This window comes from Apodemus sylvaticus, chromosome 17 (genome assembly GCF_947179515.1).
Source record: "Apodemus sylvaticus chromosome 17, mApoSyl1.1, whole genome shotgun sequence".
In the NCBI taxonomy this organism is placed as follows: domain Eukaryota; kingdom Metazoa; phylum Chordata; class Mammalia; order Rodentia; family Muridae; genus Apodemus; species Apodemus sylvaticus.
Genome location: NC_067488.1, coordinates 26,497,685 through 26,641,393, shown reverse-complemented (window position 1 = coordinate 26,641,393; position 143,709 = coordinate 26,497,685). Strand labels below are relative to the sequence as shown.

The 143,709-nt window shown below is 46.7% G+C and overlaps 3 protein-coding genes and 1 non-coding gene across 5 annotated transcripts; 2 read left to right on the top strand and 2 right to left on the bottom strand.

The window, feature by feature from the left end:
- The first annotated feature begins 2,618 nt into the window (after nt 1-2,618).
- C17H8orf76 (chromosome 17 C8orf76 homolog) lies at nt 2,619-17,258 on the top strand. Its single transcript, XM_052161250.1, has 6 exons — nt 2,619-2,868; nt 5,030-5,125; nt 5,991-6,134; nt 8,111-8,568; nt 13,593-13,725; nt 16,963-17,258. The coding sequence occupies exons 1-6, from the start codon at nt 2,752-2,754 to the stop codon at nt 17,158-17,160; spliced, it is 1,146 nt and encodes a 381-aa protein (XP_052017210.1). The 5' UTR covers nt 2,619-2,751; the 3' UTR covers nt 17,161-17,258.
- Nucleotides 17,259-28,529: 11,271 nt separating this feature from the next.
- Fam83a (family with sequence similarity 83 member A) lies at nt 28,530-52,113 on the bottom strand. The gene is made up of 4 exons (XM_052161480.1): nt 51,420-52,113; nt 45,038-45,205; nt 43,210-43,334; nt 28,530-29,193 (listed from the first exon to the last, which is right to left on the bottom strand). The coding sequence occupies exons 1-4, from the start codon at nt 51,897-51,899 to the stop codon at nt 28,656-28,658; spliced, it is 1,311 nt and encodes a 436-aa protein (XP_052017440.1). The 5' UTR covers nt 51,900-52,113; the 3' UTR covers nt 28,530-28,655.
- Nucleotides 52,114-62,395: 10,282 nt separating this feature from the next.
- Nucleotides 62,396-62,468, top strand: Trnam-cau (transfer RNA methionine (anticodon CAU)). Its single transcript has one exon. It is a non-coding gene; the product is annotated as a tRNA-Met (tRNA).
- A 5,784-nt stretch (nt 62,469-68,252) lies between these two features.
- On the bottom strand, nt 68,253-127,185 carry Tbc1d31 (TBC1 domain family member 31). 2 transcript variants are annotated; one of them, XM_052160547.1, is made up of 22 exons: nt 127,017-127,185; nt 123,826-123,972; nt 120,141-120,256; nt 116,952-117,130; nt 108,132-108,283; nt 104,216-104,375; nt 102,110-102,310; nt 99,663-99,839; nt 97,501-97,580; nt 97,272-97,418; nt 89,936-90,069; nt 88,095-88,228; nt 86,457-86,636; nt 85,278-85,510; nt 84,627-84,779; nt 82,110-82,245; nt 79,415-79,507; nt 76,931-77,071; nt 75,522-75,716; nt 73,650-73,770; nt 70,289-70,384; nt 68,253-68,594 (listed from the first exon to the last, which is right to left on the bottom strand). In XM_052160547.1, exons 1-22 carry the CDS (start codon nt 127,091-127,093, stop codon nt 68,461-68,463), a joined length of 3,186 nt encoding a protein of 1,061 aa, XP_052016507.1. In that variant the 5' UTR covers nt 127,094-127,185; the 3' UTR covers nt 68,253-68,460. The 2 variants fall into 2 exon arrangements, with proteins under 2 accessions (XP_052016507.1, XP_052016508.1); XM_052160548.1 differs by lacking the exon at nt 70,289-70,384.
- Nucleotides 127,186-143,709: the final 16,524 nt, after the last annotated feature.

Here is a 143,709-nt window from a genome sequence, read left to right as displayed (position 1 = left end):
TTGGCAAACCTGTATCTCCAAAAATATTTATAATTCAGTTCATTACAGTAGCAAATTATATTATGTAATAGCAACAAAAATAATGTTATGGATGGGGGTCGCCACAACATGAGGAACTGTAGTAAAGGATCCTGCAGCATCAGGCAGGATGAGGAACACTGCCCTAACACCTGCAATTTCTAAGCCTACAGGGCAGATTTAACTGTTAAAGTATCTAAAGCCCTCTCATTTTATTGGTTTACAGTCTTGAAGCTTATTAAGTGAGATCATGTTTTGAAACTCTGATTCCCAGGCCCTGGCTCCTAAGATGCAAAAGGGGATTTTAAAAGTTCTAATTCTAACTACAGTTTGGTATCTGTATTAGTCAGGGTTCTCTAGAGTCACAGAACTTATGAGTAGTCTCTATGTAGTCAGGGAATTTGTTGATAACTTACAGTCTGTAATCCAACTCCCAATAAAGGTCAGCAGCAGCTGTGAATGGAAGTCCAAGGATATAGTAGTTGCTCAGTCCCACAAGGCAAGCAGGTGAAGAAAAGAGCGAATCCTCCTTCTTCCAATGTCCTTAGGTAGGTCTTGACCCAGATGACCCAGTGATCTCCCTGCCTTAGTCTTCTGGAATTTATAGCCACTATGCCTCAAGATCTCCATGCCAAGATCCAGGTCAGAAACTTATATCTCCCAGCCTCCAGATTCGGATCACAGGTGAGCCTTCCAATTCTGGATTGTAATTCATTCTAGATATAGTATAGTCAACAACCAGGAATAGCCACTACAGTATCCATCAGGCTTCCCGGGGCCCTAATAGCTACATTCTCACTTTCAACTGGAAGTCTATCATAAGAGGCAATTCTGGTAGACGCAAGCTGGGAGAAGCCTGGATTGGCTGTTATATAAGATTTGGGTTCAAATCAAATGAAAGGCAAGCAATTATTAGTCAATAAACGTAGCTTTCTTTTTGTAGACAAATATGCCATGACAGAGGGAGAAAAGCAAACAAGGAGGTTTCTTTTGGCAAAAGGTTGGAAACCACTGAGCCCAGGAATCTTGAGTCCAAAGTGCAAAGAACTATCACTTACCCACACGCAGCCCTAAAACAGCGGCTACCATTTTAGCACATGCTCTAGCTCAGTTGTTGGGCAGGGGGCTCGAGCTGGCAGGAGGGAGGAAATTCTGAGATCAAGTATCTCTCATAAAGAAAAGGCTAGAAGGGCTCCCCCTTGCCTGCCTTTGCTGTGCTCTTACTCTGCTCCTGGAGTGGAGATTGAGAATAGACCCATGACACCCCTTCACCTCACAAGCTTCATGCGCCTTATTTTAACCAGTACCCATTCCATATCCTGGGTGGCAGAGCTAGTGAGCCAAGGTCACAAAGCCAGACACATGTGGCTCTTGGAGTCCTTCAGTACTATGCTGACATAGTACTGGGCATAGACAGGGCATACTGGAATTAGGGAAAATATAAAAATAAAAATATAAATATAATATAAATAAAATATAATATAAAATATAAATATAAATATAAATATAAATATATCCCTTTTTAGGACACAATTTTTTCTTGGTGATATTATGGACGTTTCTTATACTTTTCTATAATATCTGAAATTTTCTTAATAAGAAGTATTGCGTTTCTGATGAGAAAAAAACAGGTATTAAAAATTGACTTCTCTGAATGAATCCCACAGTAGTTTCTTCCTGGAGTCTCCCTAAGTGGAATCTTCCAATGAAGCTATTGAACACGCAGCTAAGTTCCACATTTTGTGAGTCATGAGCAGTTTGAAACCCGGGGAGGTGGTTTAGGTTGCCCTGTACTAGAGTCTGTAGAGTAGAAAACAGAGCTGGAGCTGGAAGCAACTGGTGGAGAAGGAGCAAGTGTGAGTGAAAACAGAAAAGCTGTCTTACTAGCTCCGCTGTCGTATAACACAAGCCAGTGTTTTGTCCATGACCTTTTAAAGGTTTATTTACTTATATGTAAGTACACTGTAGCTCTCTTCAGACACTCCAGAAGAGGGAGTGAGATCTCATTAAGGATGGTTGTGAGCCACCATGTGGTTGCTGGGATTTGAACTCAGGACCTTTGAAAGAGCAGTCAGTGCTCTTAACCCCTGAGCCATCTCTCCATCCCTAAAACAAGTCTCAAAATTCTGCTAGTCTTGATCGAGCCTTTAAATTTCGATGTCTAGTTTTTTTATAAATGTGGGAATACTTCTGGTCTCCAGAGACGCTGGGCTTTTGAACAAGTTACCTGACTTCTTCAAGTCCAGTATCTCCGTTTACAAAACAGGAGTAACTGTGCTCTTCTCGAAGTTATTATTGGGAAAGAAAATGAAGAAATACAATGCAAAATAAAATGGGGAGAATACTGTCACTGGTTTAAAACTGGTATTTACCAAGTTAACCGGCTCCCCAGCGACCCCGACTTTTCGAGGTACTCAGGGGGAAAGTACTCTATCCAGCTCTCGACACAGAGAAGTCAAAAGCTTTGTTGGGAGGTTCAGGAAGCCTTAGAGTCAGGTAAGAATTTCTGTTCCATTACGAAATCCCCAGTTTGCGCGGCCGCTGAAAGACTACCACTCCCAGAATGCAACGCTCCGGCTGACAACCCACCGCTTCCGTGTGGGCCGCGCGCCGGTGCCGCTCTAGACACTACCTTGTCTCGGTGCCTGGCTGCTGTGTCGCGCTTTGGAGGTTGGGTGATGGGCGTCGCTCTAGGTGTCGCCTCGTTTCCAGGTCCAGTTGCACGCCCGCGCCATGGAGACCGGATGCTGGGTCCTGGGCGGCGAATTTGAGGACTCGGTGTTCGAGCAGAGGCCGGAGCGCCGGCCAGAGCCGCCCTCCCCCTACGGCGCCAAGCTCTGCGAGCCGCAGGTGAGACGGCTACCCTCCCTCGCGCCGCTCCGCTCCGGAGCCGGCCTGCGGCGAGGCCCACCACCGTCACTGTCGTCGCCCTGCAAGCAAGCACGGCGACCGGCGACCTCACTCTTCGAGCCTCGTGTTGTCTGGCTCCGTCCCCGACACCCAACCCACAAGTCCTGCAGAGGGCCCGCGCTAGTATCATATACCCCCCTCCCTGCCTCCAGCCCCGCCCAGGTGGACCACGGGAGCAGCCGTGCAGGCCTGCAGGGTGCCCAGAAGAATAAAATAGTTTCAAGCTAATTTTGTTTCATCATTTCCTAGTAATATAATGAGATATGTTATTGTTAAGTTGGGATGGCTAGTTATGTCACTAGATGGTTTCAGAGTCCCGAACCTAATGGTGGCTCGAATACCTTGTCTTGAGGGACAGGGTGTTTGAAGAATAGAACAAAGTTTTTCCTACTGTGATGACTCAGGAGAGACACTAATTTGGCAAGCTTGTGATGAGCCGTGATACTCAGTAAAGTGTATTTCTCAAAATACAGCCAAACCATTACAATGTTAACTGTACCGAGGCAACAGAATTTGGAGAGATTTTCTACAGCCTCAGCAGGTTTTATTGTAAAAGAGAGTAGGAGATGCTTCTTTGGGGCTGGAAAATCAGGCACGTAGGATGCTTTTCACCCTTTTTTTTTTTTTTTTTTTTATTCTTTCTTCGTAGCTATATCTCGATCTCACTTTATGTCCAGTGGGTTTAAATCAGAAGAGGGAAGTCTTCTTACAGATGTGTCTTCAGATCCTCCAAATCTTTGTCTGGGATGCACAGAAGCCTGACTCTAGTTAAGATTTCCTGTGCTCTGTGTGCCTTTGTAGCATTTTTACAGTAGGGCCATCACCACAATCACAGTTTTCCACGTCTTGTGCATAGTCCTGTCTATCAGTCCCTATTCAGTCTCAGTTGTTCTAAAAGAAAGCAGATAGCACTTTAAGAGTCACTGGACTGTGCTAGGTGACTGTCATTTCCAGAAACTTCACTGTGGTTGAAAATGCGTGCTTTTATTTTTTTTAAAAAAAAACAAATCTTATTGATATGTTTATACTTGTGATTATTACAATTTTTTTAAAAACCACATTCATTTATTTGTGTTTGTGTGTGTGTGGTGGTCAGGGGGACATACTGTGGGTGTTGATTCTTTCCATCCAACACATGGGGCCCAGAGATCAAATCAGGTTGTCCAACTTAGTGACAGGTGCCTTTTCCGGCGGAGCCATCTCACCGCTGACCCGTGTTCTCTCACCAGAGCCGAAAGGGTAGAAGGAGAGAAGCAGCCGGGCAGTTTATGCTCTTACTTCCACATGTGCACCATAGCAAGCATGGACCCACATACATATAGTATATATTAAAAATGTTTTTAAAAATCTGGGCCATCAGCCGGGCGGTGGCGGTGGTGCACGCCTGTAATCCCAGCACTCTGGGAGGCAGAGGCAGGCAGATTTCTGAGTTCGAGGCCAGCCTGGTCTACAGAGTGAGTTCCAGGACAGCCAAGGCTATACAGAGAAATCCTGTCTCAAAAAACCAAATCCAAAAAAAACCAAATAAATAAATAAATTAATTAATTAAATTAAAAAACATCTGGGCCCTCATGAAGATTGTCATTGGCGGCTCAGTGGGGGAAGTGTTTGGTGCCCAGCATAAGGACCTGAGTTCAGATTCCTAGCACTCACTCATGTAAAAACTAGGAAAGCCAACCAGCGCTGGAAGGCAGAGACAGGAGTACCTTGGGGCTTGTGGGTAGCCAGTCTAGCTGACTGGTAAGCGTCAGGTTCCCTGAGAGACCCTGTCTGGAGAAAACAAGATTAAGACTGATAGAGACAATTGATCTCTGTCCCTCACACCACACAGGCACACACACGTTTACTGCGCATGTAAACCCGTTTCATTTAGTCTGATGTGATCGTACAGGTCTGTAGTCTCAGCACTGGAGGGCGTATGATGACACACTTTTATAAAACAAAATATAGCCATTCCTTGTCTACTGCTTTGCCTTGAGTCATCCTGAAGAAGTATGTCCTTGACGTTTAGGTGGTTGCATTATGGGAAAGTGCTTTTGATCGTGAAGTGGAAAAGCATACCTTCAGTCTCCATCATAAATGCTGTCTTTTTGATTTCTAGTGGTTTTATGAAGAGACAGAAAGTAATGACGATATTGAAGTTCTCACTCTCAAGAAATTCAGAGGGGACCTGGCCTACAGAAGACAGGAATACGAGGTGGGGGTCAACACGTGTCAGACTCTGGGACTTCTGCTGGGCTCTTGTTTTATCAACAGTAGGACATGCAGAGAGCAGTGTGTGCCAGGTCGGCAGTGCGCTCTGCGGGATGGAGTTAGTCTGTGATGGGGCTGTAGATAACCTTAGACTCCTAGGTCTGGGCCTGTTCTACAGGCTCCATATTATGTTTTGTTTTTTCATAATCCTGACCAAAGTCTACTTAGAGGATCCCTGTAGGTCTGATTTCCCAGGTTTTATGTCCATTTACTTGTGAATTCACATGCCACAGGAACAAAATACCCCAGGATATGCAAGAAAAGGGGAGGATGAACAATTAGATGCCAGACTGCTTCATATACATGTCTCATTTCATCTTCGGGCAAATATTAATAAGGTATATAGCTGGGTCTGGTGCCCTATTTATTATACTTTAATCCCAACACTTGGGAGGTGGAGGCAGAGGTGGATGGATCTCGTGAGTTCAAGACCAGCCTAATTTAATCTACATAGCAAATTCACGGCTCTGGCTCTGGCTGTCTCGCACTCTCTCTCTCCCTTTCTCCCTCTCTCCACACATGCACCTCAAAGTCCCAGGAAAACCAGGACTCAAAGCCTGTTCTGTTTGCTTCTAGAATGTTCTCTGTCTAATACTGTGACACTTACCATAGTTGTAGACATTATGACCTGCAGCCATTCTGTCTACCTTTTAGAAAGACATCATAGTACTGGTTGAAACACGTGGGTCTCCTGTAGGTTATCACAGGGGTCAGTTTTGCTACCACTTTCTGCATAGGAAAAGCCATCTCCGCAGCGGATCCGTTCCTTGGTCTTCATGCCTTCCCTTCTTTCTTTTACTGATACCCAGAAAGCACTGCAGGAGTACTCCAGTATCTCCGAACAGTTGGCATCTACCAATTTTGCCATGAAAAGGGATGTCCAAGAAGGCCAGGCTCGGTGTCTGGCTCGCCTTGGGAGGCATGAGGAGGCGCTGGAGGTGGCAGCAGACCTGGTGAGTAGCTCCATTGCTTGTTCTCCTGCACTGCCCTGTACCAAGTCAGGAAAACAAACTTCCTGCTAGAAAGCAGGGATTGGTGGGCTGGGATTGCAGAAAGAAGCACTCAGCAGTGTAATGACTGAGACGAAAGCGAACAGCGCTAGATGTGATTATTTTCTTGGAATATTTTTTTTCTGTGCTAAAGATGTGAATTATTGCCTAGAAATCTTAATTTCAGAAGTTTTACTTTTATGAAGAATGTATACCCAGAGGGATAGAATTGAGTGATTTTGCTCTAGATTTCTCAAAGATGTATTTTAATTTTTAATAACGTGTATATCTGTGTGTGGGTCTCAGTGTGGGCATGGGCGTGGGAGTGCAGGTGCTGGAGGAGCCCAGAGACGCTGGATCTCCCTGCAGCTGCTGTGAGTTGCTGGTGTAGGTGTTGGGAAATCTGGGGCCTCTGCAAGGGCAACACATGCTCTTAATCACTGAGTCATCTCAGTCTCCATTGGTTTATTATTGCTGTACTGGGAAAATCCCTGAAACACATTTAAATGGATTTTAATGTCCAAAGAGGGACATACTAACTGTGCTGTTAAACCCTTGTTTATTAACTTAGCATACCAGTCAACTTTAGATCATTCATCATATTACCAGAGTCCCAGTCTGGAGGCCAGCACTCTGCTGCATGTCTGTAACCACAGCAGAGGGAATCTGGTAGGAGCTTCACAAGTCAAGGCCAGTCAGTCAAGGCTACATAATCCTGGCCCACCAAACATGTATATCGTGGTTTTGTTTTTGTTTTTTGTTTTTTGTTTTTGTTTTTTGTTTTTTGTTTTTGTTTTTTTAAAGCCGGAGAGGGGAGGGAATACGGTTTGTGTGTAGTGGGGCGGGATTACGGTCTGCATAGCACCTGCTTCACATAACATACACCTGCTTTCCCCGTACTTTTGAATAACAGTGCATTATAGATAGCAGCAGAAGAGGAGCTTCTAGGGATGATCCAGATGTGATCTTACTAGAAACAAAAGGCATAATTAAAACAATATCTTGACATGTTGTTTATTTATGTAGAGGGGTGGATGCATAGGGCAGGACAGTGTGGCGGGAAGAGGTGGAGGTCAGTGGACGTCGGTGGAGTCGATTTCTCCTGCCATCACGTGGGTCCCAGGGATGGAACCCAGGTCGTCGCCGGGCTTGGCAGCAAGCACCTTTACACAAGGAGCCACCTCCGCAAGGCGCGGCCCAACTTTAGAGGTCTCACTGCTCCAGAGCCAGGCCTCCGGCAGACAGGGCACGGCACTGTACTCGGAGCAGAATCCAGGGCTCTCGTAGACCTTGAGTGGTCTCTCTGCAAGGCTAAACCCTAAGCAATGGAAAGGGTAAAGCCAGGTGCGCAGGGTTCGAGGAGGAATGGAATTATCAGATAAGTGGCATGGGGCTTTAGTTCATGTTCTCCCACCTGGTGTAGAAATGTTCCGGGAACCCAGCAGGAACCCCTGCCACCGGGAACTGGGCCGAGTTCTGGGTCGTTCGGCCTCGGACACTCAGTTTAGGTCTGTGCAGGAATGTGACTTGGGCAGGCTGGGCTTTCCTTAGATTTCATATCAGGTTGAAGATAATTTCACTCTGCCATCTGCTCTCTGTAGACTAACTTGGAAAAAGTGAACCCTTTCCCTAACCCACAAGGTATCTGCCATATGGCAGGTTAGGCAAGAGGTGATGGCTCTCAGGGGGACATCAGAAGGGTTTTCTGATCAGAAGGAAACCCTGTACACATGTGCATGTGTGTGGCGGCCATAGCTTTCGTGAGGAGGACAACTCGCAGAATATGGTTGGAGACAGGAAGTCTGTGGAGGGATTACGTTCACTTGGCCCGTGCACCTCTTACACGTGCTTCCGGTTTATAATCTGTACAGCCTGGGCCTTTAGGCCTTGAGATGAAAACGTTTTGTAGTTCAAGGTTTCTTGCTTTCTTTTCTGCTCAGGAAAGCAAAGCCACCAACACAGACCATCTGACCACGGTGCTCCGCCTCCACCTGGCCATCTTTGCCAGCCTGCAGAGCTGGGAGAAGGCTATCCTCTGCCTGCAAAAGCTGATTTCTCTTCACCCTCTCAACCCTTGGAGCTGGTGCAAATTGGCAGAGGCATACCTGAATTCAGGGCCAGACCTGCCAGCATTGGGTGTGTCACCTCAGGGACAGAAGAGTTCTGGATCGAGTGACAAGGCCGTCAGTCCCTCCTTTGTATACTCGGGATCAGGCTCCCTTTGGTCTTCCCTCGCACCCTTGCCCGAGAACGCCCTGTCTTCTGTGGAAGCAAGTGGTTGTAATACTCAGAAGGCTGCGAAGGCTCCGAAGACTATGCAGAACTGTGTGGCAAGATGGAGGGAAGACGCGCAGATGGAGGCTCGGAGGAAAGCCTGCGCCTCTCTGCTGCGCGCCAGGTAAGCCGGGAGGGTGAGCGCCACACAGCCGGGCCTGGACAAGGCTGCTGCTTTTCTGTTAGTTCTTTAAGGGAGGAAAGATGTCTTTAAATCAAAATGTCAGGTTAGTATAGATGGTATGTAGGGACGGAGGAGCTCCATACATGGCTGGTGAGAATTGAGACCAGTGCAGCCACCCAGATATCAGAGTGCGGTTCGGAAAAACCCGAGTTGGGGCCTGGTGTGTACTCCTTCAATCCCAGCACTTGAGGCAGAAGCAGATAGACTCTGAGTTTGAGGCCAGCCTGGTCTACAGAGAGTTTCAAGACAGCCAGGGCTATGTAGAGAAACCCTGTCTCAAACACAAACACATTCCAGAACAAAAACCAAAAATCAAACTGCTGTATGGGCCAGCTGTGCACCCCTGGCTGTATGGGCCAGCTGTGCACTCCCGGGCACATGCCTTGAAGCAGCCTGAGCCTGCTTACCGCAGAGAGACTTGTATAGCCATGTTTATCACTGTTCTATTTACAGTGATTAAGAAATGGACACGAGGATTTCTAATGTCCTATTAATACTAGAACTCAGCCATCTGGGAAATGAATACTAAACCACAACAGGACATGAATGAATATTAAAACGTTGCATAATGCTGTTGGTAGAGGCCTGGAGTCTCAGCACTTGGGAACCTGAGGCAGGAGGCTCATGATCACTATGTAGACCAGGCTGGCCTCTGGTTCATAAAGATCCACCTGCCTCTACCTCCTGAGGGCTGGGATCAAAGGTGTGTGCCACTGTGCCTAGTGACATGTTACTTTTATTCACACGCCAGGCACTTGCTTAGTGTAAGGATCATAAAAATGATTTTAAAAAAATCATAAGTGAGACTAGTTCCCAGGGACTGGCACACAGCTGCTGAGGGCTGTGTTTTAGTGTGAACGATCACCATGGAGACCGACCAAAGGGAAGAAGCAGCCTTTGAGGGGGGTGCTTAGCGGCTGACCACCAAGCACTGGGTGCTCTGTCCACGCTCCTCCCTACTATTCCTTGTGATTCTGGGCTGCACATTGAGATCAGTTCATGGCCCAAAAGTCCTATGTCTGTGCAGCCATAGTTGTTTGTGCTGTCTTGCTCGCCCGTGTACAGTGGGTCAGGTGAGGAAGGTGTGCACTTGTGCTTGGTGATTGTCTTAGGGTTTCTATTCCTGCACAAACATCATGACCAAGAAGCAAGTTGGGGAGGAAAGGGTTTATTGAGCTTACACTTCCACATTGCTGTTCATCACAAAAGGAAGTCAGGACTGGAACTCAAGCAGGTCAGGAAGCAGGAGCTGATGCAGAGGCCATGGAGGGACATTTCTTACTGGCTTGCTTCCCCTGGCTTGCTCAGCCTGCTCTCTTATAGAGCCCAAGAGCACCAGCCCAAAGGTGGAACCACCCACAAGGGGCCCTCCCTTCTTGATCACTAATTGAGAAAATGCCCCACAGCTGGATCTCATGGAGGCACTTCCCCAACTGAAGCTCCTTTCTCTGTGATAACTTCAGCCTGTGTCAAGTTGACACACAAAACTAGCCAGTACAATTGACCCCTTGTCAACTTGACACACAAACACATCACTATTAAGCCTCAACCCTTACTTTCTTATTCATCCCCAAGATCTAAATTACTTTAAAAGTCCCACAGTCTTTACATATTAAAAGTTCAGTCACCTTAAAATGTCCAATATCTTTAAAATTCAAAGTCTTTTAAAAATTCAAAGTCTCTTAACTGTGGGCTCCACTAAAATACTTTCTTCCTTCAAGAGGGAAACATATCAGGGCACAGTCACAACCAAAAGCAAAACTCAAACTCCAATGGTTCAATGTCTGGGATCCAACTCACAATCTTCTGGGCTCCTCCAAGGGCTTGGGTCACTTCTCCAGCTCTGCCCTTTGTAGCACACAGCTTGTCTTCTAGGCACCAGCTGCCTGTGCTCCACTGCTGCTGCTGTTCTTGGTGGTCATCACATGGTACTGGCATCTCCAAAACGCTGCTATCTTCCACTGTAATTGGGCTTCACCAATAGCCTCTCATAGGCTCTCATCAGGGTAACAAACCTCTGCTCCTCTGCATGACCCCTTCAAGTCCTGGGCCATCAATTGCAACTGAGGCTGCATCTTCACCAATGGCCTTCTGTGGCCTCTCACTGTTCCAAGAGCCTCAGCTGCTCTTCATGACCCCTTCATGCCTTCAAAACCAGTACCATCTGGGTGACTCTTACACAGTACCAAGTCCAGCCACAGCACAAAATACAACTGTGGCTATCCCTGGAACACACTCTCTGTGCTCTCAGAAAACACTTCCAAGAAGATTTCATCTCAGTGATGCTGGTCTCTTCTTAATCTCCGCTAATTTCTTAACTCCAGCTAACCAGCATCAATAGTCCCAGTAACACAAAGGTTTGCTTTAGTGGTTCTGGTATCTTGTTACTCACAGCTGATTCTTCAGCCCCAGTTAACCAAAAACCACAGAATCTTCACAATCAAAAAATGGCCACTGTAAGAGTCTTTAATCTTCCCTCTGAAATTTCACAAGCCAGGCCTCCATCTTTTGCACTGTTCTTAACATTGTCTTCCAAGCTCCTACAGAACTTTCCACTGAGCTCTTAATATTCTAATGGCTTTTCTAGCTCAAAGTTCCAAAGTCCCTCCACAGTCCTCCCCAAAACATGGTCAGGTTGTCACAGGAATACCCCACTACACTGGTACCAATTTGTCTTAGGGTTTCTATTCCTGCACAAACATCATGACCAAGAAGCAAGTTGAGGAGGAAAAGGTTTATTGAGCTTACACTTCCACGTTGCAGTTCATCACTAAAGGAAGTCAGGACTGTAACTCAAGCAGGTCAGGAAGCAGGAGCTGATGCAGAGGCCATGGAGGGATGTTCCTTACTGTCTTGCTTCCCCTGGCTTGCTCAGCCTGCTCTCTTATAGAACCCAAGAGCACCAGCCCAAAGGTGGAACCACCCACAAGGGGCCCTCCCCCCTTGATTACTAATTGAGAAAATGCCCCACAGCTGGATCTCATGGAGGCACTTCCCCAACTGAAGCTCCTTTCTCTGTGATAACTCCTGCCTGTGTCAAGTTGACACACAAAACCAGCCAGTACAGTGATAGAGAAAGCTTGACTAAAAGGCATAGGAGCAGTCACATGGTCTGGCGGTGTCTTAGGTAGGGTTTCCATTGCTGTGAAAAGATATCATGACCTCAGCAACTCTTCTAAAGGCAACCGTCTACTCGGGGCCGGCTTCCAGTTTCAGAGGTTCAGTCCATTATCATCATGGCAGGGAGCATGGCAGCACGCAGGCAGACATGGTGCTGGAGATGAAGCTGCGAGGTTTGAGTTTTGGCAGGCAGCAGGAAGAGAGAGACACTGGGCCGGGCTTGGACTTCTGACATCTCAAAGCCCACCCCCAGTGACATAACTTCCTACAGTTCCTAAAGAGTAGGTCACAGCAAGGCCACAGGTCCCAGTCCTTTGAAATCATGCCTTCCCTGTGAGCCTGTGGGCCCATTCTCCCTCAGAGCACTCCAGGTGGCAGAAGCATTAGTGTGGGAGAAGTCCAGGGTTGCTGTGAGCCGTGGTTCCAGGGCAGGGGAATAGGAGGGCCAGGAGGGGACTAGGAGGAGTCTGATCTGATTCGGAAGGACTCTGAAAGATGGCTGGTGTCGAGCACCCGAGCCTGGACTGGTCTGATGGCCAGCCGTCTGGCCATGCACAAACTATGGAGTCTGAGCTCCAGGTTCCTTGTCTTGCTAGACTGAGGGATGGGGAAATGCCTGCAGGCTGACGGTGTGGAGTTGAAGTCATCTCAAGTTCCCAGAGGCTGCATGGTCTGTAGCACTGCAGTTGGTAAGCGTCAGTGAGAGCGCTTTCATCGGGCCTGGTTTCATTAGCTCGAGACTCTGCCGTTCTGCCTGCGGGTTGATGTGGAGGCAGTGGTCACTGTGTAGCCGAGGCTGGCCTGGAACCTTCGCTCTGTCTTCAGCCTTCCCAGGGCTGGGAATATGGCACATGCTGCTGCCCTGGCGGGTGTTGTCTTAAAGATTTGACTTTTCTTGAAGGCCCAGAGAATATTCAGACTTTGGAGTGTGGTCTGAGCTGTAGTTCAGAGGGGAAGGTGGGCTAGAAGCCATTGGAGCTGCGGAGAGCCGCGTGGAGAGGAGATGATGACGAGGGGCGGGACCTGGCCTGTGATAGCGCAGCACTAGTAAAGCAGAGAACGGTGTCATTGCAGTGTGGACTGGACGAGATCCGGTGAGCAGCTGAGTTATGGGGGGTGGGGGAGGAGGGAGAGGAAGGAAGAGGAGGAAGAGAAGGGAGGAGGAAAAAAAGGAGAGAAGAGGAGGAAGAGGAGGATGAGAGAAGAGGAGGAGGAGGGGGAGGAGGAGGGGGAGGAGGAGGGGGAGGGGACTCCCAAGTGTGCCCGGGTGGAGGGGTGGAGGGTGGAGGGGTGGAGTGGGCGCTGTTTGCTGAGGTGGAGCATGCCAACAGACAGGCAGGGCGGATTCAGGGTACAAGGAATGAATGACTTCAGCTTGACGGACTGATGCCTGTGGAACATCCACCCAGGGCTCTCACCCGGGAAGGAGAACGAGCTCAGAAGAACAGAAGAGTGAGTGAGTGGAGACACCAGGTTAGGATCACTGGGGACGTTCATATAAGGCAGCTGTGAAGCGGTTGTTTGAGGTTTGGTCCTGTTTTGGTACTCACAGCTAAGTACAGCTTGAGGCCCAGGCTCTGTGGAGACAGCAGATTCCAGCATCCGAGGAACAGACAGTGTAGCTGGGCTGGCTTTGAACTTCTCAGTGAGTCAGTTGTCTTTGCTTCCAACTACCTGTTATCTGTGTCAGCCCTCTGAGCCCTGGTCCTCTCTCAGTTGTAAAGGAAGGCAGCCTGTTCCGACTGGAACTGTAGGGCCTCGGGGACGACTCGGGGAGACCAGCAGGACTCAGTCCCGCAGCTCAGCCCTGTGGGAAGCCGCTCACTGGGACTCTGCTTCCTCAGGCTCCTGCTTCAGCTTGCCCAGTCTCAGCAAACATCATTCGCCTTGGAGAAGAACTTGAGGACTCAGCAGAAAATTTCAGGGAAGGTGAAGGAGTTCAACTTTAGGGAAGATACTCTGCAGCTGATGGAGGAGGTACGTAGCCCCTTGGATTTGTGTAGGGCCTGAAGGACCTCCGACCCCCTCCACTGTGTGCCTCTGGGTTTCCCAAGTCACCAGAGTGGTCCTCTGCCGTTCACCTGCCATACCCCTCCTTTTCTGTTCTTCGTGTTCATTAGCCTGCCCACATGAGCATCCCGAGAGGCAGGCCCGTCATCCGTGGTTCACGTGGAGTTCACCCAGGACTTGTCCATGAGGCAGCCAGTGTACCACGACTGTGTGTCATGACTGAAGTCAGCCTTGGTGCAATGGCAAGTGTCCACATGTGAGCGGAGCCTTGCAGCTTTGCCTCCCCTCTAACAGCCAGTGACGGGGAAGACAGGCAGGGAGGGAGCTGAGGCCTGGGGAGGCTGCCTGAGGTTAGGGCCAGGTAGCATAGGCCAGCCATGAGAAGTAATCTCTGAGTTTTGGGCCAGCCTGGTATACAGAGCTTGTTTCAGGACAGCTTGGGCTACACAGAGTTACTATTGCTGTAATGAAAGGCCATGACCGAGGCAAGGTAAGGTGGGAGGAAAGGGTTGTTTGCCTCCTACTTCCGTGTCTCTGATCATCACTGTAGGAAGTTGGGACAGGGACTCAAACAGGGCAGGAACCTGGAGGCAGGAGCTGGTGCGGAGGCCATGGGGGGAGCCGCTTACTGGACTGCTCCCCATGGCTCGCTCGGGCAGCCTGCTTATAACCTAGGACCACCAGCCCAGGCCGCAGCAGCCACAGTGGACTGGGCCCTCCCGCAGGAATCACTAATTAGGAAGATGCCCCACAGGCCTGCCTACAGTCAGCCCGATCTTATGGGGACATTTTCTAAATGGAGGTTCCCTCCTGTCACATGACTTTAGCTTGTGTCAAGTTGACAGAAAACCATCTAGTACAGAGAGATGTGAAAGTCACATTAGTACCAATTCAGTCATTATCACTTAAGTATTCCAAACATTAAAATTAAGATAGCACATATTTTCCACATTGCAATTCCATATTTAATCTTAGGTGCACACATGCTAAAGTCAGATATGTGGTACTGTCAGTGAGCTCCATGTTCTAATCCAGGGTATAGTACATGAACCGAGTCCCCCTTGTGCTACTGCACACACATCCTATGTTCTAATCCAGGGTATAGCACATGGGCCGAGTCCCCCCTGTGCTACTGCACACACATCCCATGTTCAGGGACCCTGAAACCCGCCCCCCCCCTTTTTTTTGTTTTTTTTCCAAGACAGGGTTTCTCTGTGTAGCCCTGGCTGTCTTGGAACTCAGACCAGGCTGGCCTTGAACTTAGAAATCCGCCTGCTTCCCAAGTGCTGGGATTAAAGGCGTGTGCCACCACCGCCCGGCGCCACCCCCACCCCCCTTTAATGTGTGTGGGTAAATGCTTGGTTGCAGGTCGGTGTGCACAGCATGCGTGTGGAGGTGAGGGAGAGAACGGTCTCCCGTTGACCTTGAGTCTGCTGTGTAGGCCAGGCTGGCTGGCTCGCTGGCTCTGAGCCTCCGGGGACCCACCTGTCTCCACCTCCCATCTTGTCATCACAGGGATCACGGGGCTTACCTCGATGCCATGCCTTGATGTGTGCCAGGAGTCCATAAGCACATAAGCGGGCATTTGTCTGTCTGACATCCCCTCAGCCACCTTTCCGCACTCTTTGCCCTGGCTGGCCTCAGAGAGAAAGCGCGGCCTTCCAAGTAGCTTCCTTCTCAGAGGATGACTTCTAGGGTTTTCTTCCATATTTAAAATACTAACTTTAAGACTAGGCATGGTTTCATATACCTTTAATACCATCCTAATACCATGTGTTAGGCAGAGACAGGTGGATCTCTGTGAGTTCAAGACCAGCCTGAGTTTGAAGCTAGCCAGGAGACATAGAGAGACCTTCCTCTAAATAAATACAAACCAATTCCCATCAAACCCGAGAAGCCAGCCCTTGACATGCCATTATGATGCTGCTGAAAGATGTCACACCGTTGACATGTGACATATCAGCTCTTGATTTTAGAGACACTGAAATACAACAACGAAGCACCCAGACCTGATGAATTAGTAAGATTTAATAAAAAGTTCAGCCTCTCATTGACTAATTTGGGGCTGGGGAGAGGTGGCTGGGCATGGGGGGTAACAGCTCTTAGCTGGGAGCACGAGCACGAGGACCTGAGTTCTCATCCCCAGCCTCCACAGAGAAGGCAGGCATGGTTGCAGTTGCCTGGAGCCCCATCCAGCTCTGGGGACAGAAGGTGGTGCTGGGAGCTTGCTGGCTGCCGGCCTAACCGAACAGCCATTTAAGGCTCAGCGAGAAGCCGTCTAAGGACGTCAGGCAGGATTTGGGTTTGGTATGCACAAGCAAGGGTGCACACGCCACACACATGTGCACACACACAAAACCTGTAGTCTGTGAAGAGGCATTCCTTGGTTGTCTTGTAGTTTTCATGGCCACATTAGTTGTCAAGGTTGGAGGGGCTGTAAATTAGTGTCTGGAGTCCCTCGTGCAGCATCCCTGCTGGCTGAGTGTAAATTCTCACGCTGTGAAAGCTTGTTAAAACCTCATTCTCCTCACTGCTGTTACTTATTGCCAAAGGACCACTTTCCGAGCTTACAGAAAGGCTTCCTGGAACTTAATTTTGAGCTGTCTCCATCAAATCCTGGGATTGAGTCTGTGTTCCTGCAGTCGTGGTTGTGACCAGCAGGGGGCAGAGTTGTGCCTTTAGGGGCATGCGCTATGGCCCTGAGAGACCATTGGCTGTGGAGGGTTGGAGTTTTTCAGGTCTGAGAGAGGTTGACATAGCAACCTGTTGCTTGCATCTTCACTGCCTTTGACTTCTTCAGGGGAACCTGGACAATATGGACTTGTGTCCCACATCATACCCTGACCGAGCTGTGCCCCTCCCTTTTCAGCCCTGGCCTCTCACCTAGAGGGAGAAGCCCACAGCTACTCGGTCATCAGAACAGTCTTTGGCCTAGAAAGGTTGATTCTCTGGAGCCCAAGCAGGACAGCTGCCACATTAGGACTCAGGATTCTCAGGGAGGATGAGACCAGAAACAAGGCAGGAAACAAGGCAGGTGGCGTCCCCGATGATGGGAAAGGGCTTCTCAGGTGGTACAGCATCTTCCCCCCCCCCCGGGGGGGGGGGGCTGCAGTGTGAACAGCCTCACTGTGATAAGTAATCTCTGTCTTCCACCTCTGTAACTGGGATAATGTTTTGTTTTTTCCTCTCCTCGTCCTGATACAGGCTATGGGGGAAGATATTGTCCCAGAAAAGATAAAAGAGGAGCTTCATTTGGAGGTGAAGTGTGTGGGCCCCGCAGCCCTGGCTGCCTCAGTGGTTGCATCCTCCAAAGAATTTGAAGACAAGTGGTTCAGAAAGATCAAAGACCATTTCCGTCCCTTGGGAAATCAGTTCCAGGTGGAGATTCAGATCATGACTTAGGAAACCACTGCCGGACCTGAATATCCTTGTTCACTTAGACAAAATCTGTGCAATCATGGGAAACTAAAATAAAGAGGAATTTTATATTGTTTCTAAAAATTTCTCTCCCAGGTAATTCCAGCCGTCGTCAGCTCTGTTGTGTGCTTTGTGTCTGGGTGCCCCCAGTACTGCCTTTGTAGGCCTCTGCCATGCCCGTAGGCGCCTCCGGAAGGCCAGTAAACAGGCTGTGCTAGGTTTTGCTGTTGCTGCTGTTGACATAGCAGCTTTAAACGTTGTTGGAGACTGATGGTTTCAGAGAGCAAGGCTCGGTCTCAGTGGCCAGGAAGCAGAGGGAGACAGAGAGGGCCTGGAGCAATACAGCCCTCAAGGACATGCCCGAAGGGACCCACTTCCGGCTAGACCACCACCTAACTGTCTCCAGGTCCTACCCTCCCGCCGGGCACCAGGCCTTCAACAGTCCTGGATAGCCAACAGGGAGGGCCTTTTGTGTTCAAGCCTCAGCGAAAGACTTTAAGATTTTCTGGTCCTTTGAAAACAGTTCCTATGTTGCAAGGATCTATTGCTCAAGTGCCTGTGTTAGGAATGACCAAGAATACTGGCATGTTAAGAGTACACCGTGTGTCGAGAACTGCAAACAGTCAGGCGCTATCCTCCTTCCTGGCTTGCCGAATGCCAGCAGAGACAGGGCACTCCCGAGCCAGAGGCCGGATTCCATCTCTCAAGGCCCAGCAAGCAGGCTGAGCCCGCGCATGTTCGCGATGACTGCTTTTGTCTGCAGGTCCTCCGGAGGCTGGCTGCACACGTGGGCACACACGGATGCAGCGCGTCACACTGCATGTGCATCACCACCGCCTGCCGCGTACACGCACCAGCTTGCCCTACAGGAGAGGAAGGAGCCCTGGGTGTAGGAAGTCCAGGCTGCTAGAATGATGTGTGTGCCTGCCTCTCACACGCCTGCTCCTGCTGGGCAGACAGCCCAGAAGATGTCTGGAACAAGCATCAAAAGACACAGGAGCCAGAGGCAGCCCACATCTCCGTCTCCTTAAGCCACATATACCACAGCCTCTAACGCTGTCTGCTTGGACAGAGGGCCATCTTCTTACTCAGGGGTCATCTAGGACAGGATTGTTCTTTTCTAGTGGAAGTAATAAACCTCAGCCTGTTGTTTTTCACTTAGACCCTCATGGAGAGATAATTCTACTCCTTGGCAAGGGATGCAGCCCCCAGGATTTCTCTTCCATCCTTCTACAGGCGAGGGGCTGACTGTGCTGAGTGATTCCTCAGGGAATTGGTTGGTTTGACCAGCAAGTGCAATTTTAGTTTCTCAGCAGTTACCAGGCGCTGCGGCTTTGGAATCCGTCCTCGATCCGTCCCGTTCAGTCAGCCATCACTTGCTACCCACTGTACGATTCTAAGGAGACGTGGGCTGGAGTCTGTCACCTAGCAGTGGGTCACTCTCAGGGACATAAGCTAACATAGCATTCCATGCCCCTCACAGTGGAGCTGCCGCCATCTGGAACTCATTTCCACATTTCTTTCCCTTAGCCTTTCTACGGACCCCGTCCCCCATCCTTATCAGATAACTAATTCACAGGTCCCTGCTAAATGTTGGCTTTTTAATAATGCGGGTGTTTCTGATTTTTCCTAAACGCTAACATGCCCGCCTCTCTCCTCTCTTTCTGAGGCGGATCCCCTTTGCCCTGTATACCTGGGTTTCCTGGAAAGGCTCCTGTTCTCCCCCAGCCCCGGGCTCCAGCTCCGCCCTTGCTCCTTGTGGACTTCCATGCTCCATGCCTTCAGTTCTCTGCTCTCCCTCCCGACGCCCCACCCACACCCGACGGCGCCCCACCCACACCTGACAGCCTGCTGGCTGATTTCCTCAACATCTTGCCTACAGCTCATTCCCACCTCAACTTCCGGTCGGTGAAGTGTTGATTGTGAGAACCAGGATCATTGACGTCCAAAGCCTCAGCTGTCACTGAGGGTGGGAGGGGCATCGGGAAGGATGCGGCACCTGCATTTCATCACCGGAGTTCCCCCCATCATTTCCAGCACAGATAGGGAAGATATGGGCAATGACTCTGCTGGAGAGGAGGCTTCCTCCCCCCGCCCGCCCCCGCTGTGTGTTCACACATCTCCACCCAAAGAGTGAATCACCGGAGGCGGGCTTATGGTGACACAGGTGTGGCTGTCTGCTCTCCAGCAAGGCTGGGACGCTGGATTGGTTACTTCTCTTGTGGTAACAGAGTACCCAATCTAAAGACGGAAGGGTTTATTTTGGCGCACAGTTTGAGAGCACAGTCCATTGTGGCAGTGAAGACTACCTGCTAGCTGGAGTTGAGGTGGCTTAGCTGGTCGTGTTGCACCTGCAGTCAGGAAGCAGAGGGAGAAGAACGAGCGCGTGCGTCTGTGTGTGTGTGTGTGTGTGTGTGTGTGTGTGTGTGTGCGCGTGCGTGCGTGTGTGCGCGTGCGCGCTGGGACCTCAGGTCATGGGTGGTGCAGGACACATTGACCATGAGTTTCAGTTTCACTTCTCTGTAGCAGCCCTCTCAGGCACCCCCAGGAGTTTGTCTCCTAGCCTAGGTGATTCCAGAGCCTGTTTCCTTGGCAAGGGTGATAAGCTGTCACCGACCTTTTGTACTCATAGTTGCCTTCACTTCAGCCCTTCCTTCCAAGCAGGAGGTCCTATTGGTTATTTGAGCTGGTAAACGTCTTCTGTCTTTCACACTCTTTTTTTTTTTTATTATTATTATTATTTTGAGACACAGGGTTTCTCTGTGTAGCCCTGGCTGTCCTGGAACTCACTCTGTAGACCAGGCTAGCCTCGAACTCAGAGATCCGCCTGCCTCTGCCTCCCAAGTGCTGGGATTAGAGGTGTGTGCCACCACCGCCCCGGCTCTTAAATTCTTCTACTTCTACAAACTTGACATTGGAGCTAGGATCTTACCAAGGTCATTGTCAAAGTGCCCAGAAGGCCGCGAAGACCTACCTGGCGGCCTCTTGGCTCACTGTGTCCCAGCCCACACTGATCCTCTAGGTACGCTCTCTTATTTATCTCCCTGGGCTCTTCAAGCCCCGAGCTCCAACCCCAAGCCCTCTCTCTGCCCACCCTCTGCCTCTCCTGGGAACATTCTCCCCTGTGACCCTACACGTAGCCCTTGTTTCCTTTCTAAAGATCCTCAAAGGTCACTGTCACTACATATGCCAAGTCCCTGTTCAAATGTTGCCGTGCCCTGTGCTTTTCCCGGTGCCTGTGCGAGCATTAGCGATGCTCTGACGCCCCAGCCATCTCTTGTTTGCCGGTTATGGTGGAGTCCAGCTTCCCCACTGCCGCCCTTCTAAAGGGTCAGTCCCTGGAGAAGGCTACTTGAGGTACAGAGCGCTTGTAATTCAGAAGCCAGTTCCTGCAGAACCAAGTCACTAGTGTCACAGATGTCTCCAACACCTGTGCAGCGGGACATTTTATAAAAGACGAGCTTCGCTTTGGGGACACCGTGGGTCACACACACGTCTAGCAAATGAACACAAGCTAGTGTTTACAGAGGGATGGTTTTAAACAGGAGCCTTCTCAGAAACATGTCCTCTCAGAAAGTAGTTTATTTGCACCCAGCTTTCTAGGGCTTCGGGGCTTGATAGGAAAGCAAGCGTACCAGCAAGGAAGCCAAGACGGAACACAAAACCCCACGAAGCTCTGCTGCTGCGGGGTCGCACACCCATCAAATCAGGGGCAGCCTTGCGAGCATACGACTGCTCCTCCCTCCTTGATTCTGTCTTCTGGCTGAATGAGTCCTAGGTTAGTGTTTTGGACCCAACAAATCTAATGGGAATGTCTTGAGCGGACCAAATGACAGGCCAGCGAATGGCGGCTCCATTCCATCTTGCCAAATTGTCACTTGGAAAGTCGCAGGAGCTGGGGGCCGGGCTGGAGGGGAGAATGGGGAATTGAAGGGTCGGGGTGGGTAGAAGATACTCTGTGTTGCCCGTATTTCCTCCTCAACGGTACTGGGTGGCCTCGTCCCCTGAGGCTTTGGTACAGTATTGGTGCTGCCTCCTGTTTGAAAAAGCAGACCAGGCTCTTTCTCAGACCCATGTCCACCGCCTGGCAGGGTCTTCCTGCCTAATACGCGGGCGTGGCGGGCTTCTCACTTTTACACCTCGACACCTCAGCTCCGTCTCCCTGCCCTTCTCCCTCAGGCTAAGAGAGCTCGGGGAACATAGCGTGGGAGGTCTGGGATCTGGGTGCCAACAGGCTAGTTTTTTGAGTCAGGAATCTGTCACTGTCTCCTGGAGATTGAACACATTCTCCAGGCCCTCTAGAGCAGCAGTTAAGCCTGGTCTCCCAGCCCAGCCCTGCCGACTACCCATTGCAGAATGTGAAATAGAACATTCAGGAAGGAGATGGTTTCCTACGTGTGTCTCTATGTTCCTCTGACAGCGGGGACTCCCAGAATGGCACTCCGGGCTCTGCCTCTTGGCAGACATGTTCCTGACCCACACGAGGAAAACATGATTCATGTTTAGAACAGCCCTGGGTCTTTTCCTTTAGCTTCAGGGCTGCTATGTATTTGAGGAATAGCTGTGAGAAGTAACCCTTTCACTGCTGGTGGATATACATTGTGCTTTGGTTTTGGATAGTGCTTTGCTCTAAGGCCTAAGCTGACCTGGAACTTGTTATATAACCCAGGCTGGCAAACCTGATCTTTCTGCCATAGCTTTGCTAGGACTGGGATCATGTTATATTATATTATTTCATGTTATAGACAGATGCTACCATGTAGAGTGAGACACGTTTAAAATAAGGGAATGCGATGTCAAACGGCCTGGCTAAGGTGACTCAGCTCTCAGCTGTCCCTGTGCAGGGCTGGAGGGGGACAGGAGCCACTTCTCCAGGTTTGGAGGGTGGGGAGCGGGAGCCAAGTGGCAAAGGTAAGAGAAGCACCTTGGGGGTGGGTGGATAAGCCAGACGACCTCTGGCACCTGAATCTCCACAAAAGGCCAGTTTGTCAGAGACTCAGTGGTCTGCCCTACATTCCCATGGTAAGGAAGGCCCTAACCCCTAGTACCTTAGAATGTGACTATTTAGAAGCAAGACCTTCAAATCCACAGTATTAAAATCTCTATTAGTCACGAGTCTCCATATAAACAGAACCCAGAAGAGAGAGGGGAAGGGGTAGAGATGGAGAGAAAGAGACAAAAAGAACGAATGGTGGATAAAAACACCAGATCACGTGGTAATGGAGACTGGCAAGTCCCAAGATCTTCAGGATGCTTCTCCAAGAGCTAACAGTGTAGTTTCTGGATGTAGGCCACAGGCCCAAGGCCAGAGAACTGTTTTAGATCAGGTTAAAAAAAGAAAGAATTAGTGCTTCAAGTTGAAGGCCACCAGACCAGAGCAATCCCTTCCTGACTGGTGAGGATGAATCTTTTTATTGTGTTTGGCTTCAGCTGACTAGATGGGGCCCACCCACGTTAAGAAGGGACGCCTGCTTTTTCAAGTCTAGCAGTTGATTGCAGCCAGAGACACCCAGAGATTCCCAGTTATCTGGGCATCCCACAGTCTAGTCATGTCAACACAGAAAATTAACCGTTTAAGATCACCCCTCCCCCTTGGCTCCCACTTCCTGCTCCTTAAACTCCCATGACAGTTTCCATTCCCACTGGTGTGCTTGGAAGGGCATTCAGGGACATGCATGTTGAAGTAATCTTGTGGGTTCTTTTTCATTTTCTTTTCCCATTTTCTTTTTCTGTCGTTGTGAATGACAGAATTCCTATAAAAACTTTAAGAGAGAAAGACTGTATTTTGGATTTTAGAGGTTACAGTGTATAGCGGGCTGGTGGTGTTTCTGTGAGGTAAACTATCACAGTGGAAGGGTATGATAGAGCAGTCTTATGGCAGTCAGGAAGGGAGGCGGGGCAAGGAATTCCTTCAAAGACACGCCCCTATGTTAGTTACTTTTCTACAGCTGTGATAAGAAACCATGAGCAAGCTAACGTACAGAAGAAAGTTTATTTGGCTTATGCTTCCAGATGACAGACAGAAAAGAGGAGGAGCAGACTCTGAAACAGGCTGAAGGCTCACATCTTAAGCTGCACGCAGACAGAAAGCAGAGAGCATGCTGGGAATGGTACAAGGTTCTCCTGGTGCGGTGCTTCCTTCCGCGAGGTCAATCACTGGTTGATCACAGCCCTCAAGGAGCCACTCGTGTGAGGGAAAGCCCTCACAGGGACACCCCAGAGGTGTGCTTTACCAGTGTCCTCTGTGACTTTCAGTCCAAGTTAAGGATCTCCACATGTGGGGTAGGGCAGGAAAGCAAAGAAGAGAGGCCACCAGAGAACTGACTCAGGCAGTAGCTTGATCTGTGACTTCAGAACTGAAAGAATATAAATCGTTGGCTGTTGAAGCGCCCTGTGCATGGTATTTGTGGCACAGTGGTTCTAGGCCTGTCCTGTCCCCTGAGAGGACTTTCTCACACACCCTTTGCTCCTCACCTGCTCATTTTGCTTGGGATGTCGCACCTCCCCTGCCTCCAAAGTTTGCCTAGCTCCTTTCTCTGCACCCCTGCGAAGCCAAGGGAGAGGTCTGGACAGTGCAGCTCAGGGAAGCAGGAGACTCGATCTCACCTATTTCAGTGGGGATGTCTAGAAGTCTGTTTTCAAGCCAGGGCCACTAGGGTAGAAGGCAGACACTCCCTCTCCCATCTTGGGGAAGACATGAAGGGCTGCCCCTCAGCCCTGTGCGCACATGGACCCACTGTCCTGTGGCTGTCTCCTCAGGACTTCCGACCAGCACGCTCTGAAGCATTGCCCAGCCACTTCCCCAGCTCTGCAGAGGAAGGACGGCTCAGCGCTCCTAGAAGAACCAACCACATCTGCCTTGGAATGCATTGAGCACCAGGGAAGAGGGGTTGCGTCTCTGCTGTTAGCTCAAGTGTCTGCAATGTTTACATTCCTAATGACAGTTTTTTTGACACACAGACACTCTTGAGGAGGAAGCTGAGAAAGTGACTGGCAGTTTCTCTGTGTCCAACAGTTTCTTGGATCGAGTCCAGAAAAACGAAGCGTTTGAAGAAGCCACTTTGACACTTGGATGACAGGCCAGCAGGGCAAGCCACCCAAAGGTGGGCGCTCCTTTGCTTGTCCTTTGGTTATGACAGCCATCTGCCCTGGGGAACGAAGCTTCTCAGGAGCACTCAGCTGAGGAGCCGGGATAACTCGCGTGTACTAAGCAGGGCATTGCTACTCGACTGTGGGGCCTGTAGAGACGCTCTGGTCTCTGGTCTCTTAGAGTGCAGACAGAGCAATATGCAGTGTTGTGTGCAAACCAGTGACTGCAAGGGGCCACTCCAAGGGGGGAGAGAGAGGGGGGGGAAGAGGGAGAGAGGGAGAGAAGGAGAGAGGGAGAGAGGGAGGGGGAGAGAGGGAGAGAAGGAGAGAGAGAGGGGGGAGAAAGGGGAGAGGAGGAAAGGGGGAGGGGGGAGAGGGGGAGAGAGGGAGAGGGGAAAAGAGGGAGAGGAAGGGAGGGGAGAGGAGGAGAGGGGGAGGGGGAGAGGGGGAGAGAGGGAGAGGGGGAGAGAGGGAGGGAGGGGGAGAGAGAGAGGGAGATTCTAGAAGTATATGGTCATTAGCAGTCACCACATCCAGGCACTGTGGACCTTCTCTTGGTTAAGTGCCCCCTTCTCTTGGACCCTCTATATCACAACCATCCTGCCATTTTCTTCAGGCCTTTCTGGTGGCCTTCATGGGCAGGTCCTTCCTACCAGCTCCGGCTCCTCAGAGCAGAGAGACACGCCCACTGAGGGTGTTCAGATGCTCTTGCTGCTCCTTACTCTGTGGCAGTGACTGTCACTGAAGGACTGCTCCAGCCAGCGGGCCCCGTGAGGGAAAGCCTTGGGTAATTATAACTACAAGTGGAACTAAAACCAGCATGAGAACGATAGGGATGGGGGATGGAGGATGGGTGTGTGAGCCTCTGTACTCCGTACTATACAAATGCATTGACATTCCATATTGTAGAATGGTGCACACACATACTATTAATCCCTGAGTGTGTGCACACTGTGAATGCCCCGCGTGTTCTGAGTTAACTGGCTTCTGGAGGAGTCCAGACGGGGTTGATAGCAGCAGACATTGTTCGTATTCAGAACTCCAAGAGTGTGGCATAGGGGGTGTCTTAGTCAGGGTTTCTATTCCTGCACAAACATCATGACCAAGAAGCAAGTTGGGGAGGAAAGGGTCTATTGAGCTTACACTTCCATGTTACAGTTCTTCACTAAAGGAAGTCAGGACTGGAACTCAAGCAGGTCAGGAAGCAGGAGCTGATGCAGAGACCATGGAAGGATGTTAGTTACTGTCTTGCTTCCCCTGGCTTGCTCAGCCTGCTCTTTTATAGAACCCAAGAGCACCAGCCCAAAGGCAGTACCACCCACAAGGGGCTCTCCCCCCTTGATCACTAATTGAGAAAATGCCCCACAGCTGGATCTCATGGAGGCACTTCCCCAACTGAAGCTCCCTTCTCTGTGATAACTCCAGCCTGTGTCAGGTTGACACACAAAACCAGCCAGTACAGGGGGTAATGAGAAGGATTTGGGCACAAGCCTCAGAAATGTGTCTGAGAAAATCCCAGTGCCAGGGGTGGGTACTTCCCTAGAAGCTATTGGCCAGAGAGTCCCAGAGCCTCCCTGAAGCATACATAGGTTTAGTGCCGCTGCTCACAGCAACTAGATGGTAAGAGACTCAAGACTCAACAGAGCCTGAATCGGATTTCCCTCCATCCTCTGCCGGGTGCGGAAAACTTGGCTGGGCTATGGTGGGTGTTGGGTTTCCAGAAGAAGCTCAGGTCACCCTGAAAGGACGTCACTATGAAGCCAGTGGGTTTTAGGGGTCACATCAGTCAGGTTAAGCCGAAGCAGGGTGTGAAGGGGAAACTCTCCGCAGCCCAGCGGCCGAGATGATAGATGTTCTCCTTCACACTGTATTTCCATGGCAGGCAGGGGGTGGGGGTGGGGGTGGGGGTGGGGGTGGGAATGCGGTGAACTGTGACTGCTGCCCAAGTGTGGCTGGCAGAGGAGGGCTTCAACCTGCAGGATCCTTCCAGTTGCCAACCACAGGGTGTGCCTGGGGGCGAGCCTTTCACGCTGCTAACAGGAGCAGTGCTCCCCCACCTCCCAGCCAGCAGGCTGTCCCCAAACTATGAGGGCTCGAGAGCATATAAATCATAGATACATATATATGTTGGCTTAAACATACATATATTGGCTTTTTGAGACAAGAGTTTCTCTGTGTAGCCCTGGCTGTCCTGCAACTCACTCTGTAGACCAGGCTGGCCTCAACTCAGAGATCCACCTGCCTCTGCCTCCTGAGTGTTGGAATTAAAGGTATTTACCACCACTGCCCATTTTTGATAGCTTAGGATAGTGACAGGGCCCAGGGAAGCGACTGGCTGGGAGAGGCCAGGAACTGGCTGGCTCTTCCTGCTCCAGGGTTGAGCTCTTTTGGGCATACATAGGCTACCTTAGAATGGAGACTTTGGCAGCTTTTGTTACCCTGGGAGCTTTCTCTGTTTTCAACTTTCTCAGCCTACTATAAAATCCAGTTTAGAACTCAGCCAGCCCTGATAATTCCACCTTCATCTGGGTGTCACAGGGTAACAGCTCTGGATGCCTGGGAAGGTGGCTCAGAGAATAGGAGAACTTGCTGCCAATCCTGAAGGCCTGTCTTTGATCTCAGGGCTCCACATGGTCGAAGAAGAGACCTGAAAGCCAGACACATGTTGTCCTTTGACCTCCACACAGGCACTATAGCACGCACACATACACAATACATATGTTGTTGTTGTTGTTTTTTTAATCAGGATCCAAATATGAGTGTTTTTGTTGTTGTTGCTTTTGTTTTTGTTTTTTTAAACTATGGAAGAAAGAGAGAGGAAAGTGAAGGGGAAATGGAACAGAATTTAAAAGAAGCAAATGGAAGCCGGGATGTCCTTACCTTTGCCAGGAAAGTTGGATAAACAAGAACAGAGGGGTGGATGGGTCGGACACCCAGGGTGCCTGGCTATCAGAAATGGTTGGGGGCTGGAGAGATGGCTCAGCAGTTAAGAGCACTGATTGCTCTTTCAAAGGTCCTGAGTTCAAGTCCCAGCAACCACATGGTGGCTCACAACCATCCGTAATGGGATCTGATGCCCTCTTCTGGTGTCTGAAAACAGTTACAGTGTACTCACATATAACAATAAACTAAAAACAAAAACAAAAAACAAGCCGGGCGGTGGTGGCACACGCCTTTCATCCCATCACTTGGGAGGCAGAAGCAGGCGAATTTCTGAGTTTGAGGCCAACCTGGTCTACAGAGTGAGTTGCAGTACAGCCAGGGCTACACAGAGAAACCCTGTCTTGGAAACAAACAAACAAACAAACAAACAATAAACTAATCTTTAAAAAAAATTAAAAAAAGAAAACAGCACAGAAGGAAGGGCTCTACTCCTCCGTGCTCCTTGGCTTTCCTAAGTAAAGCCCAAGCTTTTGTTGTGATGGGTTATAGCTAGCAGGAAGTGTGACGTGTGTGTGTGTGTGTGTGTGTGTGTGTGTGTGTGTGTGTGTGTGTGTGTGTCCCAGGTTCTAGGCAACTGTCTTCTTTTGCCTGGACTAGCCTGGAGCGTATCTGCCCTCCTCCAGTGATCCCAGCAGAGGAGTAGCTGTCACGCTCTCTAGGAATGGACTCTGAAAGGCTCGTGAGTGTTCCATGTTTATTTCACCAGGCGTCAACAGGACAAGCATAGGCCCTGGAGCTGCTGGCACGTGGATGCGAGGGCTTCGCTGAAGGCCATTCGCAGCCATGAGGACTCATGTCTCTGTAGCCAGCTTCGGGGCCTTCCAGGATGGACCAGGGTTCTCTTAAGCAAGAGCCAGAGTCTGCTAAAGAGCCTTGTGGGATGGAAACTTCCAGCCTCCTCAGGATGTCCCATCCTGGTAGGCCGCAGCTTCAGGTGGCCTCACATAATCACACACACTTTCTGGGGTTTCATTAACCATCAGGTCCAGGGAACCCCAGTTTTAAGATACTTAACAAGGGAGGAGCATTTCCTACCAGAAACATCCAGAATGTTCTTATACCTGTGCCTGAATCTTTCCTTTCTGAATCTCTGAGGAAGTGGAACCTGTTTACAAAACTTAGGCTGCATCTGGTCATCTTTACATCATGGAGACATCAATGTCAAGTCCAGAACGGCCTTTGGAAAACAGGGGTTCTTCGTCACATCTTGTCATTGAGGTCTCTCCCCTGTCTCCCTGGAATCGTCTAGAATGGGTTAAGTAGGCCTACATTCAAAGGTAGGCAATACCCCACCCCCCACTCCCGCCCCCAGTGCTTTTAGCTCAAAGTGAATCAGCCTCAATCGTATTGGTCCTTAAGGCAGGGCCTTCCAGCCAGAAAATTCATCAGTGCTCAGTCCTTACCCCAGCCCCGCCCCCACTCCCCAGGCGGTGAGGAGAAAGGTTCCTTTAAAAATGAGGCAAGGCCTGTAGAAAAGGCCTCCAGGGGTGAGTCACCCTGGGCACCAGGCCGAGCTGCTGCAGCTGCAGCCGGGTGGGTCTGTAGGCCACGAGGCTGCTGTAGGGGGCTGGTGCTCCCTCATGGGGCCTCATGGGGACCAAGAGAGGCTGTGGGGCCATGGCTCTCCGGGTGCTGTGATAGGGTTGCAGCCTTGGAATCGCGGGTGGGATGGGGGCCAGAGGACTGCCCGGCCCTGAAGATGTGGATAAACTCTGGTTGTGGGCATTGCTGCTGGTCGACGGGCTGCTGAAGGGGTTGGAGGAGGTGCGGTCACTGGCAGAGTCACTGGTGCCGCTAAGGCGGCCATTGGGGGCTTCTGGGCCCTTGCTGGGTTGGAGCGGGGCGACCAACCTCGGGGACTTCAGACCCATCAGAGGCTTGGAGGAGGCGTAGAGGCGTCGAAATTCCTCATCAAACAGCTCCACCGCCTGGCCCGTGAACTTGGAGAGGATATTCCTGTGCACGTGCCCACAGAGCCAAGAGAAACTGCAGGGCAGAGGAGACAGTGTAGAACCACGGTGTCAGTCTTGGGTTTGTCGTAGCTCGCCAGAGCTACTGCTCCTCTGCACCCAGTAGCAGCCCTGATAACTGGTTACATAAACCCTGCAAAGCGTTGTCTCCCCTTTTACAAATGGCTGCACTGAGACTCAGTGGCCAAAACATCCTTGCGGATGAGTCATTGAGGTGACAGAGTAAGTCTCAGGCTTCAGAGTTCCTAATACCCGCAGCACACCCATGCATGCGCACACATGGACAGACACACAGACACATAGGCAGGGAGACAGACAGAAGGACAAGGACACACACACCGAGAGACACATAGGCAGGAAGACAGAAGGACACACTCAGAGACACATGGGCAGGCAGACAGACAGAAGAACACACAGAGACACATAGGCAGGCAGACAGACAGAAGAACACACAGAGACACATAGGCAGGCAGACAGACAGAAGGACACACACACACCTCAAGGGTCGGAAAATGGCTAAGTGTGGGCTAAGTGCTCTCTGCCTCCACTCTCCTCAGAGGAGTCACCTGATGGAGCCAGTGTTGGGAGGAGGGGTCTTCAGTGTCCCCACCTATGAGACAGGTTACCTGCTTCCTGCCAACACTTACTGAAAACACCTCCCCAAACAGGCAAAAAGATGACTGAGTGTTGAATGGTCCTGCCTGCTGTGTTTCTGGGAAAAATCTAAACTGTCTTTCAGATTCAGTGAGGTAGCACTGGCCTTTTTATCTCAGTGCTCAGGAAGCTGAGGCAGAAGGATCACAGTGATTTCCAGACCAGCCCGGGCTATACAATAAGACCCCACAACAATAAATAAATAATATAAATAATATAAATAAATAAATAATGCTCTTGGATGAGGACTTAGCCCATTTTGCTCTTTGAGCCGTGCAAACTGGGCTACAGGGTGAGCCCACGGGGACCTGAGCACCTATCGTGCCAATTTATGAAAGAAAGTTCCTCAGACACCCAGGGCTGACCACCTTTGAGGACAGGCCTTGTCGCCCCATTTAGAGGCATTAAGTGAAAACAATATACGTGAGGCATTTATGCCTTATTTTTATGATTCTCTTATTTCAGCAAAAAGTTTTCATTTGTATGGAGAACGACTCCTCAGAAGCTGAGGAGTGGCCCACGAAGAGGAGCTAGGGGGCCCTGAGCTACGAACACAAGTGGACCTTCCCTAGGGAAGTGCAGTGCAGGGGGATAGCCAGAAAAGCCAGAGTCCCCAAAGTGTGCACAGCGTCAGAGACAGGACTCCTGGCTTCTAGCGCCCCACCCGCCCGCCTGCCTGCCTGCCTTGCCATCCACTGCTGGCCCCAGACCCCGGGTGGGGTTCCCTATGCTCTGAACCAGGACAGGCCCACACAGGCTGGGATAATCCTCAGAACAATTGGGAGGCTTTGTTTAAATCCCTCCCCCACCCGAGAGCGCCCACAACCTGGAGAGGCGAGCCTCTGAGGGAGAGCTCAGGCCAGCCTGGAGGCACGGGAGGAAGCAAGCAAACCAGGCTTGGCTCCGGCTGAGAAACCAATCCTACAGCGTTGTTTGGGATCAGACAAGGTCGAGACACACAGGTGTGTAGCATGGTCCACAAACCAAGGCTAATGACACCCAAGGAACTTGCCAGGCCAGTGCGTCTCAATCTTCCTCACGCCAGAACTCCTTGATACCGTTCCTCATGTTTGGTGACCCCGACCATTAAGTTATTTTCATTGCTATCTCATAACTGTAATTTTGCTATTGTTATGAACCGCAATGTAAATATCTGTGTTTTCCAAAGGTCTTAGGAGACTCCTGTGGAAGGTCATTTGACTCTCAAAGGGGTCATGACCTATAAGTTGACATGCCCCTCTCTCCTCTCTCCCTCCCTCCTTCCCTCTCCCCCTCCCTCCTCTCCTCTTCCCCTCCCTCCCCCTCCCCCTTCCTCTTCTCCCTCCTCTCCCCTCCTCCTCCCTCCCCCTCCCTCTCGCTCCCCCTCCATCTCCCTCCTGTCTCCCTCCCTCTCCCCCCTCCCTCTCTCCCCCTCCCTTCCTCTTCCCCTTCTCTCTCTCTCTCTCTCTCTCTCTCTCTCTCTCTCTCTCTCTCTCTCTCTGAATCTGTGTATCACTGGGCTTTGCTCATATCTATCTCATTAAACCAGGAGGAAGAAATGATATCTCCTGTTTGCTGAGATTGGGTCCTGAAGACAAAGCTTCATAATCTTTGTCTGGTAGCTACCCACTCTCCTTCCCGCTCTCTCTCCGTGACCTATTTAAATGCACAGATCTATTTGTTTTTTCCTGTTTTACATCATGTTATTAGCATGGCCTGAAATTAAAGCTAACTACCTTAAAATCTTGTTTGTGTATCATGATTGTACATGTGTGCATGGTGCACGTGTGTGCAGACAGAGGCCTGCCCCGGTGCATACGTGGCATCAGAGGACTGCCTTCAGGAGCGAGTTCTCTCCTTCCCGGTTGGTTTGGGGAGAGAACTTTACCCACTGAACCATCTCGCCCGCCTAGCCTCTGGATGACAGCCCACACCCAGCCCCATTGCCCCATTGTCCTCCCTGAGCCTCGTCCTGAGCTGGGGAAAGTCCGTGTAATGTGTCCTGTGACTACAGCGTGTGTGTTAGTTAATCTCTCATCGCTAGGACCAAAACACTCGTTGGAGACAAACAAGGTTTTAGTCTGTCGTGGGGTAGGCACGGCAGTATTCATGGTGGCTGGAACGTGTGGTGGAGATGTTCTTATGCTGATGGACTGAGGAGAGAGAGCAAGCTATAACCAGGTCCGGACGATAACCTAGGTGCACCTCCGCACATCCGGTTAGCCTGGTTCCGCCAGCTAGGCCCCGCCCCTACAGGTTCCTCCGTCCTCCTAGTCCACCGCTACTGGGGAGCATCAACGCCTGGAACAGGAGCCTGTGGGGAATATTTTAGATGCAAACCGTACCACCAATCCCTGCTTCCCTACTTCAAGATTAGAAACAATGCTTTACACTTGTATCTATTCTCTCTCTCTCTCTCTCTCTCTCTCTCTCTCTTTTCCAAGACAGGGTTTCTCTGTGTAGCCCTGGCTGTCCTGGAACTCGCTCTGTAGACCAGGCTGGCCTCGAACTCAGAAATCCACCCGCCTCTGCCTCCCAAGTGCTGGGATTAAAGGCATGCGCCACCACCACCACCCGGCTGCTTATATTTATTCTTAAATATTTAATTTGAGTTGTTTTAAAAACATATATGCCATCTTTTAGGATTTTTCTTTTAATTTTACATTCCTAAGATGTGTCCACATGATTGGTTTTCTGTTTGTTTGTTTGTTTGGTTGGTTTTGAGACAGGGTTTCTCTGTGTAGCCCTGGCTGCCGACCAGGCAGCCTTGAAGGCAGAGATCCACCTACTTCTGCCTCCCAGGTGCTGGGAGTGAAGGTGTGTGCTGCCACTGCCCGGCTACATCATTACTTCTTTTGTAATTTCTTTTTGACGGTTACATACTATTCCATTGGTCATTTCATTGATGGGGGAGCCCCGGCTTGTTCCTGTCATCAACAGTATGCTTTACTATCCTTGTGTGTGTCCCCCACATACCCGTGACCAAGAGTCTCTTAGATATCTGCCTGGAAGACCCGCTGGCTCATAGCCCGTGACTGTTCCCCTCGAGGGGAAAACCCCAAACACCTTCCAAAGCGCTTCTCTAAAACAAAGTTCTTCCAAAGCGCTTCTCTAAAACAAAGTTCTTCAGTGATTGTTCAAACCTTACCTGATGTCACAGGCCTCTGATCCCAGCTCCTTGGGAGGCTGAGGGAGGAGGGTGGACTGTTCGAGGCCGGACTGGGCAATCAATTTTGATTTTGTATCAAAATAGAAAGTAAAAGAGAGAAGGTGCAGCTTGGAGGTAGCATTTGTCTAGTGTGCACGACATCCTGGGTTCAGTCCTCAGTACCCCAGACCAAAATAGCCGCCCCTGGCTTCTCACCTGACTCTACACACCCTCCGCGTGCTTGCGACGCCAACCAGAGTCGAGCGTCGAGCCTGGATCCTAGACTGCCTCTGACCCCACGTTTGTGGTACTTCTCACCCCACCTCTACTCCCCAGCAAACAGCTTGTCCAGAGAAACAGCTTGACTCTTCCTTTCCCCAGACTGTCACTAAGAAAGGGCTCTTGGTGCTAGTTCCAGTGGACATGTGTCCAGTGCTGTCTGGACCTGGAGCTTTGTCAGTCACATAGGGTCTTCGGAAACCTGGCCATGGTCCCTGGAATTTCTCCGATATGCCCTGGCCAGAAGGGATGGCCACAGAAAGGGACCTCACCCCCCCCAGCCCCCAGAATAGTGTTGCTAAGTCAGTAAACCAATGTGCTCATAATAATAGTGGTTTTTACTTATTCATTGCAACCTATCACCAGGGAGGTCAGAGCACCCCGTATAGGAGACCTGGCTGTGTCCTGTGTCGGGCTGAGAAACCTAATTTACTGTTCCTAGAGTTGCAGCTAGCACAGTATGTGAGAATGTATATGTAATGTAATTCGTTTTTGTTTTGAGACAGGGTTTCTGTGTAGGCCAAGACTACCCAGAATTCACAGCAATCCTCCTGCCTCAGCACTCTGGATTCTTGGTTTATAGCCTACACGAGCTACCATATCTAACATCAATGTCATTTAAATTTTAAAAAAGAATGTGGGGCGTGGTGGTGGTTGTGAGATGTGTTAGTGTGTGTTCTTGCAGGCCTCAGCACACTCGTGGAGACCAGAGGACAACTCCTTCCACTGTGGGTTTCAGAAATGGAACTGAGGTCATTGAACTTATGTGAGCCGCGCCTTTACCCGCAGAGCCATCACACCGGCCCTAATACCAATGTCTTAAAGAAACACTTTGTGTATCCCATGCCAGACAGTCAAGTGTCTGCCCCTGTCATCGACTTGATTTGCCTGGCATCCTCATGCCGCACTAGTCCACGCTGCGTGGAGGAGGAAGCAGGCCAACAGAGGAGTGCTCTGGGGTGGAGTGTGAGGCAACACACTCATGTTCTTTTTTTTTTTTTTTTTGGTTTTCTTGGATTTGGTTTTTTCGAGACAGGGTTTCTCTGTATAGCCCTGGCTGTCCTAGAACTCACTCTGTAGACCAGGCTGGCCTAGAACTCAGAAATCCGCCTGCCTCTGCCTCCCAGAGTGCTGGGATTCAGGCATGTGCCACCACTGCCCAGCTTTCACGTTCTTATTCTTTTGAAGGAAGATGTGACACGAGATTATGTTGACCTAGTTCAGAAGTGAAAACAGAGCCAAACTGGAGATTAGATGGTGAAACGGTCCACATTTGAGAAGTTAAAGATCAGCAGATTGTGTATTCTTTGATGCTGGAGGAGCCCGGCACAGGACACCAGAGATCCTCGCAGCCCCTTCAGCAACAACATTTGTCTGTTTTGTCTGTCCATCTGTCTGTCCATCCATCCATCTGTCTGTCTATATAGGCGTCTGTCTACCTATCTACCTGTATATCTGCCTGCCTATCTGCCTGCCTGTCTATGTATGCATCTGTCTGTCTGTCTGTCTATATAGGCATCTGTCTACCTATCTACTTATATGTCTGCCTGCCTATCTTCCCACCTGCCTGTCTGTCTATGTATGCATCTATCGGTAGGTTTGTCTGTCTGTTTGTCCATCTATCCATTCATCTATATATCTAGCTATCCATCTATCTATCTCCATTCATCACCTCAGCATATTTCCAAAGGACAATGTTCCACGAGCCTCTCTCTTCCTTGTGGCAACTCTAACAGGCCCCGAGTAACTGGTGCTTAAAGGACATGGCAGAAGACATGGAGAGAAACAGGTAGACAGCCACTCACTCAGAGGGAATAGCCTGTATAATTAATTAACACTCTAACTGCAGTCTAAAAATTATACAAAAAGTGCCTACATATAGATGCAAAAACATGTTTAAATTAGATGTACTAAGAATAGCAATTTTAGTAAGCTAAGACTAAAGAAAGGCAGCTGGAGGAGGCTACTTGGTATTTCCAGCAATTTCGGCATTACAATGAGTTTTGCTCTCTTTAGATCCATTTGGTTAGGGTTTTATGATGGCTGAAGGGGTTACTGGTGGGGAAGTGGGTTGGGTCAGTAAAGTATGCTACTTGCTTAGTGGGGACTCCCTCCTAGAGTGTCATTAGTATGCCGAAGACCCCTCTTTTTATGACTTCTGAAATCTTTAACACTTAAGGGAGGTGGTTAGAGGAATTGAAAGCACAGGTGACCAGAACCTTGATACCCCGGCATGCAAGGAGATCCTGAAGCTCCTCTGTCCAGCACAAAGACACTCTGGTGACATGATTCCTCATGACACCCCCACGTACCCTGGGGTCAGACATCCTGAGACCTCTGGTGCAGCTCTAGTCATCCCGGAGACACCCAGAACAGGCAGGGAGCATTGACAGATTCTGCTGTCTAATAGAGCTGCTTCCAAGGCACCGGAACTTTTTTACCTCTCTCAACTAAATCATCATAGAGAAAGGCATATCAGAGCAACATACAAAATAAATAAAATTACATAAATTCAGCTTGCCAAGGAGGAGCTCAGAAAAGAAATGTAAAAAGAAAATGTCCCCAGGCTGTTAAGTGACTTTGTCTAATGGATATATGCAGGCTACCTCGGCAATCCGTGCCTGCCAGGTCCTTCTCCAGAAGCTACTCACGCAGAGTTTATAGAACCTAAGTGGAAAATGGCTCAAATCAATACCCCACAATCCAAGGGTGATTTCCACACTGCTTGCTAAGCCCCAAATGTGGAATCTTTATTCCAGCAACAGCAGATAAAACATATGTAGAACCAAGTGGCTTCCAAAGGTCCAGACGTGAAATCTTTACTCCACAATTTTCAAATGAAATGACAGATGCTCCTAAAATAAGAAGGGTTCCAAATGACCCTTGGTTCTCTCAAACCTCTTTACAAACACGAGTGCCAACTGCTCAGGAAAGCACAGACTGTGAGAGTTTATGCACCACAAAAACAGAGATTGTTTTATTCAAATGAAGAGCAAGTCAAAAAAAAAGAAGAGCCTTTTCCTTAACCAGTTTATTGATGAGAGGCATCTCTCTCTCTCTCTCTCTCTCTCTCTCTATATATATATATATATATATATATATATATATATATTTTTTTTTTTTTTTTTACACACACACACACAGCCAACACTGCATCAAGAAAGGGAGAGAAATTTCGGGATCCCACCAGCTAGGAATTCCCTAGTACTCCAACTGCAAGTTTGGCCGGCCAGCCTGGAATTCACACTCCTGATTAGCTTGCCAAAAAACTGCTACCAGAGTCTGGAATTTGAGATCTGTGCCTTGTGGTCACAGAGCAAAAGAAAACTCAGAGACAGGCGTTAACAAAGGGACATGAAGTCGCTTACGGTGTTGGCTAGAACTGGGGCGAGAGGAAAGCTTTTAGTTTCTTTCTGCCTCTTTTGTTAGCAGTATTGACATTTTATAGAAAAGATCTAGGAAGCACATAGAGGCCAAAGAAGGTCCTCAAACCATTCTGCACACAGTAGCAAGCCCTGACAGTCTGGACTCAGCTTAGACCAGACCCTGGACAGACAGAAGGGCTGCTAGTGGAGAAATAAAACCTAAACTCAGAGTTCCCCAGAAACCTTGTGAAGCTGGTTTCTGTTTGTCAGGAAAAGCCACTGCTTCCCTGTCTCCTTCAGCCTACAACCTCCAGCGATGAGCACCTGAGCTCCTACCTCAGAGTAACTCAAATGAGCTCCTAATAGATCAAAGTTCCCATGGGAGTTCCCAGGCTCTTCCGCCCCACAGCCCCACTTCCGGTGGCTCTGACTCCCAGGCCTGTCCTGCTCACACACACCCCTGCCACCTCAGCTGCAACTGGTCCCCTTAAAACTGGCAAGGTTCTGCCCGCCTTTTGTTGTTCTCTACGCCTGATAAACCTTTTTTTTTTCTACTCACAGAGTGGTCTAGTTCAGGGTTTTCACTGCGGTTCAGCAGTGAGATAGGTAATTGGAACTTCATGGGAGGTGATGGCCTTCGCTGGGTCCTAACTTCAGCCTGGTCTCTGCTCCAGCATGAGATCCCCTGGAAATATACGACGCTAGACACTGTTTTCTTCAGGGTCCTTATAATACTTTTTTTTTTTAAACTACTGCGTGGTTCGGTGGAGGGAAAATACTGATAGGTTCTAAAGCAAATCTCTCGGGTTAGAGCAACTGCTAGCTTTCAGCCGTTGGCTATATCTCCTCTTCTCTCTCCACAGATGACGTAAAGCCCCAATTCAAGAAGGAAAGTGCCGGAGACCTTACATTGTCAGAAGCCAGGGACTGGGAAAATCCCTGTGAATGGATAAACGGTTGAGCCAACTGTGGTACATCCACGCGTGGAATACTGTTTAGCTGTAAAAGGTATAAAAAATACCAGTGCATGGCATAGCTGGTATTAGTCTCAAAAACACCATAAGTAACAGGATCCAATCACAAAATACCACATAGTGCATAACTCCACGTATATAACGCCTATAATAAGTAAACTCATCAGAACATAGCCTGGGGCCCTAGGGTCAGGGAGAGGGGAAATGAGGGGAAATGAGAGAGACTTTTTAATGAACTTCTTTTTGGGGTGATGAAAACATTTCATAACTCAATGGTGATGATTGTACAGTGCTGTGAATGTGCTAACTGCCACCGAATTGAGCATTCTGAAATGATCAATTTCGGGCTATGTGAATTTTAATATAGTAATAAGAATAGTAATAGGGAAAAAGAGGGTAACTGCAACATAAGTTCTCAACCTGTGGGTAGTGATCCCTTTGGGATCACATGTCAAATATTTACATATTTTTATAATGGTGGCCAAGTTACAGTTATGAAGTAGCAGTGAAATAGTTTTATGTGAGCCGGGCGGTGATGGCGCACGTCTATAATCCCAGCACTCTGGGAGGCAGAGGCAGAGGCAGGCGGATTTCTGAGTTCGAGGCCAGCCTGGTCTACAGAGTAAGTTCTAGGACAGCCAGGGCTATACAGAGAAACCCTGTCTCAAAAAAAACCAAATCCAAAAAAAACCCCAAAAAGAATTAGTTTTATGTGACCCCAACATGAGGTGGTCTTATTAAAGGGCCGCCGCATTAGGAAAGCTGAGAACCTCTGAGCCACAGACCCCCTCCTTCAGTCATGTTCTTGTATCAAGGGCAACTGTCAACACAGAACAGTTTGAAGATATTGGCACTGTGGTTTGGATAGGGATAGGGTCTGGCAAAGACCCATGCATTAAGGACTTGCTCCCTTGACTGATCGTATAGGGTGGTGGTCAAATTTTAGGGGGCCGCCATTAATCAGAGGACCTTAGGCTATGCCTTTAAAAGGCGTTGTGAGTGGGCTGGAGAGATGGCACTGGGGCCTTTTCCAGGGGACCACGTGGTGGCTCCACCATCTTTAACTCCAGTTCAGGGAATCTGAGGTCCTCTTGGGCCTCTCCAGGTATCAAGCACCACGTGGTGTGCAGACGTGCACACAGGCAAAGCATCCAGGTATACAAATTAAATAGTAAAAAGCAGTGTGACCTGCCTTGTCGCTGCTCCTCACACTAGTTTCTGAACTTCTTCTGTTCACAGTCCTGCCATCATATACCACCTTCACCAGAGGCTGGCCTAATCCTCCCAACTGTAAACTAAATAAACCTTCTTTTTTGTTTGTTTGTTTTTTTTGTTTTGTTTTGTTTTTTTTTGTATAAAGCTAGTTGCCTCTGATATTTTGCTGTAAAAATGCTGACGGCTACAAATGATCCGGGAAAAGGATTCTTGTGTCAGAGCTCGGTGTTTCTGTCTCTCCAAACTCCACAAGTTTAAAAAAAAAAAAATCCTAATCCACAATGAGATGCTATTTGGGGTGGGGCTTTCAAGATCGATTACGTCATGAGAGTGGGGCCCTCATGAAGGAAGTTAAGTGCCTGCCACGGTTTGAATCTGAGATGCCTTCCCAGAGCTTATCTGTTTGGATTTTGGTCCCCAGACCATGACACTCCTTTGGGAGATTGTGGAACCTTTAGCAAGTGGGACCAAGCTAGGAAGTGGGTTGCTGGGGTGACAACCATTAGGAATCACAGCCCAACCTGTGTCTCCCCTTCCTGATCCGCTGTGGAGATTAATATTGTCAACTTGATAGGATCGAAAATCACATAGGAGACAAGTCTGTGCAAGTCTGGGAGGTATTAGCTAAGTTAGGCTAATCGAGGTGGGAAGATCCGCCTCAACTGTAGGTGGTACCATCGTGGGCTGGGTGCTACATTACAGACAAAGGGCAAAGCAGGCTGGGCTGCAGCATCCGTAACCCTGTCTCCTGACTGCGCATGCGCAAGCGGTGTGACCAGGCGCCTCAATCCCCCGCGGTTATTTCTTTCCCGTCATGGAGGATGTATCCGTGAGCCAGAACGAACCTTTACTCACTTAAGTTTCTTATTTGGTCCCAGCATCAAGAGGGTTGATTACTGTACCCACCAAGACATAAAGGGCTATGCTGTAAGTGTCCGGTGCCTTAGATGAAACCCCAGGCACCATGCCTTCCCCTCCGTGACGAACTGTAGCCCCCCATGTCCATGAGCCTAAACAAATCCTTCTCTCGCCCCCTCTAAAATTGTCTTTGCCTGGTGTTAAACACACAAACAAGAAGAGTAACCCATCGAGTGTCCCTACCAAAGGGACAACGCAGAGCTCCAGCATCCCTTTAACTATGGGAAGTGAACATAGCTTTTCCTAGGAAAACTGCCTTGGGCATTTCATAGTGCACATTGTTGTTAAGTTTCAAACCTGAGACAAAGGACTGAGGTGCCTGCCTAACTTATCAAAGTGGACCTGTCCTCCAGGTTCTCCCAGCATCCTTTAGTCCCTACCTGTTCCAGGGTAAGGCTGGCACACCCTTCCCTCTACCGTGAACTCTCCAGCCCCGGGGCTGGGCTGCCCTCCCCCCAGCAGCTCTTCACGATATAAGGCAGACATTATGGATAGCCACCCTTCTTTTACTTTGGGCACTTGGTTTTCTTCTCTCCCCTCCTCACATAGGCCAACTCCGTCTGGTCAGGTCCACTCTGGACTCTCCCAGATGTCCCTGCCTCTGCCTATGTGTTCTCACCTATCTATCATAAGCGTTCTCCTCCACCATACCTGGGGCGGCCATGTCCTGTCCTTTCCTTCCTTTCCCTTCCCTTCCCTTCCCTTCCCTTCCCTTCTTATTTCTCTCTTAAAATTCAATTATAAACATACATTTGTACTTCATTCTATAGGAAGGAATCTACACGTGGCTTAGCACCCACACCCTGATAATACTCCCCCCCCCCAGTTGACTTTCTATCTATGCATCAAACGTCAGGCCCAAGCTGAATGCAAAACTCAGTGGCCTTGATGAACCGGAGCCTTCCCTCCCACTACACAGAGAGAAACACTGATGAGGAGAGGCAGAATCTCAGAGACAAGGCAGACCACCTGACAGAGGGCTGGACCACCTGACAGAGGGAAGACCACCTCACAGAGGGGCAGATCACCTTACAGAGGGACAGAATACCTCACAGAGGGACAGACCACCTCACAGAGGAACAGACCACCTCACAGATGGACAGACCACCTCACAGAGGGACAGACCACCTCACAGACAGACAGACCACCTCACAGATGGACAGACCACCTCACAGAGGGACAGACCACCTCACAGATGGACTGACCACCTCACAGAGAGACAGACCACCTCACAGAAGGACAGATCACCTCACAGAGGGACAGACCACCTGATGACAGAGGGCTGGCTGCATCACCTGACAGGGTCAGACCATGTGACAGAGGGCAAACCACTTGACAGAGGGTCAAACCACCTGACAGAGGGCAGACCACCTGACAGAGGAATAGAACTAATTTAGAGTGATAGATTCTGTTCCTCTTTTCTCTTTAATCTGCAGGCTGAAGATGAGATAGGAGACAGATGTCTGGGATGGTAATCCATGGTCTTCTCAGTAAAGGTTACTTCTGACATTTGTGGTTTTGCCTAGATGATAGGCATCCAAGTCTACTTATAAGAAGACAGTAGTCTGAGAGCCAGGAAGTAGGCCTTGTTAGGCACTCCATTGCTTACCGGTTTGACTCTGGACTTCCTAGCCTTCGAGACCACGAGACATGTATTTATATTATTTATAAGCTACCCAACTCACAGTATTTTTGTTATAGCTACACAAGCAGAATGAGATATTATGCAAATATTAGTGATATCAATGTCATGAAAAGTAAGATTTGTTCTAACATGCATAAATAAGCCAAAGAAAGCTCAAGCTCATTTGTTTTGCTTTGTTTTGTTTGGTTTTGTTTGGTTTTTTGAGACAGGGTTTCTCTGTGTAGCCCTGGCTGTCCTGGAACTCACTCTGTAGACCAGGCTGGCCTCGAACTCAGAAATCCACCTGCCTCTGCCTCCTGAGTGCTGGGATTGAAGGCGTGTGCCACCACTGTCCTGATACAAGCTCATTTTTGATGTGTTCTCTCACCATCTACCTTGATGCCCACTTGTCCTTGCCTGTGAGGGTTTAGCCCTTTAGTGGTGGTTTCCACTTGGCTGCATAATGGTATCTCTGATTCTTCAGCACTGTTGGATTAAATGGATAGCCAGACATTTAGTGTCCAAGTCTTGATGTGTTTTAAAACAAATGGACATGCAGATTAAAGAAGACGTGCAAAGGGCCAAGAAGCACAAGGCGCCGACATTCTCAGCCCTCAGGGAAAAGCAAATCAAACAACAAAGAGAGAGAGTGTGTATGTGTCCAGGACAGCAAGAACAGAGGGACAACCGGTAACAGACATTGTTCAAGATCAGAGAAACTGGGGCCTTCAGACATTGGAGAAACCCATATGGGATAGCTACTTCTGATCTCTATCAGTTCATCACAAATAGAAACCCCAAATTAATACCCAGCGATTGTATCACTAGGAACACACTCAAGAGAATTACAAACAACTCCACAAAAAGTGGTACACCTGAATTATTCACAAAGCTTGAAAAGTGGGAACAACCCCAATTCACTACATCCAGCACACAGTAGATGCCCACACTGCATGCCATTAAAACACTACGCTCAGTGAAAGAAGTCGGTCTCAAGAGACCACATCAATAGCTCTATTCACACAAAAACTCTACATGAGGCTAACCCATTGAGACAGGAAGTAGACTTGTGGTTACCCAGTGAACCAGTTTCTAACTGGCTCTGGGTAAGTGGATCTGGGAGTGGCTACCAATACTAATAGGGTTTCTTATGAGGACAGTTGACTGTGATGGTGATGGTTGAGCAATGCTGGAAATAAGCCAAAGAGAACTGAACGGCCCATTAAGTAGGTGAACTGTGTGTGAATTAATAAACCGTGGTAATCGGTTGTATTAAAATAATAAAACTTTGAAAGGGGAAAGGGCTCAGTTAGTAAACAGCCTACTATGAGGAACTTACTTAGGATCCCCTGCACCATGTGACAAAGCCAGGTATGGTCGCATGTGTAGTGTAAACCATCCCAGGGAGGGTGGAGACAGAAAGATTCCTGGGACTCACTGGCCAGCTACTGCAACCTTTGCTGAATACTGGGAGACCCTGTCTCAAAAGCTGAGGCGGAAAGCCAAGAAGAAGACACCACAGCCTCTGTCCTCCATAACTCATTCCTCCAACTAAACACATGCATGTGCATGCACACATACAAAATACAAAGAGTAAAGGCCAGGTGGATCATGCCCACACGCAACAAAACAAATCTACTGTTTTATAACAATTCGTAAGAGACCCGGGACGTAAAAAGAAGTCTACGTCCAATTTCAGGATCAGGAAGGGGTCACATTTCTTGCTTCTTGCTTCATTTATCTGATGAGTTCTAGCTGTGGACAGGAAGAAGAGTTGGGGGCTCCTGGGGTGGAGGGAGCAGCTAACACCCAGCTGGTACCTCAGTTAGCCCTTCACTGCCCGAAAGCCTTGGCAGCAGATGAAACCAGTGCTCACCTATATGATCCGGATAAGACGAACCTCCAGTCTGAGATGATGAACTTCTCTTGGATTTGGCCTGCAAATTTCCTGCCTGACTTGGCACAGTACACCTCCCCTTCCACACTCCTGATGGAGATGTTCTGTAGGAAACAAAGCAAAGTTGTCATTTGCTAAGTGCACATTTACTGATAGACATGCGGGCTACAGCTGAACACATATCCCCATGTTGGAGACATAATCTCCAATGCAGTGGGCTTTGGGCGGTAACCAGCTCATGGAGCGGGGCACAAAGGGATTTTTCCCTCATTCTGTGTGCCAGGTAAGATGCAGTAAGACCAGCATTTACACACAAGGCAGAGAGCCTCACCAAACACCGAATCTGCAGACATCTTAGATCTCTCTGTCCCCAGAACTGTGAGAGATAAATCTCAGTTGTTTATATGCCACCTGGTCTATGACAGTCTGCCACAGCAGCCCAAACACACGGAGACAATTTGCATAGGAAATTGGAAGGCTGTTCACCAAGGTTTTATCTAAACTTGGAGAGATTTTGTATCATTTACATTTTTTTTTGTTGGCTTAGTTTTCCAAGTTTTTCCCATTGCTCTGGCAATATGGTGACGAGGGGAGAAAAGTAGAATTCCAACAAAAATAAAACAGTAAATAAAAGAAAGTCAAGGACTTGGTGGTCCAATAAGCCCCTAGTCTAGGCCTCCATGGGCCACAAAGGGTCTGCATTACTGTGGAGCAAGTCCATAGATAGCCCTAGTGACATGAATTCCTTACTGTAAGCTTGTCAGAGAGCTGACCAAGTATAGAAAGAGGAGATAGCGTTGTGAAGGCCCCATGGACCCTGGACCATTTTGAGAAAAGATATGTTCACAACCTCAATTCTAACGTTGTTTCTATCTTGGTCTTCTTGGCAACATCTGGTGTCCAAGCCTCAGATGGGTCCCGTGGAGGACTGTAGGAATGGCAAAGCAGGACTTGGGTGGAGATTTACTTCAGGTTCACAGCTGAGGGCTGTGGAACATGGCCGGGATCCTAGTAGTGTCTGCCCATGGCCACCAGGCTCTGGGAAGGATACTCCAGTTCCCCCAGAAGCTCCTCCTAACACCTCAGTGGCAAGGGGACACACCCACTGCTCTATAGGTGTGGCCCATGAAGGCGAGGCCTGCTTTAACACTCTCAGTCTATTATAATGACCCTTCGTGGAGGAGGAGAGACCCAGAGAATTCCAGGCAGACCTGGAGTGATTGGCTGTAGACTGAAGCATCCGGAAGGAACCCTGAACTTAGCTGTCTCTCATCAGTGTGGAGGAGATTTTTTCTGTTTGTTTGTTTGTTTGTTTGTTTTGCTTTGTTGGGCTCAGGGCATTCAAAACACATCTCTTTCTCTCTCGTTTTGTTTGTTTGGTTTCGTGTTTGAAGACAAGGTCTCAGGATATGCTGTGGCTGTCCTGGAACTCACTGTGTAGACCAGGCTGGGCTTGAAGTCACAGAGACCTGCTTGCCTCTGCATCCCGAGTGCCGGGATTAAAAGCAGGCACCACCACCATCGTGCCCTCAAAACACACACCTTACTGGTCCACTGGGTGGCTGTGTGCTGTTGGGTGTATCAACTTTGTTTCCAAAACTGAGCAAAGGAAAAGAAGATGTAGCTTGCTTATTAGAAGCACTCCATGCTCGCTCTGTAGCATAAGATGGAAGGGGTGGAGCTGGTTGGCCTATATGGGAATTTGAGAAAGAAGTAACTTCTTTGAGATATTGAGATGGGGCATTTAGCTGCCACTGTCCTATCTGATGGCTACAGAATACCCTTAGAACTGTCACCGACCCCCTACCTTGAGATGAGTATCAGAGATCTGGACTTTGTCACACATCTCCTGGAAGAGCTTCACACCTCCCTGGTCCAGAAGCACACAGACGAATACCCCTCGCTTGTTGGCTGCCTCTAGAATGTCACAAAAGATCTCCACATCCGTGAACACATCCATCAGGATGGCCAGGACCTGGGCCAGGAGAGAGAGGACTCCGTTACCAAAGAAGTCAGGATAGTGCTACCAGATCGCAGCTGAAATTTCTAAATGGCAGTGGGTCTCAGAGAGAGGGGGTTGGGGGAGGACAGGGGAGGGTCTGACCAGGCAGGATTAGAGGAAGGGGAAGGAAGAACCAAAGGGGAGGGCGTGCTCCTCTCCAGGCCCCAGTGTCCAGACTGGGCAAGTCTTTGCCTCTGTGTTGAGTTGGAGTGAGAAGTGCTGAGGAGAAAGATCAAGAGGACAGCAGGGAGGTGAAAACAGAACAAACAGGCAACTTAGCAGGCTCAGAGGAGAGAAAGAAAATGGAACGGTATTTCTGGGCATTTGGAGATGGCAGGCACATGGGACCACTGGTTTTTGAGTGTTCTTAATCTTTTAAATTTCATTTATTTGTTTATTTATTTATTTATGTTTCTCTCTCTCCCCTCCTCTCTCACACACACATGAGTGTACGTGCACACATGAGAGAGAAACACACACACACACACACACACACACACGCACAGAGGCAGGTAGTGTGTATGCCTTGGAATGTAGCGTTCAGAGGACAGCTTGTGGAGCCGGCTCTCTCCTGCCACTATGTGGCTCCCTGGGATTGAACTCACATCCCCAGGTTTGGCAGCTGAGTCATCACACTGGCTCCTAATGCCCCTCCCCCCAGAGTCCCCATATACAACAACATCCCATGTGGAAGAACCATATTCAAACTAGATCAAAGAGAGCTGGCCCAGCAGCCTCTGTATCATCAGACTTCTCAGAACTAGACTAAGATACCCCACAAAGGAGAGGCACATGGAGGTGTGCCTGGCTGCTAAATCTCTAAATCTTTTTCTGTTAGCAGCATCCAGTTAGATCTGAATGGATCCTCCTTCTTTTCTACTAGGTGCAGTTTGGATAGAACTACTGGCAAGCAGGAGCACAGGCTCAGCACGAGACCAAAGCCAGAGCAGTGGGAGGACTGCATCCCTCCCTGCCGCAGAGACTGGTCCAGAGATGGTTATAGCATCCACCTTGTCCTAATGAGGGCTGCCCCGGGCCATTTGTTGAAACTCTTGAGTAAGGAGATGGTTTTGTTTGTCTCTTGGTACCCAACCTAGTTGCTTAGTGGTTGATGAGCTACAGATCCTGGCGCCCAGTTTGCTGTTCCTTGTAGAAAGCAGGCACAGAGGTAAAGCCACTCTGGGGAAAGCAAGGTATGGATCCTCGGCAGCAGTACTGAACACTTGCTTCCAGCCATACCTGAAGCTCCCCGGGTGTTGGGATTATGGGAGTATACCCCTGTGCCAACCACCTCTGACCTTTCCACAAAGGATGCCAACAAATCTCCTTTAGTTTGCTTGGATTTATTGATTCCCCTTCTGAATACCTTAGTTGTGCTGATCGACAATTCCATTATTAGGAAGCCATTTCAAAAGATCATTATGATGACTGTGTTAAAACTGAAAGACCTGGGGGGTACATTTGTGGTCTGAAGCTGGATAGTCAGTGCCCAACAAATGTGTGCTAGTAACGAATAAAATGAAAAGGGGCGGGGGGGGGGGAAGCAAAATAACCCGATTGTCATCCTCTACTGTAACTGCCACAGACAGTAGTCATAGCAGGAGGGGCATGGAGAGTTTCTTCTTCAACATTAGATGTTGTTGTTTGCTAGTGAAATGTCCCCTACCCTCTCATAAGCTGGGACATAGGCTCCCCAGATGGTGGGGAGTTTGAGGGAGGTTGTAGACATTTTGAGACTTGTTTCTCAAGGGAGTTTTCTCTTAGCATTGAGACAAGTAACTAGCACAGATAGAGCAACATTGTTTCATGGTTTTAGGAATAATAAATCCGTGTGTGAGCATGGGTACCTTGTTTCATTTTGCTGAGGGAGCATGGGTACTTTGTTTCATTTTGCTGGGGGAGCATGGATACTTTGTTTCATTTTGCTGGGGGAGCATGGGTACTTTGTTTCATTTTGCTTTGCCTCTCATTGTGCAGCCACAGCAAGCATTGACTTGCAGTCTTTCCATTTCAGCCTCCAAGTGCTGGGATTACAAACCTGTGTCAATATGCCCTGTGACAATGTTTTTTGCTTTGTTTGCTTTGAAAGCACTAACAACTGGGAGGTAGCAAGGGAAGAGAACACCTCACCTCATGGGTGGGCCAAGGAGGTGGCTGGGCCCTGTGGAGGTTGACTACTTAGATGATGGGGATATCTGTGCAAGGGAGGGGACAATAGAGAAGCTGCTCTTGAGCGATGGGACTCATACTCCATTAGAACTATGATTGGAGACAGTATGGCTCAGCAGGTGCCATCATTCCATCCTTTGGCTTCCAGAACTGTCTGGAATACATTCCCTCTCTAAGCTACCAAACAGTAATAACAGCAAAGGTTCGATGAGCTTCCACTACCAGACCCAGGTTTGTCTCATGTGACTTCCTCAATATCAGTTCCCGGACTTCCCAGGGTGAAGCTGGGGATGGAGGAGGTGGTGGTGCAAAGGGCTTTTCACAACTGCAGGACAGGGATGTGATCATAGCCAACTATGCCCCCAACCTGGGAACCCATGCCCTCAGCATACCCACAAGAACTCTTATCTTATTGTCAGTCTGCGTACAACAGTGCAACCTGAGGGAAGAAGGGTAATGAAGGAATGTTCTAGAATATTCTAGAACATTTCGATTTTCTGTTTCCCTGCCAGGAATACAACCCTACTTTGTCTCTTCCTCAATTTCCCTGGTGGCCCTGTGAACTTTCCACACACACACACACACACACACACACAACTGTAGAGCATCCTGAATCACCCTTAACAATTATCAATACTCCTCAAGAACTTTTGTCTATATATATTATATCTACTGAGATGAGAAATTAAATCTGAAAAGAATTTCAGGAAATAACTATCTTCAAAAGCTGTATCAGGCAGCATGACCATGTTCCTCATATGTTGTATGTTTGTGTGCCATGCTGGGGACAAAAACCAGGACCTCACACATGCTAAGCAGACCCCAACTCTGATTCTGTCCGACTGCATAGAGCACTGTAGTTTCTCTTCTCTTCCACATCAGTCTGCTGCACAGTGCTGTGAGTGGAAGTATACAAATTAATATTTTGGGGTTACTAAGTTGTACTCCATTGATAGAGTGACTGCCTAGTATTCAGGAAGCCCCATGTTCATTCCTAGCAGTGCATAAACTTGGTGTGGAGACACATGCCTGGAATCCCAGTGCTTGAGAGGCAGAGACAGGACAATCAGAAATTTCATGAGATCCGACGGCAGGGGGAACAAAAAGAATGTCCCCCCCCCCCCCCCATGCAGGTAAGTGCTCAGAAAAAGCAGAGCATCACAGAACCACTAGGAAGTCTTGGCGACCCTCAGGGTCTTGTGACCCAATTGGAGAAATGCTGGTTTCACTCTTACATCCAATGTCCAAGGCACACCCAGTTGCCGGCCTTGCAGCCTCTATCCTTGACCTCTCGACCCCTTGGGGTCCCCCTGGATAGATGGTGGCATGTCCCAAGCTCCAGGACACATGTCCCCCTCTGAGCATCCTGACCTTTGCACTTGGCTGCTCTCTACCTGGAATTCTCCTTTCCTTCTCTGCCTGGCAAACTCTTACTCAGCCTCTGACTGTAGACTGAGAGGTCGCTTCTTAGCAGCCGGCCTTAGTCACAGTCTTCTGGTTCCTGAGCTTTGCCCCACCTAAAAGCTCCACAGCACAGCATACTCCATTCCCCTCCTATAGCAGGAGGCAGCTGACAGAGACTTAGCCAAGGCAGAGAGACCTCAGTTTTGCTCTGCTACCCTGGGCTGGGTGGAGTGAGGGAATTCAGCTTGAAGGGAAGGAGGGCGGGGCCTGCCAGGCTGCTCCTGAGCCTGTCTCCCTTTGGGGGAAGGGGGGGGGGGGCTGCCCTTATAGAAGATGGGAGAGCTCAAGTCAATTTCCTGCCCTCTTCTTATCACCTGCTTTTACCACAGCATAGATCCAGGGTGGCTGGATCCATCCCTGCCACGTCTCTGTGGGAACAGACAGTTCCAACCTTCTCGTCTATGTATCTGTCTGTCTGCCTGTCTCTCTGTCTGTTTCTGTCTTTTTCTTTGTCTCTGCTTATCTGTCTCCATTTGTCTGCCTGCCTGGCTTTCTGTCTCTGTCTCTGTCTCTTGTGTGTGTGTGTGTGTGTATTATTGGCATGTACACTCATATGAACTTTGCGTGTCTGAAGGATATAACAAAGTCAGCCTGCAGGTATCTGGTAGGCAATAAAAATGGGTGAAGCTTCAGTAGGCTTATGCCAACAGGGAGATTTAGGGGACTGTGACAGAAGGGACCCAGTCAAAGAGGTCACCACAACTTGCTCCAGAGAACCCAGGTCTTCCTACCTGCTAAGTGGACCCAGAAGTCCACACTTTTAGGCGAAACCTTTTGCTATTTCAAGTGTCCTAAAATCCATAGCATGTTGTGTCATACAAAGAATGTCAGTGAGACTTGGGCAGGGACGTCCTGCTAGGTGGGGAGAAGGAAGCAGGGAGACTCAGACAGAGAGCTGGACTTCACAGCTAGCCTCGGCTACTTTCCAGGGGTTGCACTGGCCTTCGAGTCTGGGCTGTGGCTGAGGATTTCCTGCGTACTGGCCCCATCCTCAGAGAGCAGAGCAAGTACTCTTAGCAATGGGCCAAAAGAAATCTCAGTCCATCATGGCGGCTGTGCCCAGGAGGTCAAGGCACTTGCCTGCGATGTTCCAGGGTAGCCCTCCTGACAGCCTGCCTGGGCCCTTCTGTCAACACCTGATTCTATCATGTCATGAAATACAGTTCTGGAGCAGCCCTGCCACATAGTGGCTCCACCCAATGACACCTTCTATTTGAATTTCCAGAACTCTTCTGCTTCCCCATAGCCCTCCAGTGCCCCAGTCTTGGTGGCTTTCCCAAAAACTTTAAAATTATATAGAATGTTGTGACCCTGGGAGAGGATCCAGTCATGTGCCTAGGACCATAGCCAGGCCAGCGCATGTGTCAATGTGTGCTTTATGAGACAGAGACCAACACACACACACACACATACACACACACACACACACACACACAGAGAGAGAGAGAGAGAGAGAGAGAGAGAGAGAGAGAGAGAGAGAGAGAGAGAGAGAATGCCTTTTTTTTTGAGGCAGGGTTTCTCTGTGTAGCCTTGGCTGTCCTGAACTCACTCTGTAGACCAGGCTGGCCTCAAACTTGGAAATCCACCTGCCTCTGCCTCGCAAGTGCTGGGATTACAGGCGTGCACCACCACTGCCCAGCTGAAAGAATGTCTTTATGATGACCATCTTTCCCATACTGGGGATTGAACTCAAGGCCTCTTCTATGCTAAACAGGCCCTCTACCACAGAGCCACACCCCTGACCCTGGCAGATTTCTCTGCTCCTTGGAGTTCACTATCTCCCTTGCCCCTCTGCAGTTTCAGGAAGGAGGGGCTGGGTACCCACAGCCCTGTGTACCAGGGAAAGAAGAGATAGCAGAGAGTAACCCCTTCTGCCCAGCCCCCAGTTAACACTGGCAACCACTGAAGACCTGTGTACCCAGAGGCACTGGGAACTCCTGCCCAGTCTGCCCCGATGTCTGAGTCCTATCCTCTGGGCCCCTGTTCTGACGGACTTTCCAGAGTCTATGTAAAACATGGGCACTCCTGGGAGAGGGGAACTTTCTCTGAGTCCCTCCCTACCTCCCTTTCTGCTTAGACAGAGCTGCCTGGTACAGGGCTACAGGGTCACCTGTGAGCTGCCAGATCTAAATAGAGGCCGAGAGGACAAAAGGACAAGGATATGTCCCAATGAAGCCCCCATGCCCCTCATTTGGAGGCACAAAAGAAAAAAGAGCATGAACTCCAGTGCTAAGCACAGATGGTTTGGGGCGAGACACATTCTACAAAGTCCTGAAGCCAGAAACCAGAGACTCGAACCTGCAGGGAACTCGGGGTTGAGTGATAAGCAATAGGAAAGTGGTTGGGGTACTGGAAGGGAATTATTCTTCCCACATGAGAGATTATAGTGCCAGGGATAGGTATTAGTGGCGTAGGACCCAGGTTGTTAGAAGAATCAGGGGTCCGTGGTCCAGGGCAAGCCCGTGAGAACGGAATGCAGACCACCCTAGCCCTGTTTAACCAGCCCCACTCCATCCCGCACACCACCAGGCAGACACCAACTCTCCGTGGGTACCTGGCTGGCCCGGGAGATGCAACGGCGGACCAAATCTCTGATGTTGTTGTGTTTGTCCATCTGGAAGTAGACAGTGGCGCTGGACTTTTCCTTCATGTAGGGCTTCTCAGCCAAAGTCCAGGTGTGCAGCAGAGCCGGCTCACTGCCTTCCGAAGCCACAGGGAAGTAGGTACCTGATTGTAACGAGCAGCAGTCCAATCCTCTGGGTCCCGACTCAGCTCCTCCTGCAGGATCTGGAGCACCGGGGGGCTCCTTGGCCTGGGCTTGGATGTACTGGGCCTCAGCCGAGGACAGGAAGTCTACCTCTCCTTCCTGGCTCAGAGCGCGCCAGTAAGCCTCTGGACCCCCATCCAAGAGGGCATCTGTGGCCAGCCGGGCACTCTCGTTATCACTGAAGTCAGCTCTGGCTGGCCGGATCCACTGGTTCTTGACATCTTCCAGACGTTTCCGGATCTTGCCCACATGCCTTGACCGGCTCATGCTGCTGTACGGCTCAGTCGTGGAGGGGTGGCCCGCCCTGGAGCTCTTCCAGGTGTAGGGAGAATGCAGCCGATACCAGGGAGGACCAGGGCTCCCAGTGTTCCTAGGAAGCTATGGGCTTCCCATATTGGCTTGCAGAGTCCCTTCGTCCTGTCTTGCCTCTTTGTAGAAATGATTCTTACTGCCCCAACAATGCTTCCCAGAGATCCTCACCTGCAGCCCAGGGATTGGCTTATCTCTGAGAAGCCACCACCCTGCCCGCAAGTCAGAGGGCTGGATCAGTCACTGCCTTGGCACAGCCAACCACGGGATATTTCCTCTGCTTCAGCCTCAGGCTGAGCCGGCTTTCCCACTCGGTTGCACAACTCGAGGGCCCGGAACCCTCCGGCCTTTGTTACAGTGGGGAGCCACGCCTCCAGCCCCACAGAAGCAGCCCAAGGGATAGACAGGACCAAGGAGGACTGTGCCCTGGTCCCTTTTGTGCTCCTTGGCTCAAACTTCGTTGGGTTCATAGAAGGCCAACAAAAGCTTCCCCAGGAACCCCCTCCTTTTCTTGCACACCCCCTCCCTGTCCCAGAAAAGAGCGCCTGTCTAGTATTTGCCATTGACCCCTTTGTTCAGTCTGCAAAGAGTTTCTAGGTCTGCGGATCATGCTGACCTTTGGGGAGTATGGCTGCTGGTCAGGCTATTTCATGACCTGGGAACCCATAGGATTCATCTAGGGTCTGGAGGAGGGGTTGCATCTGTGAATGAACTCTGTGACTTCTGAGGAGTAACCTGTGCCTTCTCTCCAGACCATATCCCAGCCAGCTGTGGGATGGAACATCTGGAAGCCAGACTGGCTTGGATTGGGCTCCGCAGGAAATAGGCTCAGATGACGCCCCGAGCTGAGCACAGGCGTCTTGGAAGGGGGACTCCAAAGAGCAAATGTTGAGAGGGTCATGGGAGTTGAACAGCGTGGAAGGACACTTGCTTGGGCAGCTTAACGCTTGGGGAGGTTAACTCGTGGCCATCTGGGTTCATGGACGTAATAGGACACATGGCGGGGGGGGGGGGGTTCAGTTCACTGAGAACTGTGTGATAGCATAGAGTCATACATCAACTTTCCTGCCTGCAGGTGTTTTACCTGCCTGCCCATCTAGCAGCAGTGGAGGGCCTCTCCTGCCCCGGTTTACCCCAGCAGCTGGCCTGCCTGAGAGCCCACAGAGTGCTAACAAAATGGCAGGTGGTTCCAGGAAGCTGTAACTGTGGAGGGATGACATCGGGGGGACAAAAGCCTGGCACTGGTAATCCCTGCTAAGGACCTGTGCCAGGAAACTCCAATCGTGTGCTGTCAAGGAGCCAGCGCATGGGGAGAGCTAATGCCTCTGGGCCATGGCTACTCTCCAAAGGAAGGCATGCCAATCTAGGCTTCTAGGACCATAGAGAAGTGGCCCAGGCCACTTGGTCCGGCAGGATGGTCAGATTGTTTAAATCAGAGTGCAAGTCACAAACTAGAAAAGCAATTTTAAAAGGAATGTCTTTCCTCTTAGGACAGTCAACGAAGGAACCCAATTTGCAATCTCAGACAAGCCTCCCCTTGTTCTGGTTTCTCTCCTCCCTTAGTCCCTGTCCCCCAAGGACAAACCCACTAATCCCTCCTTGGCCCTCTGCCCTCTCCCTTCTTGCTCCTGGAAGTGGACCTGCTCCCTCTCCCACAGCCTCCTCCCTCTTCCTGATTCCTGGGTCCCATTGCTTCCTTCTCGACATTCTCTCATTTTTTACGGTGCCTCAGTCTCCTTCTAGTGAGACCAACCCTGGGCAGAGGGAACACCCCATGGGGTTTGCTATCCATGCCAAGAGGTATTTTGTGCCCCCCCCCAACTTGAGACTGTCTAAAATGACCCCATGTGACCTCTCCCATCCTCGGAGACCCTGGAACACTAAGGCGAACCAGCTCTCTAACACTGAGGGTAAATGAGTCACTGGGCCTCAGAACAAAGAAGAGGAAACCGAGGACCAGAAAGACTGAGTAGTTTGCCCAAGGTGGTGCAGCTGGGAAGTGGCAGAGCCCAGGCCCTGGGATTCCAAAGCCCATGCACTTCCTCTCTGAGGCCCACTTTCTCTGCTTTCATTTCTACTCTTCAAACTCTGTAGAGTCTCTCCTCAGCTCCAGAGAGTGAGTAGGGCAGAAAGAAAGTATGTGGTGTTCCTCTTACCTGAACTTGACTCTATGTTTGCTTGATACGTGATTGCATGCTTCCCTTGAGAGAGAGGTAGCTCTTTGCAACCTATGTAGACCATCCCTTCCCTGTCCCTCACAAAGCAGCTCTTAAAAAAAAACGGTGAGGCCGGGCGGTGGTGGTGCACGCCTGTAATCCCAGAACTCTGGGAAGCAGAGGCAGGCAGATTTCTCAGTTCAAGGCCTGGTCTACCGAGTGAGTTCCAGGACAGCCAGGGCTACACAGAGAAACCCTGTCTTGAAAAAACCAAAATCCAAAAAACCAAAAAACAAAACAAAACAAAACAAAACAAAACAAAAAAAAACAGTGAGAAGAATCTTTGAGTGGAACTTACCTCTTCAGAGACCTGTCCCCAGTTCTTGGTCTTCACAGATTCCAGATATTCTAGTCAAATCCTTTAGAAGAGTCATCACCCACCCCCTGTCCCTGTACCCCTGGCAGACATTACTAATTGATCACGGAGCTCTTTCTGAGTGAGCTGGGAACTAATTTCCCAGTATAGCTTTTAGGGAAATCAAAGAATTCAACTGGAAACATCAAGGGCGATCCTAGAATATGAGACAATCGACACAACAGACTATTGGGGCAATAAGATGGGCAGAGATGGTTTTCAGAGAAAGAAACTGAGAAACTGAGACACAGGGAGATTAATTAAACTCCTCAAGCACTCAGTAGCAGAGACTGGGCTGGATTTCTCTCTGAAGCTCTTGTTCCTCTCTGCAACCTGATTCTCTAGCTGCTAGATTGTGTGTGTGTGTGTGTGTGTGTGTGTGTGTGTGACAGGGTCTTGCTTTTTAGTCCAGGCTGGTCTAGAATTCACCATGAAGTTTATGCTGGTTTAAACCCACAGTGACCCTCCTGTGTCAGCTTCCAACATGTTGCGATTACAGGCACGATCTTAACCACACCCGGTTTTGTAATTACTAGCTCAAGTGAGAATGCTCTCTGAGAGCCTGATAAATTTGTAGTGGCAGTAGGCGCAGGCAAGGCAGGTCTTAGTTTCTTGGCACCCCAAGTTTGTATCCCAGGTAGGGATTAGCACCAAGTAGGCACGAAGTCAGCGTCTGCCGGAAGGGTAACTGGTTAAGAGACTCAGACTGAGACGCTGGGAGGTGTGGATGGAAGACACTCTCATGGGGGCCAGGGCTTGCTTGTTTACCAGATGGGAAGAATCTAGAGGCTGTGGCTGGGCCCTGGGGGATGAGCACTCCCCTGCCGCCTCACATCAAGACCTGCATCAGTGAGAGAATCATACAGCCTTGTTACCCAGTGACCCAAGACGTGACATTACATTGAAAATCAGTTGGCGTATTAATTAGACAGGCAAATCACTCCCTGTCAACACCGATCAATTCTTTTTGGCATAAAATCAGAACAGAGAAGGCAGGGCAGGGAGAGATCCCCCAATGTGTGTCTGCTGGGGACCAAGGTGGGAAAGAGAAGTGTCTGAGGGTTCTGCCAGGTGCCCCAAGCCCCATTTCCCCCACAAAACCTTCTTCAACTGCATTTCAGAGAGGCCTCCCTACCCCCCCCCCAGGTTGCTCTCCACTGGTCCTATCAAGAGCATCTTACAAAATCCCAGAGCCCTTCCCAGCGTCCCCCACTGCAAGGCCTGTTGACTCCCTTGCTTGAGATTCCTGACATGCATAAAGACTACATGAGCTCCTAGTTTTCCCTAGCAAACACCAAGGAGCTTTCTAAAAATTAAGATATCGCTTACATACACTAAAGTTCGTCCCCGTGAGTGTGTTGCTGCTGAGTTGAGACCATGACCAAGCAACCTTCTCATCACCACTAAAGCCTTCCGAAGTCACAGCTTGCCCTCCCTCAGCCCCGGGAAACCACCTGTCACTTACCTGTCTCTAAAACATTTCGCTTGTCCCTGATGTCACATACTTAGAAGCACACAGGGTTAGATCTCCGAATCTGCCTTTTGGCTTCTTTTGCTTAGCACAATGCATTGTGATTCACCCATCTGTGCATCGGTAGCCACTGTCTAGATGCACCATAGTTTGTTTATCCACTTCCCAGAGACAGGACATTGGGTTCTCACTTGATAATAGGTTTATGAATAAAGCCGCTATAAACAATTGTATGCAGAAATTCATATAAACCAAGTTTATATATCAATTGGGTAAATATCTAGAATAATATTTCTAAGTTCCACGGTAGATGCTTTTATGACTTTATTAGAAACTGCTGCTGCAATTAGAAAATTGTAAAGTCTGAACTATTCTTTATAACCATCAGCAACGAAGGAGACTTTGGTTGCTACACACTGCTGACGTATAAACTTGCGTGTGCGCGTGTGTATGCACATGCATGTGGAAATATTCAAGTGTGTGCACACCTGCTGAATGTGTGGGAGCCGGAAGTTAATGGCAGGATGTTTTTCTCCATTTCTTCTCCATCTTTCCTTCAAGGTCTCCCTGACCTTGGAACCCTGATTTGCCTGTACTGCTTGGCTATTGAGTCCCTGGGATCTGCTTGTCTCTTCTTCCCCAGTGCAGGGCCTTCAGGTGCATAACCACCACACTTGCTTCCTCACATGAGTTCTGGGAGGGTCTCAACTCAGGTTATCCTGCTTGCACAGAAAGTTTTTTACCTGGTGAGTCGTCTCCCCAGTTCTGCAGTACACATTTTAAGAAATGACATCACGTGTTGCAGGTGACCATGCGCATACAATCTGCAGACCCAGCGGCAAAACACATACATGGAGTCCCTTTGTTCAAAAGAGAAGGAAAGAAAATACTATTGGTGTTATAGAGTAAGGGGCTTTGGTCTTTTTTTTCCCGTGGTCTTTCTCTTGGCTTCTGGTGAGCTTTAAATTTGTTCTTTGAGGTTTTACTGTGTTCTGTGGTGTGTTTGTGTGTATGTGCTGAGCAGAGATAAAGGCCTAGATATGTGGTAGGACTCTCTCACAGGCTCGGAGGCAAGCCTTATCTCAGCCACTTCTCGAATAGCTGCTGTAAATGTGGGGATACCCCGACTGACTTCTGTGGTTCTGGGGAAGCTAGGCGCACATTCCTAGCTTCCAGGACCCAGACCTACTAATAAGAGGCACTTTGTAATTAGACTTTCTCTCTGGCTGTTAATAGAAGCCGCTAAGCCAGATGAGGCAACTCTGTCAAGGATAATTGCGCAATTCAGGCACAACATGATGTTTGAAGGAAGGTCTGGGAGCCGATTTCACTGATATGAACTGAAAGGACCCATGCTCTGGCAGCCCAGCCCTGGGAGCTGACGGCTCAAAGCCACACACCCAGTAGCTTTGTGAACCGGGTCCTCATGGGCTCTGTGTGTGTGATGACAGGAGACACTGCCCCTCACAACTGTTGTTGTGCGGGTTGGAACTGGAACAAAACTCCTACCCTGTTCTGGGCCTAAACTTGGAAGGGGGGGCAGTGTTGGGCCTCAGGGCTGCTGCACCCACCACCACCTGCCTCAGCAGGCAGCAGGGGAGGAGTGGGCGGTTCCTTTCAGGTGAGTGTTAACCCTTTCTTCTCTGGCTAGGGCTTCTGGCTGTCCTGCCCATCCAGTACACAGAAAATACATAGTGCCTATGAATCTGCTCCTGGATAATTTAGTGAAAAGGTTCATTTGGATTTTTTAAAAAAAAGTTCCATTGCGCAACCTTGTAACTCTTCAGTCCCCTGAAAATGGGAGGCGCAGAAGGGAGCCAGCCCTGCCTTCAAAGGAAGATCTGCCTTTCAGGAGCAGGGAAATGTCTCTTGCAATCAGCTTTCAAATGTTCCCAGTTTCCACAGAGGTACAGCTTTGCTGCCAGGAAACACAGCTGGTAAGAAACCGTAAACACAGAGGAAGCCTGCCTCATAAACAAACAAACAAAGGAAAGAAGGGAAGAAGAAAGGAAGGAAGGAAGGAAGGAAGGAAGGAAGGAAGGAAGGAAGGAAGGAAGAGACCATGAAGTCAGGCAGTGAGATAGATCAGCCAGCTGGTAAAAGGTGATCAACCAAGCCTGATGACCTGAGTTCAATCCCTGGATTCTCAAGATAGAAGCCATATCACTTTTAACACACACACACACACACACACACACACACACACACACACACACACACACACACACACGCGCGTGCACACATGTACACACATGTACACACACATGTACACACATGTACACACACATGTATACACATGTATACACACACACACACACACACACTGGATAGATATAAAGAACTAACCTAGGCCCACAGGGCTCACAGACACTGGGCCACCAACCATGGAGTACACAGGCGCTGGACTTAGACCCCCTACGTGCAGCTCTGCTTTCGTGTGGTCCCCTCACATGTGGGGGGGGGTCTCCGTCTCTGTTCCTTGGCATTGCATCCCCTCCCCTTCCCCCCCCCCCCACTGGTCAGGCTTCAGTGGGAGAGAATGTGTCTAGTCCTGCCCCAGGGTAGTGGGGCGGGGGGGGGGGGGGGGGGGAGGCTCCTCTTTCTTTGAGGAGAAGGGGAGGGGACAATGGGGTGGGGTAGGAGGGACTTGTAAGGGTGGGACTGGGACAAGAGGCAGGGGGGCTGTGATGGAGATATAAAGTGAATAAAAATAAACAAATCAGTGGAGAAGATAAATAAATAAATATAAAGGAATGTGAGAAAGCAAAGGGAAAAAAACATGAAAAGAAGCACGGGGCCCTTGAAAACAAAGCAATCAAGCAAGCATGACCCTGAACTATGGTGGGTGTTACGGTCAGGGAGCGGGCTAGACCGTGAGAACACAGCTCAGAGTAACCCCACCCAGCTCAAGGGCAGATGCCTCAGGAGTGACAAGTGGGGACGGGGGTGGGTGTGGGGGGGGTGGGTGTGGGTGTGGGTGTCTGCCTGTGGGGGCAGGGTACATGAGGGTGTGGCTCCTCTCACGAGTGGTGGAGCTGTGAGGCTTTGGCAGGATATGGTCAAAGTTGCTGTAACGTTAGCAATGGCCACTCTAGTCCCAAGGAGCCTGTGTATGAGTTGAGTTCCTTGGGGACATCTGGCCAACAGCAGGAGTGAGGCTGCTTCTTTCTTGGTTGTCACCAATAACAACAGGCTGTCTCCTGCCTGGCTGTCCATTCTTCAAGTCGAACCCAAGCTGGGAGGTTTGTAACCTTCTGATGCCCCGGACGCGCAGTGGGGGAACTTCTGGCTGTTGCCCTCAGGACACATCTTAACAGTTTGCCTCTCACCCCTTTGTCTCCAAGCCTCTGCTCCTTCTACCTGCCTCAATGGCCTCTCCCTACCCTCTGTCTTGTTATAGCCAGAATAAAAGATGGGACTCCTGCGACCCTAACGAAGGCCAGCCAGGCAGTTTGCAAACCCCAGCTGTAAGAGGTCAGCCCCAGGGACCTTTCCGATCCCCAGAAGATGATAGCGCAGCGTCCGCCCCTGAGGGCCTCCTTCTCTCTTCTCAGTTCTCAACTCTCCTCTGTTTCTTCCTAGTTTAAGCAGAGGTCATGGGCACGGAGGTGAGAGTCCTAGTGTGCAGAAGCTTGGAGCCAACTCCTCTGACCTTGCTGCAGCAAAGCAGCCGCTGCTGGGACCTGTATGAGCAAAGAGCCGGCAGAGGCCAGGCTAGAGGTGGCTCTTAAGGATCCCTGTCAAACATGGGGACAACCAGCTGAGGTGAGACAGAAGCACAGAGAGGACGCAGTGTTAAACGGCTCAATAAGGCTGGAGAGATGGCTCAGCGGGTAAGAGCACTGACTGCTTTTCCAGAGGTCCTGAGTTCAATTCCCAGCAACCACATGGTGGCTCACAGCCATCTGTAATGGGATCTGATGCCCTCTTCTGGTGTGTCTGAAGACAGCTACAGTGTACTCATATACATAAAATAAATCTATAAAAAAATAAGTCTCAATAATTCATACCAGTTGACCTTCGCGTCTTGGCCTTTGTCCTTGGGATGAGAGGGCAGGAATGAACCTATTCTTCTTTTAGTCTGCCCACAAGTTCTTCAGTCTCCCACTATCCAACACATTAACACATATGCACAAGAACATCCATGTCTCTGCTGTGTTTGTTGCTAACAAAACTTCGATCTTCTGGAATTAGAAGACCTTCCTGTGACACGTAGAGCCACCATCATGGTAGCATGAATAATAAAATGCATTCTCTCACTGACCTGGATGTTGAATGGCCTTATTGGATTAAAGTGTCTGCAGGGCTTGGTCCTTCCTGGACCCTCTCATTGGCTGTGGATAGATGGCTGTCTTCCCCCTGCACCCTCACAGGGTGCTTCCTCTGTGTGTGCTCATAGACACTTCAGGCAGTTATAAAGATCAGGGAGGGGCACTCGTGTTACCAGGTGAGGTGGCTATTCTTGATTGTTAACTTGACTACAGCTGGAATGAAGTAAAACCCAAGCAGGTGGTGTGGTTTGAATCGGAATGACCCCCCAAAGACTCACATGTTTGAATGTTTGTTTGGTCCATAGGAGGTGTGGTCATGTTGGAGTGGGTGTGGCCTTGTTGGAGTGGGTGTGGCCTTGTTGGAGTGGGTGTGGCCTTGTTGGAGTGGGTGTGGCCTTGTTGGAGTGGGTGCGGCCTTGTTGAAGGAACTATGTCACTAGCTGGAAACGGGGAGCACCCTGGCCTACAGCCAGCTCAGCAGGTTGGAGTTTCCCTTTCAGGCAGCTCAAGTGGTCTGAGACTGTCTTTCTCATCTATATGCTGGAGAGAGAGAGAGAGAGAGAGAGAGAGAGAGAGAGAGAGAGAGAGAGAGAGAGAGAGAGAGAGAAAGAGAGAGATCAGTTTCAGGAACTTCCTGGGGCCACTGAGTTGCTACTTCCTGTAGGACGGCGTTCTTACACAGCAAATGACCGCTAAATACATCCAAACATGCAGTATGTATCAAATGAGAATCCAGTTCTGCGTGTTGTGAGTAGAACACACAACACAGTAGAAGCCTGTACACTCATCTGCACTGCGGGGCGTCAGTCAGGGGTGCTGATTGCTTCAGTTTGCTTCCAACAGAGAATTCCTCGGCCACACGTTGGAGGTGGCAGCCGAGAAATAAGCTGTTTCATTGGGAGGAGGAGTCAGAAAGGAGATGGGTGGGGAAAGAATTAGCAAGTTTCAGAGGCTGTGACCTTTGACCTGAGTGTTGAAGGAAGACATCCCCCTGAGCCTAGAGGGGACAGTCAGGCAGAGGCAGTAACCTGTGCACATTCCAGAGGGGTCTGGGGGTCTGAGAGATGGCTCACTTACACTTCCAGCCAAGCCTGGAGTCCTGTGGGATGCGGGGCACCCCACATCTACCTTGTCGTTTGGACTCAGTGCACACAAAGCCAGAGAGAGGCTCAGTCTGGACCTCCCCCGAGGGGTGCACTTGCTCCGGGATCCAGGAAGCTGGGCATGTGTTCCGGTACACAAAGGCTCCCCACTCTCGTTGATAGTAAGTGGGCCCCTGTTTTAGTTACTATTCTATTGCTGTGAGACGACACCTTAATCAAGGCAACGTATGAATGAAAGCATTTAACTGGGGGCCCGTGTACAGTTTCCGATTAGTCCGTGACCACCCTGGCGGGGAGCACGGTAACAGGCGGCCTCTAGAAAGAGGGGTAGCTCAGAGCTCACAACTTATCTGTAACAGCGGGGCGGAGATTGTGAGACTCTGGTGTGGACGCCCCCTCCAACCAGCCCACACCTCCCAATTTTCCCTAAACAGTACACTAACGGGGATCGGGGATTCAATTATATGAGCCTATGGGGCCATTCTCAGCCAAACGGCCCCAGACCTGTATTTAAAAGCCCCAGGAGCTTCTTTGAGCAGCGTGTTTGCGTCTTCAAAGGCAGCTCGACTGGAGACTCCTCGGTGCTTGTAGCCTTCCGGAGCTGGGCCTCCTTGAGCCCCGGGGGACCTGCAAGGAGGAGTAGTGGCAGAAAGTGTGCACGTGTGAGCATGCTTGCTAATTATTCCCGGAGCCGGGTTAAGGGTGACCGTGAGAACCCAGCATCCGGAACGAGGCCAGGAACACAGTAGGTGCCCAATAAATGTTTCCTACCTTCACGAGCGTGTAAACAAAAGCAAGCTCACAACAGTTTCTCTCTCTTATACTCTCCCTTACCAGGACAATTTTAGCAAACAACCCATTGTATCTGTTGATGGATAGAGGGACAGGAGAATAAAGACAATGCGAGCGCAGATCAGCTGGTCTCACAAGGGCGAGAAACTAGAGTTCTGGAAACGCTAACTAAATCCAAGCTTCTGAGCATGCGCACTGGGCTTTTCACCAGAGTCTTGGGACTCAGCCCGGAAGCTGCTCGTAGGTGCCTCGTTAGCGCAGTAGGTAGCGCGTCAGTCTCATAATCTGAAGGTCGTGAGTTCGATCCTCACACGGGGCACAATACTTTTGTTCTGGGCCTAATTTCTTGCCAGAAGCAAAATTTTACTCTTTCTCGTGGAGCGTTTGCAACGCGGAGATTGTCTTGCGTTGGCTAGCCGTGGAGTGGCTGCCGTGTTCTAAGCGGACCTGGACTTTGTAAACTGGTGATCGCTGGGGTCGCAGACCGAACCGCGGTGGCAGGCGCTTCATTTCTGCTGGGTTCACGGAGCGGTGTGGGGCGAGGGGTGTGGAGCCGGGAGGAAGGCGCTGGGGACCCGCCGAGGCACGCGAGGTCTCTAGGGGTCTCGGTCACTTCTGCAGACCGCAGCCGTGCGACCACGGGTCAAATAGCAAGTGACGTGGGGATGTGTCGGCTACCACCCTCCCCCACCTTCCAAGCTGTAGCGTCTTGGGGCAGTGTGGGGAGTCAGTCGTTTTCTGGTGTGTGCTTAACTTCAGTGGCTGATTCGGGGACTCGGAAGACGGGCGCGGGTGGCTCTCCACTCCCTGGGATCCAAACTTCCCTGGAAACTCTCTGGATCACCACAAGCCCCCACTCTGGGTGTCAGCTCGTAGTCTGGTAACCCCTCCCTGTCACGCTCGGCTCTTTTTTTCCTTCCTACAGGTCATTCCCTAGTTTCCTCGAGGAGACTCAGAGAACACTTAGCAAGCGAACACGTGGCTCTACCACAAGATCCCTCCTTAAGGAGACCCTGCCTGCCCTTCAATCATGAGGTTTGGGGTCTGGAATTTAGGAGTTACCATAAATGGAGAACGGGCTTCTGGTCAACCGTGTGGTTCAAATTGGACTCTGGGCCATTGGGTCTGGAGTCTTTCCTCTTACATTCACCGTTTTTGTTTTGATTTTCAAGACAGGATTTCTGTGTGTGGCTCTGGCTGTCCTGGAACTGTCTCTGTAGATCAGTCTGGTCTCCAGCTCCATTTTAGTAGTCCGCCTGTCTCCTTCCTTCTTAGAGATGAATCACCATCCCAAGAGCCCTGACTATGATTGTGTAACTGCGCCTCGCTGTCCACCGCTGACCACTGCGTCCCTGCTACCACAGTCAGACTGCAGTCCTAGGTGTGACATTTCTTACTGTCTGCCACCAGAGCCACCACGGAGATTCTCAGCTTTGCAGACTATTTTCACCCTTGGGTGTCTTATTGGAGTCAGTCTTTGGGGCTCCAGGCCTGGAGTTGGAAGGTGTGTGTGTGGGGTCATGTCATAAATCGACATTTCTGTTCCTAGCTTCCTAAGCTTTGAAGACCTTTACCCACACCAAGGATTCCTAAGATTTTCCCACTCCTGACCCTTCCCTTTTTGGCCTGAGAAATTTTATGAGAACCTGGGATTATTAGTCTATAAATAAATATACAAATAAAATGTATTGAGAAGAAACTATAAATTTATTATTTTTTTAAGTTGAAAAATAACTTGATTGTGTCTGGGGAAATCTGTGGATGTCCACCATCACACAGTGGACCTGGGGCTTGTCAGTTTATCTTAAGTAGCCTGAGGGGGGAGTTTTTATTTTAAAACCAGTCTTTAACACCAATTCTGGTTATACATATGCTTTAACCATTTATTAAAGATGAAAGCAAACTGGCGCACTAATAAGATGACAGTCCTTATTTAATTTTACACAATGAGTTAAATCTTGGCTGAGTCTTTGATACTGTAACATGTAGAGTGTCTTCACCCTTCTTGAGAGCTGACGGGTAATGTATTGGGTATGGTAGTGCGTGCCTGCCTGCACAGCACTTGGCAGGTGGGGGGAAGGGAGGTTAGTTCACGGTTTTTCTCAGCCTCACAGCAAGTTTGAGGCAAGCCTGGGCTATGAGCCTATGTCTCAAGAGAGCAGGCACACAAACAACCCACCTCACAAAATTGATGATACTCTGATTTTATAATTACCAATGTTAAGAACACTGCTTTGCATAAATATGCACATTCTGGGCCATTGCAGAAATTGTTGGAAATTCTGACCTGATCTCCAGCCAAAATATGCTTAGTGATTTTTTTTGAAACCCAAACAGTAATTTTGACATTGCTAGCTAGATCCCAGTCTACCACTGGGCCATATCTGCAGCTCAAACAGCAATTTTAAAAACCAAATATTTTAACTACGATACAATCTAAAAATACCCTTAATTTGATACTTAGAAGCTGAGGAATAATGGTAGGGTTAGATTAAATGTTTGTTTCTGTAATTAACCCATTATTTTTGTATAAGAACAAAAAACTCAAAGTGTATAGCAAAAAACTTGCGGGTTTATAACATACAGCCATCTTGAATCAGAGCTGAGATGATCTCAGCAGAGGTGTTTCCGTGGTGTGACATAATGGGGTGACCACAACAGGGGACCATGGAAACGCTTATGCAGAGACATACATACCAAGGCTGTTGGGCGATACTCAAAGTACAACTGCTAGCTGAGATCTAGAACCCACCCAGTGTGCATGTGTGCTCAGAGCAGAGGTGCTGTGTGGTGCTGTGCAATGCAACCTTGGTAAGCACCAGAATCATCATGTATTTGATAGTGAACTAAGTTTTGTTTGTTGTGTGTTCAGAAACCTCTTACTTGACTCCCCCGTTCAGTGGCAGCACTCCATATAGGGTCATGACCTACAGTTTAAGGAGCTGGGGTCTATCTATATCATGCTGGGCAAATGCTGGGATCTCAGTTTGACCAGAGGCCAATATTAGGTCTACTTGTCGATTAACCAAGAAGCTATACCGCCCCTTCTGTTCTGAGCACGCTCCTACTGTGTCCCTGCCATCCCTGCTCGGCCCCACTGCCTGTGAAGCTGTGAAGCTGTCATCTAGCTATGCATCTCTGCTCACTTTTGTTTCTGTTTCAAGGTCTCACAGCAAGGTGTGTGTACGTACATGTGTGTACATGTGTGTACATGTGTGTGTGTGTGTAATGTTCAGGGGGAGGGGTGTCCTGGAGAGTGCAGCTGCATCCTGACTGATGCTATTTATTTCACTGCAGGCTCAGCACAAGCTGGTTCCAGATCTCAGTTGGCAGGTGCACTTGGAGTCCAGCCCACCAGCCTTGGTTTGTCTATGCATGTGGGTCCTTCATGGTCCCCTGATATTCTCATCCCATCCTGAATCTTTGTGCATACTAGGTTGTCAGCTTGGAACAGGGTGCGTCCCTGATACTGTGACATGACTTACTGCTGCCTGGGGTTGTAGACTGGCTCTGGCGGAGAGGCAACCCTTGTATGCCTGTCTGTCCTGGTGTATTCTCCTTGGGCTTTCGGGACCCTCCAGTGTTCCCTTCTCAGAGTTTATCATGCCTTTTGTTATGCTTGCCCTGTGTAGTTGTGGGATTTGGACACAGACTGGCACAGTGACATTAAGCATCACATTCATCTGATAGGTGTATCCATAGTCACAAATCACACCACACACAGTCCCTTGTCCACGTCAACTTCTGTGGTGGTCGCTTTGGGAAGGCCCTCACCAACAACACAAATCTTGTTCAGCACTTGGAGGCAAGTCCTAGGAGCGAATGAAAGGGCCTATGGCCTACACCATTTGGCTCACACCACAGGGGCTGTGGAGATGGCTCAGTGGGTGAAGGGCCAAGAGGACCTGAGTTCAATCCCCAGGACCTGCATTAAAAGAAAAAAAATCCGGACATGTCTCAAAAAATCAGGTGGATGGTACCTGGCAAATGACAACCCATGATGTCCTGTAGCCTCTGCATGCACACACAAGCATGCGCATGTGTGTGTGCGTGTCCGTGTCCGTGTGTGTGTGTGTGTGTGTGTGCACACGCACCCCCACCCCCATCATGCTAGACTGTAGCCAGATGCCGACTTAGCTGAAACTCAGTAATGAATCGTTTGTCCCTGAGAGTTTACAAACAGCGATAATGCAGAGGTTGTTCACACGCTTAAGCGTGCCCCCGAGAGACTCTCTGGATGCGGCCAGAACATGAAACATTTTACTGAAGTTCAAGGTTCACTCAGTTGCAGAGAGTTCACATTTTCAAAAAAAGGAACACACAAAAGACAAACAACACCAACCCGAGTAAGGCTGTGGATGCAGCGTTAAGAAGCCGGAAGAGATAACTGGGAATGCACTTTGTATATTTAATCAAATGTGAGAACCTTTGAGATGGCAACTCAGAGCATGTGGCTATTTTGCTCAGCAAACAAGAGAACGCAACAGAAAACTGTAGAGAGAATCTCTTGTGTGACGTATGAAGTATCACCTGTCAATAAAATGCTGTTGGCCTATTAGCTTAGATAGGAAACAGGGAGGCGGGAGTTGTGGCACAGAACGGATTTCTGGGATAGAGTCAGGTGCAGGAAGGATTTGCTCAAACTCTGAGGAACACGGTCACATGAAACGGAAAGGAGAGGAAACCAGGCATGTGGCATGACTTAGACTGGTTTAGATGGAATAACTGAGTTATAAGCTAGCGGAAACAAGCCAAAGGTATTGGCTAAGGCAATTATTCATAAATAATTTGGTCTCGCAGTTGTTATTTCTGGAACTTGTGTGTGGGTGGAAAAGCTCGAGGTTACAGAAAACCATCTTCATTCGGGCAAGAGCACTCTTAAAATGCCTTTTGCTATAAAGATGGAAACTTTAAAGAAATGAGTTATTACAATTTTATGTCCAAGGCCACACACACACACACACATGAATGCACTTCAAAGGTAATTAGAGTAGGTCTAAATTCCAGCCAAAAAGGACCTAAAAGGGATGGAGAGATGACCCAGTACCTACGAGCACTTACTTTTGCAGAGGACCCGCAGCACTCACATGATGGCTTATGACACCTGTTAATTCTTGTCCCACAGGATTTGATACCCTTTTCTGACCTCTCTGGACTCCTGCATGTAAGTAGTGCACACAAACCTATATAGGCACACATATACACAGATACATACACACATACAGATACACACACAAACCCATACAGGCACACACATACACAGATACATCCTTTTAAAGGACTTAAGAGATGAAGTTTGCAACACAGCTGACTGTGGCAGGCAGAACCACAGCGTTTTAGAACTTGAGTGCTTTTAGGTCTGTGGGCTCCTTTCCTAAAGTACCCACCTCCTTCTGCATTCTATAGCCTCTATTTCTGTGATCAAACACTACCAAAGGCCTATATTATAATCATTGAAAAGGTCCAGGATGAGGAAGTACTCCTGAGAACCCAGTGTTTGCACAAAGACAGGTGGTATCTTACTATTATGATTCTTTGCAGACGGTGGAGTACATTTTCCAGATGTATTTGGTTTACCGCAAGATTCTTCTCAGTGACCCCAGAAAACAGAATCACCGCAGAGTACCACACATCTGTTATATACCATGCACAGGGTTAGGAACTTCAGATGCATGTTGAATCTTCACAGGGAGGCCCAGGCAGCTGCTGGAGGGGTAGAGGCAGCCACTCCCAGCTACTGTCAGGAGAGGCTGGATTAGCTGAGGCGGAGCCAGTGCCGAGGTGGGTGGGGTCACAGCAAGCGGCCCAACAGTCCGGAAGTGCAGAACCCAGGCGCTATTCAGGCAGTCCCACCACTGCAGTCGGACATTGCATGTGCACTTGCTTATGGGCACGCGAGTGTGTGGCAGTGAGGGCGCATCTTGGTTCTCTCCTTCCAGCCTGTGGGCCAGCCTGGGAACTCAGGTCATCAGGCCTGCCCCTGGACTCACTCAGCACCCTCCTAGACTTGAGTCCTCTTATTTCGCCATTTATCTTTAAAGTAAAGCCCACCTCATCAGCTGAAGTCTGTGCTGGTCCTTGTAAGCAAAGAAGACAGCCCAGCTTTGATAGTTTCCAAAAATCTTTATTGTGAAAGATTCCAGAAGCCCTTTACAAGCGAAAGCATTATAATTCAATAGAAAACATAATTTTATAGACATATTTCTCTATACAAAAGGCTGATCTTTATAAAAAATTAGAATAAATAATTGAAAAATCAGTGCCATTGATTTAAAAAAGGTATCTCTGACAGTTTCCTGGTGAAATGCTTCCTATGTCACCAAAAGATGAGAATACCCACAGCTACCTCGAGCTCGGGCTGTGAGTCTCCTGCGAAGATTTCGCACGTTCTTGAGAAGATCGTGTTCCAGGTGGTTCCATTCTGTTGGTTTATTTCTTGAAAAAACTGGAAAATAAAATTTATATTTATTAGCAGCAGAGTTTTCTGATGTACTTAGTATTTACCTTCAGTGCAATTGTTAGAATAATCAATAACAAAACCAATATACTAAAAAACAAATTTCTTGAACAAAAAGCCAACCGTATTACCCTGCCCTCTGTGGTTTCATTTCCCAAAGGGGCCGTTTTGGTTGTTGCTGCTGATGTTCAACTGAATGTCAGCAGAGAGCTTACACCGTTGGACTGAGCACACACCGTGTGTACAGACTCTACCCCACAACCACGTCCCCAAACACAGGGCAGTCGTAGCGCAGGGGAGTCCAGGTCAGCACTACAGTGACAGCCGCTGGGGTTTACACGGCTCCACCCCAATGGAGGGGCTCGGAACCCTGGGAAGGGTGGAGTGCCCTCTCCATATTTAAATGGCTTCAGGCCTCTGAAAAGGAGTTTCATCCCCCAAAGCACACGGCCATTACACTTACAATTGCTGCCAAATAACTGGAGCTTGGCTGGTTCCTTCCTATCTCTCTGATGTGCAGATTATCTGGGTGAGCACAGCTCCAGGTGTATGTTTGTGTGTGTGTGTGTGTTTGTGTGTGTGTGTGTCCCCAGTGCAGGGCTGCACCAGCTGATTGAGTGGAAAAGTTTCAGGCTGCTTGAGTAAAGGCAGTGAAACTTGTCTACCAAAAAAAAAAATTCAAGTCTGAAGGAAGGACATGGCTTACTTACTCTTCTGGCATAGAATTTACAGATGTGCACACCAGGACTCAGCAAAGATATTTCATACATTATTGGAATGTCATGATTTGCCATTGGTCATCATGGGGGCCTGGGGCATCACCCAGTTCTCATAAAGCTTGTCTTCTGGGGATCTTGTATAAAAGGTTGTTCTTCTAAGAGAGCTCAAAAAATCTCTCAAAAAAAAAAAATCAAATTTTGCCTTATCTAGACAACAGCTTTATTGGAAAGCCAGTTAAATGTCTAACAGATTTTCTTGTCCTCTCCTTATTACACTTAAAAAATTACATATATATGTATATGTATGCATTCGTATGTGCGCACACTCGCACACACACACAGAGACATACACAGACACACACACAGACACACACACACACAGTGGGGTTTTGTTTTTGTTTTTGGTGATACCCCAGGCCCCACACCCCAGCCTCATCAGCAGCCCCTCCCTTCCTACTGAGGTCACTAGGCTGCCCAGGCTGGTCTGGCCTTGCTCTGTCTTCTTAGCCTCCCTAGTGGCTGGGATTACAGGCCTGCATCTAATCACCCAGCAGCTCTTTTCCGAGCTACTGACTCTAGTGGGATATGACTAAGTCCTTAAAGGCCAACTCATGATCTTAGCCCTACCCCGCCCTTCACAGCCACCAGTCAACCTGCTGATCTCTTTCAGGGGGGTGGGGGTGGGGCGTGTTGGAACCATGTTACTAGTCTAGTCAGTGTCTAAGCCTGCTATTTCGGGGGAGGGGGACGGGGGCTAAAGAAATGGAATCACATGACCCGTGTGTGAGGCTGCCCCTCATCCTGTCTTCCCCAGCAGAGCTGCGAGGCTCCCACTGCCCTGTTCTAGACTTCCTACTGTCATGGATCCAGATCGTGTGCTCTGCCTTCACGGTAGTCTCCACTCTGCTTAGATGTTGTGACATGTAAAACAACTGGCGGAGTCTTCCTTATTTATCGACTTACTGTGTGTTGAGAAATCCATGTCAGAAACGTCCTTTAATCGTGAGGTTGGAGGCAGACAGGTTGAGTCCATGTGTTGCCTTTGCAACCACGGCACGTCTGCTCATAAAGAGGAGAGAAAAAGGATGGGAAGTGAGGCAAGCCCTGTGACTGATAGACAGTGCTCGCTAACTCGCCCTGCACGGGTGGTTACATCAGGTTCTTGTTCTGCCCTTCAGCAGTCAGCGGAGACACAGCGTCAGGGATCGAGCGAGCACACAAGCTCTGCTAACGGCCTAAAGAACATCTTCAGCTAAAACAAAGGCCATCAAAGAGCTAAGACACAGACAGCAGGGCCCGCGTGTGGCTTGCTGGGAGAGCACTTACCCAGCACACACAAGGCTCCCCATTCCTTTCCCTGCAAAAGAAGATGGCAAGGGGTGATCCTAAATAGCCAACGAAGAGATTCTGGAATGTCACTGAGATGCAGTGTGCATGAGTCAGAGGCATAGGGCGGCATGGCTGAGAGCGGCTCCCGCGGCACAGACAGCGAGTCAGAAGCAGGAACCCCATCACAGTAATGATGAGCACAGCAGCAAACCCAGGAGCCCTTCTGCCCATTAACTGCACCCCTCACCATGAAAATCACACAGGGCTGATGCCAAACACGACTACTAGGGTCAATCCACGGGACATGTAGAGGATGGCGAGGACCGTTATAGCCATGCACCCAGTACAAAATGAAACTCATAGACACAAGCACCAACAAAACCATGTTCCCCTTAAGCTGTTTCCCCCAACCCTGACCCGCACTGTCCCATGTCTGATAACAAGGCCTTTGGAATCTGCCTCACCTGTATCATCACCGTTACTGTTACTGTCATCCAAGATCTTGACAGGGAAGGAATGGAGCCATGTGACAAGCCTCCAAATGTGCCAGTGTAGAGGACACCACCACTGTCGTGCAGCAGATGAGCCACAAGCCAGGCTCTGGCTCCTCTTACCCACCCTTCCAGAGCTGGGATCTGCCTGCCCCTGCCTCTCACTATCCTGTCTAATCCGTCACCTCCAGAGGCTGTCCAGCGATGTTTTCCTGCTCAGCCAAGCGCTGGCCAGTGATGTCAGGTGTCCGCTGCCCACTTTCTATTCTGACGCTCTTACTACAACCCAGACGTTGACCAGTTCAGCTACTCCAACTGGCCAGCTTGCTCCCGGGATCCTGCGTCTGTCTCTGGAGAGCTGGGACTACACACAGTCTTCCCTGCCCTCCTCACACTTACCTGGATGGTGGGGAATTCCAGTCTTTGCGGCGGCTCAGAGAATATTTGAGCCATCACCCGACCCCTGACCATTTATTTTAAAAAACGAATACTTATTCAATGAGTTCATATCACAGACACCACGGAATGTGGAAGGAACCAACAGTGCACACCAGCTCTCTCGCTTCTCCGACTCCTGAGCACTGCAGGAGGAGAACCTGTCCTGCTGCCTGAGGCTGTGCCATGCAGCTGGTTGAATAGCCTGGCAACAGTCTGGGGCCTCACTCCTCGGCCTAGCACAGAGACCCTACCGTCTGTGGCTGTCTTCATCCCCATGAACCTGGGCCAGGGTCGTGATCTGCCCTCGGTCCCCGGCACACCATCATGTTCATCTGTCCCACCTGCCATCTCTTTCTTCTAAGCCCTCCCTGTTCTTCCTTCAACATGTAGTATTTTGAAACCTAGCCCAATGGCTGCACCTGGCAACCGTGTTTCCCAATGTTATTGTATTAGTTACTCTTACTCTGTGGTGGGGGAGCGAGTGCACACATGCCGGGTGAGTGGGGGTCAGCATGGCTTTCGGGGGGGCCTCTCCTTCCACTGTGAGTTCTGAGGATTAACCTTGGGTCATCAGGCACATGTGGACAGCACTCTTATCGGCTGTGGCATCTTGTTGGCTCCCACCATCTTTAACTTCTGAGGAACTGCTCTATTAATGTATACTTTATATGTCATATCCTTCCTTTTATTTGAGACAGATTTTCATGTCGTGCAGGCTGGCCTTGAACTTCTGAAGCTCTTGTCTCTATCTCCCGAGTGCTGGGATTACACGAATGTGCCATCACATTTGGCCACTTCATCTTTTTAAAGGGAGTAATCTGGTGTTATCGATACATTAAAAGTTATTATAATCAAGATCACTAATTTTGGGATAAACAGTAGTCGTTTCCCTGGCACTTTCTGGTGCCCACTCATCGACTCTTCTCCCAAGTGCGCCAGCCCTGATGTGGACGGGTCTCACAGTGTGCACACCGCTCTTCGTGCCTCGCTTCTGTAACCAGATGGAAGGCTTTCAAGGTCAGCTGTGCTGAAGCTGGGAGCATTCTATTCACAGCAGAAGATTTCCCTGTGTGTACACACTCATTCTCTCTCCCCTCATGTCTCACTGTGCAGCTCAGATGACCCAAACCTCATGACAGCCTCGGCTTCCCGAGTGCCTGCATTACAGGTACAGATTACCACACCAGGCCTGCGCACACACCCCAACTGCATACTATTAGCAGGTGAACTGCACCTGAGGGAAGTATGTGCCAGGGAAGCTGTTGTTGAAAGGTAATAATCACATACTGTAAAGGGACTGGCAGCAGGAAATGCAGTAAAGAAAACTTCCCCATGCTTGTACGCTGCTTTAGAACATTAAATTACAATTACACTTGTCCGTCTGTCTGTCTTATTTATTTTGTGCATGTGTATGCACACGTGTGCCACACTGCACATATGGCATTAGGAAGATGACTGGGGAATGAGTTCCTCTTCCCTCATAGGGATCCTGGGAAGTCGACAGGGCTGCGAGGCACGGCCCCAGGGGCCTTACCCACTGACTCATCTCAACCAGCCCAATAGAACTTTGTCGTTTCAGTTGAATGGTTGTAAGCCTTCTCCTAAAACTTAGGTTCTGTGAGGTCCTGTGCTGCTGAACACACCATTGCTCCAGAGCTGATAGTTTGGCAAAGCACACAAGCTTACTAAAATTAGAATAGTTCTTAGGGAACAACACAGATTCCAGATTAAGAGAGCACCAAAGACCACAGTCATCTGGAATAAGACCGTCCGTGGGGCGTTGGAGGTTCTCAGCGCCTGTGAGGTCTGTGCTGGGGCTGAGCTCGGGTTTCTCATATGTGACGCAAGCACACTACTGATAACTTCTCTCCCCAACTCAGGGGGGGTTTTCTTAACAAGAACTCTAGATTCGTCAGTTCTATGTCTACAGCCTACTGTCTGTCCCTGTCCCCCTCATGATTCCCCAAGCACAATCTGAAGGAAAGCAACGGAAGAGAGCTGTAGCGTTTGCCATGAAAACAGCGCATTAAGGAGTCTGTAACAGGGCAGACCCGGTGGACACTCACCTTCATGTTCCAAGGCCGCACTTGTCTCCTGCCTTAAAAACCACTTTCTGGAGGCGTCTGAAAGGGCAGAAGTTTTCTTTTCTGATTGCAAACGGAATTCCTTCTCTTTGGCTTCCTTCCACTGCACACACGTGGGGTAAAAAGACTGTTAGAAACTGCAAATGGACGATTCGGGCAGAGCGGCGCCTCCATTTTCCTCTGCTTCTCTTTTCATAGGATGAAACACACAGGCCCTGTGTGGTGCTGTGGATTTGGGGTACCTGTGATTTGGGGTACCTGTGGCCATGTAAGAGCCCAGGGCAGAGGCAGGTCTTGCTAGCACATGAAGCACGTAGCTGACTCTGCCAGACAAGCAGCAGCTGTTTCTCGGGTTCTAGGACTTAGCAGACTCAGCCAGCTTCCCAGCAATGGGGACGTATTTCCATTAAATGGGAATGCTGTGCCTTGGTTACAAAGACTAGAAAAGTCAGAGACCTCTCTGCTCGGCTCTGGGACACACAGCAATCACAAAAGGCTACTGGCCTTCCCCCGATAAAATGAGAAAGTTCATCTTAAAATGAGTGCTGAGGATGGCTAGGTAGTGAATTTAGAGCATCAGAAATGCTACACAGAAACACACAGACACATTTTGTGATTAAAATGCCAATTCATTAAATGCAAACTTTAAAGAATCTCAAACTCTGAGGTCAAAGGTCAGCAGAGATCATTTCCCCTCGACTCATCAGAGCAGTCTCCTGCCTTCCCAAGACCATACAACAGCAGAGGCAACTTTAGAAGTCGGGATGTGCCAGGCTAGGTGGCGGTGGTGGGGCACGCCTTTAATCCCAGCATTTGGGAGGCAGAGGTAGGCAGATTTCTGAGTTCGAGGCCAGCCTGGTCTACAGAGTGAGTTCCAGGACAGCCAGGGCTATCCTGTCTCCAAAAACAAAAACAGAGAAACCCTGTCTCGCAAAACAAAAAACAAACAAAAAAAAACCAAACCAAAACAAAAAAAGAACTCAGGATGCTGGACACAATGGATTACGCAGGAGACACTCGCACAAGGACTCTCAGTCCACCCTCAAGCCATTATTTTACCTCAAGTAAATTTCACTGAAGTTTACAGCCTGTTGACACAGGTCCAGCCATCCTTGTCTTGAAAGGGAGGGCTTCCCCTCCCCCCCCCTAATGTTCTTACAGCTAATGATGTCAGTATTTTGGGTACCCCCCCCATACCTCAACCTTTCCTGACTGTGACTAAAAGGGCTACAGGACAGGTCCCCTCCCCAGGGTGAGGCAGAGAAGGAGAGCCTGGGAAAGGGCTGTGAGGTGCAAGCTTCCAGGAGATAACTGCTGTTGACTACCTAAAGCCTGGACCTCCCAGGTCACTTTCCTAGGACTCCAGAGTGGTTGGGTCAGCCAGAAGACACACAGCGGCGACTCCAGCTCCACTGAGTGAGTGACAGAGTGGTAGGGGATGAAGGCCATGCAGTGGGCACAGATCGGGAAGGAGGGCGTGATGAGACGACAGCATAGCCACGACTGACCCGAGGGTGGCCCGCCCACTTCATCCTCCTTATAGCTGTACTGCTTTGGACCTACCTACTACTGGCTATGGCGTCGACTATTTAAATTCTTTTACCGTTTTTAAGAATTACAGCAGTAATACAGCATCAAGTTAGCAAGAACAAACCCAGAAGTCATTATGCTGAGACATAACAATAGAACAATATAAGATGTCAGATCATTCGTAAGTAGCGTCAGGATTAGATGATGCTCTTGAAATAGCATTATATTCTAATCAATGGGTTAGGGGCATAACCCGGTGGTAGCGTGCCTGCCCTGTGTCCCCAGCCAGCCCGGGGAAGAGGTTAGCTTAACACACTAACTCACCTTCTTCGCCTCCTCCTCCATCATGGCTTTCAACACTTCGACTTCTTTCCGTCTGTTCTTGCGAAGAAGGGTGGCGACTTCGTAGTAGCCCTCGCCGCGCTGTCTATCCTCACACTTCTGCTTATGTAAAGTCTGAATCTGCCAGTCAGCGTTCAGGCAGGCTTGCTCAGCCTTTGCCAAACTGTCCTCCATTACCTGAGAAAAAGTAAATTTCAGAAAGATGTGGGCATCCACCTACTGCATCCAAGAATCTACTTACTGACTTCCAGGCCCCACCATAAACCAATCAAACCCATCACTACGGCAGCTTTTAGCATTGACTGTGGTGTGTGTGTGTGGGGGGGTGGGGAGTGCAGGGCGCAAGGGAGAAGTTGCAAGTTCAAGTCCGGGTCAAGCTTAGGCAGTAACCAAACCCTCTCTTCACAACAGCAACACTAAGAGTTCCTGGAGTGACTCTGCTTCACAGCCAACCCTGAGAACTTCCAGGTTAGAGAAAAGGCAGAGTCAACAACTTTGGTTTTTGTTTTTGTTTTGTTTTTCGACACAGGGTTTCTCTGTGTAGCCCTGGCTGTCCTGGAACTCACTCTGTAGACCAGGCTGGCCTCGTCTAAACTCAGAACTCAGAAATCCGCCTGCCTCTGCCTCCCAGAGTACTGGGATTACAGACGTGCGCCACTACTGCCCGGCCATCCTTGGGTTTTAACACCCTGAGAAGCAGTTAGAAAGAAAAGCATCTTTTCAGATGTACAGAACCTGGGAAGAGAAACAAAACAGTATGGTATTTTGGAGGAATCAGCTAAGAGAAGGGTACCCCCATCAGTCCTAATTTTTAGAAGTGACAGTCTGTGGACAGACTCACTTAACATTATGTTAAAGGGACAGCAGAGTCTCTTGTCCTGTCTCAATCTACTTTAGCTAGCACCTCTGAAAGGGCAGTTCGTAAGAAAATAACAGAAAATAACTGGAAATATTTCCTTAAGGCCTCAGCAATACACAGCACCTTCAACTCCGCCGTAACCCCTCATTTCGCGCCAGTGTTTCCAATCCTGAGTTACTGAGTAAGGTGCCTTGGAAATTCTTGTATGCCCGGCAGAGCCCAGGGTTCTGCAACTTTTACGCTGCCCGGGACGATTCCAGAGAAGAACACAGGCCCGAACAAATATGACCTCATTTAGTTCTCCTAAGTCTTCTTCTTCTGTATCTCATTGTCCTCACACAGGGCACGTAAAATGCATGTCGCTGATGCAGTCAGCGCCAAGAACACAAGCCCTGGGACGTCTAAGGACCCAGACTAAAACAAATCAATCACTGCAACTTCAAACACTTTCAAAGTCGTGCTTTCAGGAGTCCATCTCGGACTCGCGGTGTAAGCTCAGGCACACCACGTGAGCCAGGCTCAGCAGACTCACCCTCTGAGCCCTTCTGCTCCCCATCTGGCTGTTTTCTACCAGTTTCTGGAACATGTGTTCTTCAAGAGCCACTTTCCGCCTATGGGCATCCGTATCTTCTCGAATTTCCTTTGCCACAGCCTCTTGACTTGCGGTGAGATCCTGATGAACACAAAGGGACTTCGCTTTGTTCAGGCCCCTAGGACAACCGTAACTTCCCCATTTCCAAAGTGAAAAAGGAAATGTGTGTATGTGTGAGACTTTGCTGACAACTTCAGGGTCCCTGAAAAGTCACCATAGAAACACAGAATTCAACTTCTGAATTCTGGAAGTTAACAGAAGGGGTGTGGCATGCTGTGGAACACATCTCGGAGAAGAAGGCATCCATTTCCACCCCATCCACACCCCCGGGCTCGACAGCAGCCTTTGAAAGCCAGCAGCCTTGGCGGGACGCCCCGTGTAAGGTGGGAATCAAGGTCTGAGTGCACAGACCTGAGAGGCCCCATGCTTGCCCTGCCCGCCCTCTGGTTGTCAGTGAGATTTCACACACTAGGAAGGCGACGGGGAAGCTGGGATTGCAGGCTGGCCTGCTTGGACCACACAGCACTTCATCACTCAGCTATGGAAAGGAGTGAAGCACCCAGTCATGCGACAGCATGGATGGACCTTGGAGACATGATGCTAAGTGAAAGAAGCGAACCTCAGAAGGCACTGCCTACATGTTGCATGTACAGGAGAGATCCAGGAGAGGCAAGCCCATTGACTAGGGCAGCAGAGCAGTGGCTGCCAGGGGTCGGAAACGGGACACAAATGCTAAGGGTACGGTAGCTGGGGCATGCGGAAAGCAAATCACATGACGATCTAAGGTAAAGAGGCAGAATACAAACTGTGCCTGCTGACTCTCCGACCACTGCTGACTCCCGCAGCCCAGCTTGAGTTCAGTGCTGGGGCTGAGCCCAGGGCCTGTGTGTTCTAGCAAGTGCTCCGCCACCATACAGAGCCCCAGCGGTGACTTCTTTTTCTTTTAAGATATATTGTAAGTTTTGTGTGTGTGCATGTGTGTATGTATGTGAAGTGCAGGTGTCCTCAGATGCCCTGGAATTGGAGTTACAGATAGCTGTGAGCTACCTGATACCTGGCATGGCTCCGAGGAGCTCCACTCTGGTCCTCTGCAGGGTGACACGTGCTCTGAGCCACTAAACGTACTTATAGTTTACTTAACTTATAGTGTAAAAACTCTACGATGAAAATCCAGCCCCCAGGATTTCTTTACGTGTGTGGGCATTCTGCTTGCACGTATGTGTGTGACCCATGTGTATATGATGCCTGTGGGGGCCAGAAGAAGGGGTGGGAGCCCCTGGAGCTGGGGTTACAGACGGCTGTGAGACCATGTGGGCGCTCTTACCATTGTGCTGTTGTTCAAGCCCCACGACTTACTTCTTGATTCAGAGGTTTGTTTTTTTAATTATTATTTTTCTAATGACCTACAAACAGCTTAATTACTTTTAAAATTAGCAAAAAATATTTATTTTTCAATTACATGCAGAAAAGGTATATATATTATATAAAGATGTTTATTGCTAAAAATTATAAACATTTACATTTAAGATACATTATTTTAAGTTACGTGTATAGGCGCTTTGCCTGCACTTATTCAAGTATACCACGTGTGTACACAGAGCCTGCAGAGGCCAGAAGCCGACACTAGATCACCGGTCCTTCCACTCCGGGACTGGAGGTACAGAGGGGTTTTAGGTGCTGTGCTGGGAACTGAATCTGCGTCTCTGGAGGAACAGTCAGGTCTCTTAGCCACTCAGCTGTCTCTCCAGCCCAAAATTTAAGTTTAAATAAGGAATGACTCAATAGCAGCTACTACAGATGCTAACTGAAGATCCATTCAGAAAGTGATTGCACAATACTCTTTAGTAACAACATGTTTTTCTCAAATAAAAACTTGCATTAACGACTCTTTCTAATGATAAAATATAAACCTCGGCTGTACGTTTGCTGATTTAATTCCAGATAACTCTAATTTGAAGCATTTCCATGTCTTGCTTTGTGTTCCTTTAGTCCCAAAGGTCTAGGGACCTCCCTTATGTGACCACTCATGGAGCACTTCAGATTTGGGAGGATTCTGAATTCTGAGCACTGTGCAGGTGGAAAAGTACCCAGCACGAGAGATTTCAGACTCAAGTCTCCAGATGGGGTGTTTTCAATCACTGTCACACAAACACAGAGGGGCTTAGCAAACGGTGAGGGAGAGATCTTGAGGCAAAACTTGGGCCCAACCTGATACCGCAGAAATGTGGCCACACTGTTGGAGAACCAGGAGTCTGAGCATTACACAAACCCGTTCTGCTGTTTGCTAAGTTACATGATATTCTGCTTAAAGGATAAACAGAACGAATACTATAAAGCACAGGGGGCCCAGCCTTGCCCACGAGTCAGTCCAGGGGCTGAAGGGCAGCGCTTTCTTTCCCGCCTTCAGAAAGAGCTGCTTTCTACCTTCTCATAGAGTCGCTTTTGTGCTTCGAGTTCCAGCTGCCTTATTTCCAGGTCTTTGGCTGTGGTAGCAATTTCTTGATCTCTCATGTGTACCTATGGGCGAAGCACAAACTGTCAAGGCCCGTAATACCTCACAGCCCAAGTTTATAGACTCTGAGATCTTGCAACCTGACATCCCACTAAGGGCACTGCAGACACAACAAGCAGGCACTGGTTGGAACTGAGTAGCTGGCCACCGGCAGTGCTCTCTTGGAATCCAGGCCTGATCTGGTGAGGCTTCTGGGTTTTAAGCAGCAAGCAGAGCTGCCATGCGCCCTGGCTCCGTGGCAGGCGGCAGACTGGGAGCAGGCGGCTCTCCCCAGTACAGTGGCGAGCTCCTGGGTAAAACCAGGCCACTGAAAGCTGGGCCGGAGACAGACAGCGTTTGATCTTGTTAAGATAACACGTCTGATTAAAAATTAAGCTTCTGAACATCTTAGACACTGACGTTTCCTATGAGCTGTCTGATGGTCATTCTGCTCGGTGTGGACAGTGCTTATCTGGAGCTCACTGCCCCCAGGTGCAATACTATCTGGGGAGGGGGTCTCACTTCTGTAAGAATGGGGTTGGGAGAGGCACTCTCCACAGACTCTTCCCGAGCATCTGGTGGCCTACAGACACAGGGGTTTTCAGGGGTGAGAATAAACGTGTATTTGGGAATCGAAACAACAATCAAGCACCCAAACACATCGATTCATCCAGCAGGCTCTTAGGGACTGTGTCACTGATTTGTCACTACAGAGTATTTATACTGTGGCAGCCACTGATAAATACTTGCAAGGGAAGAGGGCATAAAATGAGGGTACTGTGGGATGCAGACTCACATTCAAGGGTAAAATAAATGCTACGTAGCTGACCTTGAAGAAGCTATGGGGAAGCGCGAGCTAAGGTGAGGCCTGAGTGTGAAGCCAGAGTCCTGGGGACACGGTGAGGGGACGGTGAGGCTGGGCGCAGCACCCCACTCTGCTGGAGGTCCAGGCACAGAGCTAATTTGGTTATGAATTTTCAGAGATAAGCAGCTATAAAAAAGGATCACACGGGTTTGTAAGCAATGTCCACAGTCACGTGCACACGTCCCTGCTGGGGCTGGGGCAGTCGGGGCCCAGCACTGCAATATGCAGGGGCCTCTCCACTGTGGCTGAGAAGAATCAGGAGGCCTTACTGTATGTTGAGAGGATCTGGGATAAAGTCATTAGAGTTCTGCGCATGGATCACTTTTGGGAAAGAACACATACTTTTTGTTAAGCATACAAAGCTATTAACTTGATTCACTAGTGAAGCAATTTAAAAGAATTATAGATTGTAAAAGCCAATTAAAATTAATTAGCCTTAAACAAAGCAAGAAGTATTAAATGAAATCCTTTACAAGAGCTAAAAATTTAATATTTTATCAAAACTAGATTTTAAGCTTCCAAAATTAATGCATAAATTTAATATAATACTAATGAGAATTTCAATTGGATGGGAGAGAGGATTCAGAAAAACAAATTCTCTGTTGGGAATATAAATACTTGGGAATATTGAGTCAAATAAAGAGGTAGAACAATGAGTGGGGATGAGGTGAGAAGCCCCAGCTACTGTACGCAGTGTAGACAGGAGCAAAGCCCGGCAGGAGATGGGGATGCAGGCCTGTCCACAGAGCAGTAACCCTGAGCAAGTGACTTCACCAATACTCACAACTGGTGTCGGGACAACAGCCTGCCTTCTAGAAAGAGGTAAGCTTGGTCCCTAACTCAACCTTACAGTCAGCTTTCAGACAGACTTCGGGCTGGCAAACCTTTTCTACCAAGCACCAGATAGCAAACACTTTAGGCTTTGAGGGTCACAACTGCCTTGTCAATAATTCTAAAATCAAGATATGACAGTATTAACATTTTTACCAGGCAACAGGTAAAGATCAGCTGAAAATGCATAACAACAGACAGTGGTTACTAATCAACCACACACACTGAGTAGCAGCCTCCAGCTGTGTGTGACTGGTGAATAAAAAACAAACTGTAAAGGCAAAAGAACTCCGGTTCTGAACCATTCTGCTTGGAATGGTCAAGGTTAATGTGGAGGTATTTCAGCTTCAGACACTAACCTGGATTTTATTTTTAGGAAAAGGTTAATTACATAGCCTTTTGTGTGTTTCTACAGGTAGAGGAGTAACTACCTTTAATATTCTCTTATGTTAACGTAAATTTCCACTTGCCTTCTGTTTTTGTGTGCCATGGTTAATTTAATCCTTTGCACCAGGTGTTTGGGTTACGTGTGGGGACATTTTACAGATGGTACTATGTTGTACATTCAGGATAAAAACTACTTAAGGCACCCACAGTGTAGACAACTTAGCTTTATAAATGAGGAGGCACAGAAAGGCCAGCTCTCTAACGCCAGATGTTCTATACTGGAAATTATTTTTATATGGACCACACGTGGATTTTTAAAATAGAGAAGAGTATTTCCCACAGCTCACAACTGCTACCCGACAAACTTTTACTTCTAGAGAATCAGATGTTAAACTGATTACTTTTCTTGGTATAAGAATAGGTGCCTGGTAAAGTACATAAAACTGAGGGACCCGTTTAGTGTTCGCCATGGACACTAGCATCTTACTTAACCGGAAGGAGTTTGTTACATGGGAATAAAGATCTTAAGATTAAGGCTGCTGAACCTTTCTCTCAATTTCATCCTCCAGCCTGCGCAGCTCCATTTCCCGCTGATCTTGATGGAGCTTCAGCAAGCGTCTCCTCGCAGCGTCCTGTAAGTGGATCTCCTTTATCTCCAGTTCCCTTTTCACAGCAGCTAGCCTGAAAGACAAGCTGTATCAAGGTCTCTCCCACACACCTTTGATTTTTTTTTCTCACAAAGTTGCCTGTAGTGATTGGATACATTGTTTCCACTGCAATGGATACAACACAGCTGTCTACAATACATAAACAAAGTCAGTATTCAACGTGGTGGTGGTCAGAGGAATTGACCACGCCCTTTCAGACTTGACTTCCAACAGTCTACCTGTCAGCTACTTTCCCAGTGCAGGGATGGAATCCAGGGGCCTCCTGCATGCAAGGCAGGTGCACTAACACCAAGTTGCAGGCCAGGTCATCGCTATCAGAGCATTCCAATACGAGTGAGGAGGGTGATCACTACAATGGCACCACACAAGGTACCCACGGCCTTTACAGTCTTAGTGGAGACCATCAGTTCTAGAATTGCTTTAAACTGTGCATAGAAATAAGAATCAACAAATGTACAGAATCGAAACATGGAGAGAAGACAGTTTCCCAGGCCGAATGTGGAGGCTTCACACTGTTGCCCTTCTGGGGAAACTGAGGCTTCTTTAGTACTAGGGAAGCTGGGGCAAGAGAGTTCCTTCTTGGCCAAGGTTTAAATTTTTAAAACTTTATTGATTTTATGTATATGATGAGTGTTTGCCTGTATGTATGTACGTATGTATGTATGTATGTATGTATGTGCACCATGTGCATGCCCAGTGCCTGTAGAAGTCATAAGAAGTCTTGGACCCCTAGGAACTGGAGTTAGAGATGGCGGTGAACTGCCTGTGGGTGGGTGCTGGGTCCAAGGTCAGGGCCTCTACCTTGAGTGCAGCAAATGCTCTGAACCAGAGTCATCTCTCTAGGCTCTTGTCAAAGATCTTGTTTGTTTGCTTTGAGACAGGGTCTCACTGTGTAACCCTGGCTGTCCTTGAACTCAGAGTTCCACATTCCACATGCCTCTGCTTTGTAAGTGGTGGGATTAAAAGCAAACACCAACACACTTTGCATTGTCAAAGTTTTTACTCTGTGGCCCAGGCGGGTCTAGAAGTCTATGATGAAGCCCAGATTAGCTTTAAGAGCATAAGAGCTGGGCTGGAGAGATGGCTCAGCAGTTAAGAGCACCGACTGCTCTTCCAAAGGTCCTGAGTTCAAATCTCAAATCCTAGCAACCACATGGTGGCTCACAACCATCCATAACAAGATCTGAAACCCCCCTCTGGAGTGTCTGAAGTCAGCTACAGTGTACTTGTGGATAATAAATAAATAAATCTTAAAAAAAAAAAAAGAGCCTAACAGCCCAGGCTGTTAGGACTACAGGCATGAATTATGCTTGGTTTAGAATGAATATTTGTTCTTTCTTTCTCTTTCTCTCTCTCTCTCTCTTTCTTTCTTTCTTTCTTTCTTTCTTTCTTTCTTTCTTTCTTTCTTTCTTTCCCTCCCTCCCTCCCTCCCTCCCTCTTTCTTTCTTTCTTTCTTTCTTTCTTTCTTTCTTTCTTTCTTTCTTTCTTTCTTTCTTTCTTTCTTTCTTTCTTTCTTTCTTCATTATATGTAAGTACACTGTAGCTGTCTTCACACTACAGAAAAGGGCGTCAGATCTCATTACAGATAGTTGTGAGCTACCATGTGGTTGCTGGGAATTGAACTCAGGACCTTCAGAAGAGCAGTCAGTGCTCTTAATCGCTGAGCCATCTCTCCAGCCCCAGAATGAATATTTCTAAATAATGTTTTTAGAAATATCAGAGCTCATATTACTTCCGAAAATTCAAGCCAAGGGACGATATTCAACACTGCTTTAGAATTAACTTTACTACATGGAAGGTTTTTTTTTTTCAATGGTATATATGTTTTTTAGTAATTTAGATATTTGCTTAATAGAAATTATGCTGGGTAACTTTATATACAATGTTTAAGTAAGAGAAGGAAAGGAAACAGAACTTATCTGACTTCCATTATAGAATTTCCACAGCAGTAGACTGCACTTGTGTCTCTGCTGGGCCATGGGGGCTGCACATGTGTCTCTGCTGGGCCATGGGGGCTGCACATGTGTCTCTGCTGGGCCATGGGGGCTGCACCTGTGTCTCTGCTGGGCCATGGGGGCTGCACCTGTGTCTCTGCTGGGCCATGGGGGCTGCACCTGTGTCTCTGCTGGGCCATGGGGGCTGCACCTGTGTCTCTGCTGGGTCATGGGGGCTGCACCTGTGTCTCTGCTGGGTCATGTGGGCTGCACCTGTGTCTCTGCTGGGCCATGGGGGCTGCACCTGTGTCTCTGCTGGGTCATGTGGGCTGCACCTGTGTCTCTGCCGGGTCATGGGGGCTGCACCTGTGTCTCTGCTGGGCCATGGGGGCTGCACCTGTGTCTCTGCTGGGTCATGGGGACTGCACCTGTGTCTCTGCTGGGTCATGGGGGGCTGCACCTGTGTCTCTGCTGGGCCATCTTCTCCTCCTCTTGAAGAAGTATCTCCCGTCTTGTCTCCTCAGCTCTGCGGAGCAGTTCCTGCTTCTGGTGCCATGCCTCGTCCTTAGCTCTCTGTTCATCCACCTCGGCCTGCATGTTTTCAACTGTCTGCCTTAAGGAGAAACAACAGTTACTATTAGGAAAATGTAAACAAGAAAGTGAAGTAATTTAGCTCAAAACAACCAAGATACAAAATCTAGAACCTGGTGAAAGTTCAATATGTGGTTTTATTTCCAGAAATAGAAGTTAGGCATCTTTAAAGACATCTCTTACCTTCAAATTTGGATTTGATACATGTACTTTATAATTCAAACTGATATCTCATTAAAAACTTTACTTAGGGCTGGAGATAAAGCTCAGAGGTTAAAATCATGTGCTATTCTTGCAGAGGACAAGGTTCGATTCTTAGCACCATTTCTGGCAGCTCATAACTACTTGCAATGCCAGACGACCTACCTGATACCCTCCAGCTTCTCTGGGCACTTGCACACACACAGTGCACACAGCCCAGGCAGGCACACATACATACACATAAATAAGATAATCTAAAGAAGAGACCTTTCTTATTTATAATGTCCCACTCTCTGAAGAACCATTATCCCATGATTACCTTTCTCTCAAGAAATCCAGTTCATCGTTCCTTATCCTTTCCCGTTCCTGTGTCTGATAGTCCACGATGAACTTTGGATATTGATTAAATATAGGGTATTGCCCTTTTGTTAGTGCAACAAAAGCATCCAGCATGCTATTTGGATGAATATCAGCGGGCGTGGTTTCCATGAGATGATAAACTTCTCTAATTACAACATTTATGTCCAGGTTATTCCGATGGTGAAAAAAATACTGTAAGAAAACTTGAAGTTCAAATCAAGGCTTACCAGCAAAGCCCACAATTAATACCCAGAAGAAGCAGTAAAAACGAGGACTATGAGATGCAGAGACACACATGCTAGGGAAGGGAAACAGAGCAGTCGACCTAGAGGAAGTTACGAGAAAACACTACGGTGAGGCCTGGGCTATGGGGCCAGAGTCCTAGGGGCACAGAGAAGGGAAGAAGATGCTTGGTGTTACAGAGCTCAGTTGCTATTTTTTTTTAACAGTTTATGCAAGCCCAGAATTTGCTACAAAGCCCAGACTAGCCTCAAATTTGTGATCCTCCTGCCTCAGCTTTCCTCGTGCTGAGGTCACAGGTCACATACCTGTAATGCTAGCACTGGGGAGGCAAAGGCAGAAGGCCTGCCTGAACTTCACGCTGGCCTATGCAACAGAGGGGGTTTGAAGCCTCCTTCTGGGCTACAAGGTCATGACAAGACACTGTCTCAAAAACACAAAACCAGCCAAGCACAAAGGAACTCTCAAGTACTAGTCTACATACATTTCCAGACAATCACAGACCAAAGGGGCCACTGATGAGACCATTCAAAGAACAAGCAACCAAGTCAGTGCTCTTTAAAACAAACAAACAAACAAACAAACAAACAAACAAACAAAAAGCAGTTATAACAACCCGACTGCCAAGAATCTACACAAGGTCAGGGATGTGGTCCAACTTTTTATCTATTGTTTTTCTACCACCAAGCATCAATACCCCAATACAAGCAGGTTCTCAGCCGAGGACTGTGCCCTTCAATATAACCACCTGAGATTAGAGAACTTCGTGTATGGGGTTTGTTGTTGACTGACAGTGAGCGACGTGCTCGAGCCCACGGCCTCACGTGAGCTGGGGAAGCGTGCCACCACTGACTACACATGCAGCATCCAGAACCTTCTCTTACGGACGCCTGTTTACCTCAAAATCGTCCTTAAGAGTACAGTTGAGCAAAGGTGCTCTAGAGCAGGTGCTGTAGGCCACCACGGTCATCAGGAGGAAGGAAGGGTGATTGGAGAAGATGTTATCAAACAGCCGGAGCCACTCCTCTCTCGTCAGCACCTCTGAGAACAACGTTTCCAGGAGAGGCCAGGCATACACCTAAGGCAGACAAGAAATGACATATACCACTCCAGTGTTCTAGTAAGAGTAAAAGCAGTATTGTCAACTTAAGTTATGCAGCGATAATATTATTAAAAGCATTATATTTATTTAGACAACACTTCTGCTTCCCCACTGGCCTCATGCACACAAAGTAAGTGCTCTACCACTGAGCTACAGCCTCAGTTCCTATTTGGCTTCTCTCTGTAGACTTTCAGGAGGGCAATAAAGAATGGCAAGCTGTTAAAAACACAGAATTCAGGAGACAGCAGGTGTTGGCGAGGATGTGGAGAAAGAGGAACACTCCTCCACTGCTGGTGGGGTTGCAAATTGGTACAACCACTCTGGAAACCAGTCTGGCGGTTCCTCCGAAAACTGGGCACCTCACTTCCAGAAGATCCTGCTATACCACTCCTGGGCATATACCCAGAAGACTCCCCACCATGTAATAAGGATACATGTTCTACTATGTTCATAGCAGCCCTATTTATAATTGCCAGATGCTGGAAAGAACCCAGGTATCCCTCAACAGAAGAGTGGATGCAAAAAATGTAGTATATCTACACAATGGAGTACTATTCAGCCATTAGAAACAATGAATTCATGAAATTCTTAGGCAAATGGATGGAGCTGGAGAACATCATACTAAGTGAGGTAACCCAGACTCAAAAGGTAAATCATGGTATGCACTCACTAATAAGTGGATATTAACCTAGAAAACTGGAATACCCAAAACATAATCTATACATCAAATGAGGTACAAGAAGAAAGGAAGAGTGGCCCCTTGTTCTGGAAAGACTCAGTGAAGCAGTATTCAGCAAAACCAGAACGGGGAAGTGGAAAGGGGTGGGTGGGAGGACAGGGGGAGAGAAGGGGGCTTATGGGACTTTCTGGGAGTGGGGGGGCTAGGAAAGGGGAAATCATTTGAAATGTAAATAAAAAATATATCGAATAAAAAAAAAAAAAAGAAGAAGAACGGAGGAGTGGCCCCTTGTTCTGGAAAGACTCAGTGTAGCAGTATAGGGCAAAACCAGAACAGGGAAGTGGGAAGGGGTGGGAGGGAGAACAGGGGGAGGGAAGGGGGCTTATGGGACTTTCTGGGAGTGGGGGGACAGAAAAGGGGAAATCATTTGAAATGTAAATAAAAAATATATCGAATTAAAAAATTAGAAAAAAAAAGAAAAAAAAACACAGAATATGAGGCGCAGGGCAGCCCAGCATCCCAGCTGTTTGCCATCAAGTAGATGACCTGTGTGTAAGCCCTGCACACAGGCCCATGATGTACATGCACACCCCCACACACATGCACACGCTCACTCATGCACACTCACACATCCCCACATGCACACAATAAATTAAAAATTATATTATTCATTGGGGGAATAGTATTTTATCCATTCCAGAATCAATCTCAGCTTTCAAAATAAATGTTACTCTAAAGCCCCTTCTATTTCTTACCTGGGAAGTTATATCACGATCTATGAAGTGCTGTAGCAGCTCCTTGTCATGAAATGCCAAAACATTTTCTATCATACTAAGAATATTGATGGGAGGATTAGGAAAGTACTCAAACCAATGTTGACACCAATTGACTACAGAGGAAAAAAAAATCAGAAAATCTGTCTTTAAATACTTTTATGATTATAAAGGGAATTTCTGCAATCACACTATGTGTCTGTTTATATGTATATATTCATGTTTCCAGGCTAGTCTTAAATGTCTGATCCACCTATATCAGCCTACCTAATGTTGGGATTCTACACTGGGGCTTTTCATTGTGAGTACTGTGGGTCGGACATAAGGGCTAGGCACTGCCTGACCCCTAAGCTACATCCCAGCCTATTTACTCATTCATTTGCTTATTTAGTTGTATTTTTAAGGCAGGTGCAGAACCTGTGGTCCACCTGCCTCAGCCTCTGGACTAGCGGGGATCACAGGACTATGCCATCAGATCATGTTAATTCTTTTTGGTTTGTTTGCTTGTTCTCCTTCTCAATATGTTTGTGAATAAAGAAGAGATAATGTAACTTTTTAACTACTAGAACATGAGGTTCCAAAACTCACATTGATAGTGGCTCTTCTCACTTCATTATACCTTTTCTTGACATGGCCTCACAGGCCATGCAGGCCCAGCAGTTTGTCTTGATGATTTTAAGTCCGGTCAAGTTGACCATAAGGATAAACCACAACACATAGCCTTTGCTAAGAAAATTCCTTTGTTAATCAAAGACAGCACACAGGGGTCACCAGGAATCGGAAGGTCCAACATGTTGGATTAGGAATGATTTGGAAGTGTGTGTGTGTGTGTGTGTACACATATGTACACGTACATGCTTTTATTGACACATATCCAACCACTGCCCTGCTTAGGAATAAAGAAAATTTGCCAGTGAGGTGCTCCATTGCACAGCCGGAGCCCTAGATGGAATGAAAGAAAAAGCGCCCGATGCATCGGTGCTGATGCATGCCTCCTGCTGCCTGCCTGCCTGCAGTGTGACAGTTGCCTCACGCTGTGCTGCTGCCTCACGCTCTGCTGCCCGTGTCAAATGCTTTTCCTTAGTTACTAAAGCAACCGAAGGAATTTATCACAGTAACAGGAAAAGCTAGATTCCTCAATGCTACGACCTCCTATCTCAAATTAGCAATAGAAGTTTAATTAACAGAGTATTACATAGTTTACGAGAGCTATTACTTCATTTATTACTGGATAGTTAGACTTGAGCTGATAATTAAGCCAGAGGTAAAAGCTGGCAAAGATTTTAACTTCTTTAAACTGCTGTTGTTAGAGTGAGTCACTTTACACACAGTGGGTGACCGGAAGCACACTGTCCTAACCTAGCCTCAGAACTTGGGGGTCTCTGTGCCTCGGTCTCATCTGTAGACAGAGGAGAGTCATGGCTATTGCACAGTGACAAAGGAAAAAGGAGGCAACAAAAGTGGACTGAGGGCGATGTGTCATACAAACTGTTTGGTTCTGTGAACCTTGGGGTGTGTGGGCAGCAGCCAGCACCTGGGCACTGCACCTGGGCACTGCACGGCAGGCACTGCTTGCCCAGTGCTCGGCCCTGCAGCAGCTCCATGAAAAGCCACCAGCCACCAAGATCAAATTCTTTCTGACAGAACCCAGCCCAGAACAATATTGTCTAAGATATTCAACTCTCCTCATTTTTTGGTAATGGTTTCCCAATAAATGACTTCCCTGTCCACTTTGTGCTCTAAATGTGACTCTTTCATACTACTTGACCTATGAGTTTAAAAAAAAAAAAAGTGTAGCAAAGGTGCAGCCATCAAGTACTCACTTATGAGAGTAGCAACAACTTCAAAACAGATGAGCTGATTGTTCTGGAATAACTTTACAAATGGAAATGCCAAGAGTGGAAGATACGGCATGTCACTGAAGATTGCAGACCAGTGAGCTAATGCAGAGAGGGTTCTGGGAGCAAAAAATGGAAACAAAAACCAGAAAGCAACAGCATTATTAAAGTACGTCTGAGAAGGTGACTTGGTGGGGACTCTCTGCTGTCTTGCACACCGCCTGTCTCGCATACTGCCCGGCTCTTTAGAAGAGCTGGGTATGGTGGTGCATTTGATCCCAATAATGGAGGGGCAGAGACAAACAGATCTCTGGGAGTTCAAGGCCAGCCTGGCCTACACAATGAGGTCTAGGCCAGCTAGGACTACATAGTGAGACCCTGCCCACCCCCCCACAACTCCAGTCTCTCCTCCCCTCACCACCAACAAAAGAATTCAACCCTACAAATAGTGGTATTACATAAACATTGTTCAGTGCCTGGAAGTTTTCAATTAATACTTGAAACATTTGTATCAGGATGTGTAGCATACGTGCCCTCCTGATGTCTTCTCGGTTCCCATGAGAGCTTGGTGTTGAGGTATCTCGTTTATTGAAATGTGATTCCTAGCACTGGGTCAGAAAATTCTTTCTGCTGTATAAACAATGCGGCACTGAGCACATTACATGAATACCTATCTTCATGTGGGAACACAGACTTAGTGGACACAGAGCTGTAACTTTGATAGCCACAAGTGTCCATTTATATTGCCACTGACATTGTGAAGGGATCTCTGTTTTCTTAAAAGACTCTTAAAAAGGTGTTATCAGGGGCTGGAGAGATGGCTCAGTGGTTAAGAGCACTGACTAACTGCTCTTCTAGAGGTCCTGAGTTTAATTCCCAGTAACCACAGGGTGGCTCACAGCCACCTGTAATGGGATCTGATGTTCTTCTGGTGTTTCTGAAGACAGTGACAGTGCACTCATATAAATAAATAAGTCTAAAAAAAAATCCAAAAACAAAAAAAATTCTTTAAATCAAAACGTGTTATCAACTTGACTGTCTGGGACAACTAAAACCCAAGTGGCTGCCAGACCCACTTTTAATCAGAATCTTTTGAGCTAGGATGACTGGGCCCTATACGAAGGACACTGGACAAGGAAGCTTGCTCTCTTGGCCTGCCTGCCCTCACTCTTGCTGGCAAGTCCACCCCTTCACTGGCAGTAAAGCCTACTTTCTCAAGATTCTGGAGGATTCTGAAGAGCAGCTGAGACGCCAGCCTCATGGACTGAACAACACTGGAGCCGCAGACTTCCCATTGGCAGACAGCTATTATTGGACTAGACAGGGCACAAGCCTATAAGCTACTCTATGAAATCCCCTTTCGCAGTGTGTGTGTGTGTGTGTGTGTGTGTGTACACCTACCTACACACACATATATATTCATATTCATTCTATCAGCTCTAGAGAACCTCTAGAGAACCCTGACTCATACACATTTCTGCCAAACTTTTAATCGAATTGGGGGCTGGAGAGATGATGTGGCCATTAAGAGTGAGGGCTGCTCCTACAGAGGCCCCAGGATAGGGTCATTCCTCAGAGTCGGCAGATCTTCCCAACAGTTCCCCAATGTGTCTGTTCCACACAATTGTCACACATGGATTATCGTTGTTTGTAAAGTTAAGGAAACTGTGAACTACTCTACCTGTCTGCTAACAGTCTAAATATAAACATTCTAAATCGAATCATCCCTCCATGTGCACTTTTAAAAGAGAGGCAGGGTCAGCAAGATGGCTCAGCAGATAAAAGGGCTTGCCACCAAGACTGACAATCTGAGTTTGATTCCCGGAACCGTCATGGAGAAGAGAACCAAATGCAAATTGCCCTCTGCCCCCAAGTGTGCCATGGCAGGCACACACACAAAATCAAGCATCCTGACGCGTGGTAAAGAGGGCCGACAGGAGACTTTTAAAGTAACACAAAAAGATAACCAGCATGGATCCTGTTCTGGCTGTGTGTGTGTGGTAGGGTCACATACCTGCAATCTCTCTCTAGTCGGGAGCCACAGCAGGAAGACTCCCCAGTTCTAGACCAGCCTGGGCTATATGAGGAGATTCGGGGTGAGGAGCTCAAATCACAGTAACTAGTGTGCCTTTATCTGCGTTACTGACCTATATGGAGCCAGTAGGTGAGCCAGCTGCCTCTGGTGCAAGTCGGCGTAGGGCAGAAAGTAGCAGTTTCCCAACAACTTCTAAACTGCCTCAACTATTTTACGAAGAATTACGTTTGCTTATAGATTTATTTTATGTGACGTGCAGATATGGAGGCAGAAGGCATGTGCTTATAGGTTTGCATGTGTGTGTGTGTGTGTGTGTTGTGTGTCTCGCACTTATGGAGTCGGAGCCTCTGGAACTGGAATTAGAAGAGGCTGTGAGCTGTCTGATTCAGGTGCTAGAAACCACGCCATGCACTGTTGCCCATGACCAACAGAAAGACCCCACCTCCACCACTTACACCGCGGTCTGTTAAAGCGAGTCTTCAATATACCACTGTGTTCCTTAATAGTTAAGTACCCATCTTTAATATAAAGAGAAAGCAGGGGAGGGCGTGGCAGTGCTGGCAAGTCGGCTTAGCAGGTAAGTGTGCTTGCCATATAAGCCTGGTGACCTGAGTTCAATTCGGGGACTCACATAGCAGAAGGAAAGAAGCAACTCTCACAACCCTTATCTCCACATGTATGCCTCTCTCTCTCTCTCTCTCTCTCTCTCTCTCTCTCTCTCACACACACACACACACACACACACACCATAAATACATACACACATAGATGTAATTTAAATTTTTTTTAAATTAAAAAACTAGTATTTTCTTATATAATAACATAATTATAATACTTAAAAAATAAACATTGTTTCTTCAGTACAACCCATAGCCACACAAGTCTCAACTTTCTGCAATAGCAGAATTAAGCTAAAAACAATTCTCTTTCGTTAAACTATAATTTTGAATTAAATTTATAAAACAAATAAGAGTAAATAAGACTTTAATTTAATGTGTTCTGAGTACTTTGCCTGCCTGGTGTCCCCGAGGGCCAGCAGAGAACATCGGAGTTCTTGAACTGGAGTTACACAAGGTTGCAAGCTGCAATCTGGGTCCTCTAAGGAGCAGACCGTGCTCTTAACCATCCAGCTATCTCCCTAGCGCCTAATTTTGAATTTTTAAATTAAAACATAGCAAAACAAAGCAGGTGTGATGGCTTCTCCTTCTAAGCTCAGCGCTTGGAGGCCGGAGGCAGGAGCATGGACAGTTTGAGGCCAGCCTGGGCTACTGGGCCTGGGCTAAGTCCCAGGCTACAGTGAGCTAGAGTGAGACTCCAACTCAAAGAAAAGAAGGTAAAAAACAGAAATTGAAAATCAAAAGAAAACATGGAGATTATAATTTGAAGCATTCATACAGAATTATAGTTAAAACAGTAACTGTAACTGTAAATGGTATATACAGAATTACTTTAAACAATGAACTACTACATCTTATAAAAACTGTTTCTTTTGCTGCCTTAGCAGAATTTAGGAAACTGTCTTCAGGAAGTGCCTGTCCACACAGGAGAGCATTTCTCTGACCATTTGGATCATCAGACAAATGTCAGCATCTCGGCTGCTTTTATTTATTGACAAAATCAATTCCTGGCTTTCTACAATGGGATCAACAGAAGGAATATGTAGTCTGTTCTTCCTCTGAACGCAGGCAAGTTAGCATTGCAGAGAAATGTGTGAAAATATTCATTTCTGAAGTAATATATTCCCAGGGCTTTCTGCCAAAGTACTCGCTGTGTTTAACTCTGCAAACTCAAATCCAAGAATCAAAGGCAAGGAAGGAGGGTGTTGCAAAAATATCTGAACGATAGTGTTGTTTTATGAAGACTTACTATGCACAGCAGGCAAGCATATTAAATGTAGTAACATAAGTCTTCACACCAGCTGATATTTCATCGAATTCAAAAGGGCAATAAGTTAAAACGTAAGGTACATCAGATTTTTAAGAGTATGTATAGGCAAAGCTAATTAACTCAGCCAGCACCTTTTAATGGCAGGAGACTGGAAACAATCCAACCGCTCACTAGCAGGGACAGGGCAATGAATCATGTGACAGGCACAGGCAGCTAGAGTCAGATACAGAATGTTTCTGCACGCTTTAAAATACTCTCACCTTAAAGCAGGGTCTAGAAATATGTGAGATGTATAAACAGTTGCATAAGGAAAAGCACAAATACACATGCAGTTATGTAATGTTTATCCACAGTATTACTAATGGAGAAACAAGGTAGAGGGAACAGAAGTCAGACCGGCTTGAAGAAACCTTATTTTGTATGAGAGTATAAAACAAAATAAAGTTTAAATTAAACAAAAAATTCAGGGGTTAGACAGTTCAGCCTCCAACGAAGAGGAAACATTACTGAGCCAAAGCACTGGAAATGAACAGGGCAAATTAAGCTAACTGTGCAGTCGTTACCACAGAAATGGTTACGTCATTTAAAAAATAATAATTTGATTGTACAAGCATACAATAATTTGAACTATTTTCAATAACCATAACATGAACCAGGTTTCATACAAGTCTGCAGAACCTGAGGCAGGTGGATTGTCATGAGTTAAGGCAAGTTTGGCTTACATCTCAAGTACGGGGCCAGCTAGAGTTTTATAATAAGAACCCACCTCAAACAGAAAACAACAAAAATAGCAACCAACCACTCAATGTGAGATCTAGCAGTCCCATTATCAAACATATAATACAGAGTTTATATACACACAGCACTGAGACAGAAGTCAGGGTCTGTGTGGGAAAAGCAGGTTATAGATAGATGTATCTCAGCAGGAGAGCACTTATCTACCACGCCAAAGGCTCTCGGTTTGATCCCAGCAACACACACAGACATGTACATCAATGCTATTATGAATCAAGATCTTTCTGACCTGAAAAGATTCAAATATAAAATCAAAGCGGGTGCAAAAAAAAATGTAATCTTAAATTTGATAGAAAATATCACTATAAAATCTTTCCTGTCCACTGGAAAGGCCTATGTTTAAATCTGAGCTTATAATATATAAATGTATTACTTTGGACATTCTAAGATAATTAATTTACTATTTTAAAAACTGTTGACATTTTTAAGAGGTACTGAGCATTTAACCTGTCCTTCCTTTATAGACTGTACACTAGAGGGCCCTGGAAATTGATAGGAACCTTGTCTTTCTTTGTCTGGACAGACGTTTTTCATGGTGGGGCGGGAGTGGTACGTGTGTGTGTGTGTGTGTGTGTGTGTATGTGAGGAGCCCACGTGCCAGTGTGTAGAGCTCAGAGGCAATCTCAGCGGTTGCTCCTCAGCTACCCTTCCCCATGTGCGTGGGCCAGGGCTTCTTCTGGGTCTGGAGCTTCGCCAATGAACCTAGACTAAGGAGTCACTGAGCTTGCGCGGGTCTGCTTGTCTGAGTCTATCTCAGCACCACCGGGATTGCAAAAATGCACACTGGCCCCAGAGTTGTATCTGGGTTCTAGGGATTGACTTCAGGTCCTCGGGCCTGCAAGGCAAGTGCTTTATGAACTCAGCCATTTCCCCACCCCCCAGGAAAATTTTTGTTTAGAAATTTCCCACATAATAAGAAACGGCTGAACTAGATTGTCAGCGTTTGCTTATCTCTGAGAAGCAAAGGCTCTGGATGATAATCATCAGTGAACAGTAACACTGTCGAAAGAGAGACAACCAGTGATTAAAACCCTCCTAACAAAGGCGCAAAAACCACCCATAATGCTACCTGGAGAACCATCAAAGTGGAAGAAATTCATATCCTGACTCTCATCAGGAGCCCTGCATGAACGGTCAGTTTAGAGGACATTATGGAGAAAGGGAAACAGATAGTAAGGGAATAAACAAGCAAAATCCAGACCTTGACAGAGTCTGTAAATTCAGACTCTGGTTCTCCAGCAAATATACTGCTAGGGAAACAAAGAGACTCTGTAGATGAAGAGTCCCCAGTGGCCAGGTGTGGTGGCCACATGCCCAGAGCCCCAGCTCTCATGAGGCAGAGGCAACAGGGCTACAGTTCCAGAGTAGCCTGGGCTACGCAGGTTCTACCTCTAAAACACCAAAACAAACAGTAAAAATATAAAAATATGGTCTACAGAGCAAGTTCCAGGACAGCCAGGGCACAGAGAAACCAAAACCAAAAATCAAAAATCAAAAACCCCAAACAACCTGGTTGAGGTTGCAACTTGATTGAATCCAGATGTGAATGAGTGTACCCTAAGCTTCCCGGACTCCCCCAGTAATGGGATGCTGAGCGGCTATGTGAGGAGACCAGACTGAGCTCTTGCTTGATGGGGCGGGCACAGCAGGCAGTACGCGGACTCGCTTCCTAACCCAGAGGCTTGTGTGTGCATATTAGCGCGGTATGTGTATGAGTGTCTCAGGAAGCAGCGGAGGCTGGTGTGGAGAGGCAGAGCTATGAACAAGACGGTCCCGAGGCAGCAGCTGCTCATGGAGTGACGGGGGCAAGGCCATTCTCCACCTCAACTGACTTTCACGTATGCTTGCGGTTCTTTATCATAAAAACTTAACTCTGAAAGACGGCCGTGGATTCTAGAGATGGGGTGCGATCCCAGATCTCACAAATGTGACCACATCACATTACCAACCTCCGTATACCTTATTTTCTCTACCTGTAATGTGAATTAAGTATATATTTACTTAATAATGAAAGATATTTCATTATTAGTAATGTGACATGTCACCTACAAACTCCACACTTGAGAATTGCGTGTTTTAAGAAAGTTTTCAGTTTCCTGCTGAGTCATCTTCAGAGGCATGTTCAGCTCCATGTAGCACTCAGGCTGCAGCCGGACACACTTGCAGGTTCGTGACCAGCATGCACCAAGTGTCTTCTATGAACTAGAAACTGGTGTGCACATTATAAGTGACACTGTCTTCAACCACCCCAATAATCTCGTGATGTTGGGAGTTAGTAGCTTCAACCCCATTTCCTGACCAAAAAAACCCAAAACCCAAAACCCAAACCAAGAATGGGGGAGGAAAGACACCACCTTCCTCATTCCTGTACTGACTGAACAGAGCCCCAACTGGGTCTTCTGTCCTAAAGGCCAAGCTTTCTGCTGAGCTGAAAGGCATTACGATGTTCTGGAACATCAGCACAAACTACCACACATACACGATGTGTTGAAATAAGCAGACAAAGACAGTCAATGCTGAGCGAACAGGGCCTTATGAGATGGGGACTCGGAGACCCTGCAGCCCTGGCCCCGCCCACGCATCGCCCCTGTGCGCTGAGCATACCTTTGCAAAACTCTCAGTAGTTTCCTACTTTTGATGGGGTATTTCTTCTGAAGGCCGAGATAAGCCGCATGAGTCCCTTTGTCCACCAAACTACTAAATGCAGTATGATTTTCAGGCAGTTGTAGTAAAGAACGCCAAATAAACATTCTGAAATAAAAATTTAATTGTAAACAAAAGAATTTTTTTTTTTGAGCAAAACTGACTTAGATTGAAAGAACTTGGAGCTTACCTGTATTTTGTTGGATATTCCCCATAGCCTTTTAGTAAGATTTGCAAGCGCTTTTTATTTAATCCTTCTGACAATTCATTCTATAAAAAGATTATATCAGTAAGTGACAGTTATGCAACTGCAAACATGGTGATCTAGTCCACGGTAGCTTCCAGACTTTAGACCACAGCACATAAGACCGGCAGGTGGCACACGCTTGCAGTTTAGCACTCAGAGAGTGAGCGTTTGGAGCCAGCCTGGGCTGCAGGGGAGAGCCTCGTCACACAACGAAGCAGAAGTGAGCACAGCACTGTAAGAACTATTCATGTGCCCGGACTCTGAGGCAGACACGCGTCCTCTCTCCTGCCCTCAGTACAGCCAAACACAGGGTATGAAGTCCACTCCATATCACCGCCGACAGAGCTCCAGCATGGACACCCAGCACGGCGCGATGGGACCTCACTCTCCCTAGCTGTGACTGGCTTTATACATTCTTTCACACACAGACGTTTGATCATTTATAGAAAACCATTATTAAAGCAAATGTGAGACATACCAAGTGTTGCTGAGGATATGGAATAACTAGACCCCTCTCTCCTGCTGTTAGGAACAGAATTATGCAGAAGCTCAGGAAACCTGAGAGTATTCAGTAACCCAACCTATGGAACCGAGAGGCTAAGGTGTGTCAGAACACACACTCAGTACGCATGTGCAATCCAGAGTTCAGTCCCCAGAACTCACTCTCTTCCCAGCACAAAGCGCATTGTCACCAGGGCAAAGGCGAGTCTAGAGTGGTAGCCTCCCACTCTCCGATGTGGCCGTTGGGAGCATGGGTATATTAAGCTGTGAAAATTAACTGTGTACTTCACTTGTGTATTTTACTGTCAATAAAAAAGTTCCCTGAAGATACTGTTAAACATTTCTATGAATATTTACATTTTTTCTATTTCAAAATAATATATATGCTTCCGCAGAAAGAAATTAAAAAATAATAGAAAACCATTTTCGAAAAGAACATGGGGCAATGGGAGGCCTCGGTGTTTCGGTGAGAGCTTGCCGTGTCAGCTGGGAACTAGAGTGTGAGCCCGGAGCCCAAAGTGGAAAGGGAGAACTGACTTGAAAGTTGTCTTCTCATCTCAAAAAGCTTAACATATACAAACACACACTCACACACATGCACATACACACACATGCATACACACATGTACATACACATGCGTACATATATACATACACACAGGCACATACATATACACACACATACCAAACATGCACATATACATACATACACACACATACATAATACATACACACATATACACATATCACATGTATCACACACATACACTCACAGATACATACACATACATACATAATACAGACACAAACATACACACACACACACACTCTGCACTCTTGCACACACTTATTTTAGAAAACAAAACCTTTTGATCTCTTTGCCTCAAGGTGCTCATGCTATTGGCTGCCTGCAAGGGGTACAGACTCCAGAGGGAGCAGGGCTAAGTGCGCTTCCTGTCTCCCCTTACAACCTCCTACAGCAGTACTGGCTAGCAGAACGCAACATGAGTCACAGCTGGAATTTAAAACTGTCTAACAAGTACATTAACAAAAGTAGAAACAGGACAAATTCAGTTTCATAATTTTTAGCCCAACATAATCAAAAAGACACTTTAACACATAGTTAATACGAAATGGGTACTTAATAAAATATTTCATATTCTGGGTTCTCCTACTTTCTTGCTGCACATGTTTTCCACTTGCAATACCCTTTAAAAAGGTTTATTTAGTGTGTGCAATGTGAGTGGGTGTACACTCCACAACGCATGTGAGGATTAATGGACACTTTGGACAGTTGGTTCCTTTTTGACTACTATGTGGGTTCCAAGGATGGGACTCAGGTGGTGAGGGTCTGTTGTATTTTGTTTTGAGACACTGTGTCACTCTGTAACCCAGGATGACCCCAAACTCACAGTCCTGCCTCTACCTCCTAAGTGCTGGGACTACAGGCGTGGACCACCTTGCCAGGCCACCACAGCCTTGAATCAGATACCTCAGTTCAGATTAGCACACCTCAGTATCATGGGTCACACACAGCCCAGAAGTCACAAGGGGGTCCAGAGCAGGCCATGGCAAACTGGAGCGCCGGGATAAAATATTCTTACCTCCTTGTTTTCTAAGCTCCCAGTCAGGTCTTGCTTGAGTATTCGGGTTTGAATTTTGCTCTCTTTACACCTTGCTGGCCGCTGTACTCTTCCTGACATTATTTTCATCTTAAGATTGCTGGAACTCACTGTATTATTGGGCAAATCTTCAATCACTTTAACTAGAGGAGGGGGAGGCTGAAAGAGGAGAAAAGAGGCTCCGTGTATTTATGTAGCTATCCTTGTAAAGTATGTGAAGCTTAATTTGTACAGTTAGTTTTTAATTTATACAGGTACTTTTTTTTAATACAGTTAGTTTTTAGGCATAAAGTCTAAGTTAAAATGTTTAAGAATACTTTAGAATGCTTATTGATGAATTAATCACTTTCTGGCGAAGTCTTTTAAAGGATAAATATATATGACTAACAGCAGTAAGTAGAATTTATTTCCAAAAGATGGCTCAAAATTATACGATGGCAAACCCCTTTCTACTTCCACAATGAAGTCACCTCATGACAGCTCGCACAGAAGGCATGGCTGGACGGATGGCCCAGGAAACGCTGAGAAAGCCCCTCCCAGCTACAGTGCAGATCCTCTGAGCGAGCATGGGGCCCCCTGCACTGCGTGAGGTCAAAGGTGTGGTCTGCACAGGGCTGACAGTCCCTTCAGCATCAACTCAGGCAGCACCATGCACAACTCAAGAGCTCATTTTTAAGGGGCTAGCAAACGGGGGAAAAAATCTAACAGTCAGCTTTCTTGAGCAGAACTTACTCAGGAGAACATTTTCTTCATAAATGGCACTCCTTTTGAAATTAAATGATCTTCCTTATTCAAAGGAAAGGAACAAATGAGATGGGCTGAGTTCTGAAGACAAGGTACAGTGCTCACTTCCGTGATTTAATTCTTCATCTTAGGATGGAATCAAAACGATCTGACTAGATTACACCAGTCTTTAATATTGCTGAACTGCCATTCTTAAATTTAAAAAAAAAAACTACTTATTTTTATGTGCGTTAGTGTTTTGCCTGCGTGTATGTTTGTATAAGGGCATTGGATTCCTTAGAGCTGGAGCTACACAGACAGTTGTGAGCTGCCACGTGGGTGCTGAGAATTGAACCTGGGTCCTCTGGAAGAGCAGCCAGTGCTCTCGACTGTTGTGCCTTCTCTCTAGCCCCTTATTCTTTAATTTCAATCCATTCTTCTACATTTTTGTTAAAGCCCATAAAGTTATTTCCCCTGCTGGGGATTTTTCCTTGGCATCAAGCACAGTCGTTCCAAGGCTGGAGCCCCAGATGTCACTGGATTCAATGTCACCTCTGTAATGAATATATAAAAATTCGCTGACTTCATTAGAACGTCATCCAATGACAAGAAAACCTAGTAAACCTCAGAAGAAAGCGGCATAGACGAGCCGAGGTTTACACAGGAAGCGTGGCTAGACATTTATGCAGCTGCAACAGCCACAGAGACGCTGTACGATGTGCCCTAAAAGTAAAAGGCAGTTGCATCAGGGGCTAGCTCTCCCTCCTGGAGGCTAGCTCTCCCTCCTGGGGGCTAGCTCTCCCTCCTGTGGCCTCGGTGCGCTCAGCACCGGCAACACGAGGTCTGTGGCTCACTCTCAACAGTTCACTCAGTCGCCTTCCATCTCCTTTAGCATTTTCTCAAGTGGAAAAGCTAAAGATACTCAGCAAGAGCATGTAATAATATCATGGTGATTTTAAAAAATAGCATATACTTAATGTTCCAAAAATACAAAAAGGAATAACTATGGCATCTATATTGCATATTTTATGTAGCGTATATATAAGAACAACAGATTATAATCCCTTATTATACAAAATACTTACAAATACACACATACACAAACACATATATAAGTCTTGTCATTTGAGGTATATAATTATATAGAATTCTCTCAAGTACTGAGTTAGTAGGTGATGGATAGATTCATGATAACTGGTAAATAAGATAGAGAGAGACAGCAACAGAGCGAGATGATGATAGATGATTAGTAGGTGATAGATGAATAGTTGATAGGCAGATGATGGGTGGATGGTAGATAATGTCTCTATTTAATATCTAGTTTCAAATATAAGAAAGCTTATGATTTAGCAGTGACTTGGTTAGAAAAGAAAGAAAAAAGAGAGGAAGAAAAGAAAAAAAAAGAGACAGAGTTCCCAGACTTGTAACCCAGATGATGAGAATAAAGAGCAGAACAGAGAGGAAGAGATGAAATTAAAGCTGTCTCTTGGGAAAGAGGTCACAGGTGACACTGAATGGATGGATACCAGGTTGAGAAGGGACATGGCCAGAAGTCAGAGCTGGAGATGCAGCTCTTAAAGAGCCAGGGAATATACCCAGGACAGATGTGTCCTGATGAGGTCAGAAGGCAGTACAGGGGAAATGCTTCATTGTTGGCAATACTGTATCACAGTGCACAGAGCAGATTCAGTTACCTGAAGACATACCTTATTTATTTCTTGTGTTAAAGCCTGAACAGAATATACATTCAAACTTCCATTTTCCATAATAGATGCTATGTACCGACCGTGTGGGCTAATTACTGATGAGCTAATTCCGTCTTCAACAGTCCCAATTTCAAAGAGAAGTTTACAAGTCTGTATGTTGACAAACCTCATAATCCCATCTTGACTTAGCACACCCAGAACCTGAAGAGACAGAAACGATGGAGCCTTAACATTTGAAAGCTAAAGTCTGAAAGGCTACATGCATATACCATGGTATATTGGCTGGTTTTGTGTGTCAACTTGTCACAAGCTGGAGTTATCACAGAGAAAGGAGCTTCAGTTGGGGAAGTGCCTCCATGAGATCCAGCTATGGGGAATTTTCTCAATTAGTGATCAAGGTGGGAGGGCCCCTTGTGGGTGGTACCATCTCTGGACTGGTAGTCTAGGGTTCTATAAAAGAGCAGGCTGAGCAAGCCAGGGGAAGCAAGCCAGTAAGAAACATCCCCCCATGGCCTCTGCATCAGCTCCTGCTTCCTGACCTGCTTGAGTTCCAGTCCTAACTTCCTTTAGTGATGAACAGCAGTGTGGAAGTGTAAGCTCAATAAACCCTTTCCTCCCCAACTTGCTTCTTGGTCATGTTTTTGCAGGAATAGAAACCCTGACTAAGACACATGGTATATATGTGTATATTAATATGATGTAAATATATTTTAAAAGTAAAATGTTCATTTTATATAATTTTTAAGAGGGTAGCTCAATTTTTAGTGAGCCATTACACATTTTAAGATCAACAATGATGGCTCATGAGATGTGTCTTTAGGCGCAGACCTGTCTGACTGACTACACAGTAAGAAACATGTGCTGGGAAACTGTGGAAGGCCTGTCTTCTCCAGGCAGGCTCCTCCTGAGACCTCCCGAGATCAGTTGCTGACCGTCACCTCCACGCTGACTGTCAGAGGTGGAAAAGAGACACATGCGCTTGCTCTTGGTAAAACTCCTCATTCTCTGCCTATGTTCAGCTGCTCTAACTGATGTCCGGGCAGTGGACTGAGATTATAGGTTGTAATATTATGGTTGAAGAGTAGGTGGGAAGCTAGTCTTCAAGGGGAAAAAATAAATTTGTTATATAATTTGAAAACTTAAAAACATATACTGAAAGCATTAAATGAATAAACCCTCTCTCTTGCTGCCTGTGGGTTAGGGACAATGGCTACAAGTGCAACTTCACGTGGCTCTGTGATATCCCAATATAGCATTGTTTTACAAAATGTCGTCTGGCAGTGTCCAGAGGAAACATGCACTGTTCGAGTGGCTGGCTGGCCGTGCACAGCTGTCCACGTGTGCAGCGGGCTGTCTCGAGGACAATTTGCAAGGACCCTGTTCTATATGCCTTTGTGAAACTATCTCAACTCTGGATTTTATCCTGCATATAGGATATGAAAAATGACTAAGAACAGATTACTGCCCAATAACAGAGGGCTAGTTGAAAGAGAAACATGAACTACTATAAAGCCAGGAAAGAGAAAGACATTTTGTACTGACGATAATTATAGAATAATTTTCAAATTAAGAAAAGAGTGTAAGGCTGTATCTGTAGAGAAACAGCAGTAGTTACGGGAGGGAGTGAACGCCAGACAACAGGAGACAGGATGAGGCTTATCACCAACCCATAAGAACACATCAACAATTTAGAAATCTTAAATAAGACAGATGCCAATGTGCCTACATCTGCACATTTATGTCTGTGTGCAACCACATGAAACGTGTTGAATTTAACTTTGAAATTCATTACTATGACTAAAAATGTAAAATAAAGTAAAACAATTATTTCTCAGTAATATTAAATAAATAACAAGATTCTGAATTCTTTTTTCAACTCTAGATTCTTCACAAAAATAAACTACTCAAAGTTTTAGATTTGAGTGGGTCGTGCTGTTAGTTACATTGAGAGCTGGTGAGGCAGGGGCACCACGGAGTGTGGGGGTGGGGGTGGGGAGCCCGTGTGCAGGGAAATGGCCAGCACTTTCAGAGAACAAGGATTACTGCAGAAGAGAAGTGAATGACCAACAGGCCTGGAGGCGGGAGCTTGCTCTTTACGGTACTAACCTGATTGGAACCAGCATCAAAGCTATCAGGCAGGAACTCCAGATGGCGGACAGCTCGGACCTTCGTGGGCATCTGAATGATTCTGAAGAGCTGCCTGGCCTCCAAGCACCACAGATGCAGGTGGTTGGATTTGCCTCCAGCAGCCAAGATTCGGCCATCTCTACATTTAAAAAGCAGAAACAGTGAGGGGGCGAGCCCAGCTGAGCTGCTGATGCTGCGAGCTTCCAGGGAGGGGAAACTCCCTTCAGTTGTGCTGAAGGGCACCCCGGCCACGTGCAGTGCGAACTCTGGAGTTGTGGCCATGCTACTGTGGAATGGAGGCTTCGTGTGACCAGTGGACTAGGTGGATAGGCCGGGCTTACTGAAGAACTAGAAGTTTTGCCTAGTGCCTTACAGCGCCAGCTGAAGTTTGTGGCTGACTTGCTGAATGAGTTATTAGGAGCTGAGGATCATGTATAGTTTAAATATATTTTTAAGAAGGTTTCTTTATTAGCCAGGTAGTGGTGACACGTGCCTTTAATCCTAGCACTTGGGAGGAAGAAACAGGCAGGTCTCTGTAAGTCTGAGCCCAGCCTGGTCTACAGAGCAAATTACAGAAAAACTAAAGCTACACTGAGAAACCCTGTCCCAAAACACCCACATACCTACATATACACACACCCACATACCTACATATACACCCACACCCTACATATACACCCAAACACCTACATATACACACACCCACATACCTACATATACACCCATACCCACATACCTACATATACACCCACACCCACATACCTACATATACACACACCCACATACCTACATATACACCCATACCCACATACCTACATATACACCCACACCCACATACCTACATATACACACACCCACATACCTACATACACATACCCACATACCTAAATATCCACACACACCCACATACCTACAGATACATACACACCCACATATCTACATATACACACACCCACATATCTACATATACACCCACACCCTCATACCTACATATACACCCACACCCACATACCTACATAGCCACATACACCCACATACCTACATATACACCCACGTACCTACATATCTACACACCCACATACCTACATATCCACACACCTACATATACACACACCCACACACCTACATATACACACACCCACACACCTACATATACACACACCCACATACCTACATATACACCCACACACCTACATATATACACACACCCACATACCTACAGATACACCCACATACCTACAGATACACACACCCACATACCTACAGATACACCCCTCCACACACACCCACATACCTTTTTTCTTAATTTGGAAATTATTCTGTAATTATTATTAGTACAAAATGTCTTTTTCTTTCATGGCTTTATAATATTTCATATATATGTGTGTATATACAGACACACATAATTTGTATGAAAGTTTTGCCTGCATGTTTGTATGTGTACCATATGTAATTCCAGTGTCCTTGGAGGCCAGAAGAGGGCAATGGCTCCCCTGGACCTGGCATTCCGGGTGGGTCTGAATCACCATGTGGGTGCTGGGGACCTAGGTCCTTTGCAGGAACAAAGCAAACAAGTACATTTGATATGAGCTAGTAAAAAATTCTGTACAGACATAAACAGGAGTCACAAAAGCTGGAAAGGAAGACTTGCTCCCTGGATGACATGTCTAGACCAACTCCAGGAAACATGGAGAATTCCACGTTTGCCAGTGATAGTGCTGTGGAAGGAATACAATTCTTGTATAGGAAAATAAAGAACCAGTCAAGTACGCCTGGAGCAGAGGGAAGAAGGGAGAGAGAGGCCTGCGGCAGGTGAGAGCCCTGGCTGCCAGCAAGGCAGGGTTCGGAATCGAGTCTGAGTGCGGTGGGAAGGTCAAAGGGAATGAAGGGCGCTCTGCGCCAGCGTGATGACGTGCGTGCAGAGGCCACTCAACTAGTCTGGCAGAGAGACATTTAGAAAGTAGGAATAAAGAGAGACCAAAATGGGATGCTAGTGTCAGAGAGCCTGGGGTGGCCTGGATTAGGTAAGAATTTATGCCAGTGAACAAAATACCATGAACAGTTCAATATACAGGTTAGTAGAGTTGGTGAGATTTCCTAAGCCTTAAGAAGTGAGTGAGAGAGAGAGAGAGAGAGAGAGAGAGAGAGAGAGAGAGAGTGTGTGTGTGAGATAAACCAATCCACCTCCTAGTCTTTCCAGCGGGCCTGGAAACGTTTATAAAGAATGAGCAGCCCAATCATGTAGGGTTTCAAAGCATCATTTCCCAGCACACACTACTCATTCTTTAGAGAAAGAACTGACTGCAGGCTTGGACCAACCTGGAACACTTACTTACAACAGACTACGTGTTTGGAAATGAGAGAACAGGCATAACTGTTTAAAACTCCTAACTACTGTGGCTTGAAATTTCCCAACCGAACCCAGGAGTTGGAAAAGATTAATGATGAAAAGAAGAGTCCAATGGCCGTCTTTGGACGATGCTGATAAACTAACCTATCACTTTGAAAACAGTTTAGAACAACAAAAAAGAGAAGCACTAGGGAGGCTGAGGCAGGAGGATTGCCATGAGTTTGAGGTATGCCTGTGCTAGAGTAAGATCCTGTCTCAAAAACAAATACAAATAGACAAAGCCCCAAAATAACAGCACAACAGCCAAGAAAAAGGAGGGGAGGGGGAGCAAGTTCTAACTTGTCCTTCCACTGTTTTCTATAAACTATGTCAAAGCAAGTGAAACCAATGCGGATGCTTGATTCGACAGTTTCTAACTCATAAGTGAAGAGTTAGAGAATCAGACGTGAAGGGACAGCGGAAAAGGAAAAGTTAATGAGGGGCGTTATAGAGCTAGAATAGCTAACAACCCAAGAAAGGACAACAGAATTGCCACGACACTACTGTTCTGCTATTACACAACACGCTGGGGTAGGTTGTGATTTCAAATTCCATCCAAGTCCCAAGAAACAGAGGCCTACGCTGCTCCCAAGGGAAGTGCGTGCGTGCGTGCGTGCGTGCGTGCGTGCGTGCGTGTGTGTGTGTGTGTGTGTGTGTGTGTGTGTGTGTGTGTACAGGGGCATGTGGAGGCCAGGAGACAACCGTGGGCTGTGCTTCTGTAGGTAGGTACCATCCCCTCTGTGTGCCTGTCCGTCTGTGTCTGTCTGTATCTGTCTCTCTCAACAGAGACTTTCCAGGGCCTGAAGCCCTACAGACCCATTGACCTGCATCTTCCCAGTGGTGTGATTACAAGAATATACTACCATATCTAGCTTTTTAAAAAATCAATCAACAAACAAAATGAACATGGGTCTAAGGATTGAATTCAAGCCTTCAAGTCCTTGCACCTGTTTATTGATTAACTTATCAAGTTCCCCTACAAGAAAAAAAATTGAGACATACCACCAAGTGAGACGTATAAAGCTTGCTGTGTCCCGATAAAAGCACAGCAGTCACTAGATCCATATGCTGGACAAATCAGTAATGTCTCAGCAACAGCTACATGGCAATAGTAAAGAGCACTAGTTAATTTGTAAAAATTTGATAATAATAGTATGTTTATGTTCCCCAAAAGTAGCCCTTAACTTTCAGAAATACACTCTGGGATATTTACCAAGGAAATGATACTTGTAACTTTTCTCCTAAACAATACAGCAGAGAAATAAACAGTCAGAGACAGAGACGGGACCAGAATTAGCGGACAATTGCTACAGCTGATGAGTCCTTAGGAGTTAGTGTATTTCTCCACTTTTCTATAAACTTCAAAGTTTGTGGTAAAGTAAAAAATAAAGCCAAAGTAAAACAAATAGTCTGCGGATAACATCTAAAGCTAAAGGAAATTTTTTCTCAAAATACTGAATGGAAATTCTGTTTTTAAACAATCTAAATCTTACAGATGCTCATTACCTGGTCACAGCAAACACTTTGTATAAGATGCTAGAGCCTTCAGGCGGACCTGGCAATTGGTACTTGCAAAACAGAGTATCACATTCCCAGGCGAAGATGGAGTTGTCTTTGAAACAGCTGAGGATGGTATTACTTAACGGTAGAAAGAAAACCTAGGGACAGAGAAGGTTGGGTTACCTTTCACCACATGGTCCTCTTAAACTTAAAATTATACACAACCATTTTCTCCTTTTGAAACTGATCTCCTAGAGAAAATACATTTTAATGTCTGATAACATAATACCAGTATTTCAAAAGCTAAAATAAACAAATAGTAAACCCTTTCAACTAAAAAATAATTGGCTACAATGATGAGGAAATACACAACATTTTAAATAAAAATATAAAATCTGGCTCCTTATATTTAAAAATTCAGATGAAAATTAGATACCTTTGTATCATGTTTTATAACTGATGAACATATTTATATACATATACAAATTACACATATATTTATGGACTATACAATCATCTGCCTATTGTTCTACTGATGTAATGAAGATGAAAAATTTGCATTGTAAGTATGTTGCAAAGCTGTAGCTCAACTCACGACTCAAATGTCTGTGGTGAAGCCGGGGTAAGCAAGTCCGCAGTGCCAGTTGTGTTAAGTGTAAAGCAATGATGTCCAGGGCCTAACTCGGGAATGATGACTAGCTCTAGTTCATACATCTACCCTACTTTTAATCATTACTGCAGATTATAATCTCCCACTTTTATTTAAGTATGCTGACTCTTACTGGCGACAGCATCAGATACCTTGTGCTCATTTGTTTCATAACTACACTAGGAAGTCCCACAGGGCAACCCACCTGCTCCATCAAAACACACTCCCACACGTTCAGGGATCACAACTCTATGGCTATATGAATACTTTTTAAATACTATTAACAGTCCTAACAAATACTCCATGTTAAACCTAGGGAGAGCCTCTGTCACACTAGACTGCTAAATGGTGTAATACGACGTGCCTCCAAAGCCTTGAAAGCACTCCTCTAAACTAGTCAACTCATTTATAAGTGTTAGTCCTCTGCAGACTGGGCCGCGGCGGTGGCGCACACTGTTAATCCCAGCACTCAGAGGCAGAGACAACAGGTGGAGCTCTGAGTTTGAGGCCAGCCTGGTCTACAGAGTGATTTCTAGGACAGCCAGGGCTACACAGTGAAATTGTCTGAAAACAAATGAACAAGAGTGAGTCCTGTGGGAATAACTGAAAAAGTAAAGATAAATGTAAATAGTATGTATATAAGTAAAATCAAAGTATATATCAAACCACAGTTTATTAGAGATTTAATGGAGAACTATGGGTGAGATTCACTGATAGCTCAAGGCTGAAAACAGCATCTTTTACTCCATTTCCTACTTTTCTGTTACATAAACTTTAATCAGTGTTTCCTTTTGAATACAATTTTTTTGCCAGGGCCGGGGATGTGGGGGATGTGATTGTGGCTCAACAGTAGATTGATTTTATATATATAAAAAATATATATACGTATATAACCACAACTCTATGGTTATATGAATACTTTATATATATCAATATATATTTATCAATATATTAATATATACATGGATAAAGCATATGAGAACACTAGTTAAAATTACCCAGCCAAGGTCACTGATGACAGACATTGTTAATAAAAGGCTAACCAAGGTCCGGAAGATGTAATACATCGACAAAGCAGGCGGGGCCCAGTCCTCACTTGTGCTCAGCTCACACCGCCACAGGCTGTGCCTGGACCTTCTGTTGTAACTCACTGGGTGAGATTTAGAACATGGAGTTACAGAAGGAGTCTGCAGTGAACATATTACAATCCATAATGACTATATTAAGACACTTTCAAAACTGATGTCAAAAAGTGACTTCAGAAAATTCTTATTTTAATTAGCAGTCTTTTTTTTCCCCCAGAAAAGTAATAAAGTTTATTCCTACTGGGAGACGCAAAGGCTTAAAAGTTAATGAGCATCAACTGCTATTTTAGGTGAATAGCTGTGATAAGATTATTGCCTGCATGATTATTCATTACCAGATTTGTGATTTTAATTGCTAGATTTTAATGATTATAAAATTGTTCCTAATGAAACATGTCATTATTATTTAGATAATGTCATCTCCTGACAACATTAAGTACTTAGAAAAAACTTGAAAAACATTAAAAAAAATGCATGGGCAGTGGGGGGGGGGGGGCACTGAGCTCACGGGGCCAGACTTGTTACCTTGTGGAATAGAGAATTCTAAGCTTCCTGGATTTGCCATTTTCTGTTGCCATGACAAAATGCTGTTGGCTGAGTAATTTGTAAGAAACAGTGTATTTGGTTCCTAGTTCTGAAGGGCAGAGAGCCGGGCCCCTGCCCCTGCTTGGCTCCAGTGAAGGCTACATCACCACACAGCAAGCAATCATGGTGCTAGGCAGGAAGCCAGAGACTCCAGGGGCAAGGCTTAAGGAAGCCTCTTCTCTAATTTTGTCACCTTTCCCACTTCCCTTCTTTTCTCAGGGTTTCTCAGAACATTTAACCCTCTAAGGGTGGAACAATTTAAAGGTGGGCTACACATGCCCACCCACGGCCACAACTGGGACACATTTCCAGGGCGAGCACATTCAACTCAGCACTTTCTGGTCAGTTTGGGGAGGTATTTACACTCTCATAGAATTGAAAAACTCAGGCCTTCTCCGTGGGTGGAGTTTTGCATACCAGGTGCAGCACTATGTTTGAAAAACTAAAATAAGACAGAAGCAAAAGCGGAGATGGGGCACACCTCATAGTCCCAGCGCCCAGAGGCTGAGGCAGGAGAGTAAGTTCAGAACAGCCTGGGGAACTGTGAGAGCTCTTTCCACTACAGAACCAAAACCAGAAGACAATAAAAACCAAAGCTGGTAACAGTAACAAAGTGAAGAACAACAAAAATCAAGGCCAGTACAGTAACAAAGTGAAAGCCAGGTGCATAATTTCACAGACACACAAGGAGTGCTCAATGTATACACACTGACATGCAAGAACCTTCTTTATGAAACATTTTCTCACAGAGATCATAAAGTTTTGTCACAGATAGATGAACAAAGTCATTGCAAATACAAGGATATATTCCTGAAATCCTAACTGAGAAACAAAAATCTTACCACTCACCGCCACAAGAACCACAAGTTTCTAATTTGAAGAGGTACAACTGGTCAACCTCTTGTAATTTAAGAACCTTTACTAATGACACAGCAGACTCTCAAAGAAACTTTGGGAAGTTAATTTCATAGTGGCACTTTAAATCTGAAACAGTGTCCCATCCTGTTTTTCTGTGACAGGCTCCAATTAATTCACAACAAGGTGCTATGCACTGCTTTGCAGTAAGACAGGTTTGGATTCACACCAGAACCATTTTATGCACTATTTGACATTGGGCGAATTATTTAATATTCTGAAGTTCACTGTTTCCTTTGGAAAGCACTATGCCTTTGAGAATTAAGATGCGACATGACTATGAAGCCAGTCCTGGTGGAGCACCTCACATGACCTCAGCACTCGGGAGTGTGAGGTCAGCTGGACCCCACCTTCAAGCTCTGGATCAATGACAGTTGCGGTCGGATTCTGCGGTTAAAAAGGGAGAAAGGAGGGAAGGGGGAGAGTTAGGGGCACACCAGGTGAGGCTCTCAACAACTGGCTTCTGTCACTGCCCAGTTCTGTTTTTTAAGATGAAGGCTCTACCTAAATTGCCAGAGCTGGCTTTGAATTCAAATTTCCCCAGAGAACTGGCTCTGTGGGTAACGGTGCCTGCCACCAAGCCCGACCACCTGAGTTCAATCCCTGCGACCCACGTGGTAGAAGAAAAGACTGACTCCTGAAAATTTTCTCTGACCTCCACATATATGCCATGGCACACCTGTGCATGTGCACACACACAGGCAATAAATGCATAAATGCACAAATTATTTTTAAAATATAGCATTATATGTTTAAAAAATATCCTCTTGCCTCACTCTCTAGAGCAGCTAATAGTACAGTGTACAGCACTGAGGCTGGCTGACTTTTAGCGTTGTTTCTATACGACATACAAAATGCAGTGGAGAGACAGGTGGATTTCTGAGTTCGAGGCCAGCCTGGTTTACAGAGTGAGTTCCAGGACAGCCAGGGCTATACAGAGAAACCCTGTCTCGAAAAACCAAACAACCAAACCAAAACAAGTGCAATGGAAATAAGTTTGGAGTGACAGTCAATCCTTCAAAAGTACTTCAAAAGGCTATCGGCATAGTTCCTCAGCAGAGCACTGGCCTAACACATGGACCTGGGTTCATTTCCCGCCCCCACCCGCCTCCCCAAAAGAACCAACAAAACCAAGAACAATAAAAGACTCTTTGAAATCAAAGATACACAGTTACTGATCTGGACATCACAGGAGTGGAGATGCTTCAGAGTTAGCATCATCACCAACTTGAGAAGCTTCTGTAAAACGCTACAACTCTGGCAGGCAGGCTCAGCCAGCAGTACAACCTTTACACTTGCACTTCAGGTTTCGGCCAGCTCGGTTCAGATTAGGCCGCCAGGTAAGCAAAGTCAGGTCACACTTTGCCATAAACTGAGTTAACTCCTTCTGAGTTTTTTTTTTTTTTTTTTTTTTTTTGGTTTTTCGAGACAGGGTTTCTCTGTATAGCCCTGGCTGTCCTGGAACTCACTCTGTAGACCAGGCTGGCCTTGAACTCAGAAATCCACCTGCCTCTGCCTCCCAAGTGCTGGGATTAAAGGCGTGCGCCACCACCGACCAGCTAACTCTTTCTGAGTTTTAATGTTAGTAAAGAAGTACATGCCTACAGTTCAAGAAAAATATTACTATCTTATTTTTAGAACACATTTTAAAGAACATATCTAGAGGCTCAGGGCACAGCACAGCTTGCCAACCAAGCATGAAGCTGTGGGTTCAAACTCCAACATGGCATAAACTGGGCATGGTGGCACATGCCTGTAAGTCCCAGCACACAGGAGACACTAACAGGAAAATCAGAAATTCAAGGCCATCATTAGCTACATAGTGAGTTCAAGGTCAGCCTGGGCTATACAGACAGACAGATGGGTGGATGACAGGTTACAATTTTGCTAAGCACTGCATAGGTGCCCTGCATGCATTATCAGGTCAGTCCTGAAGTTATCGCTGAGGTAAGTGCTACCACTGCTTTCCTCTTCTACTGGGTAAAGTACCTTATGGCGAAGATCATCAGGAATCTACTCAAGCCTTTAGACGAACTTCTTGCTTATAAGAAACAGAGGGCAGAAAAGAAGCTAAGCAGTTTTATTTTGAAGACTAGGTTACAGTTTGTTCCACTTCTAAGACTGTGTGCACAAGCAGAGACTATTTGGCTATCTCCAAATTTTGCATAGGCCAGGAATAAAGAATATTTCTATTTATTTATTTTTGAGGTAGAGACTCACTGTATAGCCCTCCCTGGTTGGCTTGCAACTACTCTGCAGATCAGGCTAAACTTGAGCTCGGGGCAATGCTGTGGCCTCCCGCGTGCTGGGATTGCTGGCGTATGCTGCACACTGGGCTAGTGCACACTGTCAAACAGTTGTAAGGGCTACATGGTTTTGGTTTTGTATTATATTTACTTTTGTGCACATGTGTGTGTGCATGCACATATGTGACGGCACATATATGGAGGTGAGAGGACAACTTGCAGGTCTCATTTCTCTTTTTCCAGCCTGTGGCTTCTGGGGATCAAATTCAGGTCAGCAAGCTTGCAGGTGAAGGGCGTGACTTGTTGAGTCACCCTGTTTGCCCAACGTTCCTTTTTTTAATAATTTGCTGCTAACTTACAGACTATAGTGTTCTAAATACTTTACAATATTTTTACAAATACGCATCACAGCAATTCCTATATATAATGTGTACATATATTAGAATGTATATGTGCATATATATATATAAATATAAAGTTTATAAATATTTAAGTTGTATCATACTAAAATTTGGAGGCATTTTGAACTGATTGTGAGTGAGCATGGAATGTACCCACTGGGAACCTCGGTAAGAGGAGCAGAAGGCTTCCTCTCATTGTTCCCCAACCATCTCCACAGAGGGCTCAACTCCCACTTCTCACTTCTCTCTCTACTTTGGGATTTAAAATTCAATTTAAGCGCTAAAGCAATTAAAGAGGAGAAGACCTACTAAGACATTTGGTCCATGTCCCTAACGAATACTTGGCTACAACTTCTATTCTCTTTTTAATTATTAAAAGCACACTAAAGAACTCTGGGATTTCCATGGAGACCATATGATAAATTTTTGGTTGACATGCATTAGTAGCTGCTCAAATTAATAATGAAGAGAATAAAGGCAATACCATATTACAATGTAGCCTAAATAAAGCAATCTCACTGAGACACAGATACTCCTGAAGATAGTATTTAGTTAATCAGAGGGGAAAAAAACACTAAACTCTAAAAACAAAGTAAGTGAATCTCTTAAAGGTACTATATTTATACATGGAATACTAATTAGTGATTACAAGGAACAAAAAAGGTAAAACAAGCCCTATATAAAGTATTACCAAACAGTTCAATTTATGAGTTTTATAAGAGACAAAACCAAACCACAGCAGAAAAGTAGCAGAAACATCTATGAAAGGATATGATCACTGAGCAGTGGACAGAAATGACACACACTGCAAAGTAGCTATGTTTATGAAACTATGCATTGATAAAAGAACATAAAGGAATCTCATAGAATTCAATGTATGAAATTGTTGTCTGGAGGAATTTTAATCCAGCGACGCGGCAGCTCTGGCAAGGGCAGAGACCTTCTAGGTGTTGGTGATCTGGCTGGAATGCAGGCACATTCCATACCTTTAATCCCTCTGCTGGAAATACAGATACATACCTTCAACACCAAGCAAAGAAGGGAAGGTTAGTTGGTAGAAGGAAGCAGTCATGTTTGAAATTGATGTCCAGTTGAAGGGTAGAAAAAGGGATGAATCAGAGGAAGATGTGACAGAATGAGTCGGAGATAGGATACTCCCAACTCTCACGAGAACTGGCAGGTGGCAGATGAACACAGAACAAGAGAATGAGGAGCGAGAAGATTGCTAGAACAAATTGCTGGAGTCTGAGGCCAAGCAGAGCAATTCAGTCAGAAGCAGAGTAAAGCCAGTTTGAATCAATCAGCTTGGAGAGGAGTTTGGGCCTGCTGGCCAGAGTTCACAAAGAGCTTGCTTGAAAGGGTGAGCGTATTCAGCAGTAAGCTTCTGAGATGACAATTAAATCAGGTAAATAGAAGTTACTTTTAAAATGCTGCTATATCCAGATGGACTTCTGGTTTATTTCTGCATGCTAGTATCTAGTACAGAACTGGATGCTCGTCTGCTTTTGAGCACACTGGTCTCCATCTAAGCGTCAGTTCACGTGTTGGCAGTCACTAGTAATTAATGTGTTAACAACAGTCACTTGATGAACACAGATTAATTGCCCTGCCTTATTTTGGTTTCCCTCCGGATGCTCAATTGGATGTGTGTTACATTTTTTTGGTCAACTTAACTCCTTTGAAAAATATGGCCTCATACAGTTCTTTTGCTTAGGGTTGCTTTGATTATCCAAGGTCATTTATGCTTCCATATGAATGCAAATAGTGTTTTGTTTTCTTTTCTTTCAAAGGACATGAAGTTGAGGTTTGGTGGTGGGAGACGTGGAACTTGGAGATGTTATGGGGAGTAGAAAGGGTATATGTGACTAAACTACATTGTTTGTATGTAAGAGATTCTTAAAGAATTAATAAAAAATATTTCTAAAAAAATTGGTTTTACTATGTGGAGATTTTATTCTCATGTTATCTCCTTCTCTAAGTTTAAGAAGCAAGTGGCCACTGTTATCAGCAAAAGTCACAAGATAGCTAAGACTTATTGCTAGGTTAAGATCAGATAGTTCTGAATCCAATTAATGGAAATTACCTGGATTCATCAAATGAACACAGTGTTGCATAATCAGTTTTGGTCATTCCCATTGAGTGGTCATTCAATATAGACTCACCTTTAGTAAGTTTTACATGTAAAAAAAAAATGAATCCACAGTAAGAACTACATATTTATCTCCTTTGCCAAAAAAGAAGAAAAGAAAAGAAAAGAAAGGAAAAAAGAAAAGAAAAGAAAGGGAAGGAAAAAAGAAAAGAAAGGGAAGGAAAAAAGAAAAGAAAAAGATACGATGAAAATTTCTCAGGCAACAGTAAGGATCAGTCCACATAGGTCATAAGTGTACACATCTGTCACACTCACCTAGTGATGCTTAGGCACTTCGGATATAAGTTATTCTATTAACAAATACTTCAACCATGATCGATAAAATGCAAGCTTAAATATTTAAGTCCAATGTTGCTTGCATTTAAATTTACTTTATACTAACATGGATTGAATTCACAATAGAATAACATGTTAATGAAGAATTCTAGATGCCAGGCACCTGCATCTACTATGAAGTTCTTATAGATCTGCTGTATGCTTAAAGTTGTTCATAGCAAAATTGGAAAACATCTTGAATGTTTTAGATGTGCTAATGTTACACTAAGACATCTTAAAATCTGTTGCTTAGGGCAGTGGACATTCTGCAGCTATAGTAATTTAAATCTCAGCCTTCTGATCATATCAGACATAGCTGTGTTCTGCACATAACCGTAAGCAACAGTTCTAATCCCGTATACTGTGCCGTGCTGCACCGAGCCGTGCAACTCAGCTACTGAAGACACAAGGCTCCACTGCTACTGCACCCTGCATCCTGTGGCAGAGAACCAGTGGGAGAAGCCCACGCCAAGACACTGACCTTCTGTATCCCCACGGACTGGCGAATGTTGAGCTTTCGTTTCCTCTGGAAAGTGTCCAAGTCCCAGAGCTGAGCTGTGTCAGAGGAAGTAGTGATGGCGTATCTCCCAGATGCGTGCACAGAAATGGAACACACTGACGATTCATGGCCTCTCATCCAGCTAACCAGCTCCTTGGTGACTGTGGTATCAATGAAATTGTTACGTCAGTAAACCATCCCTCACAGATACACAAATTAGACAGGACTGACTTACATTGCTATAACGGTCCAGACAAGAAAGATGGGCTTAAACAAACAAAGAGGCAATGGAGAAAAGGAGCAAATTCAAGAGCTATCAGTATGGAGAAACACTGTCTATGCGCTGGGCTTCCGGGCTCCCGTGGACCCAGTTCAGCCACACAAGCAGCTGGTGCTGTGTCAAATCATGTGATAATACCCAAAGAAGACCAGCTTTAGCATGGCAGGGGAAAAGGAGAAATCTGATGTAAAGAACTCAAACTGCCAGGCATCTTGACACAAACCTGTGACCCTGTGAGCACTGGGGAGGTTGAAGCAGGGGAATCACTATAAGCTTAAAGCCACATTGGGCAGCACAGTAAATGTGAGGCCCGTTCTAACCACACAGAGAGATCCTATTTGAAAAGATAAATTAAAGAAAGCCACATAATGAAAATTAAAATTGAATTTGGGACAGGCGTGGTGGCATGCATCTCTAATCTTAGTATATGGCAGGCTAAAGCAGAAAGACTCTGAGTATAAAGCCTGGACTATACAGTAAATTCCAGGCCAGAGGCTGCACAGCAAAATTGTCTAAACAAACAAGCAAGCAAACAAACAAACAAACAAACGTTCTGATTGTGAGGTAGTCATGTGTCTGTGTGTAACAGAGGTTGGGAGTGAAGGCAAAGCACCAAGTTCCTCAGAGAACAGAGGCTTCCAAACACCAGCCTAATGGCTGCCATTATTACACATTCCTTTCTTTCCCTCAGCAAAAGAGAGGGGATAACATTGTAGCTTTTCATGAGCTACAATTAAAGTGCTACTTTTTAATTCTGTATTTTATCCCTCTCAGCTTAAGGTAGGAGAAAAGATCTTTTTTAAGAAGTGCACTCTTGTCGGCCAGTGGTGGCGCATGCCTTTAATCCCAGCACTTGGGAGGCAGAGGCAGGTGGATTTCTGAGTTTGGGGCCAGCCTGGCCTACAGAGTGAGTTCCAGGACAGCCAGGGCTACACAGAGAAACCCTGTCTGGAGGTGTGGGGGGGGGGGGGGGAAGAAGTGTACTCATTCTTTTTTCATGATGTTGAATAGAAAATTAAGAGCTGGCTAACTACGCTGTAGTCCTTTTTCTAGGGGTGGAGCCTATGAGATTGCTTCTTTCCAGAAAGCACAGCAAGTGGTATGGCTCAGGTCCTGTTAAGGCAGTCATACTGCCGAGGTATCATGGGTATAGTAGCTTCTCTGTCATTCCAAGGAGACTTGACTGCACAGCAGGCTTCCTGGTGAAGCCCAAGTTTGAAGTGCTACCAAGAAGCAGGCTGGCCCGCTGAGGATGAAACCGGCAGGGGCGGTAGCCTTGGAGACAGTCTTGCTACTGTGGGGTAGTATTGTGGTGTAGGGAGTAGGAGGCACAAAAGTCAGGCTTACTGAAAGATGCTGTAAGGAAGCAGGATTTGGCCACAAACAGAAAGAAAGAGGTGAATAATAGAAACTGGAGATAGCATCGAAGGAACTTAATGGAGTGTCGGGTTCAGGGAGACAGTAGGCTATTAAAAACTAGAGCTCGGACAGAACAAAATGGTGGCGCCAAGGAAGGCGACTTGTAGGCATAGACAGACTTAATGTTTTAAAGAACGTTCGTTTCAGCAGTGCCGACTGGATTTCTAGGCACTACTGAAAAAGATGACTCTTTCTGTTTATTTGCAGGGGAGTGCGGGACACGGGTTCCAGGCTGGAGTTCTGGCTGCTTTGCTTTGTGACACGGAATCCTGGTGGAGCTATTCTACTGCCTCGATTCCCTCATCCGCAGTATGCTAATAACAATACCCATCTCAGTGAGTTACTAGGGTGAAAATCAATTAGTACTCAATGTCAGAAAGTAGTCCTTGGAAAAGAATACAATTAAGCATCTATTGTCACTATAATTAATGTTAGCCATACTTCTATCTTTCTAAATATTATATACCATCAATTATTTAGTAACAAAAAGTACAATTAATTTTTTTCTTTTGTGATTGAAGAGTAAGGGTTTAAACTACAGCACTTCAGAATGCCAACTTAAAGAGTACATGTAATATGGTATGAAATATGTGGGATTTTTTTTTGTTTGTATGTTTTTAGAATACCTGTATAATATGGAATTTGGCCTCAAAAGAGGGGTGTGATTATTTGCACTTATGGGAGATATCTTTAACTCCTGAGGTTTCCCACATGGTAGGAATATCTTTATTATTCAGTTGCTACAAATAAATGACTTCTGTTAAGGACTCTGAACCGGGGCTGGTCTTACCAGCAGGACCAGTAATGTTAACAGACTGGGCATCACACAGGCAAGAGGACTGGAAACTGAATTCAACACCACAGACAATATGTCAACCCTGGTGATAATGGGGTAAGTGATGTTACAATCAGATTGCCCTCACACGTACACATAGGCAGTAATTCTATTAACCATGTCTGCATGCTCAGGTAAAATTCTTGACACAAAAGCTTGCGTGACCCTCCTACTTCAGCAATAATCAGCAGAATCTCAGTATATATGCTGGGAGGGTAATTCACCACTGAAGACATGGAAGCATCTTTTCCCAGATCCTACCCTATGCATCTCTCTCATTGGCTGGCTCATATCTATCTATCTATCTATCTATCTATTGATCTATCTATCGATCTATCTATCATCTATCTATCTATGGATATATATATCCCATATATATCCTTAATATATATATAATATAATATATTACACACATACATATATTATATATAAGGATATATGTGTGTGTGTATACACACACACACACACACACACACACACACACTAAGGCTGTAGTCAGTCACATATACAATGCTTTCTTAAGTTCCATGAGCAGTCGTGAACAAACTGCTCCTGAGGCTTACAGACTGGGAAGGCCTTGCAGTCGGCTGGGCTATGTTTTAGTCAGCTTCAGAAGACAAACAGGAGGACTTCTTACCTGTATCAAAACATTTAATAGAATAATCAGCTAGTGCCACAAGGAACTCAGACTTCCTACGAAGGTTAAAGGCCAGGGCTGTGCACGCTTGTGCTGTTCGCTGAACAAGATTAAACCTATTAAGAAATGGCTGCATTAGTATCAGAAAGTCTACCAGTGATCACAAACTTTACAGTGGTGGTGTCCTCAGACGGGGGAAAGGAGACCTAGAAAACGGTGGGGCAAAACCAGACAGATGGGCTGAGAGACCCACTAAGATTAATCAGGTATTCCTGCCATGGGCAAAACGCCAGGGCTACGGTTAGCTCTCTCTCAGGAGTCACGCGAAGGATACTTGCACAACTGGGAAGTCACTGTTACGTTTTTAAATTTTTGTTTTTGTTAATACTTTGTTAACTAGGAAGCCACTGTTAAGTTTCTGTTAAGTTAGCACAGCAGAATTACAACTGGTCATGTCTTTTAGGAAGAGGCTTCTGGAAGCAAAGGCAATTGACAGATGGAGGGACAGAGAAGAAAAAGTGGTTGTTTTAAGAGCTACCAGAGAAGACCTCACCCACCCAGAGATCCAGGCACACAGGCTGCTGTGTTCAGCCGTGAATGTTCATCCCAGACACACTTTGGTCTAAGGATTATTTTGAGCTGAAAACTATCAAGGGGCCAATACAAAGTTCTATGTTTTTCCGATATCGATCTGTCTGGTCTATGTAAATCTGAATAAACTTCAAGGGTGTCCCCGTGCCCTGTCTATCACAAAGGACAAAGGTCAATTAAAAGGTAGACCCCTATCATCTAGGGGAAGGCGCCAGAGGATTCAGCATACCACGCCATCTACCACTGTTCTCTGTATGCTCGCCTTCCCACAGCTCACTGCCTCTCAAGAGAAGCAAGTCTTTCCCCCTCCACTTTTCTATGCTTTTATTGTTTTCTGCTGCAAGTAATCTGGAACTTGGTCACTCCCTGAACACCCATAGATACTCTGTCATGACCTGGTCTCGCCTTGCTAATCTGTCTTTTGCTATAAGAATCCTAGCTCACAACTTAGGAGGGTAGGGGACAATAACTTCTCCTCCCCTATTGTAGACAGTGAAGACACAATGGATAAAAGCAGGGAAGACCTAGGTGTGAGGCCCGGGTGTGAAGCCCCAGGAGAGGCTGAAGGCAGGGATGGGGCCAGGGAGCAACCAGGACCACCGGCATAGGAACAAGATGACAAGTTACAAGATGAAACTCAGCTGGGTGGTGGTGGCGCACGCCTGTAATCCCAGCACTCTGGGAGGTAGAGGCAGGCGGATTTCTGAGTTCGAGGCCAGCCTGGTCTACAGAGTGAGTTCCAGGACAGCCAGGGCTATACAGAGAAACCCTGTCTTGAAAAAACCAAATCCAAAAAAACCAAAAAAAGAGACATTTTCACAAGATAAGACTCACTGGCATGATGGAGGTTGCAATGGGGAACTGGAAAGGGAGGCTTTGGCATCTGTTTTCTCATAACTCAGGAGGTTGAGCAGTGAGTACGATCTAATTCCAACACAAGCAGGCAAAGAAAGTGTAAAGTGTTTGCAGCAGTTGCCAGAGAATGGCAAATAGCAAAGGATCAAGGAATGGCTGAGAAGGGCCGATGCTGAAGCACGCTATTGGGTAAGGGAGCCCTGGGCCAGTCTCGTGCTGCCCAGCAACGGGAGCAACTCCAGGTGAGACCACGGATGGTGAGGAAGAATTAGGGTGGTGCATCAGGGTTGTTGCTATTTTTAGTGAGAAGCAGACATGATGGTTAGCAGAGTTCTAACAGACTGCAGTTAAGTCTGTAACTTCTCTTGAACTATCAGAGAGTAAGTCACCATGATCATGTCCCCGGCATTGCCATCCCGAATCATCAGAGTCCTCCCACACCCCGCCAGGTGTTCCACAGCAGCCTGATGGGAGGAGGATGGGCGAGGACTCATGCTTCCTCCATGTCTCTCCTGTCGCCCTCCATCTGAGGGTCTACTCCCTTTCCCAACATTCTCGACTGTGACCTCTCTGACAGTTCCAGGACAGGTTTGTTAGTGAACTAGTTGTTGAATGACTACACCTGGCTGCATCTGAGTTCTGTCTTTGGCAAGAACCACACAGAACCGTACACTTTTTATGGCATCTGGTCCTCGACTTTTACTGCTCCATTAACTTTAACCATTTGATTTATTCAGTGTGTGCCAGGTCTTTTCATTATTTTGTTTCTTCCATAATTAAGATTTTGTGGTGAGGCTGGAGATTTCTCAGTGGCAGAATGCTTACTTGAGTTCAAAACCTCAGTACTGGACGATCAAATAAATAATTTTGCAAGGAGAAAAAAGTTTGGCCGGGCCATATTCCAGTCTGCATTAAAGTGCTGCCCACAGCAGGAAGGCATGGGCTGGGATGGGCATCAGGGGCATGGCACATCACTCTCAGTACTGACGTTACTGCTCAAATGATCCATGGGCACTCCCGAGAGCTGGCTTCAGTGTCCCGGCAGTCTTATTGTTCTGCAGATCGTTTTTTCTACCTATAAAGTGTTATAAGTTCATCCTATAGCACACCTGCCCTTATACTGAAACTGGCCATTGCTGCAAGGACCTCTGGCTTTTTCTATCAGTGACTAGTTTTTGGAACCTAGGATCTGAGCACGAGGTCTATACACTGTTCCTGGCATACTGTCCTGGCCCTCGGAATGACAGCACGAGGAAAGACGTGCTCCTCCTCACATAGATGCCTGTGTTTATTTCTATCTCTGTGCAAACCCAGAGTTTATGCTGACTAGTCCAACTTTAATCTCAAACAGAAGGGCTCACTGTAGCTTCCTTCCTCTCCTTACCTGAAGTCCTCGAGTGGTGGGAAACTGGGCTCTTATTTTCCCAGTGCGTTCTTATTTGATTGAGGCTCTCTAAACTAACTCCTCGTCAGTGACACTTGCCCAGTGCAGACATCCTGTGACTGTTGCTGGACATTCCTTTCCCACCTTGCCTCACGGCCTTGCCTCATGGCCATGGATTCTTAGTGATCAATCCTACTTAACTGCTTCTGGACCGACTAGAAAAGGAAGGAGGATGACTCCAACTCTTTATGGTTCTGGGATCTAGTACACTGTAACAAAAAGGTTCAGAGGAAACCAAGTTTCTAAATCACCTACCAAAGCACCAGAGCTGAATGACAGATGAGCAGCGAGGAAAACTTAAATTTAAGCGACAGCAAGCAGAGCTGGAGGGACATTAGCTCAGTGGGTAAAGGCGCTTGGCCCTACACCTACCTGGCACGAGTTCAATCCCTGGGACCCACAAGGTGACAATCAACTCTTGAAGCTGCCCTTTGACCTGCACATGCAAGCTCTGGCATGCTGTGTATGCATACACATACAGACACACATAAAATAAATAAGATGTGATATAGAAATTGTAATGAAAAGAAAAAACAAGCAGGTAGGACTGGTGGCTCCCGCAATGAGGAGGTTGAGGTAGGACCACTGCAGGGTCGAGGGGCCACCCTGGGACAGAACGAGACCCGGCCTCAGGAGACCAGGCTAGGGACCCTGTAAACCACACTCTTCCACCAGTGCTCAAAGCAGCTTCCTAAGAACTCAGTGGGGCTTTGTAAATCTTCAGTAGGTAACTGGACTAGTCAAGAGCCAATAACTCCCCAAATCATAAGGTACACACTGAAAGCATCTGCTTACCTGTTTCCATGTAAGTCAAAAACATAGACGTTCCCCTGATGGTCCCCAGCAATGAAGGTCTCGCCCGAGCCATCAAAAGCCACATTCAAAAACCGCAAGACTTTCGGATGGTATTCAGAAGTGCTGTGAACGATGTTCACTATAATTCTGTCAAAACACAACAATCTAAACGTTACAATCTACGCCACATACCAGCTTTTATGTGTTGGGTTCTACTGAAGGCTTCTTGCCTGCTTATTCTTCCTACTGATGTTCCTTTCGTCCCTAGAATCAGTCTTATAAGGATTTCTAAACAGTTCCGAAAGCCTGCCACTAGGAAAGAAGCTAACATTCATTTATTGATTACATACAAGAAAACTTACTACATGTCAGAACTGATGAAGCCAGACACTAGGGATAATGGAGGCAAGGCTATTTTGCCACTTACAGTTTAGTGGCAAAGGCAACAGTAAAAAGACACATATGAACAGCATTATGGTGAATGGGCAACCGGGCAGAAGAGTCTTTCTGTAATGTAAACTGCTCCACAAAGCGTGAGCTGTATCTCCACCTGTGAGACCTGCACGAGACCCTGGCAAGTGCGTGCTGAGGACTACCTGCACATCACTGTGTTCCTGCACCTGATCTACAATGCACAGCGCTCACACCACACCTGTGAAGCGCTTCACGCCACTCTGAAAACTCATGAATCGGACTCCTATTCCAATGATAAGAAATGGAGTTAATTCTTCAATATTATCCTATAGACAGAGTGTACACTAAAGCTATGTGGAAAATGCAAACATTTTAACCCCAAGCTTTAAATTATTCATACACAAATACATATAATTAACATAAATATGCAAAAGGTGTACACGTGAGGCAAAGGGGATAAACACACGTGCTGCTTGAGCGATGGGTAACTTCCCCCCCCCTCTGCTTTTCTAGATTTGACACATATTTGTTCGTAATCATATACTACTTTCAAGGGCGAACATTTTTCAGAATGTACAGCAACATTTGTCTAAGTTTACTGTTTTTGGAGAGTTCCTGTGCCATGCATCTGCTGAAAGACGGTTTAGAAAACTTACTGGGGCAGTGAGACGGATGGCTCAGCGGGCAAAGATGCTTGCCACCAAGCCTGGTGACCAGAATTTGATCCCCTAGACCCAAAGGATGGAAGGAGAGAAACGATACCCACGAGTTGTCCTCCAACTTTCACAAATATGTCATGCCGTGCTCTCTCGCCAAATGTGAGAAAGAAAAGAAAATCAAACTTGCAGCCCAAAACAGTTTTAAAAAAAAAAAAAACTATACAGAGTTGCACAGTGATGCACACCTATAATCCCAGGACTCAGGAAGTGGAGGCAGGGAAACTGAGAGTTTGAACCCAGCTTGGGCTGCACAGTGAGATCCTACCTTGAAAAACAAAGATGGGAAAATGAAATTGTGCATCGTCATTCTGCCCTCGAAGACCAGCACAACCCCGCTGTTTAAATTACTTCATGTGTGTGCATGGCGGATCACACATGCCTGACACGCGGAGGTCACAGGACAACTTATAGAAGTTGGAGCTCTCCTACCACAAGGCACCCAGGGACTAAGCTCAAGACATCAGGCTTGGCTGCAAGCCCCCTTACCTTCTGAGCCCTCCGGCTAGCCCCCTTCCTTTATTTCAAGAACAGTATTTAATCATGACAATTGTATCTTTTGCGTATGAATCCAAAAAAAAAAAATCTTACGATGTTTATCTTCACCCTGGAGTTTCATGGTGCTGAAAATACAAAAATTAAGCTTTGCATGGTGGTCCCGCATCTGTAACCTCAGTGAAGGGGAGCTGTTCACAGACAGCTCCCTTGAGCTAAAGCCATGAGCTCCAGGCTCAGTGAGAGTCTGTGCCTCAAAAAGTAAGCAGAAGAGCAATTAAGGAAGACCCCTGGCCTCTACAGGCACCTGCATATACACACATGAACACATACACATATCACACACACACACACACACACACACACACACACATACACACAAATGGTTTTTATTCTCCTGATGCAGTTGTCATCTTGGAGGCTTACTACTGCTTGTCTGCTAACCCAGGTTTAGCCCTCAAAGCTTCTAGCCTCTGAACAATCTAATCTAGGCCTACAATGTTTTCAGCCTCTGAGACTTACTGCTGAATAAGTTCACCCTTTTTAGTTCTTTCTGAGCTCTGCTGGCTGGTTCTACTTAGCTGTTCTGGCTCAAAACAGCTTTCCAAGCTGAAATGAAAACGCTGAAGAATCTCCACTATTGACAAAATTGTTTATTCAATAGGTCGATGGGGTCAACAGCATCGATAAAAGGTAGAGAGCCACCAGAAACCACAGTGGCTGGCTAGTCAAATAAGCAGCTGATCCACTTATAACTGTGCTTTCAGCCTACAAAAGCACTTAGTTTGATTTCTAGGGAAGCAACTAAAAGATAAAACAGAAAAGTCTCTTGAGAAACAAACCTCAAGACATGAACCCAAGTGATAACATGTGGCCCATGCAAGCCTAGGTAATCAGAAACACCAGGATCACTTAGGCATGCACCATGGGAACCAAAACAAATATATCACGGGGGCAAAGACTCCCACTGACGTCACACAAGAGGTTGAGTCTTAAACCGGGGCGGCTACTCCAAACGGATTGAAAAGAAGCACAAGCAGGTAAAAGTCCCCGCATAGTTGACAGCCCTCACAACACACACTCCTCTGTGTAACTGCAGAACGTTGTTCCACAGTGAAAAGCGTGCTTGGCCCACACTAGGCTCTCAACATTACAGATGTGTGCAATGTAATGACAAGGATGGAGAGCCTCGGCTTTTGGAGAGGTAGATGTGCATTGCCGTCTTTGCTCCCATCACCTCCTGGAGTTTTTTTTTTCCCCCAACTGGAATAGGCATTAATAAATCAAAGCAGGTAGAGTTCTGGCACTCAGCTGAACTGCAAATTCTTTTGCCTAAGTCGTAGAGCCTTCTGCCTCCCTCTTATTATGACCGGGGACCAGAACCCGGGATGTAACTGCAAGCTGCGGTTTCCGGAGCTACTTGCTCCTCCTCCTGAGGTCCCAACCCGGGGATGCGGCGCACCGCCAGAGTCGGAATCCCCGGGCTAGGATCCCTTCTCCACGCTTCCCACTTCAGCCTTCCGCAGACCCGCCCCCTCGCCAGTCTCCAACAGCCCGCGGCCTCACCCGTCGTGAGTGGCTGGCGATGGCTTGCGGTGCCATATCTTGCCGCTCTCCTTGTTGCCCAGATCAGTGCTCTGCATGTCGAATCCCCGCCTCCCCCGACTCCGGACCACTTCGGACCGGGTGGGGTAACCGTCCCGAGAGCTACCCAGCAGTCCCCGCGCGCCCTAACCCGGGAAATTCGAGCGGCAGCCGCGGGGTCTCCGCCCCCAAGGACTGTACCAATCACACGAGATACGCCCTTTCTAGTTCCAACCAATCAGAACGCGTATCCCCCTACCTCCGCTCACGTGGTCCCTCCACTCAGGACAATGAAAACGACCAACGACTTCTCTCTAGACTCCACCCCTTTCCTGAGGCGTCTCTCAAATTCTGCCACCCAAAGGCTTCTGGGAGTTGTAGTTTTCTGAAGACCAAGTCTGAGACTTCAGTTCTCTGAAACCTATAGACTCAAATAGACATCAAAGGTCAAAAGTGTTTTTTTCCTGAGTGCCTGCTGCCTCCTGCATTTTGTTCTATATTGAGTTTAGAATAAGAGATTTATAGAAATAACTAAAAGAGAAGTAAAAGACAAATTCGTTGAGAATTGGAGGAGTTTCTTTCCTAGAACTTACAGGCACTGCAGAACCCCATCCACCTGAATGATTTCCGTTTTATTTGGTTTGTTTTTGCTTGTTTTTGCCACACTCATCATGCTTTAATTGCGTAAAATTTACAAGACGCTCCCACATTATGGTTTCCAGCCCACTGTTCACAATCTAGAAAAGCTAAAATCAAGAACCAGCTGCACTGGCATCGGAAATCTTACTCACATAGCAAAATTCACTTAGTGTTTCTCTAGCGCTTACTCTGTGCGGCTGTCCCGCGTGCTTAACATGCCATCTCACTTAATTCACAGAGAATTTAGATAATACTTTTAACTCCACTTCAGTGCTGTATGAAGTTGCAAATTAGTTTCTAATGAAATTGCTCCATATTTGGTCTATAAAACAGAAATTATGCCAGGTAGTAGTGGCACATGTCTTCAATCCCAGTACTTGGGAGGCAGAAGCAGAAAGATCTTATGAGTTCAGGCTAGCCTGGTCTACAAAACTAGTTCCCTGATAGTCAGAATTACACAAAAAAACCCTGTCTCGAAAAAACAAAAAACAAAACAAAACAAAACAAACAAACAAACAAAAAAACAAATGAAAAAACCAGAAATTCATTCAACATTCTGTGTCAACAGTCTGTCAACAACAGATTGTTCTTTGTCTGGGATAACCACCTCCTGCAAATATCACTCTACTTTTCTCATAAATGAAAATAAATGAAAAAAATCATAAAGTAAAAATTAAATGAGGTTTTCAAAAGAGAGTATAAACATTTTTAAGGAAACAAGACTTGAGGCCACCACACTGCCTAGGAAAACGACCATTCGCTCCTGATCAGTTTTGAGCTATAGTCATCTGATGGGCATATTGCTCCTAAGCCTTGAGGTATGTATCCAGACACCACCAGGCTCTGCTCAGGACGTATTAGATGTGTGTGTATATATTTCTATCTTATTGTTAATAAACCATATAATAGCACCTGTATCATAGCTCCTGCCTTTTCTCAGCTTCAGTAAAAGCTTCTTACAACTGCCTACTTGTTAACAATAGATCAGCCGGCACTTCTGATCCACACATGTTCCTGTTTCCCTGTTTCCCTGTTTCCTTTGGGACACTTGTGTAAGGCTATTTGGATCTGTATCACCTGCCTTACAATTCTTATGTCTCTAAAAGGTTCTCTTTAAGTCTCAGAGCTTGACTGCCATTTACTAAGGACACTTCAGTTGGATTTAGGGTTCTCAAGAATGGTATTCTTAGATGAAACTCCTTAACTTACATCTTCAAAGACTGGTACGCGTGTGTGTGTGTGTGTGTGTGTGTGTGTGTGTGTGTGTGTGTTTGCTAGGCTTCACAAATACTGAGATTAGTATGTAGACCTATATGAGGGGAAAGCGTTTGATTTGCTACAGATAGGTGCTGCTATTATCCCTATTTCCTAGGAAATTGAAGTAGGAAGAAAACCAAAATAGAATTATGATCCCTCTGTTCCTGAGCCCCGTGATTTGCCACAACAGAAAAGCAACAACAAAAGAAGTATTTGGTCAAGCGTCATGACACATGCCTAGTATCCCAGCACTTTTGAAGCTAAGACTAAATGATTTCAAATTGGAGCCCATCCTGAGTCACAAAGTGATACTTTGGCTCAGAAAAAAAAATCCTATGGACCATTAGTCAATAACAGGTAGACACATACATGCCCCATATATATTCCTTTATTTGAGTATTTAAAGTATATGATTGTGCAAGTTTGGCATAAGTACTCACTGTGAACCTACTATCAAATCAAGAGGGTGAGCGTATGTATCTGTCACCATAAGGCTCCCTCCTATCTCTTCTTTGTGATCTTTTTCTATCCCCGTCCTACTTGGTATGCTGTCATGACTGGATGTTGTCTGTTCCTCACAATAATTACTTTCTGGACATGTATATAAATGGAGTCTTATTCACCCCCCCCTTTTTCTCCTCCAACTGGATTCTTTTGTATACAACAAGCTTGAAATTGTTATTAAGAGATTCAGTTGTTGGGACACCAGTTCGTCATCATTTTCAGGGCTAAGTGGGGTTCCATTATATCCGTGTAATCTGTCTATCCATTTGTGAACATTACCGTGGTTTCCAGTTTCTCTTCTCCCGAGTAAAGCTGCTATGGATGCTTCTTTTATTTCTCTGGGAGATGTTCCTGAGAGTGGAGCCATTGCCTTGTGTGGCAGACATCAGTTTAGCTTTTCAGGAGACTGACAGATGTGTTCCATACATGTGTGGTAGTTCCCAGCCTCCCCTGCCCCCAGAGCAGGAGTCCAGGTGCTCCTCACTGGTAATAAATCTCTGCCATGCCTCTGCGTGATGCACGCCTTTATTCCCAGCACTTGGGAGGCAGAGGAAGGCAGATTTCTGAGTTCGAGGCCAGCCTGCTTACTCTACAGAATGAGTTCCAGGGCAGCCAGGGCTACACAGAGAAACCCTGTCTCAAAAAAACAAAAAACAAAACAAAAACAAAATGAATCTCTGTCATTTTAGCCACTCTGAGAGTATTGTGGTATCCATGGCGATTTCCATTTCTTCTGAAATGGCAAACGAGGCTCAGCATCTCTTTATGCAATCGTTTGTGTTCGATATGCATTCTTGCTAAGTATCTGTTCCAATCCTTTATGTGTTTTTAATTGGATTGTTTGAATTCTTGTTATTGCGCTTTGAGACTCATTCACAGACCCTAAGTACAAGCTTTTCATTGTACATAAATGTGCTTTGCGAATAGTTTTTCAGTCTATGGCTTGTTTTTCCACTTTTTTCTTTTTTTTGGTTTTTTTGGATTTGGATTTTTTCGAGATAGGGTTTCTCTGTATAGCCCTGGCTGTCCTGGAACTCACTCTGTAGACCAGCTGGCCTCAAACTCAGAAATCCGCCTGCCTCTGCCTCCCAGAGTGCTGGGATTACAGGCGTGCACCACCACCGCCCGGCTCACTTTTTTTTAAGTGTTTGTCAAATAGATGCTATTAATGAAGACCAACCTATTAGCGTTTCATCTTTGAAGAAGGTTTTGGGAATCATCTTTAAGAAACCTTTTCCTATAGAACTGGATAGATGGCGCAACTGGTAATGAGCTTGCTGTGGTGAGTTCAACCCTTCCCTTCCTGGGAATGCACACAAAAAGGCTGGGCATGGTGGTATACATTTATAATCCTGGTGCTGGGCAAGTAGAGACTGGTAGATAAACCCCAGGGGCTTCAGGGTCAGTTAGCTTGGACTACATGATGAGTTTGACACTGCCTGCCTACCCAAGAGGACAAGCAGCACCCACCCAGCACTCGATTCCTCCCATAAACCCTCCACGCCATCTCTTTTCACACTTCACACTTCACACTTAAAAAACTCCCGTGACAGCACTAACAGCAACAACTGTTACCAATGACCAATGACTACGTGGCACGATCAAGTAGCACGCAGGCGCTAGTCAGAAGGTAGCCATGCACAGGCTGCCGTCGGATAGTATTTGACCCTTATGCCAAGGACTTAATGGAAATCCTTGTTTCCAGGTGCACTTTTGTCCATGGGAGGTGGGAGGGGGGCACGTAAAAGAATTAAAGGGTTGGACTGGGGAGACAGCCCAGCTGGTAAACCTTTTGCCATCTGAGTATGAGGACCCGTGTTTGAATGTCCCAAACCAAAACAGAAGCACAGCATGCCCTCCTGTGGTGAGACTGGAGGTGGAGACAGGAGAGCAACCAAAACTCCTAAGCTTACTCATCAGGGAACAGTGAGGACAGCTTATCCCAAACAAGGCAGAAGGCAAAGACTGACACCTGAGAGACTGTCATGTCTGACCTACATGCACACACTATGGCACACATATATACACACCACGAACACAAGAACGAGAACAGGAATGCATGTGCATACGTCCTATGTGCAAGGTTAGCATTCTGTCTAAGCTCCGCCCCACAGTTACCTGGCAACAGCCAGGTAGGCCAGACTCACTATAAAAGGAGCTGCTTGCTCCTCCATCTCTTGCTCTTGTCTTCCTGCTCCCAATCTCTCCCTATTCCCTACCCCAGCTTCTCTACATGTTCATGGCCAGCCTCTACTTCTCTACTGTGTCTGTCTGTCTGTCTTTCTCTGCCTCTAGTACTCTCTTAACTCCCCTTCCCATGCCCTGAATAAACCCTATTCTATACTAGGCTAAATAGTATAGGATAGGGTGTGGCTGGTCCCTCAGGGAGAAGGCAGCCCTCTGTGTGGACCCCCGCCGAGGCACTCCCTTCCCCCACACCTCACCACACATCCACCATCCTTGTCTCTTTATCTTTCTATAAAACACAACAACATATACGCACAATTAAAAGGAAGGAGTTTAAGCTTGAGGTGGGGCTGGGGAGGGGCTGTCATTCCCAGTAAGACCGAAGTGGATTTGGAGTTGGCCAGGGCTGTCACAGAACAAGTCACTGCAAGCAGGCAACAGCTGTGTGACACTGCTATATTGTGTAAGAAGGCTGGCACTGGGAAAGAAGCAGTTCTGTTTGTTTCATCAGTACAAGGCCTGTGTCTGGCTGCCCGCTGATGCAAACCCAGGCAATGTTTCCCATTTGTCGATGACTCAGCTCTGTGACCTTGTGAGAGGGAGGAGGCAGAAGTCACTGTAGGCAAATCGTGACATGGTCCACGTCCCCCACTTCTTTCAGATGAGTCAGAAACAGAGAGAGAGAGAGAGAGAGAGAGAGAGAGAGGAGATTGAATATGTATGCCTAGGTGTCCTCATAAAACATGCATGAAAGCAAGCAAGACATTTCATGTAGACTGGAAAGGACTTGGCACTTACCGCTGAAATCGTGCAATTTCCCAGGGTGGGGCAGGGATGTGCTGCTGATCTCGACAGGCAGCGAGACCACGTCCACGGATGAGAAAACAACTGCTGACATAGATCAGGGATTTTCTCTTTGCTGCTATTTGCTTTGTTTTGTTGTGTTGTGTTTTTCAAAGTAGATTTTCTCTGAGTAGTCCTGGCTGCTCTTGATCTTGCCCTGTAGACCAGGCTGGCCTCGATCTGCCAGTCTCCGTCTCTGGAATGCTGGAATTAAAGGCATGTGCCATGACACTTAATTTAGACTGTGGTGTTTAAAAAGACCCGGGAGAAAGGTAATGTTTCCTATTCCGTACAAGAATGAGTGGCTCCTACAATTTCTGCTTTTTTACAGCTTTTCCCAGAGCTGGAGAGAGGAGAAAGGGACGGAGTTAGTAGCCTCTGTCACACTTAAAGCTGTCCTAAAAAGCCAGGCCAGTCTAGAGACACTGCATAATACTCCACCTTATGGGGACAAAATTTTATGATTCCCCTGCTACTGCCAAGTGGTTTTTAAAGGATAGACAGAAAAAAACGATCCTCTAACCACTAGTACCCACCAAGTACCCACCAGCTCAGGGAAATTCTCTCCATCAAGACTAAACCTTCGACATTGCATTCTGCAGTACCAGCCCTATCTGAAGACCTCCTCAGGCTGATGGCTACAAAGTCAGGATGCTGGGAATATTTCCTAAGGCACTGAATAATTAGCCTGATTCACCTGCTTCTAACAGCATCTGTGGGCTCAGAGGGCAAGCCATCAATCAATCACAACAGGACGCTAGTAAACCTGGAGTAAGCTCCTGTGATTGCTATGAGGAAGGAAGACACTCTGATTGAGGGAAGTGTTAATTATCCAGGAGACTGCTCTGGGATTTCTTTCCTCTAGTGCCCCAGTTGGAGGAGAGAACACAGAGAAACCATACACCCATGTAAAGATGACTGAGAAGAAAGCTGTGCCTAACCCCTCTTATCCAATGTTGTCACATCTCAATGGCTATTCAGGATCTCTCATTTTCTGTGTAGCCTTTGATGCATTGTGAGAGAAGTGTTCATGTCTGTGTGTGTGTGTGTGTGTGTGTGTGTGTGTACACGTGTGTGTGTGCTCACGCACTCCAAGGGGAGAGGTCAATTACTGTTCAACTTGTTCTTGGACAAGGGGGGGTCTCTCTTTGCCCTGGAGCTCGACAGGGCTGAGATTACAGACATGTATCACCATGCTCAGCTTTTTGCACGGGTCCTGGGGATTGAAAGCAGGTCAACATGCTTGCAAGAGAAGTGCTTTATAGACTATGCTCTCCCCCTGGTTCTATTTTTTGTTTTAATGTACTGGTGAGCTTGGGAAATACTGTAACACTTTCTAGCGAGGAAAGTGAGAGATAGGGTATCCAGTGAGATCTTTGAACTAACGGACATTAGAAGAGTGTTGTCTTTTTTTTAAGCGAAGCCCAACGCCAGCAGCTCAGATACCTAAAGATATCTGCAGAGAATCCTATGCAAATGAACGAGGGAGGGCAGCCAAAGGGACCTACATTGATTGGCATCTGTGGATCCACTGTTTTTTCATTTCCTTAGGGCTTTTTATTTTTTAAATCACTTGCTTTTTTATTTTAAATACCATGGGATCTTGTATTTTGCATTGTACATTAAGTAGAAACCTCTCATTCAGTGTCTCCTCTGCTCTGTTCCTCTAGCAACACTCTTAGAGTGATCAGCTTTTTTGTCTTAAGTAGTTATATGGAAAATATGGATTAGAAACTTAATGACATGGAACTCAAAATATCCGTGTCCTTTGAATCCACGGTTTATAAGGATGCTAACTTTGGGCAAAGAATTTAGTGTTTCTGTGTCTTGATTTCTTCGTCTGTAGAAATAGGGGTAATAGTGGTACCTACCTTGGAATTGTGACAGATTCAGAAGTGTCTGGCATGCATGTGGGTGATGGGTATTAGGAAAGCCCTGCTCAAAAGGGTACCACGCTGTAAATGTTTAGCAGCCAGCTCTCTGGGCTAAAGAAAACAAACAAACAAACTGTGGCATTTATACTCTGGCAATTCTGTGGTGTAAATACTCCTGCCATGACCAGTTTCAAGCTACCAAAATGGCATCCCTGACTAAAGAGTTGAGCTTCAATAAAAGTATGTCAGACATAGATAACCTCAAGCTAATGTAATAAAATGTGGCATCAACAATTCAAACATTCGTTACATCTTGAGTGTATATTTTAATCAGAGCTGGTTGTTTAGTCTTTAATAACAGCTGTGATTAACCATCGACTCAGGGCATCCCTGAGAAAGTGTCATAGCTTGTGGATGCTGGAGGCAGCTGCTCCAAGCGCCGCCGTGCTGAAGCTCACTCACTTGGGCATTTGGTCATTTTATTCAGCCGTTTCCTAGTGTCTCACAAACCACTCAAAATTTAGTGCCTTAAAAAATGGTTTCTCATTTCTCAGGCTTTCGTATATCTGTCCTCAGCCAAATACTTCTGATCTACATGGTATAGCTATGGTTATTCGTGGCTGTACTTAGTTTGAAGCTCAGCTGTTGATAAAATATCTGGGATACTTTTTCCACTCATACCAACCCCCAATCTCTCCCCACGGGGGTCTTTCACCATTCAGCAGTCTACCCTGACCATTTCTGTATGACACTGGGTTCTAAGAAAGGGATGCTATGACAGGAATGACACAGAAGCACATGCCCAAGTCCCCAGTCGATACAGGAAGGAACTGTGTAAGTGCAGGAATCCTGGACTTGAGTCTGTACCCCTGAGACCCTTGAACTCTGGGTGTTTCTCGTACCTTAGCCCCTAAGTACTAGGATTACCCATGTGAACCACCAGGCCTGGCCTAAAATACGATTTGTTAGAGGTTCTTTGTACAATAGTTTCTCCCAGATGGCAGCAGGAGATTGCACGGGGACATTTGGAAGGAGTGAGTATGCGGAGGAATGGATCATCTTGTGTTGGGCGGTGTGTGTGTGTGTGTGTGTGTGTGTGTATGTGTGTGTTGTCTTGAGAAGGTGAGGCTAATTCCATGACAGACTTCAAATTAGCCGTTAAGGAGACGAGGCCCAAGACCTGGGCAAGCCCAGGCAAGTCAATTACTAATAGAAAAACCCCAGGCTCCAGCCTTTATACCCTGATAATGGTTCCTGAATGCCAGAGATAAAGATAAAGCTCATCTACTGGGAACTGCCGTGTGCTTTAAATCGAGCCTGTGAGCTCACTTGGCTGTCTCTCTGTCTTGATCATGGAAGACCCCAGCATGCTGGATGTCTGCACAGTAAAACACTCTTTGTGTTTACATACTATTTGAGTCTGGGGTCTCATTCTTCAGTGAATTATGGACTCTTGCATTCTTAGGCGTGTGTGTGTGTGTGTGTGTGTGTGTGTGTGTGCTGGAATAAGTATGCAGCTACAAAAGAAAAAAGCGTGGATAAGCTTCTTGGAAGGGTGATTTTACGGCCTTGAGAAGATCTGCAACACTTCAGTTGTCATATCTGAGGAAAGGTGTTATTTGTGGTGGCCCAAGGATGCTACTGACCAAGCGGTAGCCCCAGCACCTCACCAAGAACAAACCAAGCCAAACTACAACCCCACTGAGACACCAAGGGTGCAACCTCACACAGGCACGGCACTGGCGTTGAGTACGCACACGTTCTCTTCCCAACACATTTCCCTTACTGCGTTTGACAGCATGAACAAAATGTAAAATTATCCCTGAGCTCTCGAAATGCGCACTCAGCCTATTTGGATTGCCTTCAAACAAACACGACAGATGTAGCATTCTGGACTCGATGCCTCGCCAGTCAGGCATATGCGCGCTTGCACATCAACAGCAATAACATCCCGTGACTAAAGGAGCCTGGGCTTGTTCTGCTCACTAAATCTCCAGTTACCTCATTTCCCCCTAACTCTGACATCCTCCCCACTGCTCTTTACTCTCTCCTCTCCTTGAACAATTCGATTTCTTATGATACAAAGGTTTCCTGTGCTCTGTTTTCTTTTTGTTGTTGTTTGTTTGTTTGGTTTTTTTTTTTTTTTTTTTTTTTTTTTTTTTTTTTTTGGTTTTTTCGAGACAGGGTTTCTCTGTGTAGTTCGGGCTGCCCTGGATCTGTAGACCAGGCTGGCCTCAAACTCAAACTTGCCTCTGCCTCCCAAGTGCTGGGATTAAAGGCATGTGCCACCACTGCCCGGCTCCTGTGCTCTGTTTTGACTGCAGTGATAACCATTCATTTGCTAATAGTTGTTCTTTGAGCTGCTACTGTGACAAGGAGTCACATTGGACTGTAGTAGTGAATGAAACAAAGTTACATTTATATAGAGCTTTCTTTCTAGTTAGACTAGTGATATATATGTATATATATATATATATATGTGTGTGTGTGTGTGTATGTGTGTACATATATACATACACACACACACACATATAAAATATTTTTTTAGGGAGACTCATTATGAAGGCCTGGCTGTCCTGGAACTTTGTGTGTAGACCAAGCTAATCCCAATTCCTAAAGTTTGATACTATGTCCATTTAGCAAAATAATAGCATCTGTTCACTTCTTGGGCCTGGGAGCTCCCCAACCAGGAATTCCTGGCTGGATCTTAGCACCAGGCTTGTGTTTCTTTCTGTGGAGCAGACATTAAATCCAATCAGAAAACAGTTGGCTATCCCCTTAACTGTCTTGCCACTCTCACATTCATGAGCAATCCCTCACCCTGCCAGTCACTGCCGTGCACAGAGGTCACAGCTGGGTAAGACTGCTGCTGGCTCGTTTCCCTCACCAGCAGCTGCATGGCGCCTTCCAGTAATGTGAAAGCCACGTCCCTTTTAAAGAAATTGGTATGTGTACATATGTTTTTCTCTGCTTCTTTGTATGGGAACTCGTGTTTTGTATTGTAATTTGTGTCCTTTGTTCACCTGCCCAGGGATATTGGCAGTCACAATGCACTCACAAAAATAGTGTACCCTTTATTCTTTGCTTACAGCTGTATGGTATTACAAATATCACTGTTTATTTGACCAATCATCTCCTACATATACATGTTTAGTTTCTGTGGAGTATGTTGCTCTTACAAATAACACAACATTAAATTACCTTGTATCTGATTCCTTGGACTGTATTTTTATGCTGTTACAGTTTTGTTTCTAAAGTCCAGACAGAGTTTTTGGTTTTTTTTGAATTTGGTTTTCTTGAGACAGGGTTTCTCTGTGTAGCCCTGGCTGTCCTGGAACTCACTCTGTAGACCAGGCTGACCTCGAACTCAGAAATCTGCCTGCCTCTGCCTCCCAAGTGCTGGGATTACAGGCGTGCACCGCCGCTGCCACCCCCACCCCCCCCCACCCCCGGCTCAGACAGAGTTTTCATATCTACCTCACACTAGTGAAGAACTATCTATATGGCTCTTCCTGACTTTTACTCCCTCTCCCCATCTGTTGGCCACATTGGTCAGGTTAAGGGCCTTCATACAAGACTCATTCCCAGATGTCTTACAGGTCTTGTCTATCTCCCTAGTGGATCTGCTTCCCTTCCTGTCTTAGTCAGGGTTTCTATTCCTGTACAAAACATCATGACCAAGAAGCAAGTTGGGGAGAAAAGGGTTTATTTAGCTTATACTTCCACATTGCTGTTCATTACCAAACCTGGAGACAGAAGTGGATGCAGAGACCATGGAGGAATGCTGCTTACAGGCTTGCTTTCCCCTGGCTTGCTCAACCTGTTTTCTTAAAGAACCCAGGACTACCAGCCCAGGGATGGCATCACCCACCATAGGCCCTCCCACCCTTGATCACTAATTGAGAAAACGCCTTACAGCTGGATCTCATAGAGGTATTTTCTTAAGGGAGGCTCCTTTCTCTGAGATAACTCCAACTTGTGTCAAGTTGACACACAAAACCATCCCAGTACACCTCCCCACCAAATGTCCACACCCTGTTCTTTAACCATCTTGAGACTTTGCCTACAGGATCTCCTGAGGTCTCGCCTAGGCCTTTCTTGACCAGCACAAGCTTCCTCATGTTTGTCTTTTCCTCAGCATTGCCCATCTCTTCACCTAGTGTACATCATTTATGCTTTTCAATGGCCTCTCTGCCTGTTGTACAAAGCTCCAAAGGGGTAGAAGTAACTGTCAAAGGTTCCCTAGCTAGACGAGTGCTTTGTACAAAGTACACTTTGAACAAAACATGGTTAAATAAATAAATAAATAAATGAACAGGTACCACCGATGATTTTAATAGATCATGGCTTAGTATTACATAGGCTCTTGATAGGGCACAGCAAGCTAAATATCTTATGTTTGCTGTTATTGTTTTTTGAAACAGGGTGATAGACCTGAGGTCTGGGACTAGGGATTGATGGACTCGAGGAGCTGGACCATTGCATTATTAATAACTAATTAAGTATTGTCGTAAGGAATTAAGACAAAAGTGGCGTGTCTACTTTCGGGATCCCCAGGTGTGTGGCATCAGCCATTCTCTGCTGGTTCATAACCCCTGATGTTCAGCATCCCTCTTGGCACTGTTGGATATGCGTATCCGCATCGCATATATCATGAAGATGCTCGTTATAGAGCCGTTCACAGTTGGCTACATAATAATGCAATTTTTGTTATATGTGTCCTCTCAGGAATCTCTCCCACTGCCAAATCTTCTTTTAATACACTGTTTCTCCCAATAAACATCTTCTGCTCCAGCTTCTTGATTACAGTAATTCTAAATACACACCAAACAAATTCTCTCACCCCTATCATTTTAAACAACAGACCCCCCCCCCCCCCCACACACACACATACTTTCGCTTCCATTTTGCTGCTGGTGGGGGAAGAGACAGTAAGTCTTTGCAAAGGTCAGGCCTCTCTCCAGTGTTCCTTTCTCCAACTTCCAACTGAAGGCTTCTTCTTCTTCTTCTTCTTCTTCTTCTTCTTCTTCTTCTTCTTCTTCTTCTTCTTTTCTTCATTTTTAAGGGTTTTGTCTGTATCTTAATTCTAACAGAATCTCCATATAACAACTGATTTAAATCCAATGCCCATAGAAAAGAGTCCTCTGCATTCAAATCCACCTCACATTCTAAGCCTCACAGAACCTTAAACAGTCTTTGATTCAGTCAGAAGGCACTTTCAATACACATAGAACTTCCCCAGTACGTGCCAGAAGACTTTTGGTAATTCTTGTTCTATTTATGAATGGAAGCTATGGGTTGATGCGTATTAAATTATTGCTTGAATTGGTATTATTCTGATTCTTTGGATTTGAGGGAATTGTTTAAAAGAAGTCAAATGGTAAGCTTGTTTCTTTTTTTTCTTTTTCTTTTCTTTTCTTTTTTTTTTTTTCTGAGACAGGATTTCTCTGGGTAGCCCTGGCTGTCTTGGAACTCACTCTGTAGACCAGACTGGCCTCGAACTCAGAAATCTGCCTGCCTCTGCCTCCCAAGTGCTGGGATTGCCGGCGTTAGCCACCACGCCCAGCTGGTAAGCTTATTTGCTGCTTGCTTTTGTTTTTCTTGTTCTTGTTCTTCTTGTTCTTCTTGTTCTTGTTCTTCTTCTTCTTCCTCCTCCTCCTCCTTTTTTCCTCCTCCTCTTCTTCCTCCTTCTCCTCCTTTTTCCTCCTCCTCCTCCTTTTTCCTCCTCCTCCTCCTCTTCCTCCTCCTCCTCTTCTTCCTCCTCCTCCTCCTCTTCCTCCTCCCCTTCTTCTTTGAAACAGGGTCTTACTGTGCAGCAGCCCCATCTAGTCTGAAGCCTGACGCATAGACCCGCTGACTTCAAACTATCAGAGAACTCTCCGTCTCTTGAATGCTGTGATTAAAGGCTACACCCACACACCCTACTCTTTACCTCTCTACTCTCTTTGAAATGGTTTCCCTACATAACCCAGGCTGTTCTCACACTTGTGATTCTCCTGCCTCAGCATCCCGAGTACCAGAATTACAGCTGTCTACTGCCAGACTCAGTTTAGAAACTATTTTCTTCCCGATACTTTCTACATACACTCTTTGTCTCAGACAGTCTGATGTATTCATTTGTTAAACACTGGATGCCTCCTGCTCTCCTTTTGCCAAGCAGAACCCAACTGGGACCCACCAGAGGCTTTGGACTTTATAGTCTTTCCATTCGTCATGCCCGCAAGGCACAGCCGTGCAAAAAGAAAGGACTCCTTAGCAGACTTACTTGGGTTTTTCAATTTTGAATTTAAATTTTAAAAGTTTGTTTGTGTTTATGTGTGTGTGTGTGTGTGTCTGCCATGACATGTGACAAAGAGTGACAAAAGTTGCTGTTCTCTTCTTCTTGCATATGGGGTTCCAGATATTTAACCTAGACTAGAAAACTTGGCACCAAGTGATTTTTAGATTTTTGTGATTAGGTTTCACCCTGTAGCCCAGGCTAGCTTTGAACTCATAATCCTTCTGCTTTAGCCTCTCAATGGCTGGAATTATAAGGCAGAGTTGGGCCCAACTCTACGGATTTAATGACAATTGTGATCTCAATATTTGACGTGACTTTGAGAACTTTCATCTGCTTTCCAGTTTGCAAAATTATAATACTCATCTATTGGTATTGATATGTTAAGCAAGATGATATATGCCAAGTGTAAGTGCAGAACTTGGTATACAGTAGACTCTTAAAGCAAACAATCTCAGTGTACTTTGTGTGTGGGGGGATGAGTCAGCTTAGTGAACTGTCCACACCACACAGCCAACAACAGAAGAAAGCATGGAATTCAGGTTGCTTTTCAACAGACTGACCTTATAAGGCATGTATGCCTATGTGAATATGTTAGTATGTGTGCACGCATACTAAAACATCAAGAGTAATACATACATACTTTATATATTGCAAGGCCGCCCCTTTATCTTCTAATCCGGAGTGTCAAGATTTGGAAATTTCCCATGGCTGTGACTAAAAAGACGACTGGCTCTGCTGGGAATGGCGGAGATCTGTCATGATTGTTGCCATGGCAACTTCATTTGCAAGGTGGGGCTAACCGGCATGTTATTCAACACAAGGATTAATTACATATTGCCAATATGCTGTGAACTTCTTAAAGAAATCTGCTATCCTCTCAGGCATCCCCCTAGGACAGTGCTCCTGGATAACGATTTTGACAGACTCTCTGAGTCACTAGACCCCTGCCTGTCAGCATCAGGGAGCCATATAAAATAATACAGAGTTTCAGCTCTAGCCAGCTTTGTGATTTTGACTGTTGGCCTCTCTCCATTTTTTTTCTAATTTCAGGGATTTTTTGGTTTGTTTTTGTTTGTTTGTTTGTTTGTTTTGAGAGAAATAGCAGGAAATTTTTTGTTTTTGTTATTTTGTTTTAAATTTAAGCCAGGTATGATGGTGCAATGCCTTTAATCTCAGCCCTTGGGAGGCAGAGGTAGGCAGACCTCTGTGAGTTTGAGGCCAGTCTGATTTACAGAATAAGTTCCAGAATAGCAAAGACTACACAGAAAAACCTTGTTGCAAAAAAAAAAAAATGGTATAAAATGATTTTTATGTATATAAGTGTCTTGCCTGCATACATGTATGTACATGGGGCTTATAGAACTGATTATTATATTATTATATTATTATAGATCCCTTGAAACCAGAATTATGGATGACTATCAGCTACCATGTGGGTGCTGGGAAGAGAGCCCAGGTCCTCTGGAGGGCAGAAAGTGCTCTTAACTGCTGAGCCATCTCCCCAGCCTCCTCTTCCTCCTCCTCCTCCTCTTTTCTATCCTTTTGCTTTTTTGACAGAATCTTGCTGTGAAGTTCGGGGTGGCCTGAAACTCTTGCTCTCAAACTTCCTCAGTGTGGGGCTGCAGGCCTGTCCCACCATGCCTACCTGGGCCTCCTTCCTGTGCTTTTATGTAGATGCTACAGCTTGAGGAGTTTTCCCAGCTGGGCCATCTCTGCAGCCCAGTCACCAGCTCCTTCTAAAGACGAGGACACCAAAGAGAGATCAAGGGACGTTCACAACATGGTATTGCTAAGAAGTGGTTTGTCACAATATAAACATCAGTGTCTCTAAAGCCAACAGTCAACAATCTGGGAACAGTCTAGATCAGGCTTCATGGCTTTTTTCTTTCTCTTTCTCTTTTCTCATGCACACACGTTGACAAGCTCATTAATGGAACTTCCCATAGCCAGCTTCTCTCATTCCTTACAGCTTGGTGAAAATGTCTGTGCCAGTGATCGAAGGAGGCAGCACAATGACTTTCTCGCAGGGTTGCGCCATTTTGAACTCTCCTGGCTATGTATGAAGACTTTTCCTCATAGACTGTCTGTACTTGATATTCTTATGGACCCCAACGTATGTAGCCTTTCATTCAACTGGGAAATATCTAGCATCTATTTTGTAAAATGTGCCTTTCTTAACATTCAAAAGGGCAGTGACCAAAGTTCTTTGAAATAATGGAACACTGGAAAGTCTGTGGAAGTGCACATGGACCCTGTCTTTGCCTGGAGGATGTGAGTCACGTGGGCCACTTGGACCTAAGATTTTCAATTCCTTTACAAAGTTAATTTCTTCTAGAGCCCAAATTTCACATTTTTTTTTAAGTTTGAGGAATTTTGAGAACACTGAGTCTGTTTCTTTTTTTATTGTCCAGACCTGACGGTAATCACGTTACACTCAGCTCTGCTCTGCTGAGTTTACAATGCACTGCTTCTTTTAGTTTGGCCAACAGTTCCTCTCCCTCCACCATTCAAATAATGATTTTGGATTTTGTTTAGTGAAATGGGGCCAGGGTTCTTTGGTGTGCAATCTCTTTGACTGCAGTAAGTTCAAACACTTTGTTCACTACAGGTTAGTTTACACCTATGTTCTTTACGGAAGGCTTTATTGATCCTAAACCATAGTTCCAAAACAACAGCAATGAAATAGAAGTTCTAGTGAGATCGATATCTTTCCACCGGTTGTTTAAAACAACCATCTTCTTCTGTTTCTAATTTGAAGATACCAAGGAACCAGATTATGTCCAGTATTAAATGCGGTCTCAAATGCATCTCAAGATTTCCCGGTCCTTCGCTGTCACTCTACCCCCCCACCCCCATCATTCTAATCCTTTTTATATCCTCTGAAATTTTTCTTCATTACTCATTTGTTTTTCTGTCTATCCTGAGACTGCAAAGTTCAGGTACCACTACCGTGCAGCAGCAGCTGCATTCCCCAGTGTCTAGAAATCTGCCTGAAGTTGTGAACAAATTGCTGACGTTGCGACTAAATGAGGAACTATTTGCACTATGGCTTCCTCTCCCTTTAATTAAATATTCTTCAAGAGGCACGACT

Bases quoted from the DNA above. Each gene is read 5' to 3' on its own strand.
- Tbc1d31 (XM_052160547.1), bottom strand. From the start codon at position 127,093: ATGCAGAGCACTGATCTGGGCAACAAGGAGAGCGGCAAGATATGGCAC. The intron at 117,131-120,140 runs GTAAGAAGTCCT...TTGATACCACAG, and splicing joins TATTAAATGTTTTGATACAG to TCACCAAGGAGCTGGTTAGC. The intron at 97,419-97,500 runs GTAAGCTCCAAG...TTTTTATTTCAG, and splicing joins GAATATCCAACAAAATACAG to AATGTTTATTTGGCGTTCTT.
- Fam83a (XM_052161480.1), bottom strand. From the start codon at position 51,899: ATGAGCCGGTCAAGGCATGTGGGCAAGATCCGGAAACGTCTGGAAGAT. The intron at 45,206-51,419 runs GTACCCACGGAG...CTCCTGGCCCAG, and splicing joins GCATCTCCCGGGCCAGCCAG to GTCCTGGCCATCCTGATGGA. The intron at 43,335-45,037 runs GTAGGGGGTCGG...TGTTTCCTACAG, and splicing joins TCTCTGATACTCATCTCAAG to AACATCTCCATCAGGAGTGT.
- C17H8orf76 (XM_052161250.1), top strand. From the start codon at position 2,752: ATGGAGACCGGATGCTGGGTCCTGGGCGGCGAATTTGAGGACTCGGTG. The intron at 2,869-5,029 runs GTGAGACGGCTA...TTTGATTTCTAG, and splicing joins CCAAGCTCTGCGAGCCGCAG to TGGTTTTATGAAGAGACAGA. The intron at 6,135-8,110 runs GTGAGTAGCTCC...TTTTCTGCTCAG, and splicing joins TGGAGGTGGCAGCAGACCTG to GAAAGCAAAGCCACCAACAC.